This window comes from Cydia pomonella, unplaced genomic scaffold, assembly GCF_033807575.1.
Source record: "Cydia pomonella isolate Wapato2018A unplaced genomic scaffold, ilCydPomo1 PGA_scaffold_178, whole genome shotgun sequence".
Taxonomy (NCBI): domain Eukaryota; kingdom Metazoa; phylum Arthropoda; class Insecta; order Lepidoptera; family Tortricidae; genus Cydia; species Cydia pomonella.
The window spans coordinates 544069-664229 of record NW_026907820.1 but is presented as its reverse complement, the minus strand read 5'-3'; the positions used below and the strand labels follow the sequence as shown (position 1 = coordinate 664229).

The following is a 120161-nucleotide window of genomic DNA, read 5'->3' as shown; positions in this document are numbered from 1 at the left end:
TTAAGTTTTTTTTAAATAAGGTAATGGGCACTCAAATAGAACTAAATTTTTTGTTAAATTACAATGTCTATATTTTAAGCCGAAAAAAGAGGCAACGCTTTTTAAGTCCTTTTGTTATCAAGGATAGAATATTCTTCATTACTACAGTAAGCGCTCGGAAATCCGGCACCCGATATTTTCCCCCTTTGTCGGATTGTTGGAACTGCCGGATGGGAAATATAAGCACGAAAACAAAAACGAGGCACTACCTCTGTAATCCGGCGTTCGGCTGTGTAAACTGCCGGATTATAGAGCGGGCCATATAAGACTCTCACTGCCGAAGTACTGTTGTATTTGTTTCAACTTTGCTGTTTCAACTCACTTTCAAAATAGAAATAAAAGTTAATTCGGTAAAAACCTAGTTTAGATGCGTTTAGGAGCTATTAATAACAAATTAATATTTAATACTTACATAAATAAAACAATATGTGACATTCCACGGTTAAAAGTACCTAATGGTATGTCGCGTAGCACCGCATTTGTGTTGGAGCATTGTTAATAATAGTCGAGGATCAACCGACTGAAAACCAAGATGATGGTCGTGAACCGTAACAACGTGAATACCTAAACCAAAAGCGATTGGAAACGGTGAAATTGTGCCATCATACATATACTTGGGGTCATTGGTCTCAGACTCCGAATCAAGTTAACGTCACATACTCTAACCTTGACTCACACGACAAAAAATCTATTCGGCTTTACACCAGACATCAGGTCAACGTCAGAAGCCATCCAAACAATGCGCATTTTAACGGAGAAATGTCGAATAAATAAAGAAAACCTCTATTGCGCTTTTATAGATCTCGAAAAAGCATTCGAAAGAAAGAAAAACAGCCGTGAGACCCGCCATGCCCGCGGTGCGGAATGCTGGGCGTCCCTTAAAAAGCACACGGCAGAAATGCCCTTACCAGGATTTGATCCCGGGACCATCAGCTTCGTAGGCAGGGTCACTACCGACTAGGCCAAACCGGTCGTCAATGGTCAGTATACGACCGAAAAGAAGAAATAATAACGCGTCAACCACCATAAGGTACCTTTACCCGTGGAATGTCACCCATAAAGTGAACAACTTAACATACATCCTTCATCTGTGGTAGAGTTACAACATATACAGAAAAATCATACGTTACTACCGGTATTTCTATAATTATTGCAATATATTATTGTGATCTGTCATCTAACATCTTCCTTAAGTTCTTCTGACTATTAATGCAACAAAATATGACGGTTTGAGCCTACAGGCAGGTTGATATGAATTCTACACTATTAAGTATATTAATAAGTATTGTGCAGAACACATTCACTCTACACTTACAGACATCAAATCACAATAAAATACTCTATGTACAAATTCAAAATTGAACCCAGTTCTGCTGACTGGCTGGAGTCGTCGCCTGTTGGCTTGGAGCACTGAAAAAAAAAACTTATAAATATCAACGTTTCTAATAGAGAACGTAAGTGAACTGTAGGGGGCGTCATAGGAACACTAATCAATATGTAAACAAGCCTAAATGTACACATTCACAGGGGCCATATAAGGTAAAAACAAATCTTCGATTATCTCCAAAATGGAGTTAATTATAATATTAATTTAAGCTCAGAAATGCACCCTGAAAATTGAATTGAAAAAAAAAAACAATGTGTATGATTCCTGTTAGAACCTGTATAAACTGTGGTTTTTAAACTTCTTGTTTAAAATAATCAGGGCCCGTACATTTCATGCCGTTGACGGAAAAATGACGTCACGCTACATAGAGCATGATTGCAATTAGTCTTTTCGCAATAATTAATCATTTGTCAACCTCTTTAGTTAACTGATAGAGATACTTGACACTCAGTAGAGAAACGTCTAACTTTTCACGTTCACGTTCTTACTGTCACGCGACAAAATAATGGATTGCTAGTTTATTATTTGAATGATACATATTTTTTGATTTTTAACCAATGTTACTACAATTAGTGTTATAATAAAAACTGCCTGTATGTGAAATTACGTAATTTTTATAACAACTGCACGATATGTACGGGCCCTGTTTATAATATTAATGTGCCCTAGTGGTGGACCATGCACATCCCATTAATGAAGACATTATAAAAACCGTGGAACTTTACTGCCAAAGGCAGAGAGATGTGTAAATTGATGGATGATGAGTTCACCTGAGATTATTCCTTTATCTGTCATTTCTGTTGTAATTCTTACCTAGCAGAGTTGTAATCGCCCCACTCCGAGGTCGCGGGAGCGGCAGGCACGGCGGGCGAAGCCGCGTGCTGCGGCGACGGCGGCGGCGGCAGGCGCGAGCCTCCCGGCGGCGGCGGCAGCAGCCCACCGCCCGCAGCGGCACCCACGCCGCGGCGGGGCTTCGTGTCTGAACCGTCTTTTTTCTGGAGAGATTATGATTAAATATTGTTAAAGATGATTATGATTAAATGTATTATGGTGCCATTTATTTATCAGATCAGGTCAATGGCAACTGTAAGTATCTCATGCAATCAATGCAATCAATTGTTACAATCTGTTTGTACTGCAGTTGTTGTTTTCTTCCAATAAATTATATAAACAATGTCCATGATAAATGGTGTCATTGAAAACTAACACATAGATTTTAATATCATGCTATTATACCTAATTAATAGAAGAAAACCTACTTCCATTAGCAATAGGGTGGTCAAACCAGTTACTTTTCTCGAAGTGTCAAAACAATTAGCTACTATGGAATATATGTCAAAATATGTACTCTTTTTAGTTCTTTTGGTTTATTATTATTATTTCGTTTTAGACAGGCAGCTGATGCTAGTACATCTAAATCAGAATTCAATTAGCACAATTTCACTGTTTAGATAAATTGTCAAGTTTATTTTTAAATTGATTCACACTTGTAGAGTTCACAACTTTAGATGGTAATTTGTTCCACACCTTTACTATTCAGTTTGCAATAAAGTTTTAGCCGATATTTGTGCTAAGCTTTGTTGTTACTAGTTTAAGGTAATGTACTCTTGTGCGCATTTTATTATTTTTGCGGTGCTTTATTTCGTGCATGGTGGGATATAATTTCTTTGAAAAACAGGCATCATTCCTATTATTAAAAACTGATAAAACACATTGTAGGTCTGTCAGTTGTCAATTTATGTAGGTAGTAAGAACAAGGTATCCACTTAAATGAATGACAAAGTTGGATCTAATTTCAACTATTTACTAATTTCAAACAGTGACTATATCACAGGAAGTGAAAAACACTACCTACCTACCCTTTTCATGAAAATAAAATAAACAGTACAAGTGTTCAAACAAAGATTCTTACAGTAATTTTCATGTTGATCTTAATTGTCTCTCCATCCTTGAAACCAAGGTCTAGTTGCTGTGCAGGGGCAGCAGGGCCTTCCTGTTCTTTTCTTAGCCATTTAAAATGGTCTTGAAGGGCCACATTAAGGTCAAAAGAGTCAGACCTGTCACCAAATCCCAGTCCAATGTAAGCACTGCGACCTACAAATTGTAACATATTACAACACATTTGTAAATAAGAAAGTTATTTTATTGTATGGTTTATAAAATGTTCATAAATACCATTATCATCCTGAATCTTTACAACAAAGTAACGTGAGCTGTCCGTCACAGATTCGAGAGCCACCCCCGGATATTTATCGATAGGGCATTTAGCAAAAAGCTGGCCAGATGTTTTATCTTCTAGCTTCATTACCAATTCCTCCCCTTTCGAAACCAGCCTCATGCGACCAGTCCATTGTGGCTCTTGCAGGTTCCAATCTGCTGCCCTAAAAAACACCCACTTTTTATCTAGCACTATCAAATAATTACGAATTCACAATTTAATTACATACCTATATCCTCTGTTTGTAGTTTTAGGGGGTATTTTAAAAACAAAGACTTCATTTTTTACGAGTATCACACTCTCGTATGTATCCATTTTAAGAGACGATTGATAGAATAAATCAACCTTCTATACAATAAACAAAGATTTGTTTCATTCGATACGAATTTATTTTGGATATTTGGAAAAGCAAGTACTGACGAACTGACTGACGTGACGTTTTTCTTTTTTTTTTTTCAATGCAATGGCAACGTTTCCTTCAGCCTACGATTCGATCAATATAAATTAATACTAGCAACATTGAAATATATCCACATGCAAACCGTTTCAAATACATATAATTATAGCGTCTATAAGAGACATATTTTATTAGCAAAATCTGATTGAACTGACAATTTAATTGTGTAGTGAGGACGTAAACATGTAATTGGCTTAGGGGGCTTACCGCGAAAACCGAAATTCGCAAATTGCGGGGATCTTTCTCTTTTACTCTTACTAAGACGTAATTAGAGTGACAGAGAAAAATGCCGGCAATTGACGAACTTCGATTTTCCCGGTAGGAGCCCAGAGGACCTACCGCGAACCACGTTCGACGTGTTACCTCTCTATCACGCTTACGTACGAATTCACAAGTGCAACAGAGAGGCAACACGTCGAACGTGGTTCGCGGGGGCCTACCGGGAAAATCGAAATTCGCAAATTGCGGGGATCTTTCTCTTTTACTCTCACTAAGACGTAATTAGAGTGACAGAGAAAAATGCCCGCAATTGACGAACTTCGATTTTCGCGGTAGGCCTCCTGATCCCAACATCGAAGTCAGTGTTATAACCGCGAAAATCGAAGTTCGTCAATTGCGGGTATTTTTCTCTGTCCCTCTAATTACGTCTTAGTGACAGTAAAAGAGAAAGATCCCCGCAATTTTCGAATTTCGGTTTTCGCGGTAGGCCCCCAGACAGCTAAGTTGGCAGTGATGTTGATAACCCAAACGGTACAAGTGTTATTTTAAACGTTAAACTTCATGAAATTATGTCGTATTCTTAAATAATACTTTGGCTTAAAGGACTCGCATCCAGGCCATAAATGTTAAAAAAAAAAAAAAAATATAATAATAATACTTGTACCCATACTTGTACCGTATGGCCCAAAGAGCGTATGGCCTCTCAAAATCGCCGCCAACTTATCTTGGTCTGACTCTGATCAGTACCTTCTTTCTTTGTTATTGTGAAAAATCGGTGATTAAATTACGTATGTTTGTGTAGACGCTAAAGTGATGCTAGGATTGACACAAATTTAAATTAATTTCTGATCAAATTGTCAATTTGATTGTCCCGTCTACCGGGGCCTACCGCGAAAACCGACATTCATAAATTGCGGGGATGTTTCTCTTTTACTCTCACTAAGACGTAATTAGAGTGACTGAGAAAAATGCCCACAATTTACGGTCTTCGATTTTTGCAGTTATAGCCCTGATTAAATGGCAATTTAATCAGCTTGGGCCAAAAATTGTCCCGTCTGGAATGACCTTTATGCCAAGAACACGTCAAGCCCCATTCGGCAAGCAGTTGAATACCGCTTTATTAACACTGTCAATGTCATTGTCAAATCAAAATTGCCAGAGGATTGTGGTAGAGTTCTGGGTTATGTTGTTTTAAATTAACTTAAATTAACCCAAGACTTTCAATTTCTTTCTGGTGACATTATATTGTAGTTTTTACAAAAAGGTATATGTGTGTGACGATATTATTATTATTGTGATCTACTAAGTGAAATATTTTAGTGCTGTTATAGAAAAGACATCAAATTAATTACTTGTTTATGAATAATTGGATAAAGTAAGAACATGTTCCATGTCGTATTTATTCCTTAAACAATGTTGATACGAGCAAGTGATCAAACAACGTTATAACTTATGGTTATATACAACCCTCTCAGGGTTTGATTATGATTTCAAGCAATTCATTATCAATTAGGCAATAAATATTTTATTTATTATATGTTTTATGTAGAAAACATTGTATATTTACGTAAATATTATTGAATTCCAGGTCAAGGAAGTTCTCAATCAAAACTCATAATGGCATATAATGTAAGTATAGATTAATACTACATTTAATTAACTAGAGAGTGCCTACATATATGTATGGTGATCAATTATTTTTACAAATCGTAATAATAAGTTGAATCGTAATAATAAGTACAACTGAAATTTGAGACTAAAATATCTAGAACATTGTAAGGTGTTGGCTTCTACAGACATTACAACAATATAATACATAATAGCAGGCTAAATAAGAGCAACAAAATCAATTGATCAATCAAAGGCCGCAATGAAGTGCACATCACATGTGATTATTGTTGACATTTGTAGAGGCCATTGATGCAACTCAATTTATTTAAAATAAGTACAGAATGGGATTGCAATAACATGATTTTTTCTCCTAATAGTAACAACTACTTACTCTCGGGAGAGGAATAGAGGGGCACAAAAGATTGATCTTATTTTAAGGGATCCATACCTCAAAAAGAAAAATTGGAATTACTTCTGCATCTGTCTGTCTGTCAATCCATCTGTCACAACCAATTTGCTACGAAACTACTGGATCCATTAGGTTTAAATGGTGTCCACATGAAGTGTGTAACCTAAAGAGACATTGTGTTGTTGGTGTTTGTGGTGGAAGTTTACCAACTTCAACTCCAAACAAAAATGAGTAAATTTTGAACTAGGAGGCCATTATTTAAGGGAATAAATTAGAAAATTAAAAATAAAGTTTTCCAATACTATTATTTAATGTGACAAATTAAAGAACTAGTTTATTTTAAGAGAAATAAAAGTTATTTTAGTTTATATATAAAAAAAAGTGAAACTTGACCAGCACAAAACCTCCCATGGCCTTATACCATACCAGTAAAAGGGATTTGGGATCTGTTTGTGGAATATGTTGTCACATTTTTTTATGTAATATTTTTAGAAAAATATTGTTAATGGCTCAACCACTTATGTCCAAAATAATTTTTCGTGAAAGATAATGTGTCATGCAGCCGTTTACTTTAAAATGAATCACTTTTAATAGTTTTAATGCACCCCTAAAACCACTATTTTTGAAATTTTTACTTTTGAACCATGAGCTCACAAAAATCATAAAATACACCTGTTCCAAATTATATTCAAATATAATTCTAAATTCAATTCAAAGTTGAATTGAATTTAGAACTATGATAGAGTTATACCAAGATAAGTCTGCAGCGTTTTTGATAGCCTAGGCTGTGCAAGTGTTATTTTAAACGTTAAATTTCTATAAAATTATGACACAAAACTTGCACAGCCTGGCCTATCAAAATCGCTGCAGACTTGGTTAACTGCAGAATTTAAATTCAAAACAGAAAAAAATACTCTGGGTCTTAGGAAGTTAACATTTGATGTGAAATGGCTGTGACATACGCAGAGGCAGACGAACATAACGAAATTATTTTATAAGGAATATAATATAAGGGATCCGATTTTGCTTTTTGGCTACGGAACTCTTAAGAATTGCATATTATGACAAATAGTGGGGGTTACCAGTTATATCTAGATTCCAATGAGTTCTCTGGTAACACTTAAGGATAACGGGCAACACTGACGTTATGAGTTTATGAGCTTTCCATCCACCCAAACAGAAAATTTCCGATATAATAAAATGGCGGCTGTGGTTCATTCGGTAGTTATGTCGAATTGTTTATTACGGTCCTTGTTTGTTACTATACAATGTGCGATTGCTACAAAGTGCTAACAAGTGATGTGAAATAACTTTAAATCGTTGTGAGTGTTTTTTATTCGGAATTATGTAAGAACAAAGATGAAAAGACATTTTAACTGACCAATGAATCGCGCAGCTATCCAGATGAATAAAAATGGGAGAATCGACTTTCTTATTGTTGGTTACTCTATTCTTATGGTCACGATGTTTGGTTTTCGCTGAAAACAATGAATGTCCATCAAAATGCGTTTGCCTAAACCAATATGCTGATTGTACAAGAAGGAATTTAATTTCTGTGCCAAAAATTCCTAAGTGGGTGGAAGAATTAGATCTCAGCTATAACAAATTGCATGGAGATGCATCCGAAGGATTTGAGAGACTATCAAGTCTAAAGGTTTTAAAAATGGATAAAAACTCATTACGCCTCATACCTAACTTGCTACAGCACAATAATCTTCATGAAGTGAGTCTTAATAGGAATAACATTGGTTCGATAGATACGGGTCATTTTTCCGAAAACAGTTCCATCAGAATATTGAACTTAAATAGCAACCACATTAAAGTTATTGCAGAAGATGCTTTGAACAATTTGACTAATTTAGAAGTGTTGAAGTTAAACAGGAATGATATCACGTCATTACCCAACCATTTGTTTATGTATCAATCCAGTCTCAGAACTCTTGAACTGAATCATAACAAACTTCGTAATGTAACTGGACTGCTTTTCAAAGGACTCTCCAACCTGACAACACTTAGAATGAGATATAATAACATAGACAATATAATGGATGGTGCCTTTTTTGGATTTAAATCTGTACATTTACTACAGTTGGACCACAACAGGATAAGAAGGATTTCTAAGGGTTGGATGTATGGCCTGGAATCACTGGTAACTCTGTCCATGTCTAATAATTTAGTATCAGAAATCAATGAGGGCAGCTGGGAGCTTTGTACTATCTTAGAAAGCTTAGATTTATCTCACAATTATCTGGTTAAAGTGGAAGGAACAACTTTTAAATATTTAAGGAACCTTCAGATATTAAACCTGAACAACAATAATATATCTGTGATCGGTCATGATGCATTCAGCCTTATGTTCAACTTGAATACACTACATCTAAATAACAACAAAATATCCTGGACAGTTGAAGATATGATTAAACCATTTAACAATTTACAAAACTTAGTAACATTTAGCCTGGCTGGCAATCACATAAAATCTATAAATTCTCGAGCATTTGAAGGTTTATCCAAAGTAGTAGAGCTAGATTTAGCTGGCAATAACATAACATCTATTCAGCGGCATGCTTTTGATACAATGCCTAAATTAAAAAGATTGCATTTAAATTCTTCATCATTGTTATGCGACTGTAACTTATTTTGGATAATTAAATGGATAAGAGATAAAGCTGAACAGAAATATATTACAGCCACTTGTGCATACCCTGATGAAGTACGGGGAGTAGCAATATCTAAACTAAAAGAAGACAACTGTGGAGACTCGCCTAAACCAAAAGTGATGCAACACCCCAAAGCCCATCTTGCCATAAAAGGACGATCAGCAAATTTGACCTGCACAGCAACTTCAAACCCTTTCAGTAATATGACATTTCTTTGGAGAAAAAATAATGGCAATATTAGTAATCCCCTTGTTTATGAAAATGTTACTGTAACTGATCAACCTGAGGCTACTTCAGTTCTTGTCATACCAAATGTTACACACGCAGACTCTGGTAAATATCAATGTGTTGTCAGTAACAATTTTGGTACAACATATTCCTTAAAAGCCAAAGTAACTATAGTGACTTTTCCTCGGTTCACAAAAGCTCCTCACAACATAACAGTGAAAACTGGAGAAACAGTTTCACTGAACTGTGCAGCTACAGGTGAACCTACACCTGAAATTTCATGGCAGAAAGATGGTGGCAATGATTTCCCCGCAGCTCGAGAAAGAAGAATGAATGTGATGCCCACTGACCATGTGTTTTTTATTGTCAATGCAAAAACCACTGATATGGGTATTTATAGCTGTGCTGCTAAGAATGTAGCGGGTACAATTATTTCTAATGCAATGCTAACAGTTCAAGAAGAACCTTCATTTAAAACTGTCACAGAAAATAAAGAAGCCACAAGTGGTGATGCAGTGGTCCTACAATGTATGGTATCAGGATCACCAAAACCAGTCTTGAAATGGTCAAAAGATGGTGTGCCAGTAGTGCCTTCTGAACGGCACTATTTCATAGCTGATGACCAACTTCTAGTTATACTAGCTGCAGAGCCTAGTGATGCTGGACACTATGAATGTGAGATTACTAATTCATTAGGAACAAAAAAAGAGATGACGGAGTTGAGAATCTTGCCGCCAGTAGCCATTATGGTAAATGAGGAAGATATGACAGGTATTATAATTATTACTGTGGTGTGTAGTACCGTGGGGACCTCTATTATTTGGGTAGTTATTATATATCACACAAGAAGGCGAATGGCTTCTGCAGTGCCTTCTTTTCCCGCCGAAAGTTTAAAAATGACACATGTTGTGCATAGTGATAGTGAATCACCTCAAATGTTTTCAGACAATATATCTGAGCATTCATCGTGTAAAGATAGTGGGACAGGAGACTCGGCTAAACAGACGAGCTTTGATGGTGTGCCTATAGATAAAAGTGAACAAGTGCATTTTGAGCCTGTTGTATGTCAAAGTTATTCTCCAGTGCCAGAAGCACATAAACTTTTACCTTCTTCATTTAAACCATCCATTCAAGTGTGTGTAAATACTTCTGTAACACCAGCTACTTATAGTTTTTCTAGTCACAGTATTAACAATTAAGTTTATAAGGAGTTTGAACCATAAAATTATCTTACTGAATGCAATTTTCACTAATTGTTTGTATTAATATGTCAGCGAAGTAATGGTTTGCTTCAGAAAACCAAGCACTTGAAATATAGACTCTACCTTCATAGCTCATGTAGGAATCCAGAAATTCCTATACTGGTTCATGATACTCATTTGTAAAGTAAATACATACAATTAGTGAAAAGGTATTCACTATCAGGCAGCTATAAAATGATAAGCTTAGTACAAATGAAACAAACTTGCCAGTATTGGTTTTAATGTAAAAGACTGAATCTGTCATTTAGTAATGGTCATTGTTATTTTTTTAGTATTATTTAAAAGTAGACAATTATATAGTAACAGTTTAAAAACAAATGTGTATACCCTAGCCTTGTCATTATTGTTGCCTTCCAATACCTTAATGTGATTTGCAAAAATAAGGTACACCTACCTTTATATACCGTAAATATCATCAGAAATGTAGAACTGCCTATTTTTTATCAGTTTGTTGATTTGTGGCTGACTCTTAAGGCTATATTTGGGGAATATTAGTAGAAATGGTAATGTAAATATGACAATGACCATGGAACATCCTTGATATATATATATATTTTTAATGTTACTATGTAGCAGTACGCCATTGTCACATTGTCATTTTCTTAAGTATTCATTTTCATTATTTGTATGAACTTATGAAATTCCTTAGTATTGATATAATAATTTATGCATTTCAGTAATTTCGTAATAAATACCCTATAAAGATAAACATTTTCGGCCTAAATATCTATGGTATTTAAGTAAAAACAAAATTAATCTATTCAGTTACTGACCTACTGCCTCAATGTAATGAATTAATGAGTAAGGAAATTACTCTTCATTTTCACTTTATAACACTGTTTTAAAATAGATCTATAAACCGTGTTTTCACATCACTTATTCGGAAAAGGGCTTTTTCTTCCCTGTTAGGAGGAATCAAAGCTTTACACTTTTCTGTTCCAGGACACTATTTTTTTAGCTTAAATAATGTTTTGAATACAATTATTTCCTCATATGTGACTTGAAAAGCAGTTGTGTCACGTGGTAGCAAAATTATTTCCAACTTGGGCGGGGCGTTATTACTTGAATTCCTCACTACGCTCAGGATGCCATTTTAAAATCCGTCGCTACTCTCGGGATACTATTAAAGATTCCTTCGTTTCGTTCAGGATTCAATGTATGCCCTCGCCGTAAATATGTACTTTTGCTCCCTTGTGACACAATATACTATTAATATACTCTGGATAGTCTGGCACACCCACTTTGTCAGTGGATAAAGAATTGGTAAGAACTCGAGTGTTTTAAGTTTAAATTTGAAAAATTTCAGGCGTTATTACGCGACTCTGCGTTAAAAAAACTTCCGAGTTTACTTAAGCCCCGAGTCGAGTCTTTTATTTTTAACCTTTTATTTCAAAAGGAGGAGGTTATCAATTTGGTGTTTATGTTTTTTTTAATGTTTGTTACTTCATAACTCCGTCATTTCTGAACCGATTTTGAAAATTATTTTTTTGTTTGAATCTATATAAATACCGATTGCTCCCGTTTTTCTCAAAACTCAGTTCTGATGATGGGATCCATGAGGAGTCGAGGGAACTCTTCAAATATGAAGAGCATACATATAGTGATTTTTGTATTTTCATCAACAAATCGAGCATTTACATTTAAAAAGTGACATTTGATGAAGTGGAACTGCTGATGATGATCAGAATGGAACTCTTCAACGACGCATAGTACACGTTTGGCGATTTGTCCTCTTCGCTGTGTTTTTTAAGCAAATTAGATTTTCAAGACAAATTTTTGTTTAGTTCGAGTTCTGACGATGGGGTCCATGAGAAATCGAGGGAACTCCTCAAATGTTAAAGGCTTAGTAGTATATAGTGATCTTAGTATTTTCATCAACAAATCAAGTATTTACATTTGTACATTTGATGAAGTAGAACTGCTGATGATGAACAGAACGGAACTCTTCAACGATGCATAGTTCAAGTTTGGCAATTTCTCTTTGCATGTTCGTCAAGCAGTTAGGTTTTCAAGGCACATTTTTATATTTCTATCCAATATAGTTTTTTTTTAAATAATTATCTCGTGCTTTATTTCATGCACGGTGTGAAATAATTTATTTTAAATACAGTCGAATACGCTATTGCAGAGGGCCTACCGCGAACCACGTTCGACGTGTTGCCTCCCTATCACACTTACACACGAATTTACAAGTGCGACAGAGAGACAACACGTCGAACGTGGTTCGCGGTAGGCCCTCAGTCAACCATAGGGCAAATCTGAAATATGTCAAGGTTAGTGCAGTGACAAAAAAAAACATGTTACCTCCTTTTCTACATAATTAATGAAATCGAAATCAACAATCCATAATCGTTCTTTCACCAGTCTCCCTCATTGAAGTCGGTTTTTTTTCTTAAAAATTATGCTTTATTAAGTGCAACTTAAAAGGACTAAAGTCTTAGAATCATAAAGACTTCGTCAAAAATTCTATAGGTTTTATCTACGAGTAACACAAACGGAAATACATTTTTTAATGATTTGCGCATAACCCATGAATTTAATGTGGAAATAGGCCTTATAAGAAAACTTGTACATAATTTGAGAGTTCTCTTTAAAGGGCTCAAGTCGTTACAAAAGACTTAGGTATCGATAAGGACTCAAGTTTCGACTTCATGACTAGAGATTGGAAAACTGAGTAGTCTTAAAGCAGAGGACTTTAAATACTTGAGTCTTAACCTACCCTGGGAAATGCGCGGCAAATTTAAAGAATGTAGGCGCTTAGCGTTGACCTCACATAGAAAAATTGAATTTCGCGCCTTGTTCTACTGACAAGGTGGGTGTGTTTGCGTATATTTTGGTTGAATTATCTTGTTAATCATAATTAGTTGACAGATTTTCGTATCTTGTACATATAATTTTTATCATATTTTTTTAATGTTACATTGATGTATTTTTTACCGCTCATAGATATTGTGTAATTAATTTGTGCATTGACATGTATCTAACTATTTAACAACATACTCATAACAGTATTCGAATTGTCGGCAGTTCTATTTATAAATTAAGTATTCGTAAACAATCATATTATCGTCATTATTTTTAGATTTGTTTATGCAGGCTATTTTTATTTCCCTGTTTTCTTAAAAAAAATGGAGATGAAAAACTAATAGGTAAAAAAATAACAATGTAACAAGAATTAGTGACGTCATAGTTACGTTTCTAATGGTTTAGTTTATAGTTGATTGTAAACAAATAGTAGCTAATTAAGTTATTGATGTTAATTATTAAATATATATCTAAATATTTTTGTGATTTCGATATTGTAACTGGGCACTTCAAAAATAAACTGTTGCCTATACAAGGTGTAACAAAACTAGTGTGGATCCGTTTAAGGCACAAAACAGATAGGTACAGAAGTCAATCACATGTATGTATTTCACTATTCATACCTACGCTCGGCGGTCGCTCTAGGGTTGTCGAGTATGGCTTATGCACAAAAAACTATCGTGGTAGGTGCACGTGGCACTCGTATATAGTTGTTTAATTTATTGTTGAGAATAAAACGGGAACAATGGAAATGTAAATTAATAATAACTAAAATATTTTAATGTCATTGTTATTTTACAAATTTGTCACAGAAAATATCTTGCGACGATTTGGACATTGGCGAAATGCACGATTATTATATTTTAAAGTGTAATAAATTCGAATTCTCATGTACAATTGTCCTACAAAACAAAACAATAAACCTGCTACTACTATAATAATACAACATAAAAAGTTTACAGAACAGAAATATACAAAATTATACTTTTCTCAATTTTAACTATAGAAAATCCCTAATAACTTCTAAACGGATTACCCTAGTTGCACATTTTCCATTGCCCTATCCGTTTTAGACTTAAACCTATCAAATAGCACTAATAACAACACAATATCTACACAAACAAAAAAACAGGTTATCAAAGTTACGTAAGGTGCCATGGCCTTACAAAAATTTAGTAACTTCGTTTATCTCTTCTTCTTCCTTGCTCTTTCCCACTTTAGGTGGGGTCGGCTCTCCTAATTATTGTGCGCCACGACATTCTATCGAGGGTTGTCGGGTCAGGTAGATTATTCCTATCAAGGAGCGTGGCCATGCTGGTCCACCATGTTACCGGCGGGCGTCCTCTGCCTCTCTTTTTCTCCGGCAGGTCTAGAGCTTTTTAGTAACTTCGTTTATACTGTTTAAAAATAGGAAACTATTATATAAAACAATATTAGATATATTCTTCGGGGGCCGGGGCGGGGCGCTTACCTAACTGTTCCGTGTAACGTTAAACGAAACATCGTAATACAAGCAGGTACCTACTAACCTCTCTAAAACCACTGGTAGCTTAAAAAACGATATACACTTAACACTGAACAGATATAACAACTTTTTTTTACTCATTATTACATAAAATAGTTCACATTCGCATGTCTCAAGCGGATGGCATTCGCGCTCGCACTAGTCTCAACCAGTCCGAGATATCGTGTCGGTGAGCAGTGTCTATGTGTGCGTTGCTTGAGCGCACTTTGTATGTAGATTGATTTCTGTACCTATCTCTTTTGTGGTTTAAGGGCATATTCGGTATGTGTTCTGATACAACCTGTAGATGAGCTTCCAAAATCCCGGAAGTTCTTAACACCAGACCAGACATGTTTCATTTGGACGGGAGGAAGCGGGTTTAATGACTCTAATGTATTCTTTATTTTCGTGTATCTCGTGTGATCAAATTTAGAGAAACGTGACCTTATTTTTTAAGGTTTTGATTTTATTTTACCGAAATTGCTGCATGTGTCACTTGTAACTTTTTTACGGGACTTAAAGCTCATATTTGTTACATTTAACCAATTCTGCCTATTTTTATAAGACGTTCTTATGTGATATAATATAACAGAAACAGTAAAATTAGGATGATTGGATACATAAAGTTTACGGATACAAGTCAGCAGTTTAACATTTGCGATAATAGGTATTTCGTGTTCGTGTATGCCGTAAGTGATGCTTATTTCTTCGAGTAAATGTAATGTAATTAATATAAAGTTACATATATATATATATATATACTAATACAATTTTCCTATTAGGCATAGGGTCTAAAATAAACTCGGGGTTTACTGTGCGATTACGTAGTACGTGTCGGTTTTTGCGAAAGGCCGACTTATTGATACTTCTGATGACGACGTTTTCCAGAAATTAACACGCAGTTTTAGGCTCACTAAGCATACCTTTTGTAGTTATTCTAAGTATATGTGAATACGGCTTACATTATTTTACTCAGGTAGGAGTAAACGACAGCGTGATAGTTTTCAATATATTTATAATATACCCCAACCCCACATAACCCGACAGATTTTAACCTCGCAATCCCCTCATGAGGAGCAAAAAATGTTATTTGTCTTTTGTCTAATTAGACAAAAAAAAATTTGTTTGTGTCTTTTCCGCACACGACACGTTATTTCTTTTTACAATTTGGCAACTAATTAGAGTTAAATTTGCGAGTTTCCTTACTTTATGTCTATCAGTAGGTATGTCTAAACCACGTCACATAGCGGCAGCATCGCAGCCAAAAAGGCGTCTTTCACCGAGTTATTACAAAAACAATTTTTTACAAGAATTGTCATTAGGTATCTCCAAGACCAGACCGATTTCAGAAAACTTTGTATGACATTTGTCTCTACATGCGGTTAAGAATACACCTTTAAATCGTCGAGTTATATGGGCCCACGGTGTATATATGATAATTTATCCAGATGACTTGAACGAGGCCTCACTCTCATATTTTGTATGGCACTTCGATCCCTGGTTATTTTATTACCGAAGAATCATTTTACATTAAATAAATATTTATTCCGAGGGGGGACTAACCTGTATTAATTCGATCAAAACACTATTAGATCTATTCGTTTCTGGTTAAACATCGTAAGTGCTCATAGGGATGGCAGCTAACAGTATGTAACAACTAAAATAACGTATTGAAACAATGTAACGAACAAACTAATGTGATGAAAAGGCCTTTATTGTCTCTTAATTTTATTAAGCTCTTCATTATTGCGTAGACGTGATTTTGGATGAACTTAGAACATGCGGTTTTGTATTGTTTATACGATGTATATAAGAAAATTAGAGTAAGACGACTATTTATATTCTTTATAATTAAATAATAAAATAAGTTTGACCCGACTTTTCTCTATTTTTTTCTACCACCTCCCCAAAACTGAAAGATCTGCTTGATCAACTCTTTATACTAGAGATAGAGCCTTAAAATAGCAGCTCCATATATTGACATAGATATAGGTATGTACTCGTATAGTATCTAAATACAGTGGAACCTCGATAACTTAAAATAAAAACCTCTATAAGTGAATAAAATATTAAAATCCTGACTCAAGCCCCAACTCCACAACCCCCATGGGGTCATCCATTAATTACATCACACGGATTTCTAGGTTTTTTGACCCCTCCCCCCGTCCTTGTCACACTTGGTCACATTTGGCAAAACCCCTCCCCCCTGGTGTGACGTCACATATTTCGAATTAGGTATTATTAATATTTTATCAAAATACAATAAAATTAAACGAATATAACGAATAATCGTTCCAAAAACACGTTATTTAACTTTACAACGAATAAAAAATCTAAAAATAAAATCGATTACTGGTGATGTTAAAGTGACGTCACAAAGTTTGTGACTCCCCCTCCCCCTTGTCACATGTCACATTTTCTTGAACCCCTTCCTCCCCCTAAACGTGTGATGTAATTAATGGATGACCCCCCCAACCTCAGACCCTCGTCTACCTTTACTACCACTGTCTACCTCACAAACCTCTCACATCAACCCCACACATCTTATTTCCAACACTACCTACATCAGAAATCATAATATACCCAATTATAAGAGGGAAGTTCCACATATCGCCCGTGGACTTCATAATCAGTAATTAGTCTTGCCACGAGTTTGACACTGACATATTCGCTTGTGTAACTTACTTTCTATGCATCTCGCTCATACTGGCATCCTATTAGTGCGAGCGAGATGTATCGGAAAGTAAGTTACGAACACGTCAAACAAAAAAATAATTCTCAAATCGGACCACGGGTGTCGGGAGTAATCGGTGAACGTACATACAAAAAAATCTTCATCATCCTTTTCATCAAATTGATGGTTTTTGAGAGGAAATGCTCCATTTGCTTAAGAAAACACCAAAATCGCCATACATGTGCCTTTAAAAAATGAGGAGTTCCTTCAATTCCTCATGGATCCCATCATCAGATCAGAACCAAATTAAAATGGACATGGATGGATGTCCAATATGGACTGGACCCGGGTACGTCCTTAAACTACGTCCAAAAGAGGTATGGGCATTGCGAATGTCATCTCGCTTTGTATGGTAGGGCACAGCCAGTGGATGTCATTCCAGATCTAGAGCAGAGCCCAACTGGGGATGTACCTCCACCTTACAGAAAACAGCAGCCAAATAACACTAGACCCTACTCATAGTGTTGTGTTCCTGCCGGTGAGTAAGGTTGCCAGAGCTCAACGAGGGGGGGCGGGTTTAGGGTCGGCAACGCGCATGTAACTCCTCTGGAGTTGCAGGCGTACATCGGCTACGGACACTGCTTACCATCAGGCGGGCCGTATGCTTGATTTCCACCGACGTAATATAAAAAAAAAAAAAAATGGGACCAACGTGGAAGTAACTCCTTTCAAACAAAAAAAGAATTACTGAAATCGAACCACGGGTGTCGGAGTAGTCGGTGAACGTACATAAAAAAAAATTGCCACAACCGAATATACAGAACCTCCTCCTTCTATGAAATTGAAGATGATTGTTATTGAATTGAAAATCACATAAACAAAGAATGAGTAGTAGTATAACTCAGATTTTTTTTTAACCAACTTAAATTTCATAGAAGGAGGAGGTTCTATGAAATTGAAGTCGGTTAAAAAAATCTGAGTTATACTACTACTCATTCTTTGTAGCTTTGATTTGGTTTGATTGCTCTACCTTATACAGGGTGTAATCGTTAAGTGTGGCCAGGCCATAATTCCCTAAATATAACAGATATCAGTACCCCTAGTGTAAATAAATTCTATTTCGAAACGTGACGTACGCGTTTGCGTTTAGTCTCATTTTGTATTGGATTTAGAAAAAGCGCGCCAAGCGGGACGTTTTGGAAACTCAAAATCCTATACAAAATGAGACTTAACGCAAACGCGTTCGTCACGTTTCGAAATCGAATTTATTTACACTAGGGGTACTGAAAACTTCCAACTGATATCGAAAGTGCGTTACCCAATGAGTAAAATTACATTCATAACTTTTTTTAAATAAAAGCAGAAATATCCCAAATATAAACTTCAAACCCTTCCATACATTTAGTAGGTAAGCCGTTCATTCAAATACTAGTTTATACGGCCGAGGCATTTCACCGTTATCAAATGATTCATGAATTTTCTTATGTTAACCACTTACTCCATATCAATTAATTATCATTTCTTCATCATTTAGAAACAGTTAGGAGGGCCCGCGTATATGTATGTATCGCACAAGAAGGACGTCACATCGAGAAACTGTTGTAAATAAAATAATTATTCATTTCAAAATAAATGTTAGAGTAATTATTTCATAAGCGGTAGTTTTATTATTTTATTACAATGTATTCGTACAAATAACGAATCTCAAACAGTTTTACCTCTTATGACACCCGACATTCTTTGAGGCTGTAAGTCGTCATACTAAATGTATGGGAGTGTTTTAACTTAGTATTTTTAATATTACTTCATCTATTCAAAAAAAGTTTTTAATGTAATTTTACTCATTGGGTAACGCACTTTCGATATCAGTTGGAAGTTTTCTGATATCTGTTATATTTACGGAATTATGGCCTGGCCACACTTAACGATTACACCCTGTATAGTTCAGTACCCCTAGTGTAAATTTATTCGATAGCGATACGTGACGTACGCTTTTGCGTTAAGTCTCATTTTGTATGGGATTTTGAGTTTACAAAACGTCCCGCTTGGCGCGCTGTTTCTATTTCTAATTCCCATACAAAATGAGACTTAACGCAAACGCGACGCGACGCAAAAGTACCCACTTAGGGCGGCACGTATTGCAACCCTATGAGGTACAGAACATTACGGTCCAAAGAATCTGGAATTTCCTGGATTCAACGGGCATCAGTAATGAACTTTAAAGGGCTGTCACAATAGATCACTACCTGGTCGACGTGGCACTCAAAGGCCCAAAAACCACAATAATAAAATAAAAACGCGTACGTCACATTACGCTTTCGAAAAAATGTACACTACGGGTTCAGGAGAAAAACGAAGTTGAAAAATGTGTATATAAAATGACGTTTTTGACATTATCTCGTGGCGGTTCATGATAGGGGGCTGAAAGTTAAGGTGTTTCTATGTTATAAGATGCCAACAAATGACATTATACAAATCCGATATTCGTCCCGGGGGCAACTTCTTCCTTAGCCTGCTAGACTATACCCTTTACTTTGGATACAAAGTTTTCTTTGACAATCAACCTCTATTTCAAATTCTCTTTCGTATAGCTTAAGCACAGAATAACTAATAGTACTACCGTACAGAAAATTCACTCCTTCACAAATGTCCTAAATATGACATTTGTGAAGGAGTGATAAAATTATACCTATACTCGCCGCCTGCAAGCAAAATTGAAACTTATAACCGCGCACGAACCGTGAATCTTCTTTGCGCGCCGCAGTTTTATGACCCAGCTGTGAGTGCCGGCACAGGGTTGTCACTTGACAAGTTTTTGTACCTATACCTACTGATTATTTTTAAGGTAAATAATTATGTAGGTAGGAATTATAAACTTTGATTCTGTAAACATAATTTTTTTATCCGGAGATAGTATGTCTGATTCCCACGGATATGTCGGTCAGTTCCTAATATTGTTACTGGGCAACCAATATTCAATAAATTAAGGATGTTTATCTTAACTCTTACTAAGTAAGGACTCCAGGAACTAAAGAAGAAATGCGAACCGATCGGGCGCCACCGCCTTTACGCTTGTTTCCAAGACGACGCGCCATAATCATAGTCTAAGAGCTGGCAACTTAATAATGTTAATTGTTAAGTTAGTTTATTGGACCGATGGGCGTTTAACTGGGTATTTGTAATGAAATAAAATACAAATAGGTACAAAAATGAAATGTGTTTATTACAACATTATCTTTTAATTGTTTTACTTTTAAGTATTATTTAATTGATTTATCCCCAATTTAAAAGTTCGATTATCAAATCTCAGAGTCGAAAATATACAATCTTAATAAATAGTCCGCAGGGAAACACGAACATGGCCATTACCTACGTAAATGAATCTCTTGCAGTAATTGAAATATTTCACTTCGAGGATTTACGTGTAAATAGTGCTTAAAATTGTGTGTAAATGCAATCCCTAATTTTTGAACGTACTCATTTATTTCCTGAGAAGGCACTCGGCGGCAAAATTTGTTCAATCTCTCGTGCTTCGAGGCCCTCGCACGCTTAAAATTCGACGACGACCGGTCTGGCCTAGTGGGTAGTGGCCCTGCCTATGAAGCCGATGGTCCCGGGTTCAAATCCTGGTAAGGGCATTTATTTGTGTGATGAGCATGGATATTTGTTCCTGAGTCATGGGTGTTTTCTATTTATTTAAGTATTTATAAATATTTATATATTATATATATCGTTGTCTAAGTACCCTCAACACAAGCCTTATTGAGCTTACTGTGGGACTTAGTCAATTTGTGTAATAATGTCCTATAATATTTATTATTATTATTATTTATTATTCCACTATTTGAACCACTCGCTACGCTCGTGGATCAATTTTGAAATCTTTCGCTGCCTCGGATCTCAATATAATCACAAGAAGTTAAACAACAACTTTGCCCCCTTGTGTAATAAATAACTATTTAACCACACCTATGCGAGGAAACTACAATCTGATTTCATTGCAAGAATTCTTATTACATGTAATAAATATTAATTATATGTAATATTTATTATTCAAAATAATCGTTTAAGTATTATTAGTCTATCCAACAAGCTAATTAACGCGTGAACAACAAATCAAAATCTAATTACTTTAACTCCCTACTACTACTACTACTAGGTAAACATTTTGCGATTGCAATGACGAATGAAAATCACAAATATCTTATCTAACAGGAACTATTATAATTTCAGCCCAACTACGGTCAGCAGGGTTACCCCAACCAACCGCCCGGCCAGCAAGGATACCCCAACCAGCCACCCGGGCAACTAGAAGTGGGTCACGGACCGTACCCGTCCATGGGCCCCGGCGGCGGGATCTCGCCGCAGGTCCAGCAATGGTTCCGAGCGGTCGACAAGGACCAATCCGGATTCATCACTGCCGACGAGCTCAAGGCCGCGTTGGTAAACGCTCAGGGGCAGACATTCTCGCATACGGCTTGCAGCTTGATGATTGGTTAGTATCTACCTCTATTTGTAATATATTTGTATTGACCCCAAACCGCTTGAGGCCAGCTTTGTAATTGAATGATCGTATTTTGCCTGGTAAACCCATTGTTATGACAGAGAAAAGTAAATCATAAGATCTGGTAATTTAACGAATGGCAATTAGGATTTTGAGCTCATTAACCCTTTATAAGGTCCCAGTTATACAGATATGCTACGTGAAAGTTAAATACACTAGGTACCACGTTTGTAATGCACTGGGGAACACATCGGCAAGAAAAAAACGATATCATTAAGAAAAACATATGGTCAATATATGCACTCAGCATTTTAGTGCACTTGAGTTTTCAGATGATCTGTTTCCAATACACCTATTTATTGACATTGACATATACGTATGTAAGTCGTGTAACCTTTTATAATTTTATTAATCTTAACTTTCCTGACACTACAAACAACGTACTCGTAGTACAATTCACGATGGAGAGTGGATTTATCAAAATTAGACCTTGTCATCATACCAATAAGAGTCACGCCACGCGCCATCGTGAATTGGAAGAGCTATAATTCAAATTATTAGATACAGGTGACGTGTATATTTTTAATAGTATAATGGAAACAATGACGATAGCTTGCTTCCCTTGAGCATAGTGCATAAATTGACCACATACTATAGATTAATTAATTACACTAAAATTAAATACTGACCTAAAAAGTATGAATGAGGAAAGAAAGCCTGATATATTCGCTATACAAGGTGGCCAAAAAATATGTGCATTCCTGTTGCCAGGGAGGTTTTGGGATTATACTGAACTTTTACTGTGGGGTCAACCTCGAAATAAGCAGTTTAGGCTTAATAATCATACATCGGGACTGTTGATGCGGGAATGATTTGTTGTAAAATAATTATCAAACTATGTATTAAAAACCGGCCAAGAGCATGTCGGGCCACGCTCAGTGTAGGGTTCCGTACCGTAGTTACTCTTCCGTCATAATAAGCTAAACTGGAGCTTAAAGTATAGAAAAATTTTAACCAAGGGATGAAACGGTACCTTTCACCTCCTTCCTTTAAAGTAAGTCTTTATTATGAAGGAAAAACTTTTTGCGGTAACTCAAAAACAGCTAAACTGATCATGTCCGGTATAGTTTTCATTTAATGTTTTTCTTAAGCTCTACTTCCACGATTTATTTCATATTTTTTGGACCTATGGTTCAAAAGTTAGGGGGGGGGGGGGGGACACATTTTTCTTCTTTCGGGGCGATTATCTCCGAATATATTCACTTTATCAAAAAATGTTTCTTGATGATGTTTTCTAGATCCAATAAAGCTTTCTGTAGGCGATGCAGTAGAGTAGGCATTTAATTTGCCATTTGTAATTTTCAGGGATGTTCGATAAGGATCGTTCCGGCCACATCAACGTAGAAGAATTCGACAAACTGTACACTTACGTTAACCAATGGTTGGCAGTGTTCAAGACCTACGACACCGACCAGTCCGGCCATATTGACGAAGAGGAGCTCTCTAAAGGTACGTTTGAAATCGAAAACCACTTAACTTACTTACTTAACCTTTTAACTTACTCCACCCGACATGACAATGCATACCTAAAGTATTCATTTATTTCAATAAAGTTTACTGATGCGAGTTGTAGACTTGTAGTAGACCACAATTGTCGAGGCAGTTCAGAGATTAATTTACTTTGGAAAATCAGAACAATAGCTTCACTAGATGGCGCTGACAAGGCGCCTTTCGCCTTACCTATATAGCAAATTAGCAGTGGAAAAGCAATTTGAATTTGAAAAAAACATTTATTTCATGTAACTGTGACCTGTGACACATACGTTTTGTTAGTAAAAAACAGTTTCAAAAGGGTTAGTAACTACCAGCTATGAATGTAAATGTAGAATGTAACCCGTATGTAGTCCCGCACAGTGTAGCATTAGCGGACAATCAAGCTTATCTGGTCTGGGACTGTCCCGCACCCGGCGCACCAGGGATGCGGCGCGCTTGCGCAAGGTCGTCTGAAAACAATCAACGCGCGCCTCCGCAAACATTCCTGATGCGCTACAGAAGCGAGGCAGTCCCACAATCACCAGGAACGCGTTATTATATTGGACGCGGAGAGCCCCATAGGCCCGCTGCGAATACTGAACCCAAAGGTTGAAGGTATACAGGGAAGTACAGAAAGCTCTAAAAAAAGGTAACCCGTACCCCCCTGAAGCACCCCGCAAACCTTCGAGCTATCATATTCGCACGCACCGATAAGGCCCTCCGCTCCCGTTCGATGTCCATGTCGTCCCTGAGGTCGGCCGCAACCACATGGCCTAGATATTTAAATTGGGTTACCCGGTCCATAGTACTGTCGTTTAGCTCAATTTCGGGGAACTCCGAATATTCGTTGCGGTCGCACTCAAAGACGACATACTGGCTTTTTTAACATTATATTTCAGACCGTGACTGGCAGCATAGACCTCGCACACATTGAGCAGCCTTCGTATACCACAGACCGAGGCGCTCAGAAGCACCATGTCGTCCGCGTAACTTATGTTGTTAACGCACACTCCCGTCTATATGACACCCGACATGGATGCTGCTGAGCGTCTCAATCAGTTCGTTAATATACAAATTGAAGAGCGTTGGTGAACTCAAACCTCCCTGTCTCACCCCACACTCCAATCTGTATTCATCAGACAGCACATTAGCCCATCAAACGCTGTTGACCTGATTTCCATACCAGTACCTGAATATACGTACCGTTTCCGGTGGTATACCGGATTTCTGCAGTTTTTCCATAGTATATTGTAGGAAACCAGGTCAAAAGCCCTAATTGATCCAGGAAACAGGCAATAACTGGGGTCTTACTCCTAGTGTAATACTTGATAGTGTGCTTCAGACACAGTATTGCAGATTCTGTAGACAGACGTGATCGGAAACCAAATTGGTTGTCATGCAGATTAATACATTCATTTAGCTGTGAATTAAGCACACTCAAATATTTTGGCCATAATTGTTGCTAATGATATCGGCCAGTGGTTATTACGGTCGGCTAAGTCCCCAGTTCTATTCTTTACCACGGGTACGACGATTGTCCGCATCATATCTAGGGGCAAATAGGAATGCCTCATACACAAGGTAAAGAACATTGCCAACACCCTGGATATGTGAGGACCAGCGTTCTGGAGGTGCTCAATGCTGAGCCCATCATGTCCCGGGGATCTGCCCCTGGACATTGATTTGATGACTTTATCAATATCTTTGGCTGAAAAACCCGGGCCTAGGTTTTCATCATAGGTCTCAACATCGAGCTCCCCCAGCGACGGATATAAGGGAGACTTTATAAAGAAATGGTCCTTAAATAGGTTGGCAATGCATTTAGGCAATGATATCACTCGCCGGTGCGAGAATGTCGACTTTCAAAAGCAAGTTTTGACACTACTTATTAGATATATATGTATATGTCAATGTCAAACAGAACTAAAGTTTGTGTCACCCAAGATGACGCTCAGATTTGTCAAATCTAACCTTAAATAACATGACAATACGAGTCCAGGCACGCGTCGTCGTGAATGGCACGATTTATATTGTGATTGTTAATTTTGTTGATTTCAGCTTTAAATCAAATGGGATTCCGCTTCACCCCGGACTTCATCAACTTTCTGATAAAACGTTCGGACCCGACAGGAGGGAAAGTGTCAGTGGACGAATTCATCGTACTCTGTGTCCAAATACAGCGATTCACGGAGGCCTTCCGCGTGCGCGACACTCAACAAAACGGAACAGTCACTATTGGATTTGAAGACTTCCTAACAGTAGCACTGAGCTGCTCGATTTAAAAGATGGATTACTCTTTCACGGCCTTTCATCATGTCCAATGTCACTCACACTAGAACATCATTGATTTATCAAGTAAGGGTACTTGAGAGCGTAAAGATTGCTTTATCAGATTACGCCTAAAACGTATAGTAGTTGTTGGCGCTGTGGGCTCGACAAATGACACCTTTAGGCGTCCTAGGCTTTGGAAGAGTTAATGGAGGAAATCTCAAAACATACAGATATATCACGATTACATGCTTTATTAGCAAACATATGTATGGAAGAAATACTGAAGACGTTCAGTTACCATACACAACACACAACTCGCAGTTAGCACTAGACTTCACATAAGACTTTTAATGATGCTTTAAACATGGGTTATTTTTATAATGATGTCTTGCTTGGCCATACCAATTGCCTGCTTAGAATTCCATTGTATCTGTAAGTAAATAAATTATTTTTATAAATACCTACTTAATTTTTATTTAGTATTAAATGATATAATTTACAGATTGATTCACCAAAGCTGAATTGAAGAGATTCATATCATGTGATTGTATGCACATTTATGATAACATTCCCAATTCCTTCTTCGAAATCATTGGTACCTAATAGTTGTTCAGTTCAGTTCTATTCCGATCATCTTTCGTGAATTTACCCTTTGCTTTCACAAACAAACGAAATTCATCCCAATTAAATTTACAACAAAGTTCAAATTAAAAATAGGAAATATTTTGTATCGTGGGCCTCACGAGGCTATACTTACTTGGCTCATTTCTTCTCCTAATCGCTTCAGCCTTTTCCAACGAAAAAACAACTTCTTGGAACGTTTTGACAGCCGTTCGCATATTAGCCGATTGTTGTGCATGATTTGCAGAGCTGTCATCAAGTAAAGTATTAATAGTAGGAACTTCATCCAATTTGAAACTTCTTACAGTACTAGGATTAAAGACCACGGATACTTTTCCAGTTTTAGGATGTATACTGAAGGGGGACTTTAACAAGTGGTTGAACCCCTTGGTGACATTTACGTCTAATCTGGGGTAGCAGTACTGTATTTTGATCTCTTCCAGTAGATACTTCAGTTTTCGGCCTGCACTTCCATTCTGAAAATACGAAACATTTAAGAAATATTATCCTCCACTTTTTTTAAGGGTAAATTTCTGTAAAGATAATATAAACCAGTTTTGTGTTACAACTGCTGTAATTAATTTGCCAGTAGCCAAGGGAATGGGTAAGATTACCACCATTTCGAAAAAATATATTTTGCCTCAGAACTGCGTATTTAATTAACAACCGTTAAGTTTTGAACCACAGTTGCTAGATTTTGGTGTATAATTGGGTGGTTTCACAGTAGCAAATATTTGATTAAATGCTTACTTCTCTGCAATAACTTTCATACAGTTTAGCAAAAGTATTCCATTTGTCCAAAGATGGGGCTTTGCTTTTCTCCAAATGAGTTTGAACTTGTGTTCTAAATGTTTCATCTGGTATCATTTTCAAAAAGTTCTGTAGTCTTTCTGGAGTTCCGAAGAACTCTTGGTCATTGACAACATCTTCAAAATATCTGTCAATTACAGTCATAGCTCTCCTGGAAAGATAAGAAATTCTACATAAGCAACTGGTCCCATAAATATTATAGGGATTGGTCCTAGTACTCCTAGAGTACTCTTAGTGGACGACTTAGCACGAGTGTGACATAATAGATATATAAATACAATCTATAAATGCAAGGGATTATGCTTTATGTCGGAACACGCTAACAGTACACTTATTCAAATTGGATATTGTAACGCAAAAGACACCCTGTCAATTGAATTTCTACTGTATGGAAATTGTTTTTGGAACTAGAATTACCATTTGCTTAAAAAAACATTTTCATTATATTGATTAGCAAGCCGACAATCAATGAGCTTTTTCAAACAGTTAACAAAATTGCCTATTTTCTATAAAAATATTTAAATAATACTGTTGTTGTTCAGTTCCTTTTGCTCGAGTTATCGGGTTTTGTTTACCCCTCGAACGGTACGGTATACAAAACTCATAAACCAATACAGTTGCCACCATTGTGACAATAAGTAGAGTTCTAATTTGAATGAAAAAATATTTTGATTTGACCTCCCAGCCCTCGCGTTTATGTCCAAATAAACATTAAAAGATGCTATATAGGCACTAGAAATGGCATCTATTGCTCTTTAACCCCTAATCCCAGGATTCACTAGAGTAGCTTTTTGCTGAACTAATATAGTCTATGGGACTAAAGAGGATAAATAATAGGAATATTTATACTATAAATATTTACCTGATGCTTGAATGTAAGTTATCACTTCCAAGATTGACCTTTTTGAACTGATTGTCACCTCCTATGATCAGGCACAGGTAATCTGCCACCGCAGCTCTGCCGGGACTGTCCAGGATCCTAGCTTCATAGTCAGATACCCAGCAATGGATACCTCTTCTGCCAGAAAACACCCATAGTATACTTTGGAAGCCAAAGTCATCTGGAATTTATAAAGGCTAATTTAACTTCTAGTCACTCGTCACTCACTATAAAGAAAAATTGGCAGTCAAAATCAATGCTAAGTATTATAAAAATAATAGAATTTGTTTTGTTTTAAAATCGAACTAAATAAAAAAAAAGTAACTTTTCCGTTTAATAAGTAATTACATTAATGGTAGTACTAGAATTAGGATGAGTGGACACTAAAGGTTAACACTTTTATTAGTGATATTCCATTAAAGCTTTTGTCTTGAGTGCTGTGGATAAAATAAATTGTACGCATGTAAAAACTAAAGTAAACTAATGTCTAGGTGTGCAGTATAAATCCAAATCTTTTTATAAATTATAAAGTTACATTTATTATTCGGTTCTAATCAGCGCTTGGAAACCGTTTTGTGTTTGAAACTGGTGTCATTCATTCTGGATCTCGTTTTCGTTTGCAGTTAATGGTTAAAGAACTGTTCTATTGAGTTACCACTTTATACCAATTCATTCGTCTTTCATTATCGTAGAACGAAATTAACCGGTCAAATGGAAATTAACAACATAAGATTATAATTATTATTGCATTTATTATACGAACTGTTGGCAGTCTATTTAACAATTCCTTATTATATTAACAATTCCTATGAACATGTTCGTAAGGTCTTTTGACCTAGGCCTCTTCCGAATCGCCTTTTTCCATTATATTTAGGTATTTGTCCAACATTTTCTTCCATTTTTGTCTATCTATTGCCATTCCTTTCAGGTTTTTTCCTATTGTTTCTATGAGGTCTTTTTCCCATCTTGTTTTTGGTTTGCCCTTTTTTCTTTTGCCAACTTTTGGATTCAAATTCGTAGCTATTTTTGTCCATCTGTTATTTTTCATCCAGGCTATGTGCCCTATCCAATTGTATTTTTGCTTCAAAATATGTACTGCCGCGTCTCTAAATTTAGTTCTTCTTTTTATCTCCATGTTTCTAACTCTGTTGCATAACTTTATGTTAAGGATACTTCTCTCTATTGACCGTTGACATACTTGAATTTGTTTGATGAGATCTCCTGTGAGTGACCATGTTTGACTGCCATATGTAAGACAGGGTAGAATGCATGAATCAAAGGCTAGTTTTTTGAGTTTCATCATTTCATTTTCTTCTTGAATATATCCTTCATAGACCAATATTTCTTCCATGTCTGTCCAATTCTTCTTGCTATTTCTTTATTTGTGATTAACAACATAAGATAGAATGAGTAATTTATTGATTTCTATTTCACATATGACAACGAGCTTAATGGAGTGTCTCCAAAACCAAGAGTAACGGGTATTATATTATTCCGCAACCATAAAGTGAACCATAAAATTCCGTTAGAAAAGAGAACATAATTCAATTAACCAGTTTTTAATGAACGAAATAATAAAATACTTTGGGACAATATTAACAGGTATTTCAATACCATTCAGAGCCCTGGTTCTAATTCTTATTACTTTAGCTTTAGCTCAGGGTGAACTATATTAGAACACAAACCTCTCAAGGCTTTATCCAAGATTTCACAAGCAATAATCATGAACTTCCAGCACTTGTTGCAGACATTAGCTTCTTGACAGCATGTGCGCACTTCATCATAGTCTGTCAAGTCAATATCAAATACCAGCTCTCTGGCTAGAACCACTGCATCATGACGGCCAATGGAAGGTCTGAAATTAAATCAATAATAAAACAAATGAGAGACATCATTGCTTCCCAGTTAACGCAAAACAGCATGACAGGTACCTCGAAAATTTATTGTAGAGTTGCTTTAAGTCATATTGGAGTGACTAAGGTTAGACAAAACTTGCTGAGGTTAGACAAAACTTGAACATATTTCAGATATTTGAGTAACTTTTCCCTGGGTTACATGAAAAACTTTAGTATAGAACCTTGGATCTGTATCAGTAAGTTTACTTTAACCCAGTACCCTCTGCTATGGCTTCACACCCAACATGATACAAAATTATAATGTTCCGAAGATGTCCAAACTAGGATGTGGCTGACCTAAGTCTTTTTTTCTTTCTTGTTTCCTCATGACTGAGGGTCACAACCACATGAGATTGATATTTTGTGCACCAAGACTCCATTCTGCATGATTTTCTGCCTTCCTAATATAAGGCACCTATGTAAATCCCTGGCAGCCCTCTTTACAATTGGGCCTAGCAGGTTTACCTAAAAACTTAAAAGTAGTTCTGGCTACTCACTTTGTGTTGTATACAGCACCAATATCCAATTTATAAGGGCACTTCTTTTGGAGCAGTGTCTGAAATTCTTTCTGGTTACATATAGACAAATATCGCAAATAGACGTCATCAGCTAGTGTAAAGGACAATTCTCTGTGAGATAGGGGCTGCGGACTACTACCGCAAGACAACCACCGACAGAACACATTTTGAGGAAAGAGCCTTGTGTAGTAGACGGGCAACATGTCTGATAACATATTTTCATCATTTTGTCCAACCTAAGGAAAAATAAGACAACAATTACAGATATAATTCAAGTCATGAGAAGATATAACTCAGATATAATACAAGACAAAATAATATAAGAATTACTTATACCATCGTAAACAATCAACAGAGACGAAACTATCAGGAATGACTTTATCACCAGATCCACTAATTTCGAATTTATTTTATAGAAGTTTTTATAAATTTTAATAATGATTCATCTAGGAAATACAGCGAAACGGATAATAGGGGAAAGGAAATGTGTGTAATTGTGTATGGCGCCAACGGATCGGATCAACTTGACAAATGACAGTTGACACTGATCACACTGACAATGTTGCATTGACATAATAAATTTAATGTTACTAGCTTAAAAGTAAAAAAAATAGGAAAATTTAAGAAAACACCAACGGCCCCTTGTCTGTTCTCAGTACAAAATTTGATAGTTAAGCCGTAGCCTTTTAAGTGGTGGGCAAGCTGTGTGTGTGCGTTTTAGGTATGATGACTTGTCGATTATAGTCATGTTGTAGCGGAACAGAATAGCGATTAATTAAAGCTTTGATATCTTCACTAAATATAAACATCATAGAAACGCTAATGGATAATGAATCAGAATACTTATGTTATAATAAAATTACTCATTACATTTATAACGTATTAAAAAAAACTACTTACTAGATCTCGTGCAAACCAATTTTCGGTGGAAGTTTGCATGGTAATGTACATCGATAAAGAAAAAAATAGTTTATTATTCAAGTAGGCATATTACAATGCGCTCATGAACGTCAAATAAAGCCACAATACATAGATACGCCACACGTATGGGTTTGATGAAAAAGAGTAGCAGAGAAAGCGCTATTATTGTTTGTCCTTGTCACAGTCCCGATTTTTTAAATTCCTCACCGTAAATTGTATCATGGTTGATGATGGGCAACAAATAACCCGATCAAATTACGTAGGTTGACAGGAATGTTAAAACGTGTTTTTAATTATGTCGCATTGTGTATGTTCTATCCCTCACGGGGCGCACGTCGTTCGTTAGTACATCTGTAGAATCCTACCATTTATAATTTTATCGGTAATATCGGCCATAATCAGCGGTCGCAATATGCGGACAAAAATGGCTATTGCGTCCGCACGGCCCGATTTGATGAGACAATTTAATCAGATTGGCGAAATATTGTTACCGTTTAAACGGGCCTTAAAATAAAGAGAAAAGAAAAATGTAATAAAAGACTGGCAACATTTTAGTTTTTTTTATGAGGATTCAGGCTGAGTATGTTTGAGACATGTAATAAAACAGAAACAAATTTATATTATAATGATAATATAGACAACATCAATTTTATGCAATTATAATCAACGACCTATTGTGCATTTATTGAACTTGAAATAACTGTATATTCAATTTATAATATGAATAAAAAAAAATTGAGAACACACGTTATCGACATTTAACTTATTTTACCAATGATTGGAGGGTAGGTTTAGTAGTTAGTACCTACGCGACTTATTTACAATCGAGATGCGAAATAAATATAAGTACCACTTTATTTACTCTATCGTTAAATTAAGTGATAATTATACTTCCGTAATGGAGATGAGTTTTAAAAGAGCCATTAATTTAAAACACTGTAAGGACTCGACATTTTTCACTTTTGGACAAAAAAATCTAGCAGTTTCTCTATTTTCAGCTCATTAATATAAATGCAGACTTGTCTTACCTTATAAAGTACAAATGAATGCTTGCAAAGTAATAGAATGTGGTGTTCACGATCTAATATTTTTCTTTTTAACCGTAATATTTCTTTTATATTTTTATAAAATATATTTTTTTATATCGATTTTCAGTTCGCTCCAATGCTGCGATCGACATATTACAAAGATGGGTTTACAATATTACCTATGCTTCTTTAGAAAAGCCTCTCCTAACTACGTTAATAACAATGACTGCTAGTGTAATCTTCCTAACAGTAATGTTAATACTAGCAGTCATTTTTGCTGTCGTAATATGTCTTACAAGCATTATTTTGTTAATAGAAGGTAAGAAGAACTATTATATATATCTTCGCGACACGTTAGCATAGAAAATAACCCACATTTTCTCCTTTTTCAGGGTTTTTGCTGGTGGTGATAATAATTGCAGTTAGTTTACTTACCATGCTTGGTTCATACATTTATGTCGTTGGAATTACCTTAACTCTTTATTTTAAAGCTGAAAGCAAAGGAGACAGAACCATGGCAGAAACAAATTAACTTAATATCTTATATGTGTTTGATTTGGTAATTAAATGCTCTTTGGAATTTATTACATTTTACTTTATTTACATATTACACAAAAAATTACAAAATTACACAATTAGAAAAAAAAACAATCGTTGGGTCTCGAACATGTCTCGAACAATTTTTCATTCTTAATTTCTGAATGTACTTGGGTCCGAAATAAATTAACGGTTCGGTTTTAGTGGAACAAAAAAATATTGAACCCTAGTGTTCAGTTTGGACAATAGCAGCTGTCAAGTAAAGGAACTTGAATTATGTCATTCATGCGCTACGGTCAATTTGTGAGCGAATCGAATCGAACGAATTGTATACTCGAGTAACGTAAAAAGCGCAAAGTAACAATACACAAATTTCGTAAATCGATACTGTTTGGTGCTGTGTTATTATCGTATTATGTTTATCGTAATCAGTTCAGTGATAACTAATAATATAGTTAGTGGGATTTTCAACCTGTGTCCTGCATTGTTCAGTGAAGATAGTTGAATGAGATGGCCCGTCTTTGGGCTCCAGCAAGGTCATAACTTCATCGATAGTGTAAATAATGATTGTAAGTTCAATATTTTATTTTGTTGATAGATTTCGGAAAAAAAACTTGTTACTTCTAAACATGTGATATACACGCCTTTCTATGGTTTGTTGATAATTGACAGTTCAGAGGTCAAAGTAATATTATAATTATTAATCACATTTCTAAATGTTTTCGTATTGCTTATTCATATAAAATAGTTATTTTTAGAGCTTGACTAATTGTCGTAAGATTTCCATGAACCCAAATTATCATCAGATCTATCAGCATACAAATTTCATGCATAGGTCGAAACTTGGTTTTATGAAGGCATCTTTGCAATAAAGTTACACTACTCTAAAGTTAAACATTCACTCAAATCCTCTATTTTTCACGTCTTCCATAAACCAAACAAGTATGAAATAAATAACTAAGGTTACATTTATTGAATATTTTTGCTATAGTAAAGTTAGTTATCTAAACTATACTGAACATATGCCAAATTTCCTCTTATCTAAACTATAATGAACATATGCCAAATTTCCTCTTCTGGTAAAAATAGTCATAGTGAAACTTGAAAATGAGGAAAACTTATTTTTATGTTAATATACCACAATCATATTCAGATTTGTGAGCTAACCTTGGCAATCTTTTGTTGGATCACAAGACCATTCTGCACGCTCAAAATGTGCCATGAACTACTGTTAATTATTGATAATTATTATATATCTTCTTGAATCATCTAAAGTAACAGATAATAGGTACATTAACTATCATCATGAAAGGATGCATGTCATTTGACATTCCTTTTATTGTCAGAGGAAATAGTCTTTGAATAAGTCATTAAATCATTGAATACTCTTATAGTAAATTGATAGCAGTTGTTCTTCAAGAGTGGATTTTAGAAAATTCTATTCACAATTATCTGGTGACAACTAAATCTCACTAATTACCACCATATTCATAGCTATAGTATTATACCATATTAGTACCAAAATAAGGTTTTTTTTTTTAATTATTTTTTAGTTAATAGTGAGTTTTGGTTGTCATATGACAATATTAAGCCAGTCAAATAAAATGTAAAATTTAAGTTTCAAGGATGTATATTGATTACATCAACTTGTCAATAATAAAGAATTATTGCTATGCATCAGAAGACACTGAGGCCTCTAGACTTAAGCCTGTTATTATTTGTTTGGTTATCTCAACAATTCTTCCTACTTTTTGTATTGAGTGAAGCAGCAGATTTCTTGGGGCATCATGGTTTTTACGTTTTTATGTTTGTACAAGTCAAATATTGCAAGTTAAATTTGACCCACATCCTGGTTTCCGATGAAGTTGAAAATTTGCATACATATATAAGTTGGGTGACAATGCAATATTATCATACCATCGAGCTGAACTGATGATGGAGATAGGATGTGGCCATAGGAACTTTGTGATAAAACAATGCAACCTAATTTTTTTTAGAATTGTCTTGATAAGTATTAGTTACCTGTGGAAAGAAAAGTACAGTCAGCGATAAAAGCTTGTACCATAAATGATATTTTTGCAAAAACTTATCATAATCCCCACCCATTTTAGTAGCTTAGTTTTGACTTAAAGTAATGTTTTATACCAATATAATTATAATTACACACAGATGCCAAGGCAAAAGATGATAAATATTTTTGGTACTTACTTCTCAGATTTCTTTAAAAACAGAGCAAAAGCAATAGCTGTACAAGTTCTCATTTTATTTCAGATTTTAACATTCAAGGAAAAGGCTGCGAAAAAATATCCTTTACACTGGATTTGTAAGTAAATGCTTCTTGATATATTGGCAACCTGTCCTCAATTTACCACCCACTTCTATCTGGCGTAGATTCTGTGACTTCTATGTATTTCTTTTTTTTTTTTAAGTAGATGAATATAATTATGTAATGTATGCACATAAACAAGTATATACATTATGATTTGTTTATAAATAAATATATTGTCTATATTATCATGGCATTGTTTGAATTACAATATGGGTAATTAGGATGGCTTGTTCATTAACATCATGTTAATCAAATGAGAGCAGAGGAGGCATAGCTTGGCTCAAGAATTAACTTGCACAGATTCATAGGGGTGGCTGACTTAAGAGCAGGTTTTCTTATTTTAATTATTAGTTAAAGTTAATTGGGATAGTATTGAAAATAGAGCACAGAGAAAAATTATGAAGAAGTACATTAAACATATTTCTTTGATGTAAAAAATCTTATCTAGGCACTATCATATTGTTTTCTCACTTGAGTTACCTCACGTTGCTTGTGGAACATGTATCTGAAAAGACAAATTGATATATTTCATTTGATTTGGATCTTAAAAAAAATGTTAACCTCAATGGCTAGCAATCATCCATCTCATCTGCCATTTGTAAATACAGTCAGCAGCACAGAAGTTGCTATTCGGGTGAGGTTGGAGGTGTTCAGAGTGAACTGCACAGAACTTAAGAGTGTGTTGGTTTTGCAACACTTTCACCGCTTAGTTACTTCCATTGCTGATTGTACTTGGTAGACATTCTGCAGAAATGATGTTACTCATTAAATATGGAAATTAATATTTCTCATGCACTCTTTTTTTATGCTTTTATGCCAATTAGCATAAAATTTGCTTCAAGATCTTAAGATAAGACTGAATAAAATTGATTAAGATTATAGTCGGGCTAGAACTGCATGTCATGCAACATTCTAAATATGTTTCTTTTGCACTGTACTTTGTAGAAGGGGAAGGCTACCTTAGCTTCTAGTATTCATGGTCTTACTTCTAATTATTGCTATATATTGCACATTACTATAATTTATGAGAAGAACATTGATTTGATACTTAAGCAAAAGCATAACTTTTTTTTTCTTCGACTCTCATAATTTTGGTGATCACAGTAGAGTCAAACCAAGATAAGTTGGCAGCAATTTTGACAGCCTAGACAGTGCCGGTGTTATTTTAAACCTCAAACTTCTATGAAATTGTGACATTTACTTAACACTTGCACAGGCTGGGCTATCAAAATCGTTGCCAATTTAGCTTGGTCAGACTCTAGAACATGTTTTGCAGGAGAGGTCGTCAAGCTGGCGGCCCTCCAGGATGCGACTCGCGCGCCCTCGCTAGCACCGCGCGAAACACGTCACGTCGCCACACTTACTGGTAAGTTTTATTAAAATTACTTATCTTAAGCCCAATATTAATGTACCCAGCTTATTTATTTATCATATGGCTTCAATACAAGTCACAACAAGCTTTAATACAAGTCACAACAAGCTTCAATACAAGATACAAAACTGTACTAATAACTTAAACCAAGCTTACCCTACACGTAACCGAAGAACCGAACAGAGTTCGGTGTTCTTCTCGGCGCTTCTTGAGGCTTCCTAAGCTCGAAAATGCACTCTTGTTCGGACTGTTAAGAGGGGCGTAAAGCCATATTGTGTAATTAATTTAAGTTTGATTGAACAGTGAGTCTTCTGTACCGGTGGTACAGTAGGTACATATAAATGCGCGTATGTTTATTGAGCCCCTTCTTATGGTAGACTTTTATGATACGTTGGATAATCCAGTTTCCATTTCAGAAAAAGCGCTTATCGATGCCAAGTCTTTAGAATTTCAAATTCGTCTGAGGTGCTGTTACGCAGTGAGGTTTAGGTAGGGGCTACCTAAATATTAAACAAACACAGTATGTTCTATTGTTATAGTTATATGGAAACACTTTTATTTAATCTAATACTGTTATTCTGATTATTATGTAATCTATAATAACTACATTTTTATCATTTGTAGTCCAGATAAGAAGTCAGAACCAGACTTTCCACAAGATACATGCCAGATTGCGTAGAAATAAAACTATGATTGCATTTGCAAAAAGCATTGTAAGATAAGCAATGGTCCTACTACTAGTCTAATAATAAAAAAAGTTGCAACAAAAGGGATCAAAGTATACTGAAGAGCTGAAAATAAGTATGGTACAGCATATATTGTTGTCCACCCACTGTCCAGAATGACACTATATACATAATTATGTATTTACGTTTTTCTTATTCGTACTGTGCGGTTAGGTTAAAGTAATACGTGATGCGTCGATGTTTGTTGAAGTGTGAGGTAAGTTAGTCGATGTGGGAATGACGAATTACTATTTATAGCCTATTCTGCAGATCAGTGCGTCAGCCCTAACCAAATCGAGTTCGTATCTATCGATACTGTTTTTAAGAACAGAGTAGATACTAGCTAGCATTTTTTAAGTTCTTTATACGTCTCGTTTGGTAGGTAGATTACGCTTGTGCACTTAAGGTTTCATCTAGTATCTCAGTGAATAAATTTCTCGGAAGAAGTAAATCAATCGCATAATGCATTCAATTACACCCCGATGTCGTTATGTAAGGGTCTAAAAATAAACGCCCATTTATTTGTAATTAATAAGAATCCAACAAGCTGGCCTTACGCGCACCTTATAATTTATATTTCGACTAAAAAACTAGATAGAGAAGGTTATGAGCCAGCCTTGCCATAATCATCTATGAGTGTATTAATACGCCTGGAAGAAATTATGATATTAACGATTAACATTATTCGTGGCAACTACGGACACGCGGACAAACGTCGGCGTTAAAACCTTGTCCTAAGGGAGCTCGGGTATTATGACAAATTTCCGCGTATAGCCAGTTGCTGCTAGTCACCCGAAGAAAGGGTGGGTAATCTTATGAATGGGGAGCTAGTTTGTCACGATCTAACTTGCCATGTGACTGGCTACGTGCCAGTAGTCGGTTATTCTGGGCGGGCGGCGCGCGCGCACCCCAGTCTAGCGCCGCGCGTCCGTCGAACGCGACTCTGAAACGCGCGAACCAATTTGCGCTACTTACCCTCTTTTTCTTTTTTCGAACGTTGTTGACGTATGTTTGTTGACACTGACTGACTGACTCTGTGTTCAAAATTAAATTTTAGAAAATCCTGATAGGGAGCGTATTAAGTGCGTATACAATACGTATTGGGTGCAATTAGGTATTATGTCAGTTTTCTTCTGTTTTTCCTAAGTTCTGATCTAATGTGCTGGGCTTGGAGTAGTCCTATCTCGGCAAGGAGTTGTGCGAAGACTGAGAAATGAAAGGTACTGCACAGAAGTTTTAGAATCGGCATGACCCTTTAATGCATTTGTACCCCCACTAGAACATGAGAACTAACTTTAAACAGCTACTTATTCATTGTTTGAGGAATGTTCGAATTAAACTCATTGAGTTGCACCAATTGCGACATCAGTGTTATGTGTTAACTCTTCATAAATGTTGCAATGCAGTTAAGGTACCATGCGTAACAAAAGTCGGTACTATTTTTTATTGTCTGATATTTCGTACTTCTGAGTATGTACCCTACTTTTATGTAAAAGCAATGGCCCCATTTCAATACTTGTCAGCAACGCAAGAACTTGACATCGTTATAGGGCACTGCTAAAGATAATAATTGAGAGTATTTGATAACGTAAATAAGAACAACAGTGAAATTGAATGTCAAGGCAAACCCTATCTATTAATAATTCTTTGTTGTACATCAGCTGAACATGTTACATAATCGTTGCTTCGGCTACGTTTCGGTGCACATAGCCCACATAGGTGACTTGCTATTCTTGTAAAGCATATCGACGTATAACTAAAAGTATATGTACGTATTATCAATGGTATTATGAACTAAAATGTAAAAAAAAACGTACATCTTTACATTTTCCTGCTCGAAGGACTTATCCGCATGTTGGTATTATGACGTATGAGAACTCTTTATTTATTCAGTAGGTATTACACCATCTTATAGTGCTTACAGATGAATACAGACAGATATATATCAGAATAACATGAATATATCAGTCTAACATTGCGAATGCGTCCATACTGATTTTAGTGATTACACAAATAATCAGACAGAGACGCAGATATGTGTCAGGAAAAAATATGCATAGTACTGTCTTATTCTAATAGGTAATGTGTCTGAAGCCTTATCCGTCCACCGTAGTTTTCATACGATAAAGTTTTCATTGTTAACATGCTCTAGTGTGTTTCTGCGACGCCCGTGACAATTACATAGTTGAGCGAATTATGGTCTATCATATTCGCCAGGCCCTTTTACAATGCGTCATCAAGGCCGGAGACCGTTACGTCATGAGGCGACCCGGGACGGAGGTGACCCCGCAATGGTGGTTGCCAACATATTGACGACATCCTTATTTTTATTGGTAGTTCGAACGAGTGCGTCGACCGTACATGTGCCGCCTCCACAGCAAACTGGCCCTATTCCCAATGCTTACCAAGTATTATACATCAATCTAACCAGTATAAATATGATCTAATGATCCATAACAGTCGGAGATTAAACATGTATTGTTAAGCTTGAGGCGAGTGCTTGGTAAGCGGGAAGAAATAGAGACCTGTGCGTGTGGCCTCGCACTGTTTCTATTTAAAGAGCTTTTGACAAACTATTCTACAATACCGAGCCTTCGACTTTCACTCAGAGTTTTATAATCAATATTGAATATACCTATCGACTTCTGTACGAAACATGATTACTATCTACAATAGATAATAAGATTTTACTTTCTATTATCTGGTTAAGATTACGTATATTATATTATTGGCCATTAAAAGTAAAAACAAACGTTGCAAAAACAATTCAATACATGGGACGGATGACGGATGTTATTTTATTTTTGATTGGCTCCACTGCACCTTTCTGTAGATTAATCATTGTTCTTTAGGTGAAACGTTTGTTTTAATAATGGTAATTATGATACATTTAATCTAAAGCAAGTATGATGGTAAAGAACTCTATTCAATGTTCAATTAGATTCTTAATAATTCTGTGAAATGTTTAATGCAAACAGGAATTCAAACAAACCCAATCACTATTATTTTGCGATATATGCATTTGAATGACAAAATCGAGTTCGGCCCTTTGCACTTTGCGTTTGCAATTGTTCAGGCGACAAAGGGTTAACATATCAGTTCATGCTTTCCTTGTGTTGCATTAAAAATAATTGAAAAACAACACTAGTGATTGAACATTTTTTGTCGTTAATACCTACAAAAAATAGAGGGTAGTATTTCGCTTGTTGTTTTAGCCAAAACAGTGAAACATACATACTGCTATAGTTATTACCCACTCCATAGCAATTGGCCATTCTTATCAATAACACTTCTATTACCTATACCTTGTTTCTTTCTGATTTGTTACTCGTAAGAGTGGCCAATTGCTAAAGAGGGGCCAATAACTATAGCAGTCACCCCGTAATGTATATAGTTTATTTCTTGTTTCCTTAAAAAAAAAAAACAATTGTTGTTTTTTAAAATTGTAAATCATGATGCTATAAAAGTGAAGAACCGGCAACGAAGCCCGGAACGCCCGGAAGTAGATTTTGTATGAAATTAAGTTTAGATATTTGTAGTCCTGATAGCTGCTAAACTAGAGGGAAATTTAATAGACGGACGCGAAACTACAGCCGACAATTTCTACAGCGTACTAAGTTCGTAGAGTTTTTTTAGGTGGGTTGCTTGATATGGTGTCTGTGGTTCTTTCCGTCGACAGCCATTTAAAAACTTCCGTTATCTTAACTGTGCTAAAAACAACTGGCGCTTTAGTTTTTTTTACATTTGAACCCTGATGTTACAAGTGTTCTAAACACGCTACCTTCTGTCATTTCGTGTACTTATTTATCATTGGAACATAGCGTCTGCAGTCCCATGTGTTTTAAACGTTTAGTTTTTAACCTCGTCAAAACAGGTAGAACTTTAAGTTGTATTTGCATGCTCCTATATCTTCAGGAAAACTAAATAGCAACCTTGTCTCTCGACAAAATATGTCATGTTCAACTTTGTTGTCATGCGTATTGATCACCTTTAGCTAACGTTATCAAATTCGATGACGCGAAACTTTATCTGCTATCTACAGCTCATTACACTTGATTATTAAGGGTACGTCTAACATTGCACGTCCGTCGTGCCCGTCGAAGTGGCGTTGTTTGTTTGTTGTGATGTGTCTGGCCGCCGCGGAGAAAACTTGAACCCACTGTGCAAGCATGAACGGGAAGGCTAGGTTACGCCCTCGGCCTAGGCGGCGGGACGATCTGCATGAAAAGAAACAGGACTTGCTGCTTGCATGGAGCGACGGTAAGTTTATTAAAGATGCAACTTATAATACAATATAATATCAACCCTTAACCTTTCATAATTAGGCGTATATTCGTACTACATATACTTGAAACTTACGCTTTTATTGAGAGTTAGTTAGTCAAATTAAAATTGTTATGTATGTGCTAATATTATTCACATTCATTTCTGCTGAGCAGTTTTATAGGATGGGTTTCACATCGAGTTGAGTGAAGCCAAGGCCACTTTAGAGTATAATTAATTAATGCCTTTCTACTGCGTTGACAATAAAGGGTGGGCTATTTCAAGCTTAATAGTATTGCCACAATCTTTATCGCGCAAAGCGCGTTTTCGTGTGAAAAACATCTTAAAAATCTTTCACATTTAAAAAGTTAGTCTTTTGATTGCAACGCTATGCAACCTTATTGACCTATTCAATCAAGACTTGGTGTCTATAAATCTACATATCCGTCGATGTATAATGTCTACCGGCTTCTTATTAGTTTTTTTACATACACATTACACATCGAAAGATAGACAGGACGTATAGTTTCCTCATACGTAACGGGTTTAAAGTAGCATAATTGCTTCAATGGAAATGTGATAAGTAAATAGCATGTGTCATCAGCTGATTCCCCATTTAGTGCCGTACTATAATAATATCATGACATTCATGTCGCAATCAATATCAGAAATCTCTTGCAATGGACATCGATATTCAAGTCCGTGAATGAGAAAAGCGTGATCTCTACATACTTAATAATTTTTGTTATTCATTCTGTTGTAATGTGATCTTCTATACTTAGATGTTTATATCCTAAATATGTTGAATAATTCAGTGGCACTAATAGCACAAACTACGAGTCAAAAGTATCAACCATTCTGTAATAGCTTTACAATAAGAGGTATGTATTTATACGTGAAACAATCGGATTGTGGTAAATATTTAAACGCAAATTATAGCTATATTCAATTCAATTCAATGCATTTATTTGTCGAAAAGCAGGTAGTGTTACAAACAGATGTTACATACAGATAATATAGCGGTGTATACCTATTAATGTTGGCACGTTGATCTGTCCGCTACTACTGATCCTGACTATATGTATTATTACAAAATCCTATGCTGTAAGACTTACCGTTTATGAAGTTTATTGTCCTCTACCGACATTGAGTTTGGCGACAATATTAAGATAAGACATGTACCGTGTGAAGATCGCTTAAAACCCGTCACCGCCGCAGCGGTAATATATATAAATATATAGTAAGATATCGACAGATATCTTAAAGTACAGCTTAGCACCACACGCGCCACGATACCAAAATATATATCGCTGTCTGTCTAGCAACTAAATTGTTAGAGAGACGAAATATACCAAAATATATACGCAAGGTATCTTAAGATGCCTTACTATAAGATATCGTAAGATACCAAAATATATATTATAGCTTTGTGTGTGGACTCTGTCAAATGGTACGTAAAATATATCGTTAGGTTAGATGCCTTGAAGATATCTTTTGGTATATTATTGCTCCGTCTGTGACGGGCTTTATGGGCGTTACACACACGCAATACACAAATGCAACAAATTTTCCATTAGACTTTTTCAAAGAAGACAGTGATCTATCTGGTGATTAGCGTAGGTATTAATCCTATATCTGTACTAGCTTCTGTGCGCGCCTTTGCCCGGTTAGAAATAATAATAGACAGTTCGGGTATCCGTTTTACTCGTATAGTAGAATTGTCATTTATTGACACGAATATTTTTTATAGATTTATAAACCCAAATATTTAAAGTACCTACTCTCGAAAGCTTTATTTTTATTGTCCTTGACTTTAATCGAAAAATGAAGTAGGATAATAATACTGACAATTGGCATACTTAATTTAAATTAATTAATTTTTTACAAGCGTTAAGCGTGTAGCGGTGTTGTAGATTAAATTTAAAATCGGGAAAGTTATTTAAAATTATGCCGATTGTGTTTTCAGTTTCAGTACGAGTATAGTGCTTTCTAAACAGCTACAAGAAGTAATAAATTGAATTTTGAACGGCATCTACACAAATTTACATTTAAATGTTATAAATCAGGACATGTTGCTGAAAGATTTCTTACAAAGTATCACCCAATCCGGTGCTAATGCTATTTGAGCACCGATCAATATTATGTAAATACACAGTACCAGGAACTGAGCGCTCGGCAAAACATTAGCGGACCTATTTTATGGTCATTAAAGGCATTAATCTACATTGTCGTGATCGCTTTCTCCCTGTTTGTATGCAGGAGATGGCCGAGACGCAAATGGTTGAGACCAGAGTTGCTATTCACAACTACGCACCTGTGTTGCAGTACTTAATTATTATACTCTAGTTCTCTGGGACTTTGGATACACAGTTTCTACGTATTTAAGGACCAAAATATAGTAGGTACAGAAGAGCATTCATATTAGCCATGCAATGGACCTAAAACGTATTATGTACTCGTATATAGATAAGTTAGCTTCCTTTGGCATCGACTGCGGTAGATCCTTGTGATCGTAGGTCTGTACTTCTTTCTTTAGCTTCTGCTGCTGATTATTGAGTATACATATATAAGGTTTGGTATCGTCCGAAAACGCGTATAACTCTAGTGGGAATTGGCATATAATACAATTGTTATTGACCAATCATAGTAGCTATTAGAGCGGTAGTTGATATTCTTAAATTATGTATGTCAAATGTTAAGCTCTTGCGTGGGCAACGTAATTTTTGTTCTTTATTATATCTTAATAAAATTTTTATAAAATTGTGTTCTCCCCTTTCGCTGCAAAGATCTCAATATTAGAGACTGCCTTTTAAAAAATTGTTGCTTAATTATGTGCATTCTACAAATTGACAACGAAAGTCCTACAAAAATTGGGCAAGAGCATGTCGGGCCATGCTCAGTGTAGGGTTTCTTAGTTACCATTATGTCAAAACAGGCCAAACGGGGGCTATTATTAAGTACCATGTACATATATTACAAGCATAAGGGACTAAAGGAGTAGCCTTCGCAGCACTTTGTACGTTTTTTTACTAAGAAGAGATGTGTTGCAATAGCTTATAAAAGGCTGGACCGATCATGTTGGCTATAGTTTTCATTGAAAGTATTTAGTAAGCTTTTGTTTCACGATTTTTTTCATATTTTTGGACCCATGGTTCAAAAGTTAGAGGTGGGTGGGATACATATTAGTTTTCTATCGGAGCGATTATTTCCGAAAATAATAACTTTTTCAGAAAATGGTGCTTGGAGATCCATTTGAAAGACCTATCCAGCGATACGCTACACTATTGGGCCAAAGCAAAAAAAGTACAATAAAAAATTGTACGGGAGGTACGCAATTTTTTTTTGTAGTTTTTATTTTACCGTTCTGTCGCCATGCATGATTAATGTATTCATGACAAATTTCAGCTTTCTAGCACTAACGATTACTGAGCAAAGCCGCGGACGGACGGACAGACGGACATAGCGAAACTATAAGGGTTTCTTGGTTACTACGAAACCCTATAATATGGATTATATTTTCTATAAATATGCGCCAAGCAATTTGCCTTGAAAACCAGCACACCCGAAAAGTAGAAAGCACATGACATGAGTAACTTTCCATTACTCTTATTCAGCATTTCTAATTACAAATACCTAGTGAATTTTTAATGTAACTTGCGCGTGACGACATCGCTAGCAACATTCACGTTAACGTCTCCATTACAACGAAACTCATTGTACGTCGAACCGGCTATCTCCAGCCGTAACCCGTAGCGTAACTAGTAACGACCACCATTTTACATTTACGTGTGAAACGTGCAGCAGACCTCAGCATCGATTGCTATTAATTTAAGACTTAAATTTAAATCACGTTGACCACTAAATCTTGGGAACTAGGGCGCGTTAAGCAAAGTTGATAAAGCCAATTGTGCCGTCACGAAATTTGTTATAACATATACTCCATAGTTCCATTCCATACCTATCATTGAAAAGATGCAAATTAGAATACTTTGTACAGGTAAAAGCTTTTATTGATCTAGTTGCATATATGCTAGTGTATGTCTAAATGTGACTTTTGCACATGTCGTAATTGTACCTTCTAAACAGCTTGTATGATCATGGGAATCGAAGGTGTCGATAGAAATACTGTAATAATGCGCCGTAAGGTCATTAAGGTTGGGTTTGGCCAAATTGTTTTCATAAGCAATAGACTGTCCAATAACTATCTTATATCAAAAATTACTTTTTGACCAAAACTTATTTATCAGTACTTAAATACAGACCTTCCTACCTACTAGTTAGGTCTGTGTATATATATATATATATATATATATATATATATATATATATATATATATATATATATATTTTAACACAGTGACTCTATTGTTTAACTATTGAAAACAAGTTATAAATGAATTGATACTTATTCCTATAAGTGAGGGCTAGATTCTATTTGAGATAAGTAGTAAGCAGATGCAGAGATACAAAGGGAATATAATTTGTTTTTATTTCATCAATCAAACAATACATAATGAGCTAATTAATACAACATGTCTATTATTCGTTCATGAATAGTATTATCAGGCCTGATGTAAAACAATACTCATGTAAATATTAAACTATTAGCATCACTTAATTGACTATCGCATCCTGCATCGGTAGACTGTTTGGACCATTAGGTTGTTTTTGGTATGTTGTCAGAAATGTTAAAACGTTAAAATATATATATATATATATATATATATATATATATATTTTAACACAGTGACTCTATTGTTTAACTATTGAAAACAAGTTATAAATGAATTGATACTTATTCCTATAAGTGAGGGCTAGATTCTATTTGAGATAAGTAGTAAGCAGATGCAGAGATACAAAGGGAATATAATTTGTTTTTATTTCATCAATCAAACAATACATAATGAGCTAATTAATACAACATGTCTATTATTCGTTCATGAATAGTATTATCAGGCCTGATGTAAAACAATACTCATGTAAATATTAAACTATTAGCATCACTTAATTGACTATCGCATCCTGCATCGGTAGACTGTTTGGACCATTAGGTTGTTTTTGGTATGTTGTCAGAAATGTTAAAACGTGTTTTTAATTTTGTCGCATCGCATTGCATATATATGTTCTGTCCCTCACGGGCGCACGCGTATAGCACATCTAATGGGTCTATCATCTATGGTTTGGACTGTTGAAAAAGCTTATTAGAAGTACATAGCGGTATATAATAGTTATTTACGATACAAGTGCAGAAAATAGGAAATTCGTAACGAGTGGGTGATAAATTAAAAGACGACCGAAGGGAGTGTTTTAAATCGACACGAGTTGCGAATTACCTATTTGCACGTGTATCGTACAACGTTTTACAGTACATATGGCTCTTTAAAGTTTCGACATATGCACGGAAAGTGCTCATTCCCGCACGCGTGTCAGAAATTAGCACCATATGTCCTGTGATAGTAAATTTACAAAAGTTTAAGCCTGAAGAGATAACAGACAGACAGAGATATATTCGCATTTATAATAATGGTAGGGATCATACTGAATTTTTATTGCGTGAATATTTTTGTATACTTTTCACATGGTTGCGGTAACCATTTTGCTGTTCTGAATAGACGGTTGATTTTTTACTTTATATGAAACATATTATAATCACCTTATTAAGTATTCGCTATCCGGCTGTCTGTTTTTTAGCGGGCTGAATTTAATGAATTGCACTTGTAAAATGTGCCATTTTCAACCAAGAGGGTACTTATTGTCGGTTGTCATTGTCAGGCGCTATTTGCATTTATCTGCTTCAATTTGAAATCAACCTTATCGACAACCGACGAATGTGGTACTTTTTGTTTGAAAACATCAAAAAAATTTCATAATATATTAGAAACGGTTAATGGGCGCACTCGATCAAAAGGAAAATACGTATATTTATACAAAAACTATCTGTTAATTACTGAATACTGTTTGTTAATACATATATGACACCGTTTTCCGGGTCTGATTAATGTGTAAGTTATATCAATAACTTGTATACGAAAAACGTCTGTGCAAACTGTGCACAACCTTCGCGCCGGGTTATGCACAAGTTTGCACATGTATTTCGCAACGCACCGCGCCACAAGAGTTACCAAGTACCTACAATTGATTATAGGACGGGTTTATTGAGATTCTATTGGAAAACTAGATTGTAGGTATTGGAATGCATTGTGAGCTCTGCAGGGTGCATTCCCCCGCAGACGGCGGGTGGCTGACCGGGGGAACTATTGATTCTGTCTGGTTGCTCGCAAGCTCCAGGCGTATTCTCATTGCATTCCGAGCTGAAGCGATCGTTTATCTGAGACTATTGAGATGAAGCATCCAAAACATGGGCGCATCGTTTTTCTTATGTATTAGTTCGGAAGAGCGACCACTCATTTCAGTGCACCTTTACGAGTCGTGTAGACTACAAATTTATATAGACAAATATTTATTGCTAAGAGAAAAGATGAATTTTAAAAGCTTATAAGACTAACAGTGGTTCGGCTTACGGCGTAGTATTTACCATTAAAAAGAGCGTTTCGTGGTTTTTATTTCATTTTCATTCAACTAGTTATAGTTAGGAATTGTGGGTATTTGGAAACTCTATTATTTTAAATGAGGACTTCGACTACTGATAGTTATAACGAACTACGAGATGACACTTACATTGCTTCTCCTTATTAGAATGCTAAAGAAATACTAATACGAGGCTGATCCACACTAAACGCAAAAAGCCGTCGCCTCATACAACTGCATTTCTAGGTGTTTTTTACTTTACTTTTCTAGTCACGATGGCGCTTTCGGACTTGCATTTCCATTGATACTTTATCTCGATCTTCGACGCGGGTTTAAAAGCGCAGCTGTTGTTATGCCTTTCCAATTCACGTTTCGGTTCTTTACATTTTATGGGTAATTTTAAAACAATATGTTTTTATGGATAGTAATTTTAAGCTTAATTACGTAAGTTTTATAGATATTTAAATGTTACAATGGTATATAATTATGTACACAAAATTGTTTCCTGATTTTTTGAAGTTATATTTTACTGATTTAATTTATGTTATTTATTACTGTCTGATGTTCAAGTTAATAACTATTTAAAAGAAATATAGTATGATTTCAAAAGTTTAGAACCAAAATTCTTTGTGTACCGTAAACTGTCGTTTTGTAGTAGGGTTTCTATGCCCTGTAAAGCATTCAATCAATAGGAGTATCTCGCAAGAAAATGCCTCTGCTAAACAAAATTTTCTCATTGTCTACAGAAGTGTGCAATAGCGAGGAGGTGCCCGAGGTAGAAATCGTCAGTCTTCTTCAAGAGCATATACCGAAGTATCGTCTTCGAGCCGATAGTCTCACTCAATTTGGAGGTAAGCTATATTTTCTTTGTTACGGATACTCTGGAGCAGAGAATTACGTCACACTCATACAATAACCAAATTGTTAATGATAACCTTAAAGTTTCAATCACTTTGTTCACCTCGCGACTAGTGTGCGCGTAAGCAAATAAAGGCTTTGGGTTGTGGACGCGCGGGCGGTGGGCCGGTGGTGGTAGTTTTGGAACGTGTTATATTATATTATCACTCTGTAGACATTCTTAAAGCAAAACTAACACTTTTATCGATTATTTTATGTCTACACACGAAGTCTTTCGTTCAATGTTACTAGAAGGATGATACAAACACCTCTCAAGATTTTTTTTCCAAATCCATTAACGAATTGTACAAAAATTGTTTTTCCTCTCCATTATTCCTGCTAAATTGTTAAATTTTCTCAAATTCAAAGAAGGTGGAGAATGCTTTCTTTAAAGGAACTTAAGACTGTTATTGTAGATTATACCATTATGGTAAAGTCCTCCAACTATATTTTCATAATATAGCCGACACCACAGACCCGCTAATGCGGTATGTGTGGTATGCTGCGCCTGAGAGTCGACGGCAGGAATCTAGTTCCTAGAAAGGCATGTTTTTCATGTGATGGCAGCATGAAGTCTAAAACTGAGCATTCTGAGATGCACAACCTCCATACAACGCTGCGTTCCTTGCGTGCCTTTTACTGTCTTTCCATTATAGATTTATACGTATAAAATCTGTCACCTATTACTATTTACGACTTCTAAACTTAAAATCTGAGTTTCCTAACCGATGCCATATTCACAAAAGTACAGTTAAAGGATTTTAGGTTTATTCTTACTTAATGGCGCCATCTAGGTTTTACATTTTATAAATTTTTCTACGGGTTTAAAATGCTTTACTTACGCTTTAAATCTATTTTTGTGCCTATAACTGCGGTGAGTTAAGTCCAATTTTAAGTTTTGAGGTTTTCATACGCAAATAGCTAAAATTTAAAAATGTCATGTCATCTACAACATTGACAATTCTGGCGGTGTTGTATGATATGAGGGTTGTCACTTGTCACTCGTCTTTATTTTCTAGACTCTGCTAAAACGAATAGATCAGTTGTATTCAGTTAAATGATTGTACCTCCATCTTAGCTCTTATATAGGTTTGTATTTAGACGATTATTTGATAACATTTTCTTCCTGGCATTGCCTGTATGATATTGAGGTAGACAAATGTGATATTGGTGAATCACGTTTGTCTGCTGCAATATCATAACGGCAATTATTACCTACTTACGAAATATAAGTGATGATGCTAAACGATCATAAAACATCGTTTAGCATAGTGAACCCGTCTAGAAAGACGCACACATTATTGACATATAGATTTATCAAGAATATGCTGTACACTGTACATTTGTAATTTTCAGGCTAAAGGTCTACAGTCGCTATTCAACGACTATAAAGTAAACCTCTTTTGCCTGAAACCTTTGATATCTACGCTTATCCGTCTTTTCCCACGGCCTATTTCGTCGGAAATATAATAGGGTTTCTCGTGCAAATAGAACATTAATTTATCTGTGTCCTAGTTTAGTTTCAACGACTTCTTGTAAGCGCCTGGAATTAGGTCGTGGTCGTATATTTTCGCTTTGTAGTGGCGAAGAAAGTCTTACGCTTTTTAACTTTTTCATCATCATCATCATACATTTTGCGGTTCATAAATGTTTACAGTTACATCCATTTGGGGTGTATTATGTTTTCTAACATCCGTTTTCTCTAGAAAAGTTATTCCCAATACCTATTGTTCAGTTAAAATTAAACGAAAGAAATCATTTTCTAACACAAAAGTTTGCATGTTCAATAGGCTGCACGCAATAGGATGTCTAGGCAAGTCTTTCCTAACAATATCTAAGTAGATTGGCAAGGCCTTGTGCCTCGGTTTCACTAAATGTCACCCATTGATCAAACTAGAGACATAATCTTACTTTGTTCTTTATGTAACTTGTAACTGAATTCCTCAATATATCTTGGGTTTTAATACCGACTTTCTTGATGGGTACACAAATAAGTTATGTGCACATATGGTTTCACCAGTTAGTAAAGTGAAAGCAAACTTTTAATGAACTATCTGACACTTTATTGAACGCGTTCTAGCTGAAACGTTTATGGTAAGCGTCTTACCATTAAACACATTGAGGTATAGTACTAGAGTCGGCATCTCTAACAAAATGCCGGCACTTCATTGCGTTTAGTACGTCAAAAAAAAAAAATTAAAAATGCCTTTGTGTGTTATGAAAATGCATTCTAATTATATCAAGAAACATAATAAAAGCAATATAATAGGTAATCCACTGCGAAAAAACTCTTGTTTTAAGCTCATTTAGATTATTTTGAAACGTCACTTTATACACTCGCGGTGGTATACGCCATTTTCTTTGGGGCATAGATTACATTTCGCAGATATAACACGTAGGTACTAATGAGTACCTACCTTATTGTTTGCAGAATATGTACACAATAATGATATATTACTCTTTATCTCGTAATTTTTTGTGGCGTTTTTATTATATTCAAAAAATTCTGTTATGCTATAAGCGCGATTTGATAGTACGAAAGTCAAATTGAAAGAGTTTTATGACTATTTTTATAAATTTTAATGTTGTCAGTGTCACATAATGTAAAACAATTTGAATACATTTGTAAGGAAACAAATACATTTTATCTAGATTCTTTAAAGTGCGTATGTAGGCAGAAAATGAACAGTTGTCATAACAGTTTCGCCTCTGGCCATCTATGCTTATTCTTTAGCTTTGTGACAGACGTCAAACGCCGAAAATGGCGAACACAATTTGTTCTCGACAGCCTGTCTAGTACGTAGTACAAATGTACTACACACAACAAACAAATGTACAGGCTCATAAATATATATATATTTTTTTTTTATACTACGTCGGTGGCAAACAAGCATACGGCCTGCCTGATGGTAAGCAGTCTCCGTAGCCTATGTACACCTGCAACTTTAGAGGAGTTACATGCGCGTTGCCGACCCTAACCCCACCCCCCTCGTTGTAATATGTCAGTGATTAAACATTATTTTATAACTTCTTCATTATCCTCATACTTCCCAATTTAAATTTTGATTGCTGATGTTAGTCTGTTTTGTATTCACTTGTCGAAAGCAGTTCACAACAGGCAAATATATGTTTTGACTGAAACTATTTTGGAAATACACATTATCCTGTTTACCTACTGTAAACCTTCAACCAAGGCTTGTTGATGTCACGTTGCAACTCTATTTAACTAAAGTTTTCCTTTCTACAACGCTTGCCCGGAAGCCTTGCAAAACTCACTGATGAAAAACGACTTCCTGGCGGTCTGTCGTGATTGACATCTGGTTCACGGAACAGTTTAAATTTACTAAAATGGGCTCCGACATTATACACATTTAATGGGAAACAGGTTTTTCCTTGTTTTCAGCTTGTTGCATTCTTTGACTCTAGTAAGATCAGATCAGTCAGGCAATGTGTTCCGATATATTTGGTCACTTTGGCTATCACTATTCGATGCTGACTTTTAAGAAAGAACAACAAAGAACAAATTCTAAGAAAGAAAAAAATTTTTTTATTTCAAGTAGAAACATTACTATGCAAATTATATAAGGGGCACCAGCCGCGATAGTAGAGGACGCTGGTTCAATTCCGGCCCTGGGCATCGGAGGCCTTGGTCACTATTTCTTCGTATCGACATTTATTTCGATTATTATGCTGATTAGAAATTATTGAAATCGGCTTTGTGAATTAAAGTTTACTATAGAACCAGATAGTGCATAAGCAAATATAATACAAAAAGAAAAGGCTGGAATAGGAGATTACAACGACGATAAAACATTGTCCAATGTACTCTTTACGCACTTGCCCTTAACTTAACTTACACATGAACTGTATCTTAACTGGAATGTAACTGTAAATTATGCATTTGAAATAGATTTACCACCGTTAGGGCATCCCGATGATATAACGGGAAATAAATTATCTGAATACCTATGCATTACGAAATCAGTTCTTTGTTAATGTAATGAACTGATGTATAATTCGACATAGCGATATTTGCGACTGCATCTGAGTATGTAGATCAAGATATTAACCGGTTTTCACCAATTTCACCTGTTTGAGACTTCGACCATTGTATAATTTGACCTCACATTAGTAGTGACAATCTTTAGATAATAGCAAGTCTTAGTAAACTTCTTTGCAGCTATCCACCAGTCCAGAGCTGTATATTGTATACATTGATACTGATAGCCTCAGGCAATAAAGTTGAATGTGAATTCTGATTACGCATAGTTACCACCGGAGACCCAGCATAGTTATACTCTATCGGATCACGCTTGTTACCAGGTCAAGCTATATTTTAGACGAGTACAATCTTGGTGAATCACCACGCACACCGAGCGGTTGGTCATCGGCGGATCAACATGAGTCCGCTGTTAGATCACGAATGCTTGTTATGAAACTCTAGATCAAGTTATACGGTCATTCTCAAGTAGTCTAGACAATTTTTAGTGTATTGGCCAGGAGTGTTCCGTACCACTAAGTCCTGCGGGCGCGGCTTCCGGCGCCGGCGCTCGGCTATAAATACTAGTGTCTCACTGCTCGAGTCATCGCCCGCCGGCGCGGGACCGGCCCCTGCATACCATCTGTCAACTTGCTGCATTTAGATGTCGCATCTTTACCTGCCTCTTCATATCAGCAATACTTAATGATTTGGGACCATAAGCCAGAATTATGCTGCCAGCTTTTTTGCTCAGTTTACAACCAGAATTAAATTCCAGTGTTCTAAACATTAGTAACAGGAAATGCCTTTTTCCATGTATTTATTTATTTATGTAACCCTCATTGGCTGCCATACTGGGCGTCGTGTTTAGTATGGGTCAAACAAAGGCAATGATAGAGGACTTTAAGAACTACCGATCTAACCCTCATGTATGTTCAGTGAAAATTAATAGTTCGGGGAAATCATAGACCGAATGGTACACAACACAAAATGTATCAAGATGACAGATGTTACGACAAGTCACGTTTTATACATTCTTTAAGTTTCCATTAGCATTTTCTATCATAGATTGTCATCTTTGCTATGACCCTTGGTCAGCATAACGAGTGATACAATACAGTACACATTTTCTTTATTGTTTACATACAAATTAATCATATAAGATAAAGTATGTTAGATATCGCTAAAAAGCGATCTCGTCCAAACAACCTTTGTGTAGTGTGGACAAGGCAAAAAAAATATTAAAGAGCGGTTGTTGGTCTTTTTACACTTTTTCTCATCATATATATATATAAACGCTCCACCATATTAGGACATGCAAATACTGCAAAACAGCCTGGATTTCGTAAGAATAACACTTCTCAAAATAATAAGTCATTTCCTTCTGGCGTTTCAATAATAGCAGATTATAATGCCATTTTGTGGTGACACACTTAAACATGAAGGGGTCTTAAATTTTCCACTAGCTATTGCAATTTTTTTTAAAGCCAAACTGTAAATACATATGGTAATTAAGTTTCAACCAGTCTAAACTGTGTTATTTGCATATATGTATAACGTTATGTAATGCCTTATATCAGGTTAGGCACGTTGCGTGTAATGTTTAAGCCAATTATTTTTAATTTTCCGTTACTAATGTGGTTATTGATCGCTACAACTGCCAGCGCCTTAACTAGATAATGGTTTTTGTGTTATAAGATTGTATAACTAATATAAGTGTTATATTTACACCTGCTTAAAGTATAAGTAAAGTTATTGAGTATAGTTATCCTATTTTTGTCGCGTAAGGTACAATACGTTTGGCATATAAACTTGGATTAAATAAATAAATCCTGTCTATTAACTTTTATGATGTGAAAATTAAATTTCTGTTGGTATCGTTACGCTATTACTTTTCAGGCTCAAAATACTCAAACGATTTTAATGTGTGTGTGTTCAGTGTATTGTAAATAGTTTTTCCGTAAAAGTACAATGCAAAAACCGTAAAATAGAAGTTAGAAATTGTGCGATAAATGAATTCTGCGCATTCCAAGCAAAGGGCGATTTGCGTTCCTATATTTTACTATGAGAGCAAATATGATTGCCGCGCAATGCCCGCGGTTGTAATAACGATGTGAGCTGAGTGATAACTTGCAGGCATGATTCAGAGCTCCTGTGACGTCATCCCGCTCCAGGGCTGCGCGCAAATTGATATTATCGAATTACTTCCAACGAGCACTGGACGTATATTGCGATTGTAGCACCATCGCCGTGTACTTGGTTTTTAAAGGCCACGGTTTTTGGGTATAAAGTGCGGTTTATATTTTAAATTGATGCTTGTAAAAATATTATTGGTCTTTCGTTTACCTATTGTGTTTTAGGTATATATACAAAAGGAAACTAAAAACTAGTCTATAGATTCTCTATGATATTCCTATTTTTTTATACACTTCGACATTGTCATTTGTGATATCGTTGAGCGTATGAAATCTCAATTGAATATTCTCCTTGCTTCGCCAGTTGAAAATGATCTTATATTATAGTTAGTGTCATCCACGATGACGCACAGATTTGTCAAATTTAACCTTTAATAACATAACAATACAAGTCAAGGCCCGCGTCGTCGTGAATGATACCATCTTTATATAACTCCGCCTAAGTATAACAGTATAGACCACTGAAACAAGATGCAGATAAATGGAGATATTAACCCATGAATGTTGTTTTGCAGGCTACGAGAACCAGGACTGGTTCATCCCATCGCCGGCGTTGCCAGTCAGTGACAACGACCTAGCACTAACTCCCGATCAGATCAGGGAGACGCTTAATTATTTCCGTAAGTACAAACAATTATTATTAATTAGTCTGTCAACAATATAATAGGCTGTCGGGTGATTGTTCATTGGGATCTCGATTGCTCAATAGAACGAGTGATGCAAGCTGATAGACCTAAAAGTAAATTACAGGTAAGTTATCATTACTAATACTAGACCCTGTAAGCTGTAGCTTAGAAACTGTACAAGTGAAAAACAGTCCTTTGAGTTGTTATCACTGTGAGCTCACAATGGTCTTAAGAGCTATAGACGCTATTGGCGCTTAAGTACTTTATGTCAATTTTCCCATTTTGAAAAAAATATCCAAAATCTGTGTCGACAAAAAATTCTATTTAATCATGGAATCTGTTCACAAAATTTCCTGAGAATCGATTGAGAATTGCGACCTGTAGAGGAGAACATCCGGACATACGAAAGCTGACTGCCCGAGCGAACAGACATCTTCGCTAACGCTTCGGTCAATAAATAGTATAAATACGAAAGTAACTCTTGTCTGTCTGTTACCTCTTAACGCTTAAACCGATTAACCGGTTGAGATTAAATTTGGTATGGGGATAGTTTCAGGCCCGGGAAAAGTTTTAACCAATACCTGATCATCATCATCATAATTCACCAGCAGACGAAGTCGCGGGGAGAAGTTAGTTTTTTATAAGGCTGTAAACTAGCAACTAAACCGCGTGAGCTCGAATTGAATATCGAGCAAGCGAAGAAAGGATGTGATGAAATTTTCATCGATATAGACTTTCCGATTTGACGAGTTGATAACACTTAATTAAAGATAAGTTCTCATTTGTAGTTGCCTTTTTCAGATGTTAATTGCATTGTGCAATTTGTGTTTTGTAAATGTCAAATTATTTGACAGTGGGACAGAAATATACTTTATTCAAAAGCTACTCCTATACCTCGATTTCATTGTCAAACTTTGAAAATGTCGCAATATCACTCTATTATTTCCATTCTTCCTTCGTTTGGGGGCGACACGAAACGCCCCTACGTTGTGAAACTTGATCCAGACGAAAGGTTTCACAGGGCGGGCACGTTGTTGTGAAACCCAAATAGAACATTGCGCAATTAACCTTATAAGTGGAGCTTTGTGAAAGCGGGCCCTGTCGCTGACTGGGGTACCAAACTTAGAAGAAAGTTCTTGGTCATACCAATTATTCTCAACTTAGTGTCTAAATGGAATGAAAGAAATAAAAGTAAAGACACACGTTAGTAATCAAATTAAACGGGTACACGTTGGTGAGTACCTACACCTCCCTACTTATCTGGTAATATTTATATAGACAGGGGTAGCACTTATAAATTAATGTATAGTCAAGTTCATAAATATGTATACGTTTCTTCACCTATATGTATACGTTCCTTTGCGATAAGGTGAAAAATGTATACATATTTATGAACTCGACTGTACACTACTGTTTTTATTTCGGTTTCACGGCATCTGCAGTCCCTTTTTATAATATGTTTATTTACTGAAAATATGTATATTATGCATTTCCTTTTAAATATACTTTGCCAATCCATGTATTGCTTTATAAAATTTACTGTGAACTATTTGGAGTACCTAAGGTGTGAAGCGTATGAAAGATAATTAATTTAAATTCAATTTACTGTAAATTACTATCTGATTCAATATCTGCAGACGACCTTTTGCGAATTCAATATCATTTTGATTGTTTTCATGCACTTGTATTTGCATTGGGTAAGACAAATTTCCGCGTCCTTGGCATTAATGAAAGTATGTCCATCTACCTCTTTATGCGAATCCAAATATAGGGTACAATAGTAATCGATTGCTATATAAGGCATGTTGAGTAAATTAAGGTCAACGTATGCCAAAACAACTTTTTTATCTTACGGATATTGAGATATATATCTCGCAAAGGTTTAATCAGGCAACTGCCTTATTACGCACCGTCATGTAATGATCCTCATTCCGTTTGTTTATTAAAGTAAGTAGAGAAATGTTTGGAATTTTTGGTAGTGTTAACTCATCAAAATTATTTATTTGAGTCGGTTTGTGTAGTATTTATACGGCAATATACCATCGGTATACACAATTCACCAAATCAGTTTTGTCGTTCGGTAAGAACGTGCGGTATTGCCGTGTGAACGGGGTCTTACGTAACGCTATATCTGCGGGCGCGTTGTGTGACAGCCGGCGCCTCACTAACATCAACAAACTACCACTATTAGACCTTATCTCGTTGCAACAAGATCTACGTGCTGTCATTTATCTGTGTTGATAGTACGCGTGCGCGGCGCGGGAGGCGCGCAGCGCCCACTGTGCCGGGCGCGCCGGACCGCGCGCCACGCGTACCGCCACCGTCGACGATCAATACCGCGCTGCAACGCCCGAATCTAAATATCCACCGGTTAGCTGCACCCGCTGCACTGAAACGCGTTTCCCACACAATCGAAACACTGGCATGTCCTTATCGATTAGGCTCTAACGTCTGGGCATTTCTTTGTCAACGAATCCGTTCCGTGATCGAGATTGAGATTTTATTTTCTTACATACGGTATTGATAGTATTATAATGTAGATGTCGACGCGCATCGATTAAGGGTTGCGAAGAGACTCCACCGCGCAACAGCTGCCGCCGTCTGTTGTCTTGACCGTGAGGGCCTTTACTTAACGTTACTATTGCCTGATTATATTTATGTAATATAACTATAAAATAAATGATACTCATATATATGTAATTATATTACAAAATACGTAACTGGATTGCGCGCTTGTACGTTAATCCATATCAGTTTACGAATAGTTTTACTATGACCGAGCAATATGTTTGAGGTCTACTTACTCAGTATATGTATTACCTTAATATTATCACATAATGTAATCTGTTAAGTGTTGCAATGTAGTTTGGTGTGTGTTCACGTGAAGTAGCTTGATTTTACAATATATATATGCATGTGGTTATGTATGACATTAGGACAACACTGATAATAAGTAATATATAGATATCTATAAAATTTATCAAATTTTCATATGGATTATTCTTTATAATATAATGCACTGTTACAATACAAGTAAAAAAGACATTTGCATTTGCACAATCTTAAAAAATACGCATCTTTATGTCAATAAATTATCGAGTAGGTTTAACGTTAAGAGCGGGTGTAAAGCCGGGAGACTAGAAAGGAACAAAAGATGGCACGCTGCGTGAAACTTGCGACGGAAGATTAGGCGAAAGAAATCTTCTGTTTTAAAATTTTCATTTCACATGCTCTGAAAGTGAGTCGTTATTGTTCTAAAAAGGTGTGCAGAAAATGATAAGTTTCTGCTCTAGAGCACTGTACTTTCTAAGTACGTTTGTTTCTCTTTTTTTACGATAAGCAATTACAATTTTGTTTTTAAATGGATTAGTTGTACAATTTCCATTCTGATAATTCACTCCCCATTCCATAAATAACGATATTTTTACCTAAATGTTAATCGAAAGTACCCTCAAGAAGTACTACTATAAAATAGGATTGGATTAAAGATGTGATTTTAATTTTAATATCCTGATTGAACTTGACTGGCTTGATTGACTTGCAGATGAGTTGCTGGAGAAAAATACTTCGTAGAACATATTGTCAAAGAGCAGACATACGTTTGTATATCGCTAAAAAGTGGTCCGGTCACGTACCTTGGATACAGTCAGGTATTTTGTTGCGTAAACAACATCCTAAATTAGGGGTTCTCAAGTTTTGCAATATTTTTACAATACATATGGTGTTACTTTCCCGCACGCGTGCGGGAATGAGCACTTTCCGTGCATATGTCGAAACTTTAAAGAGCCACATGTACTGTAAAACGTTGTACGATACACGTGCGAATAGGTAATTCGCAACTCGTGTTGATTAAAATACTCCTTTCGGTCGTGCTTTAATTTATCATCACTCGTTGCGAATTTCCTATTTTCTGCACTTGTATCGTAAATAACTATTTTATCACACTTGCTTGTTAACGGTGTTATTGTATGCCAGCATACTAAGATGGAATTGGCTATATTATGCCCACGGGCGTAATATATTTTTTTATTTCATTACGCCTATGTGCATATTGGGTATAATGTTTTTATCGTGTAGGTATAAATGAGTTTTACTTTTAAAATCCTGACGCTTTTTTTTGTGTATGTTTATAAATATTTAATTTGATTAATTTAATAGCTGTGTCAAATATTTTTACTCAATTTTCAATAGTGGCTGTCAAAAATTACAATATGGCGGATGAATTTTTGAAGTGTCAATTTAGTTTTTTCCTCACAAATGTGATGAAAAACATTGTGTGTGCCAAAGGCGGTACAAGAATTACGAACTCGTGTTAATTAAGCCCTCGCCTTCGGCTTCATTCTTGCAAAATTTACCCTTAATAACTTTACTAATAAAACTTACTTTTCATGCCAAAAGTGTAATTTGTTTTGTTTCTTACGGTTGCGCGTGGTTAAAATGTTTTTGGAACACCCGAAACATAAGTAGTTCAAACTGAATCGCAATTAAAAAAAGAATTCTAAAAACAGATGTTGCCCTTTGCAATCGACCTATGCTATAAATAAATTCCTCGTGTAGTTCGATAAAGCATCTACTTTCTAGTTAATCGCGTTTGATGCGCTTTCATGACCTATATTACTTTTAGACGTGATTATTTTTACCCGCGTAATTACTACGTACTATTAGTGTTATCACGTTTGTCAGTCCGCCAAATTTCTCGCGAACAGCGTTACTTGATTGCAGTTCGATTATAAGGTTGAAGGCCGCAGTTCCTAAAATAGTACCGGCAACAATGGTTTACGCACGTATTTTAAAAGGTTAATCTGCTCGAATTTAAAGTACGCGGTGCGCGGCCATCGTGGTCGCTACTCATATGCACTGCAATGCTCTTCGAAACATGTCGCGCAAGTGACTAAAAACGCTTAATATCCTTTTTAAAGCTGGCAATGTATAGAACGGTCGTTGATGCCATTTTGGTGGAATGACGGATAGAATAAAAGTAGGAAGTTTTCTGACCGAACTCCGGGTCTATTTTCGTTGAGGATGTTAACGAATATTGCGTGAAAAAGAAATGGACATCTGTTCAAACGTCTGGAATATACTGGTGGTCATCCAAAAATTAAGTTTGGGATTTTTTTTTACTGGTTAAATAGTAAACAACACGCACGCAAACGTACAAATAATGTATTTGGCGTAAAATTACTACAATTTTACGGACACAAATTCACCAACTAATGCATAATTTTTATCCATTTACTACAACATAGTTGAATGAACGGTATAAATTCAGGATCAAAGGTTAAGGTTAACGAGCATTTTCTCATGGATAGCATTTCATGATGTTATTGGACGTTTATTTAACTATTCATTACGGCAAGCTAGTTGCTAGTTAAGTAACGATTTGCTTCCTGTTTTGAACTGTTCAAGTTTGCTGTTTCCTTTTCACATCAGGTATGGTATTTATTTATTAGTAACATTTTATTATTGACATGCACAATTTGAGTTGTTAGATAGGTAGACATTCAAAAATATATAAAGTAACAAGTGATTGAACCATAGATCGTAGGATCGTATGTATAGATGTGCAATACGCGTGCGCCCTTGAGGGATAGAGCATACGCAATGCGACAAAATTAAAAACACCTTTTAACATTCCTGACAACATACCAAAAATAACCTTCGTAATTTGGTCGGATTCATTGTTACCTTTCATAAAACGGTGGGCAACAAAAAACGTCTACGCCACTTAGGACTTTTTAGAAGTAGGCAGAAATGACAAGTGAGATGATAAGGACAAACAATAATAGCGCTTTCTCTGCAACTCCTACTGAAAGTTCCGTAAGAGCATCTTTTTCGGTCATTTCCCCCCTCCCCCATTTCATCTCTATATTGTATCTAGTCTCACTTAGGAGGCAAAAGCCCTAAAGTAGTACCATAAAAAATAACCATACTAGAAATTTACATTAAAATCTTGCATTCGGAACCGGTTAAGCTTAGTAAATAATGCAATCGATAGCAAATTCTACATCAGGCAAGCAAAACCAGACTTAATTATATTATAGATATAGTGGATTCTGTCTAATACTTTCAAATGCTAATTGCTGAAGCAAGAATTAAATTCAGCGCATTAATAATTCATAGCTCACTTGACTGCAGGCAGGTTGACTAGTAGCCCGGCTCCAATCACCGGCGACCTGTCTTACGTACAAGAGACAAATATGTAGATAAAAAAGACAAACAAACTCGCGCGTCAAATTTCTCAAACAGCACACTAGACGGTGTTGGACTATTTTGTCTGTCTAAGAGAGCACACCAGATGTGGCGAAATGTGGACAGATCTCCATGGTAACGTTGTGGACAGGTCTCCATGGTGACGTTACGGCCACGTTGTGGACAGATCTCCATGGTAACTCCTTCTTTGTATTATACAAAATAATGATAATTCTGTGATAATAATTCAATTCAATTCATAAATAAAAGTATGCAGTTTTTCATCAATGTTTTCTTATGACGTTATCACGCAAAATTATCTTCCGTAAACTGATTTTACAGACAACGATTTTTTCTTTTATTTATTTAGGGACTTTTAATCTTAAGACTATATAAGGTCAATACGGGTAAGTGTGGCTGCGGGTTAAGCATTGCCTATTTATACATTGATTAGTGTTTTGGATTTGCTACTAACGCAAGCCAGCCACAGTTAAGTGACTCACTGATTACCAGTTCGCCGGACGATATCGGCCTGTCAGTTATTCGCAAAGGCTGACAATCGCGAATAACTGACAGGCCGATATCGTCCCCTTTAGCCGTATGTCACTGACTTAACCGACGATGAGGTACGCCACTTTTTATGTAGATTAGCAGTCTTTATTATTTACTTGCTTGTCGTAGGTATGACATGCGCGGTGCCCGTGTTATGCCAACAGTTTGGCACGTCAAGTTACATTATCGCGATTCGATTCGTTCCGCCCGTTACTTATACTCGTAGCCAGTTATTGTTATGGCTCGCGCGGAAGTGGACGTAGGCTCGCCCGTGGTCAAAATGTAAATCGCTCGTGAATTCATTGCGTGCTGCTAGCTGCAGACGCCTGCACTTGATCGTGAAAGTTACTGGCCTCAAATGCCGAGACCGTTACTAAAAGAAATCGCCTTGTTTTAAGTTTACAGATGTGTCTTACCGGTGGATTTGTGTTACAACTGAAGTTTAGTGGTTTTATGTGAACTTGAGTAGTGACTGATAAGTGATAACCTCTCGCTGTGTTGTCGTCATCGAGAACTGTCAGTTAATTGACGATGTTACTCGTTGTTTGAAAAAAATAATAGATATAGCCCGCTTTACGCATGGATGACTCATAAAGTGATGAGTGTGATGACCACAATACTAATCGATTTAGTTTAGAACGACTGCAGAATAATGAGCGAACTTAAAGGGTTCAATGTCGTAAGAAATCTACACAAAAATGAGGAATACTAATCATATCTACCCTTTTTTTGTTTTCGAAGTATCTGTTGCATAAGTGATGTGTAACTGTGACCTGTAGGTAGAGGTAAATTCACGGAGTTCATAATTATATATATATATATATATTATATACGAATGTTAATGATAGGTTACAACATTATTACTATTTCCAAATTTGATCGAAAAATTAAATGCAATATTTTCTTTTCGTGATATCATAAAGTTCTAAAAATCCAAATACCACCGATGTATATTATTACTACCTACTTTAATTTATACGAATAGCTTAATTAAAATTACTGTCACTACGTGCGCTAATATCACCGCTCCGCCGTAGCGTGGAAGCAGATTAGCGTCAAATAGATTGGATATTATTTCAAGCGATTACACGAACCAATTTATTTTATAGTCGTCAAATGTATTTCTTTTTTACACCGCTCCGTAATATTTGCTCAGCGAAATTGAAGAATATGGGTCAAGGTTGCTATCATGTCTTAACCTTGATAAAATGCGAGGCGATCTAAGAAAATGGTGGGAGCCGGGGAAAACTCACTCTGCCGCCTTTCTTGCTGCGTAGTTACAAGACATAGTCTACCGAAATGATTGTATTTTCCTTTGCTTCTTTTATTATTCGTGCCAAGTGGCAGTGTCACTGAATTAATGAATTTTAACCAAGGAAAGAAGTTGAAAAAAGTTGTTAGTACGGCATAGTATCGTGACTTCGCTTATGAAAAAAATCATGACGCGATTCGCTGAAGGTCAAGTTTTTCTATTGCCGAGGAAAAATGTTCTATCGGTTGCAAGACTAGGTTAGGTATATAGAATTCTCTACAATCACGCTATCGTAAATCTAAGTAATGTAACGCAGAGTAAGGTTTAAATGCCACGAACTGCTATTTATTAACTTAAGCCGTCTAGTTTTGCAACGACCTATCACGATATTTAAATGCAGTTCAAATACTTGCCCAAGCGAATGTACGGTGATAACTTGATAAGGTCACTGAAAGGGAGTGCTAGGATTTTATCATATTATAAAGGTTAACCCTGCAAGCGCCCATTCGATGAAAATTTAAAGGTTAGATGCAGATAAAGATTATAAAGCCGTCATAAAATAATTGTATACGTCCAATAACGGTAAGGTGTTACGGTAGGTTTTGTAGCAACGTAATCGGACGACTCTGATGTCGTAGCTTTACTTAGCAGCTGTTCAATTTGGTCTATCACGTATGTGAAAGGTCCCATAGACTGGAACTAGACAAGCGCAGTGCGCAAGGCTGCGTGACGTCACGCTGAATCACGTGCGCGCGTCGTCGACCTTATAGGCCCAACAGCTTTGCCAATTTCATGGGCAATTCGCGTTGTGCAAAAACTTTACGGTAACCAATAGCCATTGCAATGGCTATTGTTGTCTGAGTTAAATGTATTTTAGGTTTTCCCACGTATACCCAGTATATATTCCGAGGCATCGGGATATTCGACGCTATTCATTAATTTATTACCTCCTATTTTGACCTCTCCCACTCCCTTGTAAGGAAAATAAGACATGGCCAACCACCCTTATATAATATGTACTTACTTTATATTTATAACATAATGTTATAAGTATGTCCCGTCCCCTGAAATTGTTAACAGCATTAAAACAGGAAATATTTTCATATGGTCAAAATAGTTTTCCTAACTTATGGGTGGTTTCAGACTAGCGTATTTTTCTGCGGGTGTGCAGTCGTTTCGGCGTTACGCGCTTATACGCGCGCTATATTTAAATAGGTGCGTATAAAACGCTAATCTGAAAACGCCCTATGAATCGGCTCTAATTGTGTTTTCCTGATTTATAAATTGTTTAATCACGTAAAACAATAGCTTTTTTAAACGTTAATTACTGGTTGCATCATGCTCCTGTCATTTTTCAAATGAATAGGTTATTATGATTATGAAACCTGGAAATCTTCCTTCAATAGTTTTCTATCAATTGGTGGAGTAGGTAACTATGTATTTATTAGATGATTCTTTGGTAATGTGCGACTTCAAGGCCACGTTTCGTGGTCACTCCTAATGTGTTGGACACGACACCTGAAACATATTTTACATATGGACGTGTTGTCTTGTTCAGATGCAATATTTATTCACTGACGTTCTGGACAAAATAAGCCATTAAGTTAATTACTGAGAATTCTAGTTGTCCGTGAAACTAGCAAATTGCCTTGTTTTCTATTAGTACTGAGTAGGAAGAGGTAAACAATTTAATTAGTTCCACAAAGTACTTTAAACCGATGTTAAACTCTTCTTGACTAAATATGTATATGATCATACTTGACAGTTGAAAAGATTTCCAATTGGCTATGTTAAATAATTTAAAGTAGGAAGTAATTCTGAATGTAGGTATTTATAAATAAAGAAAATAAAACACTTATTTTACTTGCTAAGACATAACAATACGAAAGTAATAGTGGTAGTAGCAAAATAATTAATAATAAATAAAGCTAATTTATCGCATATCCTATAACCCACCTATATGGTCATGGCGGGAAAATAATGTTTATTTATTTTCTATTGTTTACCGTATCGCGAGTATCTTAGCGTTTATTGAGTAATTCTTCATACTATTCATAATTACTTAAGGTATCTTTCAAGTTAGCTATGCCGTAAGTTAATCTTGTTATCCTAATTAATACTCGTTAATACACAACATATAATACCATAATAAAAACCACCATACCACAAACAAATACCATAATAAAATAAATGTATTGGTTAAAATAGTTGCTTTATTAATCATAGTTACGTATTGCGTTTACAGTAAAATTAAATTGTGACAGCTATCAAAAATCAGTGTGCTGGTAATTTAATCTGGCCACTTTCATTATACCGTGGGCGAGTGCTGGCGCGCCTTGCTTTGCCCTCATTTTTAGGCATAATCAATACTAGGCTTTTAAAATCTCACGACTTACATTGTATTTTATTAATATTTAGTGAACACACGTTTGTGCTTTAAATTATCTTATCAGTGCTCTTCATGATTAACACGTTAGGATCGTTTTAAAATATGAAGCCACGTTACCTGCGGCTCAGTGTGGTTTCTGTTTTAGTGCAACTATTTATACGCCCATCGTTGGACGTCAGACGGCCTTTGAAATCATATAGGGCGGACGTTTTCCAGGCGGTATTTCCAGCCATATACTTTAGTCGGGCGTGAATATGAATTCGCGTTTGACTTACATAGACACAAAGTTATTATTGGCATTGAGAGACAGACAGTGAGAGTTGATTAGTGTACTTAGTGTAAGATACTGAAAGTGAATGGATCGGGGAAGGCAGCCCCCGATGGTCGGTTTGGGGGCCCGTCACGGCGGAGGGCTCTGAGGGCGCGGGGTGCGCGGGCGCGCGCGCCTCGCCGCCGCCCGGCTTCGACCGCGAGCTCTTCCAGGAGCTCAGCTTCCTGCCCGACGTCGAGCTGCGCGAGTGCCTCGGCGAGTACCCGGACTTCCTCTACCACGTGGCGAGGGACAGGTTCGGGAGGCTCTACTTCCGTGTGATCAGGACGTTGCTCCTTGACCGAGGTATGAGCAACATCGTCGGCCATCACATAGCATAGCTCATATAGATAGTTTACCCACATTAAAATTTGCTGCTGCAGGTAGTTGGAAAACTATCGTACATTCCATCTGAAGATAAGTGTCCATCGTTTTATGGTTACATTTCACTTAATTTCTCGAATGATAGGAATCGTGTCGTCTCCTGGAAATCTACCTTCGTTCGCTTGTTCATGCCATTTGCGACACTGCTAATGTGCTTTAACATTTTAATGCTTTCAATATTTTTTTAACGCTGAGACATCGAACAAATGCTTATTATGTTGCTTGAGTATAAAGGGCGTTTAAAATGTTTAATTACCTTGACCGACTATCTTATTTGTTCGGGTTCACTTAGATTGATAGACTACGTGATAACGTCTGTAGTGTATATAGACATACTTAAATTACATGATTACCATTGAATTATACCATAATAATGGCTGTCGCATGTGCTTGTTTGAATTACATGACAGCATTGTACCTATACTGAATCGAATACGGGAAATGGTTGGTAAAAAGTGTGTGTTTGCGTCGTGTGAGACAGCCAGTGCATCACAATCGATATCCGTTGTAATCTTGGAGTTAAGTAACAATGAGAAAAAGCACATCCACCATTCAATACCCTCGTTATTCTGTTCCCATACTTAGAAAGCAAGTTTGCTACCTTTTTATTTTTGAAATAAAATTATATTGCACTTTTGCTTGTGGCAAGGTATTGTACAAATTCTTATATGCTTCTGTTACGGAATAAACAATCAGTGTTACCTAGTTAACAAATGGATTAACATACTCAACGAAGTTGTATCCGTTTTTAATCTAAGTTTATCAATTCGGCATGCTATTTAATAGATGTTAAATAATAATAAATGTTAATGTACTGAAGGTAGCTTTTTATCAGTACTATTATGCGATCAAGTACCTATCTACTCCATCGTCTGTTGTCTCTATTGCTGGGTACTTGATTTTTCCCACATGTGTAGACAATCGAGTAAAACAGTTTGTTTTGCTCGCCCTCCGCGTCGGCAGCCTGGCGTAGTCGCCAGCTTGTTCGGTCGCCCCGCGCTAGTGTTTGTCGCTACGGATTCCATATCGATGAAACACCTCCGATATTTTAGAACTATCCTCACGAATAATGTAACAGTGTGGTGCTGTAGTGCATCGCTTCATTGAACCGTTTCAATGAATACGCCACGCGCCGATCTCTATAATGCTGGTCAGTATCAATACCGTGTCGATCTATTTATATAGCTATTTAAATAATTGTTTATCATATCTTATCTCTCGATGCCGGTTAGCAAGCCATGAAAAATCCATCATCATTCTGTGTTTACGCTTGCGTGCGTTCCACTTGTAAAACAGTACGCACGGTTTTGGGACAATAGTATTGTGATCTTGGTTTGTTTTGCTTTTTTATCGGATGAAGAAGTGTGACAGTTTACTATCCTGTCTACAATAGTAGTTGGTGCACTACTGGTTAGAACGCGTTTTCTAATAAAACGGTGAAGTTATGAGCGTTGGTAAGATTTATGTGTTTTATAATAAATTGAAATCAACGTCTAGAAGTTGGCTATTTATAACCTAGCATATAATAGGTAGGATAAATATTGGCAAAGTATATTTGATGTGCATAATTATTTCAAATGTTTCGCTTGATTAATTACGTTTCCAGATTTCCAAATGTATTTGATTACCTATAATATATTATGTAAAAAGTGAAGGTTTCATTTTAGGTGAGGTATATAGTCAGAGCAATAAAACAAATATAGTAAGCAAAAATAATTCATTATTTTGGTCTCTTCTCTTGGTTATTTTTACATTGTATAAATATTTTTGGTCTTGTACTGAAAGAAGGAGTATTGGTAACTATATGCCATTACTCGTATTGAATGTCTATGGTATAATAATTAAAGTTTAAAATGTACGTTTGTCCACAGTTCTATGCAGCAACAGGGTGAGCCAAATGACAAAAACCTACAATGACATCGAAGCAGTAACACGGCTCTTGGAAGAAGTAAGTACCCATTGTTTTCTGCGTGTTTTCATGCTATAATTGTTATGTGTACTTATGCATACCTCATGTAGGTAGGTGTTACAAGTTTTCACTTACGGACTGAAATGTGCTCGGTAAAACTAAGTATTTTACGAACTGAGATTTGCCTGGTTTTGAGTATTTTGCTGTACAATACAATACGATACAATATCACTCTTATTGCACACCTCACACAGTTTACAATATACGGTACAATTAGGACCCAAATTGGGTCCCCTCGATTTCTATAGCCTTTATTGGACATGGTGTTATCTATCATCTTGCCACTGAGGTTTAGGATATTTTTCTACGAAAGTGGTGCGAGGCAAACAGTTCTAAGCTTCTAACCCCGTTTGAACCTTCTTTATCTAAGCACGAAAAAAGAGGACATGCGTTGTATGATTCTGATCTGATATGTATAAAATCCAGTATAAAGTCAATGGTTCGAAAGCACGACTTTTTCTTGACTGATTAACAACACTCACGTTTGTTCTATCTTCTAATATCAGCTCATGCCGACGTTTCAAATTCCAATTAATGACAATTTGATAGTTATCCGTATAATTATTGCGATACAGACTGGCAATGATTGATACGATTAAACATAGTTGCCCCCTCTGATTAAAAAAAAAAACGGTAGTGGAATGAAACAAAAAAAATGTCTGACAAGTTTAGAAAGAACAGGAACTATGAAACAGTATGATGTTACAACTTGGGAAAATCATTTCGCTTCAGAAGAGTTTTTTTGTCACCTTAAAAGCGTAAAATCAATTATGACCATGTTTTCTTCTAATATAGCTACACAAATGCCATTTCATGATTGTTTGTTTTTTAAAACCTATGAAAGTGTGTTCATTAAAGCCTAAACTAACTGTAAGTATATTATTTATTTCATCTTTGGGAAACATTGTTCGTCTTAGCCTAATCTGAATAGCCTAAAAAAATTGTGAAATTGCAAACCGCAATATTATTTTTATTGCATCGAAATGTCATTGGCATTGAGAGCTATACGCAATGTAGCTGTATCGAGAAATACATAATGAAGTGAATCATTGCAACGCGCCTATAATCCGATAAATTGCCCGACGCCGCCCAGGGTGCGAGTAATTTATTCTGTACGCAACTAAATCGTGCGGCAAAACGGTTACATCCAGATTTGATGGACGGTCAACTAAATTAAATTCTAGGTTGGATTACCACAGTGTCAATAACGTGACATACCGTTTTAAGGTAATAGCTTGATTGTGTGAGGGTATGACTTTGGGTGGCAAATGACCTCCTTTATAATAACCACTGAAAACTTGATAACTGGTCTGGCAGTTTGCTACCTACAGTACTTCACATTTTTCTGTTTTGTTACAGAAAGAGAAAGATTTAGAGTTGACAGCCCGCATCGGAAAGGAGTTACTGGCCACAAACGGCGTATTGGAAGCGCGGGTCAACTCTCTCGAAGGCGAGCTGCGGAGCGCCAGAGACCACATCACACAGCTGAGGCACGACCTCACTGCAAAGACTGATTTACTGCAGGTAAATACATATTTTCTACATATCCTTAATGGGACACATTCTTGAACGGGTTGGAATTTCAGACTTATGTGTACGGCCTGGGATACTAAACTTCATGCGTAAAGGCTCAGCACGCAATTTCTTTAGAACAAAACGCCATTTTCGAAAACGTTCTGACTTTTAATGTTAGTAGCATAAACCAGCTAAGTGTTATGAAACTTCCTATACGATAACATTTTGCGAACGTTTTAGCGGGGACAAACGGTTTATTGCAACCGACTGTATTGGAATTTGATTTGAACCATATACTGGTGTCTGGTCTAATCTATTTGTCTTGATTTAAGAACTATATAAGAATGGGCCACGAATTTCCAGGCGCACGTTTCCAATTAAGTTAAACAGGGTTAAATTACATGACTTAGGGGTGGACACACCCTCAAATCGTAGACTGATTATATGACTTGCCGTGCCCTACCCTACGCTTAGTCATAGGGTGCATTACTACAATTATACGATCAGTTATAGATCATACGAGTATTTTATGCTGTTGCTTTATGAGTGACCACATTCTTCGCATCATCGTGTGTAGTTTATAAACATTCGGATTTTCGTTTATATACATATTAGAAGTGAACGTATTCCCAGAGGTAATTAGTTTTAATTTATTAGTAGAGTACATGACGCAGACTAATAAAATCCACGTGCGGTTTCTACGAACGGTTGATGTCATGTTGGTGATGGTGACATAGTTTGACTGTTGTAATTTGTAATTTTCGTGTATTCTTCACACGCCTATAAGAATAATTGTTTAGCGTTTTCTTTTTATAATCTCGGTTTTAAATGACTTCCGCTGCTAACACCGTTAAACACTTGCGTGTGTCGAGCTAATGTATAATTATTGATCGGACAATTCCGTAGGTAGTGGTAGTATTGTATGTAATTAATTACATGATTAAGTTATTAAAAGACAGTCACGAAGAAATCAACTAGCTCAATATGAGCACTGTATTTTTTTTTTTGATATTTGTTTGGTTAAACGGTACAATGTTATACTTTTAATCGGATATTTAAATATCTGATTTAAATTGACAGTATGATATTCGGCAATTTAAGAATTACTTTAAACAACGTTGGCGTTGAAACTGTAGGTCCACGGGGTCCTAACGCGCACAAGTTTTTTGTAGAAATCGCAAAGCGTCTGGTTGATGTAACTGGTGACCGAAGAGCTGGGGGCTTCTTCGCACAACGTATCAGTATTGTGATACAACTAGAAAATGCCGCCAGCATCCTTGGTAGAATGCCTCAAGGGCCTATTTTAGATTTAAACTAGTTATAGTAATCCTCTGTATATATCCATTATGTATGTTGTTATTGTAAATAAAAGTATTAATCTTTAAACATATCCGTTACAGAATGTGCACATAACCTTCTATTATAGTTCAACAGAAAACACTTGATTAAATCACCGTTTAAATAAACGAAATTACATGCAGACAAATACAATTGTCAGATCAATGTCAACATCCTATGCCTGGGGCTAAAAATAAATGAAAAGTAATTACCTGTTATATATAGCTTTTAGGTATGAAAAGAAATGTAAACAAACTAAGGAGGTGTCTTCCTAGTTATTTATTTGTACTTATGGAATTATATCATTGGCTTAATGACAAGCTGATTCAAGACCTGAGTACTGTTGGAAAAGGGAACTATAATTTCACAAAAGGTATTATTGTTAAGCTGTAAAGAAATAATATAGCTCGTTAACGTAAATTATTATCATTAATTATTATACATTTTTGTCTTAGGGCTTTATCTAACTCAAGAATCAATGGCGGACTTTTTAACGCCGCTTTACTATTTCTCACGATGAAATACTTATACGTAAGTATATAAACAATAGCATTAAAACATTAGAATCGAAACAATATACGTTGTAAAGGGTAACGACACGGTGGGAAGGGAACATGCGTACGATACAAGTGAATGGCACATACCAAAAAAAAACGCGATGGTTTGTGATTGGCTGCTTTTTAATGAAAATCTTACCTAGTTAGTTATCGCGATGACCTGCTCTGTTTATTTAAAAGTCACATCTGTCATGCTGATACAATTTCATTGTGTAATTAAGTAGCTTTAAAATTGGCTAGTTAATTTATAATATTTTTCGTTACATTAATACCTATTTGAAGTGATACTAAAGTTAAAAATAAAAAGACTTGCTATTATAGGCCTTGTCACTTATAATGTATGGATGTCTAAGAACAACCATAACACAACGAGGGTACAAGGAATGCATTCACAACTGGAATGTTTACATAGCTGGTATGGCGTATTGTATGTCCCTTTTCTTTACATTTGTCCCGGTATCTTTTTAGTAAAATTCCGTTACTTCGCTATTAAGTTATCTCCAAAATATAACGCTATTCTAACTTGAAGCGTTATTAGAACAAAATTGATGTAAGTAGGTATCGTGTCGCACTCATATATTATGAACCTTGATTGTTCTACACCTGCCCTACTTTGGTGGACCGCAGTGCAGTAATTTAATACACCGTATAGGTTTGTCTTATTTGGTCGAATACTCGCAAAAACAGAACAAAAATACGGTCATTCACGTTTGATACTCTCCATTTAGGCACCTGCAGTGCGCTGTTTTTTCTCTGTTTATCGGTCCGGTTCGGCATAAACAGAGCTAATATTACGTTCATATTGCATTTGAACTCATGTAAGCACCATATATATACGCGTCGTGTACTTGAATTTTTAGGCTTTCAATGCTTCGATTCTTATTTTGGATAAATGAGTGAGTTTATGGTTTAAATGTCCAAGTAGAATGCCATTCAGGATGTAGTTTAGTTGTGCAATATTACTGTACTCCGATGTTTCCGGCAACTTAAAATGAGGACCAGTTAGTGGAATGATACTTAAGGTTCACCGCTGTTTTATCAAATTGCGCCTGTAAGTGTATCAAGCATATCACACAGTGTCGTTATACCTTCCTTTTTTGTCAACAGATTCTAACCAATGATACAGAGGAGGGCTCGACCCCGTCTGAGCAGGAAGCGGCTCAGGAGGCGGCGCTGCGCAAGCGCACAGGCGCACTGGAGCGCGAGAACCGGGCGCTGCGCGACGAGGCCGCGCGGCTCGCCGCCGGCGCCGACCAGTGCGAGCTGGCCGAGCGGCAGCTGCTGCGGGACATCGCGCAACAACTCGGTGAGTACTATGACCACATTCAGTATAATAATATAATTCATTTGTTCAGAGGCGCTCGGTTTGCTACTGCACTTAGCAGTGATTGCGCCGCAGTCTAGAAAGCTCGCACCGGCGCTCTGGAGCGCGAAAACCTATCTTAGAACATTTCCGTGAACTTTGCTTTACTTGATTCGAAGGGGAAGTCAATTGGCTAGGGAAGTATGTATGGTTAAAGTGTCGAGCCCGATATTTAAAACCTATACCTCAATTGTATAAACAAGTGTGAAAGTATGTCGAAATTATGTCAATTGCTTTTATATTTATAAAAAGTTCGTCACTGTACTCAATCTCCTATCAAGTTGCACCACCAAGACACAAAGTGATTAATTATTTGATATACATTCTCTTAATCTGAATGTGCTAATTAGTGATATATTTCAGCGATAACAATTTCTTATCTTGCCTTCAATATTTTATGGCACTTGCAGGGATCCATTGTGTTTTAACTACTTTTACAGTACATATGGTGCTACCTTATAGCACTAGTGCGAAAATTAGCATATTACGTTACTGTGTCGAATATTTAAAGGGCCATATGTACTGTAAAACGTTGTACGATACATGTGCGAATAGGTAATTCGCAACTCGTGTCGATTTAAAACACTCCCTTCGGTCGTGTTTTAATTTATCGCCACTCGTTTCGAATTTCCTATTTTTCGCACTTGTATCGTAATGTACTATTACAGTACATATGGTGCTACATTACCGCACTAGTGCGATAATGAGCACATTACGTAACTATGTTGAAAATTTAAAGAGCCATATGTACCTACTGTAAAACGTTGTGCGATGTACGAATCTGCGAATAGGTAATTTGCGACACGTGCCAATTTAATTCGCCACCCGTTGCGAATTTCCTATTTTTCGTACCTGTATAGTAATGTAATATTAACAAGTTAAAGTGGTTTAAAGTATATGTACTTAAAACTTATCTATTATCGATATGGTATCTTTACTGTTTATGTTCTAAAATAGTTGTACCTATGGTAATCTGTTGTATAAACATGATCAAGTGGGAAACTATCAGTTATTTGTAGTTTGTTTTCGCAGTCAGTTCAATCACCTTTCTACTTGTACAATTGTACATATACGATCTGGGTCGAGTTTTCTAAAGGTATCTACTCTCAGTTTGCCTCTCTTTCTAATAATATTATTCGTTAGAATGAGATAGAGACAGCGATTACAGGTTACAGGCAGTTTTACTAAATGCGACCCTGCTGCATATACTTTTTTATACATTTGAATGTCAAGTTCCTGATATCAAAACAAAGAAATACTGAGGATGTTTCTGCTATCAATGTTCAATTTGAATACCAACTTTGCAGACTAGATCTTTGAGATAAGCGATACGAAGTGTAAAATATGAACGTCATTTGTGTAATGTTTTTTCGTAGGCACAAAGAAAAAAGGCGGATACTTCAAAAAATAATACTAATTTTACGTTTATTACGATTATTTAGAGTGCATTTGGCAATGTTGTCAGTCTTCGACGATTGTTGTAATATGGCTGAAGACATAAGAAGACTGAAGAATATAGAAGATTATAGACTTGGTGGCACAAGGTGGCCTTGCAGCGTGTTTTCATTAAGGTTTGCACCCTGTCAGACCATACTTGTTCCAACTAGTCTCATGTCATCACTTGAAAGAAAGAAAACAACTCAAGAAACCGGTGAAAAGGAACTCTATGCTATTTGCCTGTATTGATTGCGCTGTTCTTCACGTATGTGTAACTATATTTGCTAATTCCTTACGTAGGTTTGTGAAGATTTGTAGTTTTCTACTGAGCTACGTCAATCAGTCTGTAGATTGTGTTATTTGTGGTTGATGAGACTGGCCCTTAATATGCAAAAGAGAGATGTAAATAAGTAATCAAGTAGCGGATACTTAAACTCCTGAAATACTTATTCACGATAATAATTTTCGGAAGTTGACAGTCCCTATAAAATTGACTACACTGAAATATGCCTTAAATGTAAGTAATTTACATTTAAGGCAGGAGGTAATCTCTCTGCATCTGACTGTACATAGTCTGTTATGATTTGATTACTTTCTATTGGGTGCTGTTTACTGGATAGAGAATAATAACTTACAAAGATTTGCGATTTCTAGAATTTTTATGAAAACTTATGAGTTTTCCCGAATATTCATTCTATTCGTATGTTTGTGTGAATAGCAAGTGCGAACTCGGAGGCTGGTGTGCTGGGCTCGGAGTTGGCGGAGGAGCGACAACGCTCAGCGGAGTTGCAGCAGCAGTATGACTCCGTCAATGCAAGGCTCGCTGCTACCGAGAAAAATTTACAGCAGGTACCGTATAAACACATATTGCTATATTCCTCTTGAGTGTTCAGAATACTTAGCGTGATTGCACAATAGGATAAAATCAGCCGTATAAAGAACTTCCACCTTATTATTTAAATTAACCTGCACGTATCATTAAAATAAAATAGCACCATTTTCGATTTATGACGTACTAAATATATATACAAGCTTTTTTGTATAAAAGAATAGTTTCGTAGTCTTAAACGCTTTATAACAATAATGGACCGCCTCGATGATATAAGGCTTTCGATAAGTCCTAATAATAATAATAATATTCAAAATCAAGACACGTGAGGTAGGTCACGAATTCTGTTGTTATTAAACAAATATCGTACTTACTAAACTATCTCAACCTAATCTAGAACTTACGAGTTGATATCGGAGAAGTCCTACAAAGGCTGAATGAGCTTAAGAAATATTTATAAGGAAAGACCTTGAGCAAAGCCGATTTAGTGATAAATTTATGGTTAAGGTTATTAGATTAGACGACGTCTAGACATTGCGCAGTTCATTTCAGCCCAAAACAGTTTTTATTACCCATGAAAGAGAAGAGTTTATAACTTATGGTGGCGGCCTGGCGGCTATTAAAAGCATGCCTATTAAAAGGATTAATATAAGTAGTAAAAAATAAAAACCGGTCAAGTGCGAGTTCGTTTAACTCGCGCACCGAGGGTTCCGTACAAACTTTCAATTTTCTCATGTAATTATAGTCACGAAATACTTTTGACCAGAATTATACTAAGAATAATTGTGTACAGCGCCATCTATGGGCAAATTGGCTATTTAATTTACATAAGACATACAGTTGTTGGTTTTTCAGGGTGAATTCTTTATCATGTGAACCGATTTCAACAATTATTTTTTATTGGGTGTCTTTAGTGTTATATCATAGGAATTTCAAGTATAATAAACACCCGCAAACGGGTTTAACATGCAAATTAAATTATAATTTTTTTTTATTAAAATAAAATATTTCCATAGAGGTCTGATTATATTTTTCCTGTCATCTTTTTTTTCATATTTTCCTTCATAAAAAAGTCAATTTTTTCACCATATCAAAAAAAAGTTGTTTTGTAATGTTCAATTTGCGCTTTTTCAAATGATACTCCACTTGACCTAGTAACTAGACTCTGAAATTTATACCATAAATAATAAAATATAAAAAATTACACTTCCAATGTGTCTGGGTTAGCGTTGTTCATAACTATTCCAAATATCAAATTGATAGTTTAAGTAGTTCTCGAGATATTTAGCAATGTGACAGTCGGACGGACGGACGGAGACGGACGGACAGAGTCGCACCATAAGGGTTCCTTTTGTACCTTTTTGGTACGGAACCCTAAAAAGTATCATACGCGTATCCAAATGTTCCGTTTCTTGATGTTCGTGACACATTTAACTTTTTAAAACCAGTACCCCTAGTGTAAATATTTTCGACAGCGAAACGTGACGTACGCGTTTGCGTTAAGTGTCATTTTGTATGAGATTTTTGACTTTCCAAAACGTCCCGCTTGGCGCGCTGTTCAAAAACCCATACAAAATGAGACTTAACGCAAACGCGTACGTCACGTTTCGAAATCGAAATTATTTACACTAGGGGTACTGACATATATATCTTTCATTATAAGCTCCATTAGAGCATTTCCCGATATTATATTACACTTTGAATACTAGAATACGCACTAAAGAACAGATTACATGACAAGCAAGCAGATACATCACTCATATGTTTTATAATTCGTTTTAAGATTTATAGTCAATAATTGCTTTATTTATAGTTTGTATGTTAATTATTTCGAGTCTAGACTTCATATCACTTTTCTTACGCCGGAATCTTCTCGGCGTTGCATTGTAGAACCGGTGGTTATGAAATTTATAAGAGAAATATAGCTCTATATTAAATGATATAAATTATCATTTTCATTAACAGCAAGCAGCTGCATTATGGTACTATGTAATCATTTGTGACTGTGTTACTTTTGAGAGCGGCGTATCTGCTTTAGAATTTTATATCTGCGCCTTTTGTACACCTAATCTACTGAAATCGGTCTATCCGGTTGTCTACCAACGAGGGTTATAAATGGGGACACGAAGACAGTGAGTAATGATCGGTCCGTCCACAGATAACTGCGGAGCACCAGCAGACGTTGCGGATATTAGAAATAACTAAAGATAACCAAAATGCATTGGCGGCGGAGTTGGCGGATACGAAGGTAAGTTCATTAATTGTTATTAAAATAATATACATTCATATCCAGAAATAAATTTATATGTTATATGAGCAACAGCAGACCAAGGTTGGTTTTTGCTTTGAGTGAAAATTGCTCGTTACGCTTGTTTTAGAATCTTTCGTTTGCCCTGGACTCCAACCAACATGGATCTCTCGTTGCACATATAACCAACCTCAACACCAAGTACAAGACTGAATACTAATAAAAATATTACCTCAAGACTGAAATTTTGGTAAATTTAAGCCCTACAATGACACAAATAAATACACTAGGCAACTTATATTTTCATCGAAGGACATTTTTACTGTGCGGGGCCGGTAAGACCGCTTAATATGGCAAATTCAAGAAAAATAAGTTGTGAAAGTAGTCTTAAATAAATAAATATCGTGTATACTGTAATTTTATATCGTAAACTACTTCATGCCTAATTATCTTGCACTAATAATGACGTAGTACTTGAAATGATAAAACACATTTGTACGAGTACATCTATTTATCTTTTATTTACTCAAGCTTCAAGTACGTTTTGATTACAATTTCATGTAGTTGATACCAAAATCATATACATTTATTATACGCTGATATTTATTTGCCGAAATATCTTCATCGCCGTCGGCGTATTAATATCAATTTAGTTGGGTTTCAAACTCACTTTTGACATATAGTTCGTGTTATCCACGATGACGCGCAGATTTGTCTAATTTAACCTTTAATAACATGACAATAAGAGTCGAGGCACGTGTCATCGTTAATGACACGATCTATATCTAGATTAGACATAGCTGATGACAGGGTAGTTTGCATGATTGAGAGTAATATACGATTTTCCGTGTAATCTACGAGTACATTTTAAATTGGTATCTGTAACTTGCTTTCATTATTTTTTCTCGGTTATCGCGCTTTGCCGCTTAAAGCGCGTGTTTGACGTGGTCCCTTCAGAATCTTAATGTAATAGATAATGGTAAAACGCTGTACTGCGGCGATAATGTAGTGAAATGTAATAACTGCTTCCAGCATATGGGCCCATGCGTGTATTGTGCTATCGGTTTGTTCTATTACCTCCATTCATTTATATAAGCGTCTATAATTAATTAGTAGCTTGTGAACTGTGCGACCCTATCGCGGTGTCGTTGCGTTAATTGCTCATAATATTGAGTTACCCTAGGCGTGTCCTAGATAGTAGACAATGGCACTCAGCTGCGAGTACGCAGCGCCGCAATCAAGGAGTGGCGTTACATAGTTACTATATTTATTTTAGGACTTGTATTTCACGAAGGCGAGTAGAAAACGCTATATAAAAATTGAGAAAAATACAGGGAAGTTAGTTCGGAGTAAAAACTTATGTTTTGAAACGTTAAGACTCATAATTACATTGTGAAATTACCCAAGTTTAAAAAGGAGGACAATGGATTATGCCATTTGTATCATGAAAAATTATGTTTTGATTCGTCAAGACGCTTCTCGCTTAATTAGTTTTAACTCTAAAACATCATAATGATAAAGTGCCTGTCTAAGTTAAATGCAAGAATTGTCTATGTGTACGTACATAATATTCAGAAGTACCAGAAGTACGAAGTATTAAAATTAACATATTTTGTATAGAATTTCCACAAAAAATGACCACATTTTCATTGTATGCGCGCGAGTAAATTTATTATGATCGATTACGGTAATATGAAGTGATATAAAATTTTCATTGTTAGGTTTTTATCTAGCACTTAGCTCCACATGAAAAGCAATAAATATTTACAATTGCGGTAATAACGATATTAGATATGAATTCGTTTATATTATTTTAATAGGTCATTCAAATTTATAGGGTATTGTTAACAGAATTATCGCGGGAAATTAATGTAATTGTTAAGCGGCCCTCGAATTATTTCTAATTTAGTACATAGGCATAACTCGACATCTTATAAATTATTTTAGATTAGAAGTAGCAAGTAATCAACGTAACTTTGTGATATAGTCAAAATACTTCTGCGGACTTTTTAGCACATGATGTGCCCATAATAGCGCTTATACGGCTACTATGCGTTAAATTGTAACTTGTAAGAAAACAGTTTAAATTATATTACGTTTTATTTGTCCAGGAGCGGTACGTGGAGGTGGCCGCCCATCTTGCCGAAGCTCAAGAGCAGCTCCGGCAGCTGCGCAAGCGTACCGAGCCGACGCGCGGCCTCATGCCCAGCGTGGCGGCTGCGGCCGGCCTCCTCCCTGCCAGTTTACATCGAGAGATGCATTCTTCCATCTACTCCGAGCTCAGCATGGACTCCGGCATCGGCATCGGCAGCGACCCGCTGCAACAGTGAGAATGATTCAGTTATAACAGTATATTACACACATATATACGAATAACCACGGCAGCTGTAACGTACCGAGCCAACGCGCGGCCTCATGCCCAGCGTGACGGCTCTTCGAGAGATGCACTCCTCCATCTACTCCGAGCTCAGCATGGACTCCGGCATCGGCAGCGACCCCCTGCAACGGTAAGTATTTTATAGTATTTTATGCAACAGTTGTATAAGAAGGGTCAAAAAAGGCGAGTGGCGTGAGTTACAATGTGAGCCGGAGCCGAAGGCGTAGGCGAACATTGTAAAGGAATACGCCACGAGAATTTTTTGACCTACTTATACAACGTTGCATACAATATTTTTCCTACGAGTCAACAAAAATAAATCTTAATTTAGGTAAACAAATTACAGCAAAAGTATATAGCCAAGACGCGCGAGCATACCTTGTTACGCGCCCGGCCCGCCCCGGGCCGCGGCCGGCCGGTCGGCGACACCTCCTCGTAACTCATGAGGCCCTGGTACTTGCTACTTGCTAAATTAATTTTTTGGACAGTTTTTTCTCAATTTTGGCCACCGTAGCCTACGGAGACTAAAAAGCAACGCTAAGCGGTCTTCGTAGTCTATGAGTGTTGCTATATTACGGGTGTCACATGCGTGTTTCTGACTTATGAAGTAATTATTTTTACTATGCAACCAAATGAATATTTTGTAAGTTGGCAGCAATGCACTTAGTTTAAAACTGTATTCGTTTTGGTTTTGTTAGGTTGGTAGCCATTAATCGCAGTAACGTTATAGCGTATAAAAGCACAAGAGCTTTTATGAGGAATAGACAATATAGACTTTTCTTGAAATCTTTTATGTATGTTCTTATATTCGTGTTAATGAATGCATAAATGACAGATAACAGTAGAGGAGTAGGAAAAAGTTATAATAGAACATTACACACATACGAATAACCACGGCAGCTGTAACAAACCGAGTCGAGGCGCGGCCTGATGCCTAGCGTGGCGGCCGCGGCCCGCCTCCTCCCTGCCAATTAACACCGAGAGATTTACTCCTTCATCTACTCCGAGCTTAGTATGGACTCTGCTATCAGTATCGAGAGCGACTCTTTGCAAAAGTGAATAAATATCACCTCTTAACTCCTTGCGTTCCAGCGATCATAATTTGCCAGCCAAATAACGATGTTGAGGTTATACAGTCGCCATCAGATATATCGGAGCGGCCGAGGTACCCAAATATTTCTGAGCAGCAATAAATTTCAATAAATTCTTTACAGTAAATGAGGTCAATAACATCTGAACATCCAATTCGCCATAAATATATGAGCAGTGGTTTTTCAATTAAATCTGACCACACAACGAGACAATAATATCTGCACAGACAGGGTGATCATAAATATCTGAACATTTAGGGAAAATATACCTTAAATCACTTAGCATACAGTTTAAATGTAATCGTACAGATGTAGTGAATATTCCTTTTACAAAATAAGTAGGTATACAAAATATAAATCTGCGAAAAGCAACTTCACGGTCTTGTTACAAGAGACACATTTGAATAAAATATTTTGGCAATTCACGAAAACGGTAACATACTGTCATTGCATATGTGTGTCTCACGTTTTGATCTGTCACTACGTCATTAATTCCGTGCAAGTATCAAATGTATATATATGTAATATTGAAGCTGCCAAATTAAAATAGGTACGAATGCTTTTCAATATTTCATCTACTATTGCGTCGGTCACCATGGCCTAGCGGTTTAGTTATAAGAAATCATAATTATATACCGTTGCGTCAGGGTTCAAATCCTCAATTGTGCTTATTTTTTGTATTTTGTTAAGAATTCATGTTCTTATTTTTATTATTATTTTAGTATTTTTATTTATTAAAAACTAAACAATCTTAACATCAAAATTAGTACAAGCATGGATTCATGAAAACAGAGATGTGTTGACTAGAATCAAAATGCCGGCTAAGAGCCCCGACCTCAATCTCATCGAGAACTTGTGGGGAAAAATGGTCCAAGAATGGGACGAAAGCCGCTGTCGCACAAAGGAAAACTTAAGACTTCATGCTTACAACGTGTGGGAGTCGTTTATAGGCCGCACTACCTGCGAGAATCTAGTCGATTCGATGAGAAGAAGGCTGCAAGCGGTACTTAATGCAGAAGGAGGTTACACCCAATACTAACTTTTGTTACCCATGTAGTAGTGTTTATGATTTTATTATTATATTTCAAACTAAGGTATATTTTCGTTTTATTAGGTACTCTCTTTTATTTTCACTACTCTTAATATTCCTAATGATATCATCAGGGGCGTAGCTACCGCCGTATCTGCCGTATCAATTATACGGGGCCCCCGGGCCACGGGCGCCCCCAACGTACGTTTTTGTGAGAAATCTTTACCCTTCTTAAGGGCCCCCAAACAAATTTTTATACGGGGCCCCGCCAAGGCACGCTACGCCACTGGATATCATTCTATGAAAATAAATAGGATCATGGACTTATTTGCCGTACATTTAGCCCTTAACCATATTTTATTAGTTTACGAACTGAAAATGAGAAGGCACTTGTCCCACCGCACACGGTTAGCGAGAAGCGAGCAACGAGCAGCGTAAAGCTAATGTGTTCTGATAGCATTTTCGATTTGCCTATAAGAGGGTGTTCGATTGCGGCGGGCGTACATTCGCTTCACGACCAAGGTTGCGGCCCTGCACAAATCCGCACGCAAGACGCATGTGTTCAGCGGTATTAAAAGGAATTAAAATTATCATTGTTATGTAAACTAGATCCCAACAAAAACATAAATGTGTACAAAAAGGCCATATCTGAAAGAGTCACTGAGTCCGGGCGACTCATGCATGCCGCACGTTTCGCACATTAAGAGTAAGATAAGGACGCCATTAGTATCACGATGACGTCACGCTCTACCTCAGGCAGTGTATGTATACACCCTACATCCAGCAATCTCTTTTTAGTTTTGACATTGACAAAACCGAATGGTGGTTGTGTTGAAAATGTATTCGAGCGTAGTAGTACCTACGTTAAAGAATTTTAAATCATATGCCAAGTGACTTAAGGTATATTTTCCCTAAATGTTCAGATATTTATGATCACCCTGTCTGTGCAGATAACTTTGACGAGTTGTGTGTTCAGATATTATTGTCTCGTTGTGTGGTCAGATTTAATTGAAAAACCACTGCTCATATATTTATGGCGAATTGGATGTTCAGATGTTATTGACCTCATTTACTGTAAAGAATTTATTGAAATTTATTGCTGCTCAGAAATATTTGAGTACCTCGGCCGCTCCGATATATCTGATGGCGACTGTACATATGAAATTTTGATTGTCATCGCTAACCCGATATCGCGCTAATATTAGCGCGATATTGGCTTATCTCATTGCACTGTCTCCGTTTCCAAATCCTAGCTAAATACCGGTTTCAGAATGTAAGAAAGTAAAGTGACCAAAAGAGAAACCAAGACAGCATTATTTTTATAGAGGTGGTACCTCATAATATTTTTCATAACAAATTACTACAGCCTCCTAAATCAAACATGCCGTGAACCGAATTATTCTGATAATTTATCAATTTCCTGGCGGTTAACACCAATCTTTGCAAAAAAGAAGAAACGAACACAACCAGTCGATTTGGTTAATAACTTTGTATACCCATGTACCCGATTGTCGGGTATTTTGATGCTTCACTGGCCTAAACCTGTAGACTTGTTTAACAGGGCTGCAGTTAATGCGCCCCAACAGTTCTGATCATACACAATCAACAAATACACTGCAATTTGTTTGCATTAAATATGCGTATTTTTCAGATCGAGCATGGCGAAAGTGTTCGAGACGGTGCAGTGCGCGTCACGGTGGTCCGGCGCGTCCGGCGTGTCCGGCGCGTCGCTGGCCGGATCCGACCAGCCGGACGCGCCGCTGCCGCGGTCGTCCTACCTCCTCCCCAAGCCCAAGCTGTCCAGCGACTCGTTCTTCGAAGACTCGGACACGGACTCGGATGATCTCTACCCGTAAGTACATATTTCTCATGAGTATGGTATTGGTGGAGTACCCATTGTGGAGATTCGGTCACGGGATGAATACAGATCGCATGATCAGATTTAAATGTTTAACAGGTTCTGTTAAGAGTATAGAAAAAAAATCTGTGTGGTATACAGATAACAACATCAAAAAGTATTTTTTAATTATAAACACACATCGGGGTTTTTGGTGCGGGAATGTTTTTCGCTAGCCAAAAAATTTATAAAACTGAGAAAACAGATACTATATTAACATTTCTAAGCACATGTGGAATTTAAGAGCTATTTTAATTAATAATTTGGAGATTAATTAATTATTATTATTTATATGATTTTTTTTTGCAATAAAGAATTTTATTATTTATATTATTATTTTACAATAATTAATGTTATAATTACACGAAATCATTCCCGCATCAAAAACTCTGATATACGGTGGATAAACAAGCAATTAAATGAATCGCGGATGACTGAAAAAGGACTTTGGCACGACAAGGTTAATAAAAAAAGAAAAACGAGTAAAAAGAACGAGTAGTATTTGTGCCAAATTTTCACGCTCTTGCCATAATATATAAAGACACGTGATATCAACGGACAAATGAATTAGCACAAAAATAATATTTGCCAGTGAAATATTGGAAACAAGTCATGTTTTTAAAATATTTCGATGTATTGTATAACAGTGTGCTCATTCCGTTATTTGATTTGGCATCTGTTGCCAAATATATTATAACACGCAGTTGGCTCTAACTTTAAAATGAGGACGTGGTTAGTTTAGCAACAAATCATTGATGTCAACGTAAAAATTGGCAATAATTTCGAATGAAATCATGAGCCTCTTTTACTTTTTACTAATATTTTTTCAGCGGAAGCATGTTTTTACGTTAATATATTCGCGCCAAAAGATTTTCGTACAAACAACAATTGAAAATGTCTAGGAACGTTTCATGATCTATTACCGTAACAAAGCGCGGGTAATAATGGGCATTCTTTAACTTAATTCAGGTCGAGGTGGACGAGTTTGCGTGTGTTTATTGTTACCGGACTGACATAAGTACACTGTTCACGTTGAGAGCATTATCGGCTGATTCCGGCCTGTTATAGTCACGATAACGAGTAAATTGAGTTGTGATTTTTATTGATATGACGATAACTGACTAGACAAATCAAATCTCTTCAGATAAGCGTTGTGTTTTCTTAACACATGCATTGTTTTCTAACATTAGACATTCACTATATGAACTAAAAAAATCTGGTTATGTCAATAAAATTAACTGAACCCTGGTAAGCTCTTTAGAGAACTAGGGACGTGAAATTTCAATTATATCATGTTACTGGCCTGGAGATTAATAACGGATACTTAGGATGGGTACTATTACGCGATCAAGAGATGTTGGCAACATTTTGCTTTGGATTTTTTTTTAAGATTATGAGTATGTTTCGAAAGTTGAGCGTGTTTTTTTCGACGTTTGTATAGATGTCGCCAGCCGATCGGGATTTTCCTAGGCATATCGTGAAACGTGAAAATCTTTGTCTCGCTCCTTGAGTCGACGGAGCCCCGCGTATGTTTCTTGACAGTTTGCCCTTCGGGCATCTGAAGCAACCTAATGAACCTATCCTACCTATCTATTGGTTTAATGTGAATACCGTCAAAACATTACACAGGGACAGTACGATCTGTCTGATCTTACGATCTGCCGCCGACATAGAGGCCGTGCGCGTTAGAGGGTTTGCCTCTTGGTGATCTAAATCGCAACAAGGTGCACTGCCCCCTTCTGTTAATGTACGTTCGCTATTGTTTATAGTATAGGCGATTTTGCGAGACATATCACAGTCGGTGTCGGGTTAAAAATAAATATTATACTCTGTGATCAAGTGATGATTTTGTTTTTCAGTGGCGGCACCGGTGAAGGCGTGCCGGGCGCGCCGGGCGCCGCGGAGCTGGCGGCGGCGCTGCGGAGGCTCACACCGCAGGAGATCAACTCGCGACGAGCCTCCTTGGCAGCCTCGCACGTGCTTAGGCATCGGCGTAGCACAGGTATGCTGTTAAATTTTTTCTCGATAGCAGAAATATAGTCTGGCACAGCCACTTTGATAGTAGAAAGAGGCGGCGAATTTTTAAAAAATTGGCTCGAATTGTTGACCTGCCGTAAAAAAAATTGAATTTTGCGCCTTTTCCTACTGACAATTTGGGCGTGAATAAGTATAAATACACAGAGAACGCGTTCTAAGTGATCTGTTTACGAACGTCAAGTGCTTATGACGATAATTTTAAGTGTTGTCTTTTGCGTGGGTAGTTTTATTGTAGTTATGACTAATGATAATATGACTATCATTACAAGATGACTCAATAATTATGCCAAACAAAGGGATCCGGTTGTAGTTTGTAGTAAATGATATATGAGGTCCGTCCGGACTAATTATGTCTGTATGTCGATTATTTCAGTCGAAAGACGTTAACATAAAAAAACTGTGAACGTCTTTTAACCATCAACTGTTATTATTTTATTGTTTATATTTGTATATATGTTTTATTCGCAGAGCGTGACCTAAGCGAAGAAAGCGCGGTATGGGGCGCAGGCGCGGCGGGCGGCCTAGCCCGCTTCCGCGCCCCGCACAAGCTGCAGATCGTCAAGCCCATGGAGGGCTCGCTCACGCTGCACACGTGGGCGCAGCTCGCCAAGCCCAACATGTCAGGTAAACCACCAACCATGGACATTAGCCAAATAATTTGAGTGAGGAAAAAAATGACACAATCTATAGTTCAGTTCAGTATGCTTTCTCGCCAATATGTCCGTTTAAACGCGCAGTTTTAGGAAACTATTTTACGTTGGTTCCCTGATGTGTTACACAGGTTAAAGGTACGTTGTATTGTTGACAGGGTTGCTAGAGGAGCAGGAGGGCGTGGGAGTGCGCGGCTCCCGCTCGGCGCAGGCGCTGGGGCTGCGGCTGTACCGCCTGTCCGACGTGGAGGAGGACGACGACATGCCGCGCCTGCCGCACTCCAGTCATGTCTATACCTTTACCAACAGGTAATCTCACTTTTTTTTAAAGAATAAAAATAAGTAATTGTTTATAGTTTATCGTTGAACAAGATGTTAAAATGATACATAGTTACAATGGCTACCCTTTTCGGGTATACAATATTACACAATTACAATATTTATACAGATCACTTAAATTTATATTAAGTACATCTAAAATTACAGTCTTAAATGGAAAGTGAATCTCATCGTTTACAGCAGTGTAGTAGTGTACATACAACAATCCACAAACCTTTTTTTTATGAAACAAAGGGTTACGCTTTAGAAGCTTCTGTTCTATTTTAAGTACTTCATAATAATTTCCTTGAGATAATCGGCCTTCAAAGAGCAAAACTAGAATGATAAAAAATAACAATTACACAGTAAAACGCTAAACTATGAGAATTGTAAATATTTTCGCATCAATCGTCTTACTATGCTATGTAGAAGCCATGAAAATTTAGGAAGCGTCAATTAGTAGCGACATCTAAGCGTACGAAATCAACATTTCGAAGCAATTTCATACCACCTAGAAATAGATGTCATGCCGTTCTGAACTAATGATCTGCGTCTTACCGAAACAGGGTCTTGAAAGTTTTTAAAGCGATGGCGTTATCTGCTGCAGTTTATACGCGACTTTATTTCCCAGACAACTAATTGAAATTATCTGCAGCTTATAGGCGACTTCATTTTTCAGACAAAGCTCAAATTAGACAGATATTCCTTTAAGTTCTTTCTGTGCAAGTTATAATAAATAAAAATTCCGTTTGTTTCAGCATGGTGATGCACCCGAACGACGGCAGCCTGGTGAGCAGCACGCGCGGCAGCAGCGTGAGCTCGGGCATGAGCAGCCTGAGCTCGTCCGTGCTGGGCAGCGCGTGGAGCTCGCGCCGCACGTCGCGCCGCTCGTCGGCCGCCGTGTCGCCCGTGCTGTCGCGGCGCGACTCCTTCTGCGAGCGTCGCTACACGCCCACCGCCACGCCCGCCAACAGCCCGCTGCTCGGCTCGCCGGACTCCTCGCCGCCCGCCACGCCCAGGCCCGGTCAGTATTCATATACATAATCAGAGGCGCCACCGTACACAGTACATGTTTATAATTGTCGATTTGAAAGATGTTTGCACGTATAAGCTGAAACCAAAGTGATTATTTTAGTAAGTAAAGGATTTCTGACTAAACATTCATGTATATTTGAATGTTGTGTTCTTTTACATATTTATTGAAAAGTGGCTGTGACATAAACGGACAGACAGACGGACATGACGAATCTATAAGGGTTCCGTTTTTTGCCATTTGGCTACGGAACCCTAATAACGCTCTGGCAAAATGTCATTTCTCAGCAATCACCTTCAGAATGTTGTTAGTATTATCTCTGATCCGACCCGACGGGGATTAGCGTCTACGCAAGACATATATCGCATTTAGACGTTCGTATTTAAAATGTTTAAATAACTGAACATGATGTTTTGATTTCGCAGGCGACGCGCCGCCGTCGCTGCACGCGCTGATCGCGTCGGGCACGTCCATCCTGCGGCGCCGGCACCTGGCGTCGCCCGGCACGGACGGGTCGCCCGCGCCGCTGGCGCTGCAGACGCCCGGCTCGCTGTACACCGGGCTCGTGCACCGCAGCCCCATGGAGCAGCTCACGTGCCTGAAGCGCACGCTGCGCTCCCCCGCGGCGCCCGAGCGGCCGGAGCCGGGGCTGGGCGTGCCGGCGCACCCGGGCCAGGGCGCGCTGGACGCGGCGGCCCCCGGCCCCCCCGCCACCGCCCGGCGCCGCGCCCGCGCCCCGCGCCCGCGCACGGACCTGGGCACGGCGCCCGCGCCGCCGCCGCTCGAGAGGAACTCCTCCCCGCTCGGGACGCTCAGCACGCTCCTGTTCGGCAGGAAAGGCGGCCTTCTATAATTCTCGCGGTGATACGTTCGGTTCCTGCGGTCCGTAGACCTGCCGAACCCGGATGTACGGAATATCCAACGAGATAGCATTACGGTTGACGATTGTAACGCGCCGTCTAATTTAAATGTCACATTGTTTCTACGAAATTCTAACTCCGTGCGATTATGGTAGAGTTACTTGGGCTTTTTTTTTTATATCGCTCCGATTGCGATCGTGCTCTTTTTTAGCTGATTTAAACTGAGAATCACCAGCGAACGTACTGTTCGCCTTGATAAATAATGTTTTACGTTTTGATATCCTATTATGTTATTTATGTATAGTCGTTTTACCTTTGACGTGTATTTTTTGTAGCGAATTATTTAACTTTAGTGAGCAGCTTTGTGCATTTATAATTTTTTTTGGAATCGAACTTGAGAAGTTTTTTTTAGTCTGAATTGAGTTTGATTAGCGGCATTTTTCTGTCTCTCTTCCTCTCTCTATAAAACATTCCTATAAAAGAGCTCAAGTGTTTATTACGCTTTGTGTTAAAAAGAGAGAATTGTCCCGAGGACCAGGCGTGCACTTAAATAATCTTGTTGACAAAAGAACGAATAACAAAAGTGCAGCTGCTTGGACAGTTGAACTAGAAAGGTCTGCACGGCGGCATACATTTTATGGTGACTACATTGTCATATGTTCTTCACAATCGAAGTTGCCGGGAAATATAGAACAGTCCTGTAACGCCAACTAGTTTAACTGTGCTAATAGGTACACGATAATATCTTCAACTGCATACGTCTTTCTAGTTCTTTTGTCAATGATGTGTAGATGATTGTATACCAAAATAATTATATTTTATAAATTATATTAGGGGAGTTAACGGATTTCTTTGTTAACGAGACCCCGCCACGAACAGTGTATTATTTTATTTTGGTTGTGTTATTTATTGATTAGTAACCTGAGACTTAACTCTAGAATTTACGTAGACGCTTTGTCAAGAAGTAGTTATTGAAGTGGTCGTATTACGATAACAATTATCGCGCTTATTATAATTTCTGTAATTGATAATTTTGATAAAACATAATATATCATTGTAAATATGTAATCAAACTTTCATTTAAGTAGGAGAGTACAAATTTATTAATGTTTTGTAAATCAAAACCTAGTAATATGTATCATAGAATCAGTCATATTTTGAGGCCTATTATAACAATGGCCACCCATTTGTACCTTTCAAAGTTTCACTGCAGATCCTTTGGTTGATTGTAAATATGTATGGTTTAATTTATTATCTCAGTGATGACGAGCTGACGGCCACGTCAATTCATTTAGTTGCTTTAATTAAAGTTAATTAGTGGGTATTTGTTACTACTAACTTAGGGTCTGAGTAAAATAATGGTGCATGCCATAGTGTAAGTAGTATCGAATTCATGATAGTGGAGGTGAATCAGCAAACGCAAGAATGAATGTAAATCAGTTGCAGAACTTAAATGGCTGTCTTCATTTGCCGTCGTTAAGTTAAATGAATAATCAGTGAATAACTTTAGGTTCTGAAATTGGTGCTATATAGTTTTTAATGTTATTATTGATTTTTTTATTTTCAAATCAATGTGATTAGGTGTCGTAAATTTACAGAATTATAATTATTTTTTAACCAGATTGGTATTGTGTTGTTTTCTGTAGCGCGTCTATTGATTTTTGATTTGGCGTCGTGTCAGTATGTGTACTTGAACCATCTGTGAAGTAGTCAGGTGAGGCTGTGAGGCGAGCGAGTGCGAGACGATTCCGATCGATTCCCGAGTGAGAGAGTACCCGAGCCTTAGGCACAAATAAACTGTAGAATAAGGGCAATTTGTTGAGATTTGACATAAAAAATTATAATTATTGTATTATAATTACAGGAATATAATTTATTCGAAGATAACTTGTGTAGTTTTACTTGAATACTCCTGTTCACACACAACCTTTAAATGGTCTATAATAGACATCGAAGTTGCCAAGAAAATCGGTGATACGTACCTCTAGCGGCCCACCATACAAGGAAAATTGGCAATCAAATTTGAATCAATGATACTAGAAAATAGAGTTGAATTTGTTTTGTTTATAAATTGAACGAAGCAAATGAAAAGCAAGTCTTTTCCATTTGATAAGATCCTAATTTCATTGCAGGTAATTTGTACTAGTATTAGGATATTGAACCCCAAGAAGGTAATGCATTTCTATATTTCTTTCTTTTTTGGGAGTGTACTGCATTGTTGGTTACGTTGTTATCACACCAGGATCTACTTACTGATGGGATCCCGGAGATTGAGACAAATCTTCACACGACTGAGTTTAGACTGGTTTGTGAGTCAGTTTTTTTGTGTTGTCAGTTGTTCACATAGATATCAAAGAGTAAAGTAAGTATGATAGATATCTATTCACATCAATTCACCCGTAACCCATAACGCACGTGCAATTGTATGTATATGTATCTATCCTTGTTTATCCATATATATGCATATATTAGTGTACTCATAAGGTATAATGAAACATACGATAGTATTTATTTAGAAATTTTATTTCGCTCAAAATTTAACGGTCTTTTTTGTTTAATTCTCACTGCACCCACCTTGAAGTTTTTCTGTTTTGCCTTAATGGTTGACTGGTAGAGAATGCCTATTGGCATTAAGTCCGCCTGTTGTACTCTTTTTTTTATGTGCAATAAAGATTAAAATAAATAAATTCACATGCGAAGAACATCGCCGCTAGCTAGGTTGTTATGCCCTCTAGTAGATATTATGCGGGCTTCAGAAATTGCAGGCTTTTAGGACACCCTCTTTGTAACTTTTTTTTCAGACTATCTGATAGATGGCGCTAACCATCTCAAACTATAAAATGTAGAATACCAGTAAACTTATTATTCCGATTCCAATCTAAATATTATGGTTATGTTACGTTGAATCCATCGTAAATCATAATATCTGAGATATGATTAATGATAAATAGGTAGGTATTAAAGTTTTATGCGTGAACTTAAACGCAACTTATTTTATGGCATCATGACTGCTTTCGAAGTTTCCATGGTGATCAAAACAGTCAACATAACTCTTTGTTGAGAGCGAAAAGTTTCGAAAACTACAACGATAAGTGATTTTCTTGCTCTAAAACAATGACGGAACAAATAAAGTTCATCGTAAAGGAGATAAACGCAAGTTTGGGGCGGAAGTACGACTTGATAAAGTTCGACGCCTTGGATGAAAAACAGTTACTGCAACTGCTCGTCGATTTACTCGTAGCCTTTAATGCGGGCGAAAAGGTAATTAGTCTTTGTTTTGGCTTAAGCCTTGTGGACCTTTCCTACTTTTATCATCATCATTGGCCAGAGCAACTTTAGAAATGATTGCTGCAGCGGAGATCCGCGGTGCGGCACATATTTTCCTGTGACTGTATAGTCCAATCGCAGCACCTCCTACCTAGATTTTAAGTAATAACAGGACCGATAGGTTTTAAAGATATCTTGGTACCTACATCAGTCGCAGGGTAATGCTTTAACACGTTTACTGTCCGTGCCCCGTATATCGGTCACGGCAAGCCTCTATTACATAGCCGTAAGGTTGACAGTTCAGTTTGGGACAGTGAACTTACGTACGGCGCATAATTTCCCATTCGTAAAAGGTTCCTCTATCTATCCCTTTTGCAAAACATCTCGTTAATGAAATACCTACCCTAGTAGCAAAATATCTTGTCTTCAATATTCGTCCGATATTGATCTTCTTTCTCTTTTTTTCTTTCGAAAAAGTAGGTAGGTAGATTCTTGATTAAAACAAAATACCCCTTTATCAAGTTTTGTAAAATTTTCGCTTCACATTTCAGTTAAAAAGATTTTAGGAACGGAACGTTTTTAATATCTGCTACCCACTGCCACTCAATTAAGTAGGTGGTACTGGCACTGTTGAATGACCATTGATTGCTCCTTTTGGTATGAATAGTTGGTTTAGTCATTTCTTGAGTAGACTAAAGCTGGGTCCACACTTGTATCATTTCGCCGTATCGTATCTCTGACGCGTATCAGTATCATGATCGTTAGTGTGGACGCAAAAATATCGTGCACTGCAACGCGCCATATCTGATTGCGCGCCATCATATATAGTAGGGTCTTATAGATGTGCTTGTACGTGCGCCCGTGAGGGACAGAACATACGTAATGCGAAAAAATTAAAAACACGTTTTAACATACCAAAAACAACCTACGTAATTTGTTCAGGTTATTTGTTGACCACCATAAACCATACTAAAATTTATGGTGGGGAATAAAAAAATGAGTATATGACAAGAACAAACATTTATAAATAACGCTTTCTCGTCTAGTCCTACTGAAAGTTCCATAAGAGCATCTCGTTCGGTCATCTGCCGGCTCTAAGCTGGACTTTATGTTCGTAACTTTCATTCTGTTGGTTAATGTGTTCCTGGTACCTCGCGATACAGGCAAAGCCTAGTGCGGAGACCCCTGCTACATTCTGTAATTTGAATTTCTGGAAATAAAGATTTAATATATAATAATAATTTAGCCTATATACGTCCCACTGCTGGGCACAGGCCTCCTCTCATGCGCGAGAGGGCTCGGGCTATAGTCCCCACGCTAGCCCAATGCGGATTGGGAACTTCACATACATCTTTGAACTTCTTCGCAGATGTATGCAGGTTTCCTCACGATGTTTTCCTTCACCGAAAAGCTAGTGGTAAATATCAGATGATATTTCGTACATAAGTTCCGAAAAACTCATTGGTACGAGCCAGGATTTGAACCCACGACCTCCGGATTGAAAGTCGGACGTCATATCCACTCGGCCACCACCGCTTTTTATTAAAGATTTATTTTATTTATTATTTATTATTTACCATGTTAACACAACCGGATTAGGACCAACCTCGAAATCTCTGGAACAGTCCTGAAACTTGGTATGTATATAAATTAAAGGCCCGTTTTTCATGCCCACACCGATTTCACATTAGGGGACCTCGAAGAATCTCAGCCATCTTGCAAAATGGATACGATGCTAATAGTTATACGGTGCGTCCAAAGTGAGCGTCCATACTTAGGATACGTCAGCTCGATACGATACGCATGATGGTGATCGGAAAAATGATACAAGTGTGGACCCAGCTTAACACAATCTTGTATTAGACAAGACGGTAGTAGGTATAATTAAACGCACTAGGTATTCAATCAATAGGAAATTGCTTGAATGGAGAGTACTCAAGTCGCCACTAATGAACCTTTGGGGCCCGGTCAGCTTTGAAGCAGTTCAATGTGGACTGTTCTAATGCCTTTTCAAAATCACCATTTACTCCCCAGACCAGTAGGCTCAATTGTGAGACCGAGACATCTCTTTAAAGTAATGAATGATTGAATGAAGATCATTATGTCAGGCAACAAGTTGTTCATAAATAAATACCTTAACACTAACATACATTTTATAACAATATATTTTAAAACTAAACGCTACAAATCACATTACTACGTTATTGAATAATGAATATTTACGTAGCACTGTATAATGGGAAAAGTAGCGCATCTCCAGTTCTTTAGTCGTAAAATGTGATTTACGAGTAGAGATGTCCACACGTCCACACTTTTGGAGTGTCTACGCGAGCGCATGCCTTGGCTGGCCATGCTTGCATTCATCGAAAACGATTTCAATTTATGTTGCAGTCCAATTCATGTTGCATTCCAATTCTATCTGATTCTGTGTCGCGCTTTTTTAGACTTCCATCTTGTTAATACGACATTATTTTAGTTATTAGTGTTATTACTATACTCGTCGAAGTAACTTACCTATAAATTGTATATATAGATGTCAATCATAATGAAAAAATCAACGGTCAACTCTGGCCAACGACCGATTGGACCGGCAATCCAAAGATATGAGTTCGAGTCCCACGTTGGGTTCGAGTTTCATATACAATTTATAGATTGTAATGTGGTACGTACCACTATATAAAAGGAACCACCTTATATTCATATTTCTGTGGGAAACACCTATGTGCAAGCATGAGTGTGGCTAAACAATAGGTACCTAAGTTTATATTTTCAGTTTCTTTGGCAGCACATGCGAAAATGGTAGAGAATATTTGCTGGTCAAATATAAGTACATAATGCTTGTGGCGCCTCCACGTGCCTATTACACTATACTCGGTGGGTAAAGCGCGCAACGCAAATTGGGTTATATATTTGTTTGAAGAGGTCTATACTGTGTTAATTATACCTACATTTGTATTGCGATGCGAAGCCAATTTAATCTGATTAAGTAATTTACCTGTGGACCCGAAACTTAACATTAAAATAGTAAACGAACCAATTGATCTTATTATCTTAATGCTGAGTTAACAACTCTTTTTATTTACGTCTTCAAATCTCCTAAGGTAAACAAGTTGTTATTAGAATATCTCCGTAGGTATTTTTATCTTGCGTACAATTCCATTAACGTAATTTTATTGAATTATTCGGAGTATTGCCTATCAAAGTTTAACACGGTCAAAGTTACTTGATTCGTGGGAGATATTAATTTAAATCCTTAATCATTCAAGTGCCATTTAAATAATGAGGTCGTAAATAATAATTTTCTTGAATCTTTGCTACATTGAATTCCCGTTTTCTTGAGGCCCTAGGTAGGTAAATGTTATTAAATCAACTAGGCATTTCAAGGCCTACAACTTCAAAAGAAGCCTAATTAAAGATTGTTGGAAATTGTGCAAATTATATTAAAAAGATTTAAGGAGCGGCACTTATTACCTAATCGTATTTTATCTATAGCCTTACCACGACTGCTTTAGCAGAGTGAAGTTGACATAATTATTCGCTAACGTCTGCGTAACTTACTTTCTATAGGTACATCTCACTGATATGCGAGTACGAGTGAGATGCATAGAATTAGTACATTACGATACAAGTGTGAAATTCGCAACGAGTGGCGATAAAAGGTTTAAATTGACATGAATTGCCTCTTTGTACATGTATTGTACAACGTTTTACAGTACATAGCGCCCTTTAAATCTAGATTGTAACGTAACGTAATGTGCGAATTATCGCACTGGTACCACCTATCCCAGGTAACGGTAAGTAGAACACTTCTTTATTTCAGAAATAATATTTTACATAAGAGGTGAAATGGAAGGTAAAAGATTAGAGACACTTTTTTCATTGCTCTTGAGAGCAGTAGATATAAGATAGATTATGCAAAGTTTTGGATTCTTCATCTTATAGATATTCACACAGCATCAAATATATTCACACTACTTATGGATTGGCCTGGGTTTTTACGGAGTTTATAGGTCAAAGCGTTATGTAGGCTACTCAGAGCTTTTTTCTGGAAAAATCCACGTTCCCGAGGGAAGCAAGGGATAAGAGCCAAGTTATGCTCGCCACATGTGCGATGGTATGGGTAAGCGTTTATATTTTAGTTTAGGGTTTTTAGAATTAGGGTTTGGCTAAAGTTCCTATATAATTCACAAAAAATTAACCCATTGGACGATAAATGTCTGACATAGTTCTGATAGTGATAGTCTATTTCTGGAATGTATTTATGGTCATAGTTAGTAGCTAGTTAACTCTTTTTGTTGAACCTGTACATAAAACTATAATAAAGATAATATAAGGAAAGTTACGGCCGGCCGCACTTACCCGCAAATGTTTTAGAATTAATGCGATTCTTTGGTACCCTTATTGGGTTCAATACGAATAGTGTTACGTACGAATGTTGCGATAAATTCCTCAGATTTGTGTAAGTATTTACATATATATATATATCGATCTTGGAGTTCTGAGAGCGGTCACGTTTGAGCAGGAAGCAGAAAGATTTTGGTCCGTGTACATGTAACATAAATCTATCACGAAGGGTTACACAATTAGGTACACATGACGCGAACTGGGACGAAACTTTTTTGTTGTAACCTTTTTTATATGGAGGATAGGCAGGCGTTTGACCACAATCACACCTGATGGTAAGTGATGATGCGGTCTACGGTGGAGCACGCTTACCTACTTATGAGATACCTATTTACTCTAGCCTTGAAGAGATTACCTAATTTTTATAAAAACGTGCCCTGATTTCTGTATGATCGTTTGCCTGTAAATTGGAGCCGTAGTAGAAGCAGAGTGGATGAAAAAGTATACATATCCCTTCCATTGGAATGACAGTGCTACCCGCGTCGCCATCAAGCTAATCGTTAACGCTCCGGAGCGTAGCGTAGTCATCTCTCTCTATCACTCTTCCATCTTAGTGCGACAGTGACAGTTGCGTTTCATTCGCTACGGAGCGTTAACGATTGGCATGTTGTCTACGCGGGCTGGTGTAAGTGTTCTCCAGAAGAACTGTTGCTTATATCCCGATCACAACGTGAACTTTAGCTGCAGTTGACCGTTATACTTTTGTACAAAAATCTAGCATCGACGCTGCGCTTATGCTTATAAGTTAGTCTAATTAGTGGCATTCACGTGTGGAATAAATATATTTATCTACACAGATATCATAAACCTTCCATGATGCCTTCAAAATCCGTAAATAATGGCCAACATTACGATAAACTGTTTTGTTACAACAACTTTCTTTTCTGTGATAATGTAGTTATTGCTTCATCAAAATCGATTTGGTTAAGCATTCAAATTTGGAACATCTCTAAAAAAAAGCAATTCGATTTGACCTCTATTCTAATATCAGTCGAGATGCCTTATTCAAAGAGCATATAATCACTACGTTTTAAATGAAATGTCAATTGCATACAATTTTGACATATCTCGCATCTTTGTTTGTATCGAATGATACTGAAATAGGCCCCCGACTCTAGTTTGTCTCTGAATTTAAAAAAAACTACATGCGTGAAAAAAGTTTTTATTTACCGCCATTTGACATACAGTTTATATTTTAATTAATTTTAAGTATAAAATGAAAATGTTTTGTTGTTTTTAAGGTAACTTTAGCAAAAGTTTCGTGTAAAAATCGATAAAATATTTCGGTAACGCCACCATATATCCGCGAGTTCCGCCAAGAGAGCAACGATTTGGCAACGAGTAGGTTGTAATTTGGGTCTGTGAATATTTCATAGAATGTTTATAATATGTGTGTAGATAAAATAGTGTACTCCTGTGATCTTTTTAAGAAACTCACTTCGTTCGTTTCTTAAACCCACACTCGTGTATTTTAATGCCTTTTATTATGTAGCAGTCACATAAACTACTATTAAAGCAACTTGTAAGTTTATTATCACTTCCAGTTGGACGTTCGCGACGATGACCCCGAGACCGTGTCGGTCCGTCTGCTGGAGATGCTCGGCAGCGTCAAGTACCGACCGCCAGCGGGCGAGGATCCGCCGAGGTTCCGGGCTCTGCTGCTCGCAGGTGACGCCAACACTGTGCACCACGTGCTGTACTGGCTGCTGGCCAACAAGGAGCACGTCACTAACACCGCTTACCTGGCCAAGTACGACTTATCGATATTATTGAAACCACTTGCTAACAGAGCGTCAAGTACCTACCGGTAGGATCCACCGCGGTTCTGCGCTCTTCTGTTGGTGGCCAAACAATGTATAATAAAGTGATAAAAAATAAATTACATTATTCACTTCTAGGCATCGGCATATACTGGGTGAGTGTGTGGGAGCCAATTTTTTGTTATAACAACGAATAATTTATTTAACGCTTTTTTTTAAATATAATTTCCAGAATTAGTAACTTATCATCATTGTCTAAAAATGTATGTTATAACCTTAAAAAAGCGGCCAAGTGCGAGTCGGACTCGCCCATGAAGGGTTCCGTACCATTTATGACGTATTAAAAAACTACTTACTAGATCTCGTTCAAACCAATTTTCGGTGGAAGTTTGCGTCGTAATGTATATCATATATTTTTTTTTAGATTTTTCATTCTGTTATTTTAGAAGTTACAGGGGGGGGGGCACATTTTTCTACTTTGGAAGTGTCTCTCGCGCAAACTATTCAGTTTAGAAAAAAAAAAGATATTAGAAACCTCAATATCATTTTTGAAGACCTATCCATATATACCAGTGGCGGCGCGTCACAAATATTCGTAGGGAATCCGGAGCTAATTTTGCTTTCCTTTTCTCCATGAACCTATCGTGAAAGTACTCAACAGGCTGAAATTAGACAAGCCGGTGGGAATCGAGTTTTTTGAACGATCCGCCACTGATAGATACCCCACACGTATGGGTTTGATGAAAAAAGATTTTTTGTTGTTGTTTGTTTTTTCTATTTTTGTGTAAAAATCTTAATGCGGTTCATAGAATACATCTACGTACCAAGTTTCAACAGTATAGCTCTTCTAGTTTCGGAAAAAAGTGGCTGTGACATAAACGGACAGACAGACGGACATGATGAATCTATAAGGGTTCCGTTTTTTGCCATTTCACTACGGAACCCTAAAAAGCAACCATAACGTAACCAGTTAGAAAACCAAAGGTACTCGTTTAAGAGAATGCATAATTATATTTTTGGACACCTAATAGATCACGTTTCTAGGTATCGTTTTATTTGATAAAGCAAACTGAAATATCATGGCGAGTAGCCCTATCTCAGCTATTTTATCGTTTTATCTGGAATTAGCATACTTATTCTAGAGAGTGTCCAAATGAGTAATGACCTTTCCGCCTTTGCTCGGGAAACATCTTGTTATTTTATTATGTAAATTGTTTTTTAACTATTCATGAATCCATTCATATTTCAAGTTATTATTCACCTACCGAAACCTATTTTTTCTCGACCTTTTTTCCGTCTCGGTTACAATGTCTAATTTAAACATAGCAGGAAAATAATATCTTTTCAAGAGAAAAATATCTTTGTTGACTACGAATGCAATTACTTGGCCGTCTCTCTATATTATAATAAAATAAACATTAGAAAATGTCAACGTACATTGATAACATGTGTGTTACCTAACTGACATGTTAAGGTGTTATTTATTTTAGTAAAGGCACATTGAAAGGTCACTAGGTAGGTAATTTGACAGAGTACCTATCTGAATGTTATATTGTATGTCTATGTCTGAATGCGTGTTCGCCTACCTTTATTTAAAACGTCCAAAAGTTTTGAGCGATCAGCCCATGTTTAATGATGTTCGCAATAAGTACACTTAACCAATAAAGTCAAACAATTTAATTATTGAATGCGAGAGAGATTTTAGATTTTGGCTTAGTTAGACACTGACTAACATGACAATTCGAGTTTTAGTTATTCGATCGATGTTTTTGGTTGAAGAAGTATCAAAAGTGACATTTCTCTAACCAAAAATGTCACTTTTGACATTGACAGATCAGTATCCTATCGGAAACAGTTCGGATAAATGAAACTCGTATTGATCTATAAGTAAGTAGTAACCTTGACTCAAAGTACTTTTTACTTGTTTATCTTTCAGTAAGGTTGGAAACTAGAAAAATAAACTACGTAATAATGCCAATGTGAGGTCGTAGCGTAGCTAACTTTCGGAGATGTTGTAAGTTTATATATTTGATAGACAGACAGACAGCACGCTTAATACTAAGTAATTAATTTAAGTTCTCATAATAAGTCAATTGTAAAAAAAATAATGGGAATAAATGATCTTTAAACCTATATCGTAAATTATATTTCAGGTAATATTCAATTGAAAAAAGTGTTTTCTTGACGTGACTTTCTTTTTCGGCTGTCGGTTAAAATGTAGCGTACATCCTTTGAGCCAAAAATCACGCGAATCGATTCACACATCATTTATCAAAATTGCCTGTGGTTACGCTACGAGTATGGTGGAATACACATAGGAACGATATATAATAGACTTATATACTGCTGAAATACTTACCCTTTCTTTTGGTGTGTCCGTAGTCGGATGAAAAGTAATATTAGAATTATATATATATTTATTTAATCGTATGGTATGCATAATTTTGAAGTTGTTAACTCATGTAACTACATCGGGTGTCAGGGTATCTAGATCCTAGAATAATATATAAAAAAAAACTCTTAGATACCCGATGACAAATATAAAAATATGTATACTTCTTACTAGCCGATTAGTGTCCCTAAAATGTGTAGGTGAAAAATACAATTTTAATTTAAAATATGGAATTCGAAATATTATCGTCTGAATTCGCAAGATTCCTCACTAAATAATAAGAAATTTCTTTTTATAGATATTTGAAGATACCAGATATACCAACCGACGTAGCACGTAATAATACTATACAAGATTTACTGGACTTGTACCAGAATCTGATAGATGAATTTAAAGAGGTGCACAAGCGCACTAGGATGTTACAAAAGGAAAATGCGTCTGAAATCATTAATGACATCAAGGAGATGGCGGTCGAGCGCGATATAGGTAACAATTTCCTTTCAGCAAAAGCTACACTCGACTTGTGAAAGTATTGAGCGCACTTAGAACTTAAAACCTTGTCATTTTGAAAGGAACTTCGCTTTTAACGTTGATGTGATATTTAACATTTGAAGTTTATAACAAAGTACTCAACATTTTGGTACAGTCGAGTTCATAAATATATGTATGAGCAAATCCAAAGCTTCAAAAATAAATGAGCATAGAAAGGTACATATGCATCTGAACAGATTAACCAATCAAAAATATGTATCACCTGTCATATTAATCTGAGCGAGTATCACAATAATATGTAAGCAACTGAAAACTGATAAATATGTACAAATAAATTATTTAACCAAGTGAAAGTACATAAATACCTACGCAAAAGTTTTTTCCAAATATTTATAAACATGTAGTGGCACCAAAAATATCTGTACTAACATTTTACAACTTTGTGTTAACACGTAGAAGTTCATAAATATCGGAGTAAAACTGAATAAATAAATCACCTGGTTCTCACGGCCTACTTATCAAAATATATAATAGGCTTAAGTTAGTTTTAAGTTTAGAGATTATAAGTTACTCTGTAATTATTTTGTTCTTTGACATGACGTGTTTGAAATGCTCGGAAATTTTGTATATTTTGATATAGGAATAAATTTTATTCATTCAATATTCAATGCAACACATTAATCACTATTTGTATATGTTATTATACATTTTTTATGTAGTAATAAATAAATAAATGTTATTAGACTTACATATATTATACCCTTACAACAACCTTATTTATAAAACTTTACGAGCTTGATTTAGTTAAATTATGTTTTATCGTTTTCTTGCAAATAGATACGTCAAAATGACAGACAAAGACAACCGATTCATAGCTAATACAGGCCTGTAACGCGTTAATGAATAACGCCCTAAGACTTTAAGCCCTTTATTCATAAAACTTGGCAAACATCAACATCAAGAATAGCTTATCATTTTTAAAATTGTAAGTGGCCAGTCATTAGAGTTGATAACAACCTCATCATAAATCGAAAGCAGCAAGAATGGGTAAGAAACCGCAAACAAACACTTATGACACTTTTATGACTTGACACTTAAAATGAAAGAGACAAATGTATGATTTGACAGTACGGTAGTCATTTCGATGATCGTGAAATTGTTAAGTCTTATGTTTGTTTAGATTATGGTAGTTTATATATTTACGAACTTATGTGTTCACATAAAATTGTAAAACGTTAATACAGATATTTTAGTGCCACTACATGCTCTTCAAAAATCTTGTCCGTAGGTATTTGTGTACTTTCACTTGTTAAATAATTTTGAAAAATATTTGTATACATATTTATCCGTTTTCAGTTGCTTACATATTATTTTGATACTTGCTCTGATTAATATGACTGGTGATATGTGTGATAAGGACATAATTAAGTACTCAATAGTTTTAAATTTATGACGTGTAAAATGTACTATGTTTATATTTACCAATAAAGTCTGTATTCTGTATTCTGTACATATTTTTGATTGGTTAATCTGTTCAGATGCATATGTACTTTTCTAACCTCATTTATTTTTGAAGCCTTGGATTTGCTCCTATATTTATGAACTCGACTGTACTAGAGCTACACTTAGATAAGCTCTTTGAGAATGGGATAAAATAAGATGAATAATGGTATGAAATGCGATTGCGGTTCTAAGTGGACATGGAGAAATATAAACGACTCGTAGCTTTTGACGTAAAGGGTGTCAGTTCATTTGTCAACGACGACTCAGTTTAAGCAGGGCTAAAAAGTCTTTGTTCATTTGCTCATGTCATAAGAGCGAATGACAATGGCATCGTGCTTCGTTTCGGTTCGACTCAGACGAAGCGAATAGTGAAGAAAATATGAATTTTATATTATGAATTATGAGACGTCTCTGCTCAAGCCGACTCGCCGTCGATAAATGTGGTGACTCCATAACTGGCCTTGTGGCATGTGCTTCACTTTACTCATTGTTGTTATGCTTGCACTCACATTGGCTGTTAAGCAAGAAATATGTTGCATTTTGGTAATGGTATTTGGTAGTCAGAATAAACAGAATTATGAATATTATGATCTAAGGACTATTAAATTCTGGATAAAGTTAAATCAGTGTATTTGATGATTATAACATTTATAACACCGACGAAGCTCACAAGCATCTCGTATCTTAAAACGAACCAGGAACCACATCAATGTCACGTAAATAGGAATAAATAATAACCTCGTATGTACGATTACCTATTAAAATATTTTTATTGAGGAAAATTGTAAGAGAAACAAAGTAAAAGTACTCACTCAAGTTGAAATACATAATCTCTGCCTACTAACCAGGCGTAACTAATTTGTTATTAACTTGAAATTATGCTCCGCAAAAGTAACAAATTGTAGAAAATGACTAATATTCTTATATATACTCGTACAACGAAGAAGAATAAATTTCGTTACATGTGTTACAATGTTAAATTCGGTCTTTTAGCCAACTCTTTTTAATCCAAATTACGCTTTTAATTTAGTTCTAGTGAATTATTTATACGTATTTCAAGCTCGAGTTATTTCTTTACAGTTATTAAGCGATTAGAGAACGTGCAAGTTAATTTGATAGACGTAGGCAATAAGGAAGAGTTGATGAATATTAGCAAGGCTCTAAGGGTTCAACAGGAAATGACGAGCACGCTGGAGCACCAGGTAATTAGTGGTGAACACTACGATGTTGTATTAATTCGTTGTAATTACCTACTGTGCTTAGAAAATGTATATATGGTACCTATGTGAAATGAGTTTCTATAAATTTAATAAAATCATAACAATATTTTCGCTTTGTACCCTTATTTTATTGGTATTCGTTCGCAAGGCTGATTGTTTTATTCGTTTCTCCTTTTCCGGAAGCGTTTTCGAGTAAATGAAAATTAGTGTAGATAATTCATTGCTTTTTTTGTATTAGTATGAGACTCAACAAGCCCAGTTGAAAGCCGCTTCGGACCAATTGAAGAGATATTTAAATGTCATACATGGGCAAAGTGCGGCGCCGAAAACTGTTAACGACGTGATTAAACGTCTGAACGAGGAAATTCAGGTAAGAAATTATTAGTAAGCATATTCTTGGACTTTTTTGTATTAGTATTGAAGTAGGTAGTTAATACATAACACTAGACCCTACTGTCATAGTGTTGTGTTCCTGTCGGTTGAGTAAGGTTGCCAGAGTTCAACGAGGGGTGGGAGGGTTGTTAGGGTGGGCAACGCGCAAGCAACTCCTTTGGAGTTGGAGGCGTACATAGGCTACGGAGACTGTTTACCATCAGGCGGGCCGTATGGTTGTTTGCCACCAACATAGTATAAAAAAAAAACATTTACTGCCAGTGCGAGCTACGCGCTACGAGCGTAGCCGTTAACACGAGAAAAGCGTCTACGAACAGAGAACCCGCTTAGCGGGTTGCTGGCAGGTGGGAGATTATAGGAAGAGGCTACGTACACGTACAACAACATGTTTTAATTAGCAGATAAGACAAAAAATCAACCAGATTTTTTTTCCTATTTGTATATTTTTTGTTCATCGTTTGTTCTTTGTCGAATAAATCACCACTTTTAATTTTACAAGACGTGATGCGGAGCGATGGAAGACTAGAGGCGCACATGATTCTACTTACGCATGCTGCAGGGGGTATTATGATTAAGAAAAAAAAACCTCTTTGATTACACTGTTAAATTTTCACTAAAATTTTGTGAGTTTTATCAGACTACAATAAAATACCTTATTAGTAGCAAGGTTATTTTTATTTCAAATATAAATAATATGTAAATATTTTATTCTATTTGTTTTAATTAACCTGCGGCGTACTTAACATTTTTCAGAGAAATCATTTCTGAAGTTTATTTGATTAATATTTCCGAGTTTATCGAGTCCAATAGGTGGTCTGAAATTTCATTTATATAACCCAGTTTCGCGGGAATCCTTTTTGCTTTCATTTTATGAGATGCGCGTACTAATTGAATTGAATTTATGAATGTTTTCATAGCTGAACAGCTACCTCGTAAAGGAGAAACTGCCGCAAGAAGCTGCGCACCTGCAGAAAGAGCTGAATATTATGCAAACTATTGCCATGGAGCAACATCCCACTCGGTCGGATTTAATGGCTGTGCAAGACAAGGTAAAATTATTAGTAGTTTCCTCGTTTTGCATAATTGGGGTTTCAAAGTATGAAAATGTTTTGTTTGAGTTTGTGTACAGAAAGTAATATTTTTCAATGTCCTTTGGGTTTTGTTGAATTCTTTCTTTGACATGAAGAAGTTTTTCAGACAGACAGCTAATATATGTTTCTGATACGTAACGGTCTTTCAAACATAAACATACACTACACATACATACATAAACTAGATACTTAGTAGACACAGTTACTTTCAATGATATCTGATAGAACTAAGTGTGCCACAAATTGGTTAGCAGAGCCAATTAAATTATGGCTACCTATAATTTTAAATTGTTTGTTCATCAGATAGCTGTGGTGAACAGCGAAATCGAACAGCTCGTGCAGCGTCGCTTGGCATCCTCGACGCCGCAAGAGGACAAGCTGGCGCCGTTCCGACAGCAGGCGGCGGTGATCCGGCGCAATAAGGACGCCAGTGCCGCGCGCGCCGATGAGTTGGCAGCGTCTCTGCGCGAGTATGAGGCCACTCTGGCTGATTTGCAGTCTCAGGTATGTCACGTGGCGTCCTCGATGCCCCAGGACAAGCTGGAGCCTTTCCGGCAGCAGGAGGCTGTGATCCGGCGGAAGAAGGACGCCAGCGCTACGCGCGCCGTCTAGTTGGTCACGTTTTCCTTGTGCGAGCACTTGCAGTCTCAGCTCAGGCACAATGCCTATCGTCCACGATGCCGCAAAAGTTGACGCCGTTCGGCAGCAGGCGGCTGTGCTCGGGCGCAATAAGGACGCTAGAGCCGTGCGCGCCAATGAGCTAGCCGTGTCCCTTTGCAAACACGAAGCCACTCTAGCGGACTTGCAGTGTCAGGTATTGCACTCGCCTGGTATCCTCGACGCTATATATAGCGTACGACGTCAATAAGAATCCAAAGCAAAATTAGTTGTCTTCAAGGTTAGTTTTACGTTGTACCTACTTACTGTATAGCGTTGCACTATACATTTACTACACCGTTAATTTTATACTAGTAAAAAAACTGGATAGTAGTCTTTTACTAGCTAAAGCAATTTAAATACTGTTTTTTTTTTAAATTAAATATGCCTTTCAACTTTTACTTTGGCTACAGCAATGAAAAGTTGATTGTGATTTATCCTTGAAAACCTGGTTTGGCTTAAGAATGCTGTGTAGTAAAATAAATTATTTCAATTTTTATTTATTGCATGTTTATGATTGGAAATAGATCTGACTTCGTAGTTCTGTATGTGTGTACAAAATTTTATTCGTTATCATTATTTTACACTAGCGCATAGTTTTGTTTTCAATTAGTGACTCGATATAAAGCAAATCCGACAGACGAATGTTACCATTTTAAAACCACAGAAAATTTAAGATGAATGAATGTTGAAAAATGTAAATATATTTTATTTTATTTTTCGAAAACTTAATGTAACATTTGGATTCATTGTGTGCAAGCATTTATGGCGTTTTTATCTGTAAAACCATTAGCAGTATTGTGTCGAATTAATATGTCCTGAAATCTGCCGTGTCAGAAAAGCAAAATAAATACGCCAACGCCTGCGAGTTGCGTCATGCCACTTTTACATCCCTTGTCACCTCCGTGGATGGAGTTTTTGCACCACAATTAGCTACCTTTGTTAAACACCTCGGGGAAGCACTTGCATCACGCTGGGACAGATCCTTGTCTCGCGTTTTGGGCTGGCTGAGAGCTCGTATAATAACTTCAATAATTAGAGCGACCAGCATGTGCATTCGAGGCACCCGCCACAAATGGAAGCCAGCAGCGAAGTTATTTGGTTTCGATGATGGTGCCGCCCTTCCACACTCCGACTGACAGACTGACTTATGAACTGTATCACTACCATAGTTAATTTTGTGGTATCCGATATTTATTTAATTAATTTCTACTGTAATCTGTATTGTATTTGCTTTATTAACTGTAGTGCAAATTACTATTATTAAGATTAAATAATGTACACTGATACTGCTTTATACTTCAATTGAATTAAGGTAGGTGCTGCAGGATGGAGCCTCTTTAATCAGTAACTTACATTTTTTAGTTAAACAGACTATATTTTTCCGTATCAGTCACAGAACATGACAACCTAGTTGTAATATAAAGAAATTCTAAGAACCATATAATTCACAGCAGGTGTGTGCATTAGCGAGGTGCGGTACCATTATGTGAATGCCAACGTAATAATAACCTCATTCCATACAATGACAAGTTACACCAGACGCTTGACAGTGATGTTTACATTTTATTAGATTACATGAATACATGGGTTAAATATATTGCAGGTGCTTTTTGAATTTGGTGAAATAATTTTTTTGTCTCTCGTTTTCTTCAAAGAGACATATTACTTATTATCAGGTGTGTCGCACACACGTGTCACTGTAATCATGTTGTGATCTGATATTATGTATACGATATGCGAACATTATTGATTTATTTCATTACCTACTAAAGGGAATTTGATATAATATAAATGTTAAATTGTATTATTGACATTTGAATTTGTTTCTCTATCTTTGTAACGTTTACATGTAAGTGTACTGTGAAAATATGAGTATGAGAAAATATGTATAGTATAAAAATTAGTAACTTTTTCTCCAATATGCTCGGAAATGTTCACCTTATTGTAGCAATAATAATACGGGAAGTTCTTCGTTATGGAAGTTATTACCGTATTGTTTTTTTTACTTTGTTAAAAAATGAATCCACTAAGGAAAACGCAGACAGCCAGTTAATATAGCCGCAGGCTGCATCTACACGACCCGGTCAGCATCATTTCAAGCTATAGGATAGAGTCTTAATAATAGGATAGAGTCGTAATTAATAAACAGACACATAAAGTTTATATGTATGTCTGTGTGAAACTTTATGTGGGTGTGGGCGATGGTTGGGCCCCTCCAATTGGTCTGGCTACTTACTAAATGGTTTGTAATAGTTCCCTGATGGTCTGGTAATGTTGATTATCAATTTTTAACAAAATTTTCTAAAACATACATCAAAATCAGCCATGAGAATTTAAGAAAAGTTAGTTATATTTTTACCAACCTCTAGCACCTTATATAATAAGTAAGGTCTGGCGGCCCTGGGATCTTGCTCTAATACATCACAGTACATCACAGTCGTCATCACAGTGCGTGTGCGTTTACATGTACGCGTGAGCGTGCGTGTGTGTGTGTGTGTGCGTGCGTGTGCGCGTGTGTGCGTGTGTGTGTGTGTGTATGTGGATTAGCGTATGTGTTCAGCCTATATGTTATGTATAGTTAATAATTTACGCGGTACAATAATTACTCTGTATCATCATACTCGTAACTTATTTGTTACAGCCGTTTTGTGAGTTTTATCTTACACTTATACAACAGTAATGGATGGATATCGATTAGCTTATTTACATTACTGTTGATGTATGCCAATTGCGCTTTATATTGCCTTTTGGCAAACATAGATTTACATATAGCTTGATAAGGGGGCAACACTGTTTTCACGTCGACGAGTTTCAATTGTAGGGTTAAAATCTAGGGTTTTGTGTAGCCTGAGTGCTGTACTCAAAACATACAGCTTCCTGATGGTTAATTGGTCATTAATTTCGTATAGTTCTTTTGTAGGAAATCTGTATGGTTTTGAGTACATCACCTTAAGCAGGCAGCGTTGCCCTCTCTCAACCTCCAAAAATTTTGTTTTGGCAGCGCCACCCCAGACAGTAATACAGTAGCTCAAGACAGGTTGTGCTAAAGTTATAAAAAGTTGATTCAGTAGTTCCTTAGTAGTAATATATCTAAAAATCTTGAAAATCCAATTAAGTTTTCTTATTCTATTGTTTACATTTTCGGCGTTGATCAAGTACTACACCTAGGTATTTAGTGAATTTTACTTTTTCCAGTTCGATGCATTCACAGGGGGAAGGATCATCTTGGTTACACTTGGTTATGTGTATTTTTAGTTTTAAATTAACATTAGGTTGCGAACTGTCATATTCACTAAAACATAATAATATAATTAGTTTTGCTGGCATTAAGCGTAAGAAGGTTATTTCTAAGCCATACTGCCACTCTGCAGAGGCCTGCTTCTGCACTTCTGAACACTGACTCCCAGGATTCTCCATCGAATACTATAGCTGTGTCATCAGCATAAGAGCCGATGTGCCCACCACATTGTAGTTTGAATTATATAAATATGAAACAACGTGGGCCCCAGAACGCTTCCCTGGGGGACACCATAAGTTATATCCGTTTCGTTGCTAATGAAGTTTCCTATTTTCACTCTTTGCGTACGCCCCTGCAAGTAGTCATTCAGCAATTTAAGAGGTAAACCGCTTATGCCAATTCGTTCCATTTTTTGCGTAAGAGTGGAGAGAGACACGGTATCAAACGCCTTTTTTAGATCTAAAAGATCTAGAGACATTTCTTACCTTTATCAATTTTATCGGTAACTAAAGATGTTAGGGATAGTATAGCATCTTCTGTGGATCTGGACTGCCGAAAACCAAATTGGATAATTGTTTACGTCATCTCTCTCTCCACTCTTATGCACCGGTGTCACAATCAACTGTTTGTGACACCGGTGAGTGGGGCGGGGAATACTTCTCTTGCAAAACAGAGGTTTGCTAGATATTCTGTGTCGATATATAAGTACGATCAATATGTTCGAGCGAATTTCGAGTTCGAGCATATCGAGCCATGCTCAGTATTGGGTTCCGTAGTTACACTTCTATCAGAATAGGCTATACGGGGCTGTTATTAAGTATTCTGTACATAATAAAGCAAAAGGGAGTGTTACTAAGAAAGGTAGATTTTTTGTTATCACTCAAAAATGGCTTACTGATCATATTCTCTATAGTTTTCGTTCAACTTTATTTAAAATATAGTTATACAAATAAAAACTGTTATTTACATTTTATATTTGAAAGAATAATAGTATAATTAGTGACTATTAATCACAATTCAAGATTTTTCTTTGTAAGTCTAAGAGTATTGCGTACTAGTGCCACTTAACATTTACCTGATACCTACTTAACTTGCTGTTGTTACATTGAAAGTAAGTATTAAGCGAGGTGTAGATTGGCAAGAACTTGCATGCTATTTTTATTACATTGCGGTATCTGATCTAAATTTTAAAAGAGTTTACCTTACTCGTCGTAGTAGTCGGCAATGTAACGTAAAGTACATGCAAGTTCTTGGTAGTCTACTTATATAAGATTGAGCGTACCTACGAATGAAATTGCAAACAATATACAAGCATTTGTTTTTTGAGATAATGCTGAAGAACTAGGGTCTAAATTATTTTACATTATATTGTTCTATTACTGGCCCCGGTGTCCCTATTTTATAGCTTTCATATTGTAATTAATACATACTTACTATGCCCAAACATAAAACCACCACTTCATCGCATTCATACTAAAACCCCCAATCCTTCAACACCCTGTCACATTTCGGAGGACAGAAAACAAGACAAAGAAACGATTTATCTTCTTTAACCCTTATCATAGGCATAGCAGACGCGATTTAGAAACTACATAGGTACGGCATTTCATAACGTGTTCCATTTTAAACCAGCAAAACTGATATTCAACTCTCATTATTGAACATTAACTTTAGTTGGATTTTTTTAATTTATTTTGTATTATAAAATGATCGGCGATTGATCCTGGTCACACCTGATGAAAAGTGAAGACAGGGCCTAAGATGGAGCTCACTGGTTCAGTAGTAGCATATTCACTCTTGCTTTAAAGAGACCGAGGTCTTATTTATTAGATAATACAGATGGCGGGAGCGTATTCCATTCTTTAGCCGTCCGTACTAAAAATGAGGCGGCAAATCGTTTCGTGCGAACAAATGGAACGCCTACCATGAACGGGTGCATTAACTCCCTGCTCCTGGATGTCCAGTCATGTTAAGCACTCCCGGAATATGTCCGATAGAACACCGATAGGCAAGCGACTCGACGGCGATGCTCAAGGCTCTGTAACTGTTATCTGTTGTGTTATTTTTTTATTTTTTTTTATTTAATGTTTATTATGTTAGTACCCTAGAACTCCGTTATTTCGCAACCGATTTGGGAAAAAAATATAAATATGTTTGAAATATAATATACAGATCGGCCCAGTTTTTGTCAACGTATTTAATGCGACTTATGCGACGGTTGCTATGAGTGCTACGCCGTAGCGAGTAGATCCATGGCAAAAACACCGGAATAACGCTAAGGAGATGATTTTCGGGGAACCCCCTTATTTTGCTATTATGTCGATAAGTACGCCAAAATTGCCAAAAATAAATAATATATGACGCGATGACCTAAATATGCTACAAAATATCACATGACTTCCATTATTTAACTTTTGATTGGCATTTTCTATCAACAATTTTCATCTTAGCTAGGCCCCGGGCTCAACAAATAAATTATATACACACCCAGTCAAGTTATAGTGAACTATTACCAACGAATTTTTATTGATATTGACCGTTTTATATTACTTACCTTTGACTTTGAACATTAACTTATATTAACTTTATCTGGCATGTAAATATAATATTGAACGGGCATTTGTACGTGGTTTGAATAAAGAGATTTATCAAATATAGGTCGTGTCATTCACGACGACGCGTACCTTGACTCGCATTGTCATGTAATTAAAGGTTAAATTGGACAAATCTGCGCGACATTGTGGATGACACTAAGTATAACATGTATCTTTTCCATAACAATGCTTTCTATTTTATTTACAATTTTATTTTATGAGTGCAATTTTTGTTAATTCAAATTAGGTACCCTTGCAAAACGAATAATTCAATTGCGTATTTAAATTAAATTATTATTGTTATGTAAACGACACCAATCATCGAACAATTAAGAGAAAATTGGAGTGTTTTTGATATTTCACCGACACCTGTAAAATTTTTACCGCTTTACGCTTTAAAAGTTGAATGTCCAATTCGTCCTTTATGTTTTCTATGTATTTAATGAAACTGGTTTCAACATTATTAACCAATTAAAACTGTGGTTTTTTGCTCCACTCATGGAATGTATGGCGCCATTCATTTTAAAAATAACACATATCAATGAAAAATTAAACTTGAGCAGCTCTTTGGCTCTTGTTTATGGTAAAATCTGGCCAGCGATTAAAAACTGATGGTAAATACTTGTTTTACAGCATTTGTCTATAATAAATAATAATAATAAATAAATATTATAGGACATTATTACACAAATTGACTAAGTCCCACAGTAAGCTCAATAAGGCTTGTGTTGAGGGTACTTGGACACACGATATATATAATATATAAATATTTATAAATACTTAAATACATAGAAAACACCCATGACTCAGGAACAAATATCCATACTCATCACACGAATAAATGCCCTTACCAGGACTTGAACCCGGGACCATCAGCTTCGTAGGCAGGGTCACTACCCACTAGGCCAAACCGGTCGTCAAATCATTCCATTACTGGTGCCTGTCTATATCATTCCATTACTGGTGCCTGTTCTATTATAGGGGTGATTACTATATGTGTTTACAATAAGCCTCAAAAATGAAACTCGTCACTTAAAGTGTTAAAACTAAATCTCGAGCAAAAGCTTGTTAATATCGATACAGTTTTATACTTATTACAGAACGGTATCGATCGACTTTAGGAAACTAGTAAGCAAGTCATATAAGTGTATATTATATTTACTAGATATTTATAAACAAACATTCAAGGGCCCCATTTGACTCAAAGTAATAAAATATCTTACCACATTCAATAGATGAGAGACCATACTGCAAAAATTGATATATCTGTCATTACATCGTTATTACAAAAGTAGCCATATAATTATCATATCACGTCACATTCTCGAATTAAATTGGACCCGAGACGAATAATTAAAACGTAAACTTAGATATATTAAATCGTCCTCAAATGTCAGATAAGGCGTTAAATATCAAGAGCCTTATCAATGAGGGAAGATTTTCAATTTTCTATAATCGGTCATTAAAATGTCGATGATCCGAAAGATTCCGAGAACACTTGCGTGACTTGCCTGCGAAAGCGACGTCTTTTTTATCAAATCAATATCTCATTTGAGTTTCGCTTTTTATCTGTCGTAATACGTAAGTGACGTTATTTTTATGAAATTTGAAGATTTTTCTTATCTCTCCGATAAGTCATCTAATGAGATATTTTATTATTACAAACATAGCCGTTGGTGCTTGTTATAAAAAATATTGTAATGATGAGCAATTTCTATTTTTCAAGTTGTTTTTTGTCTATTAAGATGTTAAATGAAACTCGATTAAGAGCGCCTTTACGTTGAAATAATATTCGACAATTATATTATATATTGTCTCAGGTTCGTCAACTTCTCGGAGACACAATCCTCAGGGGAGAGGAGTTAAAGAAATACGTCAACACGCTACGTACTAAGAGCACAATATACAAAAGACAGAGGGCCAACTTATCAACGTTTAAGGTAGGTACTTAATAAATAAATATTAAAAAACTATCACTTCTACAAATTAATGTACTTACTTCACTTTTATACAAAGTAAAAATACTTATTATATGCTTTTTTAAAGAGAGGACAGCTTTTAAATTAAACTACTGCTAGTATTTTATTTGTTATTTGTGAAGTACCACATTTAAAGTTTTATAAATGATATGCTACCTACATTTTTGGTACTTTAGCTACGAAATATTTTTTAAATACAGTAGACAATTAACGTAAGATAAAATACTGTAATTTGGTACGAAATATGTCGTGTTTGTAATAAAGGTCGAGGCGGGAATCTTAACGCGGACGCTACATGTCCTGAGCGCCGCTGATCCTACCGTGGAATTGGCTCTAGTGAATCACAAGAAAACGAAGATTGAAGACGATGACGCCGCCGAAAAAGAACTTAAGCCGGCGGATTTAGAGAAAAAATCTTTGCATGACTTATCGCAGGTAAAATATGCCAGTATTATGAGTATTATATATCTTCATTTAGGTACGACTGAATTAAGTAATCCAATGTACAGTCACCGTCAGATATATCGGAGCGGCCAAGGTGCTCACAAATATCTGAACACGCTTCTATTGTCAAGGCGCTAGAGTCCGTGTTCATATATTTTAGAGCGCCTCAGTCGCTCTGATATATCTGATGGCGACTGTACCTAACAATTTGATGTTTTCGGGTTGACTTGAATTATTTAATGTTAAAAACAATATTTGTGTAAAAAAAGCTGCTTATTTATGTATTAACGTCAAAAATTGGGCTCGTAATATCTTACTCCGTTATAGTTTCTAAATGTGTCACCTTGTCACTTTGTCTCATATACACGGTGTAACATGAGGAAACCGAAAGAAACCACGCACTTCTGAGGCCAAAAGAAGGAAAAAATGGTATATGAGTTTATGTAAATTTCGCCAAAAAAAAAATTTTTTTTGGTTTGATTTTTTAAAATTTTTGAATGTATTTGTACATGTACATAAAAAGTTAATGGTAAAACTTTTTTTTTATACTACGTCGTTGGCAAACAAGCATACGGCCCGCCTGATGGTAAGCAGTCTCCGTAGCCTATGTACGCCTGCAACTCCAGAGGAGTTACATGCGCGTTGCCGACCCTAAACCCGCCCCCCCCCCCCCTCGTTGAGCTCTGTCAACCTTAATTACCGGCAGGAACACAACACTATGAGTAAACTGGCATTGAAAACGAAATTTTACGTTTTTTTTTGTAAAATCTAGTTTTTGCAAAGGGTATTAGTCACTTTTTGACATCTATCAATAGGGATATCTAGACTACGCCCCATAATTCCATCATCGCCATCAAAAAGTCTTTTTGCACTAAGTTACAATAAAAAAATGTTTTTTTTTATTTTTTAAATTGCTATTAACTCTGAAACTAGGCGAAATTCAGAAATGTTTATATGACATTTTAGTCTCTAAATGTGATCAGGAGTACATTGTTAAAATCTTTCGGTTTCCTCATGTTACACCGTGTATATCAGACGACGGCGGGGAAAAGGTCAAGTTGACTTAATTCGTGTTAGTAGGATGTGATTAGGTGTATTTTTTGTTTACTGACGTTGTTTTAATATACAATCTATTACATTGATTTAACATTTCAGTTAGTGGCTCAAACAGCTCAGAAACTGTCTCAAGTGCGCCAAGAAATACAACCACTCGCGGACAAAATAAAACCGATAAAAGAGCAATTTCAATCAGTACAGCAGCAATACGATCAGAAGAAGCGCGTTTACGAAGCCACCTCCATCAACATTACTTCGCAAATGGAACCATTCAAGAATCAAGTGAAAGAGTTGACTGACCAACTCAATAGTAAGGAGGAGGAATGGAAAAACTTGCGGCAAAAGATAACAAAAGCCGAAAGTTTACAAGAGGTTGTGATGTTTGAGATGAAAAACTCAATGCAATCCCCGCGGAGACCCTCGAAAACCGAGACTTTGATGAAAAAGGTTGCTGATATGGAGCAAATTGTAAAGAACTTGGAGGAGGTAAGCTGAAGTGATTGTAATTATATATACAACTATATATAACTACTCGTTATTTTTTTAAACGTCAGTAACTTAGTAAAAATAATTGAGACTTCGATTTTACTCATGGTTGTTTATATCTTACCTACTTATTGGTGGTATTAACTAATTATTTATGGGTATAAATAAATATAGGTAACTTACACAACACGTTATTAAAATCGCCGAGGTTCACTGTAAAAGGAGAATAAATGATATTCTGGCATCGAAAATTATTTAAACACCTATAATTTTAAGCGCCACTAGGGAACTATTTATTTTAAAACAATTATGTGTGTTGGGCTTTGAATGACTACGATTTTGAAAGTTTCCCGTCGATAATTTTTTTATAACTATAATTATTTCAGGAACAGAAGGTGATCAGTTCCCGTCAAGGCGTAGTGGAAGAGCAGACGCGACTGTGGGAGAACACGCTGGAGTTGTTGCGCTGCAAGCTACGTGCGCGGACGCAGCCTTCTGCGCGCCAGGGCCGCATGCACATCACGCAGCACTCGCAGATGCTTACCCTGACATAATCAGAGGGATTTGGTTTAAATTAAAGAATCATTTATTGTAGAAAGGATGTAAAGCCTAAGAAAAAATCGTGGTCTCGTGTTGTAACACGAATTTAATGGCACTATACGATCCTTTGGGGTAACGGAACAGTCAAAATAAAAATTGACAACCAAAACTACCGTATGGTGCACGTGGCCGAACAACGACATTAACTTTAGCTGTCAAATTTGAGGCACAAAACTTTAGACTTTATACTTCTATTATTAACTCATTCGCTGCGTTACGGGAAGCATTTGGCCGTATTTGACTTTTCTCCGGTGCGGCAGCTATCTGCGCTCGTCTTACTCTCGGTACGTAGGTGGTTTTTCTGTTCCTGTGTAAGTAATAAAAAGATGACTATACTCCCAATATTGTATGATTTCTATAGTAATCTAAATTGTATTTTTTCTTATTTAATGCATGTTAATTATAAGATATAATGTTTTGAAAAGATGTGTCCCACAGAGTTTTTTGTCGGTCCATATTGGGATACCCTCCTCCAATTGAGGGGGGATTTAAATCTTCTTGGGTCAGAGGTGTAGGGTTAGAGTCGGTGTAGCTTTATTTGACGTTCATTAGCGCATTGTAATATGCCTACTTGAACAATAAACTATCTTTATCTTTATTCTTACTTCGAGTATATAACATTTCAAAAGAAAAAATGTACGGGTAGTATTTTTACGTAACGCACTGAAAGGTTATTGTTTATCTTTGGTGCGACACGGGTGCTATTTGTCCGTAACCCATCACCCCGTACCGCACCGAAAGGCAGGTACGCAGCGCTTAGATTGGCTATTTGTTAGGAAAAAATCTTCTTTCCTAGCTATTGCCAAAATAATGACCTTACCTTGAAAATAGTCATTCATTAATAACAAAGTAAATTAAAATAGAAATACTGCATTTCAGACCTTATTATGTTTCTATCATTACTTGAAAAACTTAAGTATGAAAATATTCATCGGCCTTAGATACCCACGCTTTTGATACAGGTTTATATTGCCCGGGATATTGTTTATGCCGTAACCTTCACAGCTTAACCTTTTAACCGCCGTAGTTTGATATACAGGGTGATTTCTGGGTCGTGATCCAGAACCACTTTTTCTGACTCTGTAAATGATCCACATTATCATATGGTAGTATTTGATTAAAATATAATTAGTGATTTTTTTCTTATTTTTAAGTAAAATTAATCTTATACTAAGTAATCATGGTCACCCTATGACTTTTGACATACACTGTATGGAAAGCGACAAGACGTCACATTGAGTAGGGTGACCAAATTGTATGCAAAAAAAAAAAATTCTACTGGTCATCTGAAAAATAATCATCATTATTGGTGATAATAAATAATTAGCAACATCATTAGGCTCATCTTTGAATTCTGTATGATGTATAGTTCTCTTGTTCCACGACCCCGAAATCACCCTGTATAAGACATACAATATCCAGCTCATTTCGCCGTAGTCTGGTAAATAAGACAAAACTTCGTGGAACTTCGCACCAGCGGCGACGCGAAAAAGCTTGATGAAAAATTCAAAGCGGATAAAAGGTTAAAATTGAGAAAGGCTAAGAAAGATTTCGTGATTATATGTATTTTTAACTTAAATGAGTAATTACACAAATAAAATCTTACTCAGTTCACCGACATTACTAATTTTAATTTAAATACCTACTACCTACTATCTACTGTATTCAATTGAAATTTAAATCAACTTGCTGAAAAGAGGACGAAAGATCTACATAAATCTCTATTTTGCTTTGCAGTCAACCGCCTCCATTCAATATGTAAATTATTTACGGATTTCATTGCATTCGCTTTGATAAAGCTGTTCTTGGCTCTTTTCGACACTTATCTCGTCTTTCTGTTCCAAAATAAGAATAAACCACGAGACTTCCCGCTCAAATGTGATCTCCATACGCAAGTACAAAATTAAATCAGGAGCCGTATTCGAATTTTATCTTATATTATCAAGATAATATAAGATACAATTCGAATACGGCTACTCATACCAAAACTCATACAAATTCAACAATACTCATTTGATATCATTTATAGTGCTTCTCTTATCAATTATAGTACCAACATATAAGAACGAGAGAGATGCACAGAAAAATATAACAAAAATATCAAACGAAGATGAGAATTTCAAACTTTGCATACGTTTTCACCATTTTACGTAGCTCACGCAGGATTTTGGTGACTTTTATGTTGAAAGTTTAATAAGTACGCTAGGTATACAGGGTAAACAAATTGGATGAGACATGGAGCGAAAATCGTAACAGGAATATCACAACATTAATTTCGTTAGGGATCTCGAGCCCGACTTTAGAAATAAACATCACAGCTATACCACTACGTTTGTTTTTTTTTTTAAATTCTGATATGAGTTAGGAGCATTTAAAAATTTGTATGAGGACAGTTATTCGCACCTAATTTTTACAACAATCAAAAAATCGAAAAAAGTCAAACGTAGGGGCAAGCTATGGTTAATATACATCAAATATGTAAAAATATTTTCCATAATGTCAGTAGTCCAGAGAGGAAAATGGGAACTACGTGTGTATGGACAAGCCGCAGTGTCCTTTCCTCTTAACAATGTGGACGATGGTACTTGCCCGAGCTCAAGTGAGCTCACGAATTTGAATACACACAGGAAAGCCAATTTGAAAGCCAAATATTTGCCAACCCGAGGATAAATAAGTCGAGCACCTTGGCAAAAGTAAATCAGTATGACGGCCCTACGTGTAGCCATTTACGCACTCTATTTTCATAAAGTTGTCTTTTTAGAAGGTGGTAGAAAGCAGGTTAATATTTGTAGGTGTATTTTTCGTGAAGACATCCATCATATGAAAAGTCAATGATGTTAACAAAGCGGATAGTTTGTCGTTTGTATTACTTTACTTTTATCTTTTCTTAGGTAAAATGTGTTTTATTTTAATAAAAGTAATCACCATGCGTATATACGCAATAATTATTTTATTATATTGTATTATATGGCCTAGAAATGGAAACATTTTCCTATTTATATGAAAACATAGGCAACATAAACTTCGGAAGTTATGCATGCGACTCATGTCC

General features: G+C 36.5%; 6 protein-coding genes and 2 long non-coding RNA genes across 18 annotated transcripts; 6 read left to right on the top strand and 2 right to left on the bottom strand.

Moving 5' to 3' along the window:
- Positions 1–935: 935 nt before the first annotated feature.
- On the bottom strand, positions 936–4104 carry LOC133533539 (NECAP-like protein CG9132). 3 transcript variants are annotated; one of them, XM_061872520.1, is made up of 5 exons: positions 3874–4088; positions 3602–3829; positions 3339–3520; positions 2240–2421; positions 936–1449 (listed from the first exon to the last, which is right to left on the bottom strand). In XM_061872520.1, the coding sequence occupies exons 1-5, from the start codon at positions 3923–3925 to the stop codon at positions 1392–1394; spliced, it is 702 nt and encodes a 233-aa protein (XP_061728504.1). In that variant the 5' UTR covers positions 3926–4088; the 3' UTR covers positions 936–1391. The 3 variants fall into 3 exon arrangements, with proteins under 3 accessions (XP_061728504.1, XP_061728506.1, XP_061728503.1); XM_061872522.1 differs by having other exon boundaries at positions 3602–3821; positions 3874–4081; XM_061872519.1 differs by having other exon boundaries at positions 938–1449; positions 3602–3807; positions 3874–4104.
- Positions 4105–5567: 1463 nt separating this feature from the next.
- On the top strand, positions 5568–26241 carry LOC133533563 (peflin). 3 transcript variants are annotated; one of them, XM_061872562.1, is made up of 5 exons: positions 5568–5695; positions 5909–5949; positions 21707–21968; positions 23343–23486; positions 25569–26241. In XM_061872562.1, the coding sequence occupies exons 2-5, from the start codon at positions 5938–5940 to the stop codon at positions 25790–25792; spliced, it is 642 nt and encodes a 213-aa protein (XP_061728546.1). In that variant the 5' UTR covers positions 5568–5695; positions 5909–5937; the 3' UTR covers positions 25793–26241. The 3 variants fall into 3 exon arrangements, with proteins under 3 accessions (XP_061728546.1, XP_061728547.1, XP_061728548.1); XM_061872563.1 differs by having other exon boundaries at positions 5574–5584; XM_061872564.1 differs by lacking the exons at positions 5568–5695; positions 5909–5949 and adding an exon at positions 7552–7662.
- On the top strand, positions 7671–11161 carry LOC133533561 (leucine-rich repeats and immunoglobulin-like domains protein 3). The gene has a single exon (XM_061872560.1). It carries the CDS (start codon positions 7755–7757, stop codon positions 10425–10427), a length of 2673 nt encoding a protein of 890 aa, XP_061728544.1. The 5' UTR covers positions 7671–7754; the 3' UTR covers positions 10428–11161.
- LOC133533562 (DNA primase small subunit-like) lies at positions 26015–31015 on the bottom strand. The gene is made up of 7 exons (XM_061872561.1): positions 30842–31015; positions 30485–30741; positions 29778–29947; positions 28075–28273; positions 27153–27363; positions 26539–26878; positions 26015–26211 (listed from the first exon to the last, which is right to left on the bottom strand). The coding sequence occupies exons 1-7, from the start codon at positions 30842–30844 to the stop codon at positions 26195–26197; spliced, it is 1197 nt and encodes a 398-aa protein (XP_061728545.1). The 5' UTR covers positions 30845–31015; the 3' UTR covers positions 26015–26194.
- Positions 31016–32606: 1591 nt separating this feature from the next.
- LOC133533558 (uncharacterized) lies at positions 32607–33038 on the top strand. The gene is made up of 2 exons (XR_009801898.1): positions 32607–32773; positions 32847–33038. It is a non-coding gene; the product is annotated as an uncharacterized LOC133533558 (long non-coding RNA).
- A 3560-nt stretch (positions 33039–36598) lies between these two features.
- Positions 36599–91417, top strand: LOC133533555 (trafficking kinesin-binding protein milt-like). 7 transcript variants are annotated; one of them, XM_061872552.1, is made up of 15 exons: positions 36599–36686; positions 48955–49059; positions 55795–55899; positions 68853–68929; positions 70310–70474; positions 73468–73666; positions 75879–76009; positions 78148–78237; positions 80349–80563; positions 84387–84587; positions 86492–86634; positions 87138–87293; positions 87478–87628; positions 88396–88661; positions 89096–91417. In XM_061872552.1, exons 4-15 carry the CDS (start codon positions 68879–68881, stop codon positions 89521–89523), a joined length of 2196 nt encoding a protein of 731 aa, XP_061728536.1. In that variant the 5' UTR covers positions 36599–36686; positions 48955–49059; positions 55795–55899; positions 68853–68878; the 3' UTR covers positions 89524–91417. The 7 variants fall into 7 exon arrangements, with proteins under 7 accessions (XP_061728536.1, XP_061728532.1, XP_061728531.1 ...); XM_061872548.1 differs by lacking the exon at positions 36599–36686 and adding an exon at positions 38455–38637; XM_061872547.1 differs by lacking the exon at positions 36599–36686 and adding an exon at positions 41488–41677.
- On the top strand, positions 62839–66634 carry LOC133533557 (uncharacterized). Its single transcript, XR_009801897.1, has 3 exons — positions 62839–62928; positions 63045–63431; positions 66433–66634. It is a non-coding gene; the product is annotated as an uncharacterized LOC133533557 (long non-coding RNA).
- A 957-nt stretch (positions 91418–92374) lies between the features above and the next one.
- On the top strand, positions 92375–118727 carry LOC133533556 (intraflagellar transport protein 81 homolog). Its single transcript, XM_061872554.1, has 11 exons — positions 92375–92791; positions 98746–98951; positions 101652–101839; positions 104429–104550; positions 104807–104938; positions 105879–106010; positions 106356–106556; positions 114365–114484; positions 114788–114958; positions 116123–116509; positions 116896–118727. Exons 1-11 carry the CDS (start codon positions 92645–92647, stop codon positions 117061–117063), a joined length of 1974 nt encoding a protein of 657 aa, XP_061728538.1. The 5' UTR covers positions 92375–92644; the 3' UTR covers positions 117064–118727.
- The last annotated feature ends 1434 nt before the right edge of the window (positions 118728–120161 follow it).

Bases quoted from the DNA above. Each gene is read 5' to 3' on its own strand.
- LOC133533539 (XM_061872519.1), bottom strand. From the start codon at position 3,959: ATGGATACATACGAGAGTGTGATACTCGTAAAAAATGAAGTCTTTGTT. The intron at 3,521-3,601 runs GTATTTATGAAC...TACAATTTGTAG, and splicing joins AAAGATTCAGGATGATAATG to GTCGCAGTGCTTACATTGGA. The intron at 2,422-3,338 runs GTAAGAATCTTT...TAATCTCTCCAG, and splicing joins AGATCAACATGAAAATTACT to AAAAAAGACGGTTCAGACAC.
- LOC133533563 (XM_061872562.1), top strand. The intron at 21,969-23,342 runs GTTAGTATCTAC...TGTAATTTTCAG, and splicing joins GGCTTGCAGCTTGATGATTG to GGATGTTCGATAAGGATCGT. The intron at 23,487-25,568 runs GTACGTTTGAAA...TGTTGATTTCAG, and splicing joins CGAAGAGGAGCTCTCTAAAG to CTTTAAATCAAATGGGATTC.
- LOC133533561 (XM_061872560.1), top strand. From the start codon at position 7,755: ATGGGAGAATCGACTTTCTTATTGTTGGTTACTCTATTCTTATGGTCA.
- LOC133533562 (XM_061872561.1), bottom strand. The intron at 28,274-29,777 runs GTTTGTGTTCTA...TATAAATTCCAG, and splicing joins CTTGGATAAAGCCTTGAGAG to ATGACTTTGGCTTCCAAAGT. The intron at 26,879-27,152 runs GTAAGCATTTAA...TCGTATTTTCAG, and splicing joins ATGAAAGTTATTGCAGAGAA to AATGGAAGTGCAGGCCGAAA.
- LOC133533555 (XM_061872547.1), top strand. From the start codon at position 41,587: ATGAACGGGAAGGCTAGGTTACGCCCTCGGCCTAGGCGGCGGGACGAT. The intron at 80,564-84,386 runs GTGAGAATGATT...CGTATTTTTCAG, and splicing joins GGCAGCGACCCGCTGCAACA to ATCGAGCATGGCGAAAGTGT. The intron at 88,662-89,095 runs GTCAGTATTCAT...TTGATTTCGCAG, and splicing joins GCCCGCCACGCCCAGGCCCG to GCGACGCGCCGCCGTCGCTG.
- LOC133533556 (XM_061872554.1), top strand. From the start codon at position 92,645: ATGACGGAACAAATAAAGTTCATCGTAAAGGAGATAAACGCAAGTTTG. The intron at 106,557-114,364 runs GTATGTCACGTG...ATATTGTCTCAG, and splicing joins TGGCTGATTTGCAGTCTCAG to GTTCGTCAACTTCTCGGAGA. The intron at 114,485-114,787 runs GTAGGTACTTAA...TTTGTAATAAAG, and splicing joins CCAACTTATCAACGTTTAAG to GTCGAGGCGGGAATCTTAAC.